Source organism: Cibotium barometz, chromosome 43 (genome assembly GCF_041138505.1).
Source record: "Cibotium barometz isolate CiBa-2024 chromosome 43, ASM4113850v1, whole genome shotgun sequence".
Classification (NCBI taxonomy): Eukaryota; Viridiplantae; Streptophyta; class Polypodiopsida; order Cyatheales; family Cibotiaceae; genus Cibotium; species Cibotium barometz.
Window position 1 is genome coordinate 48,195,342 of NC_141088.1, and position 144,179 is coordinate 48,339,520.

The 144,179-nt window shown below is 45.4% G+C and overlaps 1 protein-coding gene across 1 annotated transcript; it reads left to right on the plus strand.

Moving 5' to 3' along the window:
• Positions 1–7,344: 7,344 nt before the first annotated feature.
• LOC147613998 (uncharacterized) lies at positions 7,345–121,296 on the plus strand. The gene is made up of 29 exons (XM_086781989.1): positions 7,345–7,615; positions 7,958–8,289; positions 8,404–8,465; positions 8,598–10,827; positions 50,629–50,927; positions 51,110–51,171; positions 51,384–53,077; positions 53,410–53,507; positions 53,635–53,820; positions 56,172–56,352; positions 56,452–56,613; positions 56,708–56,751; positions 56,856–56,912; positions 57,005–57,101; positions 57,190–57,362; positions 57,464–57,677; positions 57,772–57,897; positions 73,337–73,426; positions 73,517–73,633; positions 73,751–73,831; positions 73,915–74,022; positions 75,004–75,173; positions 75,316–75,394; positions 75,518–75,592; positions 75,754–75,851; positions 119,615–119,722; positions 119,911–119,968; positions 120,055–120,258; positions 120,352–121,296. The coding sequence occupies exons 2-29, from the start codon at positions 8,185–8,187 to the stop codon at positions 120,820–120,822; spliced, it is 7,449 nt and encodes a 2,482-aa protein (XP_086638115.1). The 5' UTR covers positions 7,345–7,615; positions 7,958–8,184; the 3' UTR covers positions 120,823–121,296.
• The last annotated feature ends 22,883 nt before the right edge of the window (positions 121,297–144,179 follow it).

Sequence of the window (144,179 nt, forward strand, 5' to 3'; positions counted from 1 at the left end):
TGCTAGTCTACAACTCCAAGTTGGGATCTCACCTCAAAAAATTCAAGGTCAGATGGATAGGCCCATTCATGGGTAAAAAACCTGGTAAGTCAGAATGCCTTTACTCGAGAAGGCTTGGATGGCACTCCTTTCCCTAAAACAGTGAACGGCTTCAGGATGAGAAAGTACATGGGCCAATCAAGGGTAGTCACACCAGAAGAAGAACAAGCGGAGGACCAGGAACCAATTCGGAGTATTTGCTATAACATGATCTCACAACAAGTAGAGATTAATACAAAAAATCCAAGAAGAAACCAAGCCGCGCGCAAGGGCAACTAGTGTGCAAAAGATCACAATTTCGCTTACAAGACCAGGTCAGCAAAGAGGTGAACAACCAAGTGTACGCTAAACCAGATCCATGTCAGCTATGCAAATGGCGACGACATCGACATAAGTGACCGCATGGAGGACAACTGTCATGAGATCATAAAAACTCCACATGCAACGGTAAGGCAGGGAGGTGATGAGCAAAGTTTAATGCCTTTAAGCCAAGACGGTGGGAATGATACGAATCAATGGTCAAGTCACATCAAAAAGTGGGAAGCCAAAAATGATAATGCCCAAGAAAGGAAGGAAAGAGAAAAAAGCATCGCAACAAAAAGAGCACAAGAAGCCAAAACACGCACATTCTCAAATTGCTTTCTTGCTCCCAACTTTCTCACCGATTCACATCACTCTCTTTGAAGACAAAGCCATGCCAAAGGTCAACAAAACACAAAGGCTAGAGAGATGCCTCTGCATGCCAATGATGGTCCTTGACATTAGAAAGAAGGAACACCAGGAGTGGGTAAAGAAGTGTGGCTTCGAGAAGCTGTTGGATTGCTAGTGGGAGGACCTGCAGGACCCTGAGGATGGGGGCAAGATGGTTAATTAGTTTCTTGATACGAACACTGTGCATGTGGAGGGGAAGGAGCCCATAAAGATTTCGGAGCTCACAGTGCACCACGCGCTAGGATTGCTAATGGATGGGATTATGGACACAAACATAAAGCCCAGGGTGGAGGAAGAAATTCCGAAGACAGGCAACACGCACCAGGTGAAGGATGTGGTAAATGAGACCCAAAGAGAGCAATTTGTCTTCTTCTTGTAGAATATAATGTTCATGGGAAAGCCGTAGGACATGTCAAACAAGAGTTACAGGTTGCTTCTCAGAGTAGGAGAGGTAGGAGAGAAGATAAATTGGGTGGTCATCTACAAGGAAAGTCTATTGAAATGAGTAGCCACGTGGGCTAAGGAAAACAATTGTGATGGTGGTGCATGCACACTTAAGGGAAAACAATTGTGACGGTGGTGCATGCACACTTAAGGGAAAACAATTGTGATGGTGGTGCATGCACACTTAAGGGAAATTGCACAGGTTGCTAGATCCATGGATCTCAGGTCTTGGAGAAACCAATGTGGGGAAATCACACCATGAAGCCGGAGGATCCTCGAAGACCACCAAAATGACTTTTAGTTCATTTGAAGATGATGAAGAAGAATAGCAGAAAATAGCCCAAAAGGAGAAAGCACAGAGTGGATGAAGACTTGTTGCCAGACCCGAAAGAAGTGAAGAAGCAGAAAGTAAAAGAGGAAAGGAAAAGGCAATTGGAGGAGAGACAAAAGCATGAAGCCATTGCAGAAGCAAAAAAGAAAAAGAAGATCGAAGAGGAGAAAAAGGAAAAAGAGGAAGAAGAGAAGAAGAGAAGGAAAGAGGAGGAAGAGAAAAAGAAAAGGGAAGGAGAATAGAAGAAAAAGAGAGAAGAAGAGGCATAGAAGGGCAAGATGGCTATAGGGGCTGAACTTTGCATACCACTAGAACTTTGGCCATGGGTGGCAACTCTAACACAAAAAATGCAAGAAGGTAATGAGAGGATCTGCCGACTATGCCACACAGAGGTTGAGACGGAGGAGCATTACATATGTCGATGCCCAATATACTATGAGATCCGTGGGAGGTTTCACTGTCTATTTTGTGAGGGATTCGGTCCACTCTTCAGGATCATTGACTTCCAGGACCAGCGTTGCTTGGGCCTCTTCCTACTTGAGCTCCACAGACACAGGGACACCTTCTTGAGAGAGCCTCAGCCTCAGCCCTAGCCACCCCGCCCCCTCCCTCGCCAGCCAACCATCACCAGTTTCTTCCGGACCCAGGAGGTGTAGGACACCGACATAGTGGATCTTGTGTACCCTCCATGAGTTGCTCTGGACCTACCTCGCCCGAGAGGCGTTACCTTGGACTAAGCCTCTGCACTCCAACATGCCCGACGCCCTCGACCCCCCCGTTGGCCACGATCACCTCATCAGCTCTCCAGATCTAGGACATGCTCCACCGCCATCGAGCTACTTTTCCACGTGTCATAGCTGAGGGAGACAGCTCGGCCATACTCTTCAGCCCCATGCTTTATATTTTTTGGAGAGTGGTATACCATCTACTCGGAGCTGATGTTGCTCTCATGTTTCTATGTTCTTAGTACTCCATGATGAGTTTCCATGGAGAGTTTTGTATCACCCCAGTGAGATACCTATGTTTATGTTTTCTTTCTGTTTTATTTTCCATTCCATGATGAGATATTCCATGGACATTATTGTACCACTTTGGTCTCATAGGCCCATTGGGTCTTTAGTAGACGCTTAATATCTCTCTCTCTCTCTCTCTCTCTCTCTCTCTCTCTCTCTCCTAGCTGCTAGCCCTAATGCCCAATTTAAAGGGGAAGGGGGACAACACAACTTTAGGGCTTGTCCAACTAGGTTCTTTGTTATGCTACCAACTCTATTATGTGGAAGAAGCTACTTAGTAGATTGCAAAACAATATACTACCAACTTTGTTATGAGGAAGCAACTACTTAGTAAACTGCAAAACAACACTTGGTATTCTTGAGTCTCAACACCTCAATTGCCAAATCACATGTGTCACTTTAATGATTTTAGCTCCCAACATCCACTCTTATAATAAAAACATCATTTACTCCTAGTGTAGCATAACTTCGGCAATAGCCCACGCCATAGAACACAACCCAATGCTCATCCTCAACAATCTATGTGGTGCTCTTTGCATAAAGAATCTATGATTTTCATCACTAGTAGACGCAAAAAACAAATTATCACTCTTGCAAATAAGCTAATAAACGTAGTTAATGGAGCAAATAACATTACTCAAGGGATGAGTGAACGAGCTTGAGAATTACCTCTCAACCATGAAAAACAATTCATCAAGACCAAAAATTGGCACATGAGAAGAAATCAACAATAAAGTAAAGGAAGGGATGAAGGAAGACATATACTGAGCAACGTCAAGATGAGAATCAAGGAAGATTTATGAGAGGACCTCAAACCAAAAGACCCAATGGAGGTTAATAAAAAGTAACTAAGGTAGTTGAAGTCGCTTTAGATCCCACGTCGTTGGTCTACCTAAAGGATGGCATATCCATAGAGATATGGATGTAGAGGCAGAGGAGGAGCAATTTATAGATGAACACGTAGCCAAAGCCATGCCCATGATAAACTGGAATCACATTCAAGCCAAAGTATCACGACAAGGTAGCACGATAAAGCAATCATGTAATACTCACATACCAAACATGAGAAGATTAATATTCTCAAATAATCAAAATCACATAAAGACGCTGTAAAGACACTAAGATATGGATTGCTACTAAAGAACCCTTGCACCCCAAATGGAACTCAAAAACCTATAAAATTAGACAAAGAGTTTAAGCATCTTGCAAAGAAGGAAAGTGGGTAGTCTACCACAAGGGTAAGGGCAAAGTCCTCATTGAAGATTTTTTATAAATCCAAACCAAAAAGCCAAATCCACCGACTTTGAGTTGAGGTAAATGTATTTAATGAATGGGCTATCTAGAAAGCACAATTTTCTTTTCAATGGAAGAGTATAAGAGAAGGAGCCAAGGTGGATATATTCTAGTCTTAATCTTATTTGGGTGCTATAAACAATCTTTAAATCTTTGGGCATGGTTATTAAAGCAAATATTTTATAAGGGTTTTATGAAAGCTAGATATAATTCCCTTTCTAGACATCAAACCACTTCTAGTAACTTTAGAGACAATCCTCAAGTTTTCTTTTAAATTAACATGCAATACCCTTTATTTTGAGTAGGGCTATGGCGCCAATAACACTCTCTTGAATGCTTGTTTAAGTCAAGAGTTTACCTTAGCCTTTGTTGAATCAAGTGTCACTTGGTCTTGATGTGGATGCGCTAGCTCATCTATCACATCCTCACTCATCGTCACACCAAAATGCTTCCTTTACTAAGGGATTGAAGGTAGACCTTCTTTTGCTTACATGGAAGCAAAGAGGAGATATATTTTATGGTGGTTTTCTCTCATAAGATGTGGTAGAGAAGAAGAAGAAGCTCAAGAAAGGGAGAAGGCTACGCTTAATCCTATCTAAGCAAGCGAACCATCAAGCTAGTATGTAAAGATTGCTTTATAAAGTCTAGCACTATTGTGCGGGTGAAAACATGTTAACCTGTGAAGTGGTTAATATATCTGCCTTCCTAATGGTGTAACCATGTCCTCGTGCGTCACCAAGATTGGGGGTGCAGAGGTTGTCGGTTCCAAAGAGGTGTGGAAAATGCTTAATGATGCGAGGTCTCTTCTCTTAGTTTGTGAGTTGGTTGAGCCATAGAAGGAAACATGGCATGTGGCTCTGCTTGCACATTTATGCACCAAGACCACCTTCCTTTGATTGTTGGCAATGACTAATGGTGGTCTTGAATTGCATAAAGCATTAAACATCCTCACCTATCCTTTAATAGTTATCTTTCCACAGTATAAAGTAGTAGTGCTATGTAGCAAGTACACATAGCCTTTGCAAACAAAGCTCATGAGCTAAGGGTTTCAATTTATCACTTTAGCAACCCCTCATTAGATCAAGAGCATGCTATCTGCATGTATTTCCTTCAATAACTTAAAAAGTGGTAACAAGCTACTTTACTAGCTTGCACACTTTGCAACACGAGCTTGCATTGTTGCATCATATACCCCATTTAGTTGTCTCTCAGGCACCTCAAACACTAGTGAATACCAATAGCATTGCACCAAAACAACAGGTTACTACTTCAACAATTCACAAAGTTAGTAACAAGCTACTCTAGTAACCTGCACACTACTATAAAAAATGCTTATATAGTTGTATCAACAAAGAATAACGCTCCATTCACGTAGGTCGCACTTCAAACACTAATGAATACCAATAGCATTGCACAACTAGCACCACTAGAAAATGTAATTACATAGCATTGCACCACTAGCACCACTAGAAAATGTAAGCATATAGCATTGCACCACTAGCAATAGCATTGCACAACCAATAGCATTGTACAACTAGCACCACTAGAAAATGTAAGCATATAGCATTACACTACTAGCACCACTAGAAAATGTGAGCATATAGCATTGCACCACTAGCACTACTAAAAAATGCAAGCATATAGCATTGCACCATAACTCCTAAAGGTGGCAATACACCATGATGTTAGTCAATTTCTTGTTTTGTTAGCCTTATAGAAAAAAAGCTTTTGTAATCTCTTTAGTATATTATTTCAAAGAAATTTCTAGCAGAAAAATACTATCAATACAAGATTGTATTCTTATTTTTTAATGGTCAGCATTTATACATTTTTCACAACTTGCTTTGACCTTGGTTAATTTTGTTTGCATGGGGTGAGTTCCCATGAAATCCATATCTTGGTATCCTTAAGTTTGCTCAATTGTTTTAGCACCCCAATCTTAACATTTTTATGATGATAAAGAGAGCTCCTAATCAAAATGAGAGAGAGAGAGAGAGAGAGAGAGAGAGAGAGAGAGAGAGAGAGAGAGAGAGAGAGAGAGAGAGAGAGAGAGAGGTGGCTTGAATATCATTGCTAGATGTGGTTACATACCCATGCCTATTGTCATTACTTCTATACTATACCAACGGATCGTACCAAGGATTGTTTTAAGTGATTTGATAGTATGTGACAATTTGATGGACACAGATGCATAACTCATTATTAGAAAGAAGGCTATATGACATCTTTCATACAATGCCAACCTAATTTTTACATGTTGGTGTATGATGTTAACAAAGCATGATTGGGTGGCTCCTCATTGGCAAAACAAAACTTAGCATGATTGCCCATTGTAGAGTTGCAATGATTCTAATCATTCTATAACACACAATGTGCACTATATGATTGTTGGGTTAAAGTGACGTCCCCATGGATCAAGAGCTATTTGAGTTGTAACTGGGGACATGACAAGAATTATAATTGGTGAAGCCTAAGACCTACTTTGCAAAAGGTCTCTGCCTTATGCGAGATGGCATATAAATCATTGCCCCATGGAAGATTGCTTATCCAAGTCTATGGACAGTCTTTACAAGTCTCATGGGTGGTCTTTTATGAGTCTTGAAAGAATAGTGAGGAGCAATGCCCTTTATGTAGAATAAGAGCAACTTCACACCCAATTGAAGATTTGAATGGAAGCATAGTTTTACGTCATACAAAACCACTTCTCATGTGTTAATTACCATTGTTTTTATTTGTAGTTTTTGTAAGAAGTCAACACAAAACCACCAATATGGGTACCAAATTTTAAAACACATTAATTAATTAGTTGAGGCAAGAGCTACCTTAGGCTTAAGGTGGAATTTTTTTTCCTTAACGTTGAGATTGATCTCGAAGGATCGCTACCGACTTTAGTCACTCTGGAGCTTTGTAGCAAGCTTTATAAGCTCGTCTTGTGGCTTTTCTCAGGTGGGCTGAAGCCCCGTGACACGAGAGAGAGAGAGAGAGAGAGAGAGAGAGAGAGAGAGAGAGAGAGAGAGAGAGAGAGAGAGAGAGAGAGAGAGAGAGAGAGAGAGAGAGAGAGAGAGAGAGAGAGAGAGAGAGAGAGCGCAATTGGCGTTTATTTTCTTAAAACTGAAACGACGTTGGAGAGAGCAAACGATCAAGTTGTGTACGTTGAGTGAGATGCAGAATGTGATTTTTTAAAGAAAATCAGCCTTTGCTCCCGACGCATGATAAAGAGATCGGCGCACTAGAAAGAGATAGAGGGGGAGGACGGGTAGCCTTTGTGATGATAGCCTAGTGGTAAGGTGTTGAAGTCTCATGCATATGGTGCTGGGTTCAAAACCTGCTGGCTATAGACAGCGGTATGAAAAAACACACACCCACACGAGCACAAAGATCCCACCAAAAAAATAAAAAAAACAAAAGGTTAAAGGTTTAACCTTAGGTATCCTTTTAATTAATTAATAGACGCCTCGCCTCAGGTGAGGAGGTGAGTATGTATTAAGATACATAGGAAATACCTTTAGAAATACAAGAAAAACCACTAATACAACGAAAGTGTTCGTTTTTTTCTTGTGTAGCTCAAGTCCATGTCGGGGGTGTGATGGCCGGTCGTGCATCAGCTACTCGCCATCATTTATCATCATCGCCTCTTCTGTTTTCTGCTCACATTTCTGTTTCGCATTTGCCCTAACCCTACCTTCTGCAGGCCGAGCCTCAAAACTAAAACCATTGCCTGTCTTGGGCCAGCGATGGTGGCCATTTCTTCTCCGCCGCAGAGCTATGCTGGAGACAAGAAGCGGTTTGTTTCATGAACAGATTTCGCACTCATTTCTTCCTATTTATTTAGATCACAGAAAAGAGTACTTTCACCCTCCTCCTTTCTCTGCTGTTTTTTTCATAGAATGTCTGTGCGATTAGCATTCACTTCTATATGATTTGCCCTTAGCATTCTCATCTACGTGATTTGACATCATTTGCACAATATATTTACTTTTTGGGTGTCCATCTGATGATGGATATGCAAGATGAAAAATGCTAAACCTAGGGCATGATTGACATCATCTCTGCCAACATTATTTATTTGATTACTGTTAATTTTCCACAAAGCTGCCATTATAATGGGATCAGTTTATATTCTTAGGGATTTGCTCCAGTTTTGATGAAAAACCAGACTTAGCACAGCTGCACAGGGTTTCATAGGGATACGGTGGGCCAAAAAATTGCAGCATTTGCCAGTGTGGTGCATGAAGCAGATTGATTTCCACAGAAGCTTATTGTCAATGGGACAGATGAACCTACAAAGCTGACAGTGACTTGCATTGACTAGATGTGACGCAGCAAGGCTTCACATCACGGTGTGTGAAAAAAATGGCAGCATCTGCCAATGTGGAGCATGAGGCTTCGATTTTTCTTCAGAAGCTCATTGATGATGGGAGCGATGAGCCCACAAAGCTGGCCACCAGGCTTTTTGTGGTAAGATCATATGCGGAGTCACTTAGGTCTAATAAGAAAATCTTGTCCTCTATAGCCTTCTTTCTTCATCTGTATACTTCGACTAAATTGCAAAGGATGGTCTTTTGTGTGCAGATGTGCCAGCACATGAAAATGAACAACAAGGAGCAAACCTTTCCCTACAAAGTCATTCACAGGTAGCGACATAATTGTTTGGTCAAGGGCTGGGTTTTTGGACAACTCTATTGCGAATGGCTTCACTGTTTGCTGTACAACTGTCTGTGGTCTTACTTATTGATTATTTCTAATGGTTACATCCTTGTTTGAAGGGCTATGGAGATCGTTCTGCAACAGCATGGCATAGATCAGAATGCTTTCTTTTCATCTGGCTTGTTTGCGGCAAGTGAGTCGTTTTGGCGGGAGTTCACCCCCCAAAACTCTTCTAGAATGGGTCCACGAGGCAAAGATCTGGAGAGAGCAAACTCAGAAGATAAAAGGTCTGGAGCTTCAGGCACTGGCGGCACTGTAGCTGCCGCTGAGCAAGGGTCTTCAAGTGCGGCAAAGCAGCTCTCTGCTGAGGATGGCTTCAAGGAAAGGAGAGCACTTTCCTTGGGTTTGGTAACACAAACCCCGATGCAAGTAGGTGGAATTGCAGGAGGCATGGAGAACTCTAAGTTGACCCAGACAGGAAGTACAACAGCTGCATCAGGGGTTTCTACACGATTGTCAAAACAGACGAATGTCAAAGCTGCAGAAGTTTCAAACTCTAAGAGCTACTCGACCATGGAACATGCTACTGCTGAGATCCACAAAACAGACCGAGAGCCAAAGAGAACTGCCCAGGCTCAAGGTACTTCAGAAGCTGCAGTGATTGGTAAGCTGAGAGAGAAAAGAAAAAGAGAAGAGTTTGAACCCTCTCATTTGCAAGTGCAAAAGGCTCAACAAAACATGCAACACGGTGGTTCACGGATAGCTAACAGGAATGAAATTTTAAAACGTTCCAAGTCAAAGCTCAGTGGATCCAAGGAGGCCAAAGTAGGAGCTGAGCTTCCAGCCAACAAACCCAGTTCACTGGAGACGAAGGCATTAGATAACCGCCCGGAAGCTTATATCAGGTCCCCTCCACCCTTGGCTTCGCCGACATTGGTTCAGTCCCATCAGCGACAGTCACAGACAGTTGAACAGACAGAAATTTACACATCTAATGTGCAAGTGCCACAAGTGAGCACACCGGTGGAAGAAGTCAGCTCAAGGAAAGCACCAAGCTCTATGAGACAGGGTGATGCTTTTGATAAGGGAGCTCTTTTTAGGTCTGGCAGAGTTTTGAATACAGCGTTGGGGTCTAAAAATTCTCCTATTCTAGGATCATCTGAGGGAATGGCGGCAAAGATAAGTACAGAGGTGAGCCAAGGTCTAGCATCATGGCATGTGATTGATCATCAGCAAGGGCTTGGTGCACAAAGTGTGTCAGAAAGAAGTGTGGATGCTAACAAGAATACAGAAGTTCAAGTCCAGAGAGATGGTAAACAATCAGAGACAATGGTTTTGTCAGGACTAACAAACAGAAATGGGTCCCGTTCTATCAGTTCTGCCTTTAGATCAGCAGGTGCTCTGAAGATGCCAGCTGATATGGTAGTGAACAAGATGGATCAGGCACAAAGATTGGTATACTCAGCAGATTCTAGGCAATCTGCCGTGAATGCTTCAAGTTTGCACAGCACAGAAGCCGGAAAAAGCTTACCTGCAGTCCAACCTTCCCTGAAAGATCATCAGGCACATCCAATACACAGTGGTGGTTTTGATGGAGTCAATGATGGGATGCAAAGGGGACATGCAGCATTTCCACAGAAAAGACAGGGTTTGGCTGGTGAAGCAGTTGAGGGGTGGAGAAATGCACAAGGGATTGGCTTCAGCTGTCCTGGAACTTTTCCAGCAACAAATGCCCTGGATTCCACAGTGGATATTTCATCACGCCCTGTTTCACAAAGGCCCTTAGATATGGAGCCATCCTGCAAAAGTATGATAGGAAAAAACCAAAGTCTGGAGAATCACTGGAATGCAGATCTACAAGAACAGATCCAAAGTAAAGGTAATGCAAGTGCTCAAACAGTCAGGCCTTCTAGTGCGGAGGCTATATCAGGCATGGGAGTGTCAGGCTCAGATTCACATGGATATTCTTTCAAGGCAAGTAGTGGGGTAAATGGAGCTTTTAGTTTGTATGCTCCCAGGCAACCAGCTCAGCAGTACCAAAAGTCCCATTTACAGGAGATGAGTCATGAAACAGTAAGAGTTGGTCGTGGAAACCAGAGGGGGGGCAGCCCAGACATGAGCATGGCTAGATCTTCGTTAGATCGATCTTCATCATTGGCTGGTAAAGAGAGTATTCAAGTAGGATTGAAACAGGATCCTTGTGACCCTTCTACTTCCTCAGCACGTCAAGATGACAGTGGCTGGAAGAAATCACAGGGGGCTGTTGCGTCTCTACCAGAGAGAGCTTCTAGGCTGGACATGGATGACGAAATGCAGGGTGTAAAGGGAGCTAATGATCAAGTGCCCCAGGTTTGTTGCATACATTTTCTTGTGAGGCTCAAAGATATTTTTTCCCAATTTCTATTTTTTGAAAGGGCAACTAATTGTGTAGAGGAAGGTAGGGCCAGCTAAGATACATCTATGTGCATTGGTGTGTGTGCTGCAAACTGTGCTAAGATGGCATGAGAGGGGTGGCGGTCTGCTTAGACGAGGTAGAATCTGAATGGGTATGTGGTTTTCCCTAAGGCTTACCACCGGATGAAGCCCCAGATTTACCTTTGTTTCGATCAAAAGCACCAAATGCCTGATCAGCAGAAAGCATAGTAGTCCTGTTAGAATGAGATTGCTCTTCCTGCAATAAGAGAGTCACCAACTCATCAAAGGTATACAAGTTTGGATTACCCTTGATGAGTAGACGAAAAGTTGTAGCAAAACCCTGATAGGATTCTGGCAACCCTGAAGCAGTGTAGATACAAGTAAACCATCTCGAATGACCTCCTCAATGTTGATAAGCTGCTCTTGCAAATCCTTGATGCAGGTAAGGAACTTGTCCATTGAATCACCCTCATCCATATGCTCAGACTCAATCTCTTGTGAAGATAGGCAACACGAGCCTCATTGCGAACTTGATACAAAGAAGCAAGTACATCCCATGCACCCTTAGAAGAAGTGCATGAACGAATGTGTGGTATAACCTTCCTTTTGCATGAAAGAGCGATCAAAGCATGTGCTTGAGCATCCTTGGCTTCCCATCTTAGCTGTTTTGGAGTGAGTGGCAAAGGTGCAAAAGATGTAGCACACCTGAAGATACATCATCACCTGCATCAATAGTCCTTGAAGTATTTGTTGCTCGTGCAGGTACAAAGGCCTGACATCAACCCTTGATACATAGACCCACAAATTCTTTGCAACAAGTATATGTTTCATCATATATGTCCACATAGGATAGTTGGTGCCATCCAACTATCCTATGTTTCATCATATATGTCCACATAGGATAGTTGGTGCCATCCAACTTATCATCAATGGAGAGCATACCAAACAAATCACTAGTATTCCCAGACATGGCTGTCACAAATGCATACAAATAGGTAGTGTGACTGAATCAAGGCAAAAATCTGCAAAGCAATCCAGTGCCGAGACACCCGAAAAATTAGGGAAAATGCCCCAAATGTGTCTTTATCACCTGTTCCAATGGTGTAACACCCAAAAATAGGGGGAAATACCCCAATGCCAAAGAAATGTACCTGTAATACCAAATTGCCTGCAAATGTCTATAATAGACTTGCAAGTAGTGTCAATTTCTGCAAAATCCCCAAATTTCTAGTGCAATTACACACCAGATTTGATGAAATCAATGCCAATGTGGCAATTTCCAGCTCAATGGTGAAAAGCCCCAAATTTAATGCAGCCAATTTGCTATTTTTTTCAGCAATATCTGAAATTTTTGACATAAATTAGAAATGATAGCAAAGACCGTTAATGGTTACTGTTGGCACGGGTTTCAAGGAGACCACTGTAGTCCAGGTCCGCAGCAGATCTGTACGGTACGGTGGCGCTGTTTTGCAGCAGGTACAAGGTATAATCGGGTTGTAGTAGGTACAGGCGACGGCGGCACTGTTCTGCAGGAATGTTGCAGGGTGGCATAGGGTGGCGAACATGGCATTGATAGGCGGCTCAGAGCGGTGAACAGAGCATTTACAGGCGGCGCAGGGCGGCGAGCAGTTGCAAACGGCGCAGGGTAGGCGTAGGCAAGTAACTCGAAACCCAATGCCAGGCAGCACACAACAGGGGGGCGAAACCCTAATGCACACAGGAGATAGGCAAAACCCTAACCCTAAACTTGGTAGAGTAGGTGGGCGAAACCCTAACCCTAAATAGCTTTGAGACCAATGTTGGGGTTGGGGAGAGCTTGCCTGCACACCACCACCACACACACACAGTGAGCTTGAACAAGAAACATGGGAGAGCTTGCTGCTGGAAAAGTACTCTTTGTTGATTAAGGTACAAAAGTACAATGAGTACATATAAAAAGCCTATGGCAATGTGCCCAACACACATAAGTGTGTTCACACGGGAAAAACCTGCGTCCAGCCCCACAGGGAAAGTGTTCGTGAGTAAGCTGGGTTCACACTTGAACTAGCTGGGAGTGGTCATGACCAACAAGGTTGAGCCAAGGAGTGAGTTAACTCATTTTTGTGGGCTACTCTTCTGAATCAAAGGCTTACAAAGTCTTTGATCCAAGATCAAACAAAGTCTTCGTTTGTTTGTCGAGACATTGTCTTTGATGAGCGGGATTTACTTGGCCTTCAGCTGCCCATACCACCCGAACAAGAATCTTCGACTGTGCCACATGAACCCAATCAATCGACTATTACTATGCCACTCGAGGATCCTTCCTCCTCCCAATAGGCACCTAGGGACCCTTTACCTCGCTGGTACCAACAGACCATTCGGGATTCAGGCATGCTTCCCCGCGATAGCCCCTTGGACGGTCCTCGTTGGTCCATGAGGCTCACTCCTCGTGCCTCATTTGCCTCTGTCGTTTTAGTAGATTATGTGATGCATGATGAGCCAACATTGTGGAAAGAGGCAATCAAATAGCTAGCTTAGAAATAAGCTATGTAACAAGAACTTAAAAGCATTGACCATAATGGCACGTGGTCCCTTGTGGATCGCCCTCGTCATAAGAAGGTCATTGGAACTAAATGGATCTTTCGCACCAAATATAAAGCCGATGGTACCTTGGACAAGTACAAAGCCGAGCTTGTGTTGCAAGGCTTTCGTTAGAAAGAAGGCATTGACTTCGATGAGACCTTTGCACCTACGGCTCGAATGATGACAATCCGTCTCTTACTCAATCTGGCCGCACACACCACATGGCTAGTCTATCACATGGATGTCAAGAGTGCCTTCCTAAATGGCATTCTTGAGGAGATAGTCTATGTTGACCAACGTCTGGGCTTTCTGCTCCCCGGGTACGAGGACAAAGTCTTCCGCTGCATAAAACTCTTTATGGGCTTAAGCAAGCCCCCTGAGCGTGGTATCATCGCATCGAATTTTTTTTACGCAGCCAAGGTTTTCAACCATCTCATTGTGATCCCAATATCTATATCCACATAGATCGGGGGATGGTTTGCTACCTAGTGCTGTATGTCGATGATCTGATCATCTTTGGTTCAAATCAAGCCAAAGTGGTTGATATCATGGCATAGCTGAGATGAACATTTGAGATGATTGATCTCGTTCTTCTCTCATATTTCCTTGGCATGAAGGTGGTCCAACATCCTGATGGTATTTTTGTGTCACAACAAAAGTATTCTCTTCAACTCATTACTTTCTACTTTCTTGATGGTGGTATCCCTGTGGCTACCCCATTGGATCCAACCATCAAACTATCAAAGGAAGAGGACTCACCGCCACATGAAGAGCGAGCCTACGGCCAAGTGGTTGGGAAACTCATATGGCTCACAAACTCTCGACCTGACATTTCCTGTTGCACATCCATCTTAAGTCAAAATTTCAAAGCTCCGAAGGAGCCACATTGGAGTTCAACGATGAGGGTTGTTCGCTATCTAGTGGGTACCTATATGTTTGGACTTCACTACAGCCGTGGGATCACCCTGCGTGGTTACAGTGCGCCGGTGATATCGATTCCTGACGTTCTCATGGTGGTTATTTGTACTCACTTGGATTTGGCCCTTTCTCTGGGTCTAGCAAGGAGTAGGATATCGTTGTCGGTTCTTCAGTTGAGGTTGAGTACCGGGCCCTCTATGACACCACCACTGAGGCTATGTATCTCCGTCAACTTCTTGAGGAGATGCACGTTTCCATTGAAGCGTGTTGGTGTCCATTTTCATTTTACCAGGGACCAGGTTTAGCTTGGTACCATTAGACTCCAGTACATTCCTACGGTGGACAGCCATGCAGACATCCTTACAAAGTTCGTCAACCGACCCATCCTCGAGCGGCTCATGCGCCCGTTACAATGATAAATAATCTAAATGGAGAGGATGGTCCCCCTCTCATGATGCTGAGGGTGATGGTGGAGGACCGATGCCCATCCACTTGTCTACATACATTGCACATGGATCACACCCCCGGAGCTCCCCACGAAGATGCACTTTTACAGAGACCACTTCCATCCAACAGCCGGGCTACTTGGGTGTTTACATGCCCCATGCCATGCGGATTGCGATTGGCCAAATACGGGTTTCTTCCCACCGCCTCAGAGTAGACCTGAGCGCATCTTTAGAGCCGGGAAGCTTGTACGGACACCTAGAGAGGAGAGTTGAGCGCATCTTCAGAGCCGGGAAGCTCGTACGGACACCCAGATAGGAGAGGATCTGTCGACTATGCCACACAGAGGTTGAGACGGAGGAGCATTACATATGCCGCTGCCCAGTATACTATGAGATCCGCAGGAGGTTTCACTGTCTATTTTGTGAGGGATTCAGTCCACTCTCCAGGATCATTGACTTCCAGGACCAGCGTTGCTTGGGCCTCTTCCTGCTTGAGCTCCGCAAACACAGGGACACCTTCTTGAGAGAGCCTCGGCCCCAGCCCACCTGCCCCCTCCCTCACCAGCCAACTCTCACCAGTTTCTTCTGGACCTAGGAGGTGGAGGACACCGACATAGTGGATCTTGGGGACCCTTCACGAGCTGCTCTGGACCTACCTCGCCCGAGAGGAATTCCCGAGCCTCTTCACTCCAGCGTGCCCGACGCCCTCGACCCCCCCGTTGGCCACGATCACCTCATCAGCTCCAGATCCAGGACATGCTCCACCGCCATCGAGCTACCTTTCCACGTGACATAGCTGAGGGAGACCTCTTGGCCATACTCGTTAGTCCCATGCTTGACATTTTGGAGAGTGGTATACCATCTCCTCGGAGCTGATGTTGCTCCCATGTTTTTATGTTCTTAGTATTCCATGACGAGTTTCTATGGACAGTTTTGTATCACCTCAGTGAGATAGCTACATTTATGTTTTCTTTCTGTTTTATTTTGCATTTTATGATGAGATATGCCATGGACATTATTGTATCACTTTGGTCTCATAGGCCCATTGGGTCTTTAGTAGACTCTTAATATATCTTTCTTTCTTTCTTTCTTTCTTTCTTCACCCACTTACTATTCTCCTCATCTTCTCTCATCTTCTCTCATGGTCCCCTTTTGGCCTGAGAGGGGGGGTGTGAAAATATGTCCAAAATGGTCTTTTACCCAGCCCAAAAGGGGTTTTTATTTGGTATTTTTTGTCTTGCTGCTGGCCGACAGCCCCTTTTGGGCCGACCAGCAGCCCAACCAAATATATAAGCATTGCTTCACAATTCAGCAAAATACACAACATATAATCAACATAAATCGACTTCTGCTGCCGGCGCTTCCTCTGCAGCAGACTGAATCATCATCATCATCGTTTTTCAACAGCAGCACCCATCGGCTGCTTCCTCTGCACACAGCAACAGCAGCCCATGTTTCTGCACACACAATTCTGTTGTCGGCTCTATACTCTGCAGCAGCAGCAGCAGCCCTGCAACCTCCTTTGTTTCAACTTTCATCATCATCAACTTCTGCATTCTCTGCTCATTCGACATCGACTTGGGACAACAGCCCTCTCTGCTCATCATCACCTGACGACATTGGTACAGCAGCCCTCTGTGCTCTTCACCACCTACCTCGTGACGGCAGCACACATCTGGTCCGGACAGCAGCCCTCTCTCCTCAAATCTGCGTTTCTCCTGCAGTCCACTCAGCTGCAGATTTGTGTTTGTCTGCATCACCTCACCTCTAGAGAGCCTTCGCCTGACATTGACGCGAGCCTTTGTCACCGACCGTGCTTCAGCTCCGACGTTGTCTTTACTTCTTTGACGGTCTACTACTCAAAGTAACCTCACATTAGAGGGAGATTTCATTCACCATTATACATACACATCCATTTCATGCTGTGTTGATTTGCTCTGATCTCTCGCACATTTGGTCCTTTCGTCCTTTTGCCCTCACAGGGGTGTGTGTGGAGAGGGAGCTATCCATTGATGTGTGGTAGGGGTGGATGTCCAACATCGGCGAGGGGGTGAGGAGGGCCCTAGATCTCTAGGGCAGAGGAGAACTTGGGATGTGGTAGCAGCTATAGATGCTTGGTGGCGGGTGAGGATCTCATGAATCTAGGGCTGGTGAGCCTCGGGCACCTGAGGTCCAGGAGGGCGAGGGCGTCGGGCTCTCCAAAGTGCGGTGGCACGAGGCATCGCAATTTTAGTCGAGGGGCGAGATGGTGGGCCCCTCGTCACTACTGTGGTGGCCTTATCTGTATGAGTGTCCTCCTCTTGTGGGCGGAAAAAACTAGTGATGGTAGACTGAGATGGGTGCGGGGGTTGTGGATCTCTAAATAGTAACTCTTTGTGTCGTCGTATCTCCAACAAGAAGAGTCCGAGACAACGCGGGGTTGACGAGTATGGCCGAGAGGTCTCCCTCAGCTATGTCACGTGGAACGGTAGCTTGATGGCGGTGGAGCATGTCCTGGATATGGAGCTGATGAGGTGATCGTGGGCGATAGGGGGGTCGAGGGCGTCGGGCACGTTGGAGTGTAGAGGCTCGGTCCGAGGTAACTCCTCTCGGGCGAGGTAGGTGCAGAGCAGCTCGTGGAGGGTCCACAAGATCCACTATGTCGGTGTCCTCCACCTCCTGGGTCCGAAAATAGGAAGAGGCCTAGGCAACGCTGGTCCTGGAAGTCAATGATCTTGGAGAGTGGACCGAATCCCTCACGAAATAGACAGTGAAACCTCCCGCGGATCTCATAGTATACTCGGCAACGACATATGTAATGCTCCTCCGTCTCAACCTCTGTGTGGCATAGTCGGCAGATCCTCTCCTCACTGGTTGTTCGTACGAGCTTCCCGGCTCTGAAGACGCGCTCAGCTCTACCTGTCTCCACTCTGAGGCGGTGGGAAGAAAAAACCTCTCCTGAACCCTGCCTACCCTGATGCGCGTATGCCCTCTCTCTTTCTGCCCATCTACTCAACTCCTGCTCAAGAATAGATGCATATAATCTAGCCAATGTGTGACCAATCATGAGGGTACGATAATTCTTAGGAAGCATGGGATCCCTTGACTTGAAGATAGGCACAATCGTGGACATATTCCAAGTCTCAGGAAACCCTCACACATGGCTCGGTTAAACATCATAGCAATAAGCTCTGCAAGCATATCTCTTGCATGAATAAAGTGCTCTGCTACCAAACCATCATGATCATATGCTCTCCCAGTCCTCATCCTGTCAATAGCTTTCCTTACCATCTCAGCAGTAAAGAAAGCACATGTCTCTGGGCATGGCTCCGATGGGTCTGGCAGGGGTGGCTGTCTTGGTGCTGTGTATAGGGATGCTGCATACTCACCCCAAATCTCTGTGGAGGTAATGGCTGGTAATGGTGAATGCTCATGGACTAGTCTCCATGCCTCGCCTGAGTCCTGACTCATAAATAACTGATACAAATCCCTCTCTAACTGAGCAAGATAAGCCCTCTTCTTCCGTCGCACTAGGCGCCGGAAGGTTATCCGTGACTGTCCTAGTGGTAACACCCACGAGCACCTCTCTCTGTAATCTGATCCCCAGCTCTCTGCACTCCTCATCATACCAGCTATTTTGGGGCATGTTTCCAGATCGTCTCCGTGTAGGCTGACTATGGGGATATGCCTCTAATGCTGCAGCATGAAGCGTCTCTATCAATATTTGAGTGAGCTCATCTAATGGCCGTCCCGGCTCCTCGGCACATAAGCGTCTGTATATCTCATCCGTGTACACAGTGTTAGTCTCCCTCATAAACGTATAACGAGTGTGTGTGGAGAGAAATGAAATGAAATGATATATAAACGTCCTCAAAAGGCCAAAATGACCTATGAGACCAAAAAGATTACACCAATTGGTGGATCTGATACAATGTCTGTGTAAGAAAAGCTAAAACAACTAAACAACTAACTGAAACTGAAACAACAACTATGAGGAAAAGTAAGGTACTAGAAGCTCCTAATGGATGACATCTGGGAAGGAAAACTCTAGCAACAAGGGTAAGCATCATATACATCACTATCCAAAGATGTCTCTCATCGATCGATGGCGGATATCCTCAATGTCCTCCATGGTGAGTACTCTGACTGAACGTCTCCCATGCCGTGCTAGTATGGTCCTGATCCTCTGTTGTAGTCTCCGCCGGTGTCGAGATGGGCCTCTCATATTGGGGCGCCTGGATTGCCCCAGCTCTATAGCCCGATCAATCAGTGTACCTCTGGTGCGGCTATACTCTGGGGCTAGCTGCAATGCATGTTGGCCTGACTGCTTAATCTCTGGTCGAAAGAAGTCTGTAATCTGCCTCTGTAAGTGTCTCTCCCTCTCTGATCCCCTCCCTCTCAAGAGACCCTCTCTATGTCTACGCAGCTCCAGCAAGTATAATCCGAGGCATCTCTGATCCTGGTATCTCATGACTCTGGAAAGTGGTCCGAAACCCTCTCTGAACATGAAGTGAAAACGGCCTCGTATCTCATAATCTATTGGACAGTGACATGTAATGTAACTCTGTCTGTGGCTCCATCTGGCACAACTGGCAAATCCTGGCCTCAGCTGGTACTCCTCTAAATCTGCAAGTCTCAATCTCTAGCTGGTGTGAGGATGTGCGCATCTAACCAATAGCACACCGTACCCCATGAGAAAGATGAGTATCCATGTAGCTGGGTCTAATCACAAACCCATCCTCCGTGAGCTGGAGAAGATGATCTCTATAGAAAGCCATCTTCGTACCAAGCTCGTGTGTCGGCTGTATCCATGTCCTCCTAGTGTCTAGCTGAGTCAAGTCCTGCCCGATAAGTCTGGTAATCTCTGCCTGTGCGAGAGAGAGGGAGGGTGCATCCAGGGAGTACTGAAATGGAGGTAGCCTGTCTATACTAAAGCCATGCAGTTGGAACCAAGCTGTCATCTGTGCATACCAACATGATCCGTCTCCCTGTGATGCCAACTGTCGTGAAGACTCCAGGGCTAAGCGAGCATATCTCTCTCTAGGGAGAGCCCAAGTGCTATGTATAAAGGAGACTGATCGAGTGAGTGCCTCTACTACCAATGGGGGGCAGCCATCTCTGCAGGGATAATATCATGTGGTACGGAGGCCTTGGCCCTAATCATCTGGGAAATCATAGAAACCAAGGGCCTCTCCATACATCTCCATCCATCAGTGCTACCAGCTCGGCTATGGTGATCCACCGAGGGTCCCCATATCTCCACTCCATACAGCATGGCTGAAGTGACCAAAGTGTCAAAGAGCCAGAGCTTTGTTTGAGGTTCCTGAAACTGAACCTGCGAACACATCCTCTCTAGTCTCCCCAATGCTGCATAAGCTTTGGTCAATCTGGTCTCCGTTGCTCTCCTCAAGGAAAATAGTGGGCCACTAAAAACCACACCAAGGTAAGTATATGCATCTGTATACTCCACTGTCTCCTGACGATATGTAAAGGTGGGTACTGACCTCCTAACCCACTGTGCTGTGGTGTTAAACAGCATCACCTTGGTTTTACCAAGGTTAACAGACAATCCACTGTCCTGTGCAAACGTGTGCAATGCATCCAAATGACGCTGCATCCCCTTTGGAGAATCTGAGATCAGCACAATATCGTCAGCATACAATAACAGCGGAATCTATTTTCCTGCTAGCTGTGCTCCTCTGTCACCCTCCCACTCTACATAGTCCGAAACCTCATCCACATACATCCCAAATAAGGTGGGAGAAAGGGGGCAGCCCTGTTTCACCCCAATAGTGGAGTGAACCATCTCAGATATACCCTGAGTAGTACGTACGTGCCCCACAACTGTCCTGTATAAAGCCATGATTCCCCAAATCAGCTCTGTGGGCACTCCCATCTTCTGTAGTCTGCGCATGAGTTCGGCTCTCGGTACTGTGTCAAAAGCTTTGCGGAAATCCACAAAGCAACAATAAATCCTCCTGCCATCATATAATCTGGCCTCCTCAATAATAGCTCTGAGTATCAAGATATGGTCAAGAGTGGAGAAACCTCTCCTGAACCCTGCCTGCCCTGATGCACGTATGCCCTCTCTCTCTGCCCATCTACTCAACTCCTGCTCAAGAATAGATGCATATAATCTAGCCAATGTGTGACCAATCATGATGGTACGATAATTCCCAGGAAGCATGGGATCCCCTGACTTGAAGATAGGCACAATCGTGGACATATTCCAAGTCTCAGGAAAACCCTCACACATGGCTCGGTTAAACATCATAGCAATAAGCTCTGCAAGCATATCTCTTGCATGAATAAAGTGCTCTGCTACCAAACCATCATGATCATATGCTCTCCTAGTCCTCATCTTGTCAATAGCTTTCCTTACCATCTCAGCAGTAAAGAAAGCACATGTCTCTGGGCATGGCTCCGATGGGTCTGGCAGGGGCGGCTATCGTGGTGCTTGTACAGGGATGCTGCATACTCACCCCAAATCTCTGTGGAGGTAATGGCTGATGATGGTGAATGCACATGGAATAGTCTCCATGCCTCGCGTGAGTCTTGACTTATAAATAACTGATACAAATCCCTCTCTAACTGAGCAAGATAAGCCCTCTTCTTCCGTCGCACTAGGCGCCGGAAGGTTATCCATGACTGTCCTAGTGGTAACACCCACGAGCACCTCTCTCTGTAATCTGATCCTCATCTCTTTGCACTCCTCATCATACCAGCTATTCTGGGGCATGTGCCTGTCAGAATATGCAGCGGAGATGATGACCAAATCTGGGAACACAAGAGCAAAAACGCAGGCAGAAAAACAGCACAAGAGAAAGAGAGATGTAGGCGTGTAACTCTGCTCTATATACACAAGAAGATCCCGAGATATGATACAAATGAGGTATGGGGGCTGAGGACCTATATATACTCCCCTAGAGGGCAGTCGGCCAGCATAAGAGAAGCCCACAACTGATAAAAAAGGTCCACGACTGCATAAATGCAGTCGGCCAGCTATCTGGTGCCAAAACCTGATCAAAACCAGTCGGCCAGCAGTAAGAGTGCCCACGACTGATAAACATCCAGTCGGCCAGCACTGTACTGCTCTTGGCACCCTCTGGCAGCCCTCCCAAGCCTCAGAAAAATGGGAAAAAATAGGGGAAAAATGCGGAGAGTGGGGAAAAATGGGAAAACACCTCATAAGGGCGGGCACACCCACAACAAAGGCCTTGGTGTATAAATCTAGACAGGAGATGACTTCTAACACCCCCTCTCAGCTCCTGGCTGTGAAACCAACCACTGGGAGCTGGGGTGCCGCCTGAGCAAGTCCTGAGAGAGCGACTTCGTGAAGAGGTCCACTGTACTGTCCTCCGTCGAACAGAACTCCAGCAAGATGTCATCAGCAACGATCTGTTCACGAACAAAGTGCCTCTGGATGACCAAGGGTTCCTCCAGTGGAAGCCCAAACCTGCAATGTAACCTCCTCCTGCTCCGTAAAACTGCTCCTGGGCCATAAGTAGATCTCCTCGTGTCCGGATCTCCTCCCCAAACCGAGTCACTCCAACCGCGGAGTCGGACTCCATCCAACAATCCCCCTCCTGTGTACAAGAGTCCATGATCCTTCGCATGCCGCAGAAACCACAGGAAACGCGATCCTGCCTCCCAAAGAGACATCTGCAACCAAGAGCTTAACTGTCTCATCAGGAAGCTCCCGTCCAATCCGGTGTCCATCAACCAGATCAATGAACCATACAGCTTCTGAGTCACAGAGACATCACACTGCTCACAAGGATCAACACCTGTTACGGTGCATAAGCAAGTCCTGGAAGCCTGATGAAACCTGTCAACCACCCCCTCTGAATCCGGAACCACAAAGCCTGGAGAAACCACCTCCTTCTGCAAGTAAGCACCTGTCACCTGCCTGGCTTTCCGAAAGGTCCCCGTGGAAAGAACATCCTCAACTACTGGAAGTTCTATGTCCCGAACACGACGAGACATCAGAGCATAAGTGACCTGTTCAGCTTCCTCTGACTCACGAACACAAGAACTACCAACCTCAGTATTGGAAAGTTCTTGCCAACTGCTACCATCTACTGGCAAGCTATCCACCACTTGGTCTCGGAAAGCCCGCACCTGCAGTGTATCCACACCTGAGTAGCTATTACCACACTGCCACTCATCACAATCTTGAGGACCTGGGGGAGAGAGTGCTGAAAGCCTGTAAACTCCATTCTCCACTCCACCTTCCCAAACCACTTGGCCTGTTGCTTTGTCTCGGAGAGCAACAAAATGCTCATCAAACTCCACCCGTACGCCAGTCTTGCAAACCTGATGCACTGACAACAGATGAAAACCAAGTGCCGGAACATACAACACCTGGGAGGAATGCTTCCCCCCTCTGCCATCGGGAACTATCTCCATCCTGCCCTCACTGTGAACTGGGATAGTGGACGTATCCCCAGTAAGAATATGACCAGAAAGCCTGCAGAGATCCTGTAAACTGGAACGGGAAGGAGTCATGTGCCTGGAAGCACCACTATCGAGAATCCATTCCCGAGTATCCGTTGCGGAGAGTCCTCCAATCTCCTCCCTGCCTGAAGAAAATGAAGCATCGGTGTCCATCACCTCCAGGTGCACAAAAGCCGGAGTCTTCATGATTGCTGAGGAGTCTTCACCCTTCTCGGTCTTCCGCTTGGGACACTGCCTCCAGTAGTGGCCTTTCTCGCCACAATCATTACAGGTCCTCTCTGCCTTTAGTTTCTCGCGGTCAGTGTCGGACTTCTTCTCAGAAGACTTCTCCGATGAAGCCTTCCCTTTGCCCGAGTTACGGCCTTTCGACCGTTGGCCAGTAAAGGCCTCCGAACCTCCACCCTGAGGAGGGTTCGTGAATCGTTCCTCCTGGTCCAGGACCATGGGCACAAGCTCCTCCCACGTGATGGTGCTGAGCCTGCCACTGGTAATCAAAGAGGAGTAAAATGCTGAGTACGAAGAGGGCAAATGTGACAGCAACGTTATGGCCATGTCCTCTGACGATATCTCCTTCCCAGCTTGGAGAACTTCCTGCTGAAGAGCCTGCAGCTTGTTAATATGCTCCCGCATTGTCGACGACTTTGCAGGGCTCATAACCCGCATCTGTACTTCCAAGGAAATCCTCTTCATGGGCGATACCCTGTTGTAAAGTGAGGCCAAATGCTGCCATATACCTCTGGCCAGCGTCATGTGCTTGACATGATTGATTACCTGCGGTGTGCAGTTGAGGAAGATAAACGAACGGACCCTGGCGTTGACGCGATCCCACATCTGCGTCTGGGCCTCCCGGTCCTTTCGGGTTGACGGTAACTCCCCTTCCTCTACTTCCGGCCGTGGAACACCAACAACGACGAAATCGGCGAGGTCGTAGGACTCCAGAACGGATTCCATCATCACCTTCCATATGCCGTAGTTGCTCCCGTCTAACTGACGGTCCACCGGGAACGTGGGGAGTGTCGGGATCTTCACATGTCTCTCGGCCATCTCAAACAGATCTGCCATAGCGGGGATGTACTCTGAAAAGGGTGGGTGGGTGGGAACAAAGAAGAACTGATACCTGCAAGTGGCTGTCCAGCAAATCAGCCCGCCTTGCTCTTGCTTCTCCTCTTCCCGATCAGTCCAAAACAGTCCACCAATCAGCCACGAAACAGTCCCCCTCTTGCTCACACAAATCCCAAGACCTATCTAGAGCCTAGGGCTCTGATACCATGTCAGAATATGCAGCGGAGATGATGACCAAATCTGGGAACACGAGCAAAAACGCAGGCAGAAAAACAGCACAAGAGAGAGAGAGAGATGTAGGCGTGTAACTCTGCTCTATATACACAAGAAGATCCCGAGATATGATACAAATGAGGTATGGGGGCTGAGGACCTATATATACTCCCCTAGAGGGCAGTCGGCCAGCATAAGAGAAGCCCACGACTGATAAAAAAGGTCCACGACTGCATAAATGCAGTCGGCCAGCTATCTGGTGCCAAAACCTGATCAAAACCAGTCGGCCAGCAGCAAGAGTGCCCACGACTGATAAACATCCAGTCGGCCAGCACTGTACTGCTCTTGGCACCCTCTGGCAGCCCTCCCAAGCCTCAGAAAAATGGGAAAAAATAGGGGAAAAATGCGGAGAGTGGGGAAAAATGGGAAAACACCTCATAAGGGCGGGCACACCCACAACAAAGGCCCTGGTGTATAAATCTAGACAGGAGATGACTTCTAACAGTTCCCAGATCGTCTCCGTGTAGGTTGACTATGGGGATATGCCTTTGATGCTGCAGCATGAAGCGTCTCTATCAATATCTGAGTGAGCTCATCTAATGGCCATCTTGGCTCCTTGGCACAAAAGCGTCTGTATATCTCATTAGTGTACACGGTGTCAGTCTCCCTCGTAAAGGTATAAGGAGAGTGTTTGGAGACCTGTCCCAATGGAGCGGTGCTGAACTGAAATGTGAGAGTGAAGGACAAGATAGCATGATCCACTGCTACTCCAACCGGCCTAGTGCCTACCATAAAGTCCTGAAAAGAGGGAATGAGACTGGGCTGAGCCATAACATAGTCCACTGTACTAGCACCATGCCGATGTGGAAAGCTAGTGAAATCGCCCGCTGTCGGGACTCTTTGTAGGCCATTCAAGATGGCCAATCCATGTGTAGTCCCCATGTCTATCAAATACTGCCCATACATAGAATGTTCCTCATCCTGTGAGAGTTTAGATAGGCCCATATTCCTAACATCAAGCTCCCTCAACATCTCCTCTGAGGTATCATAAAATACTGTCTGGTTATGGGCGGTCCTGGCATTGAAGTCCCCTCGGAGAATGATGTCACCATCTCTAGAGAACTCCCAAATGCCATCATCCAAAATAGAAAAGGGAGACTGGTCTCTAGTTGATGCATACACTGATGTACTAGGAGCAAAATAGCATATAGCAATGTAGAGATATCTGCCCATCTCTGCCCTCAGTCTAACTCACATGTACCTAGAGAGAGAGAGAGAGAGAGAGAGAGAGAGAGAGAGAGAGAGAGAGAGAGAGAGAGAAATGAAATGAAATGTTATATTAACGTCTTCAAAAGGCCATAATGACCTATGAGACCAAAAAGTTACATCATGGTGGATCTGATACAATGTTTGGATAAAAAACCAGAAAATGAAAAAATAAAGATGATACTACTGGCACCTAGAAAATGAAACTGGAACTGGAAGGTAAACAGAAACCCTTATAGGGTGTGAATATAGTGAGGGGGGGGGGTGGGGTACGCTATGGAGGTGAGTGGAGTACAGTGAGGGGATACAATATCATGTGGGACGGGGGGGGTACACTATGGAGGTGTCTCCATCTCATAATATGTGCTGCATCGGACGCTGGCGAATCTCCTCAATATCCTTTGTGGTCAGCACCCTGACTGGGTGTCCTGCATGTCTCGCAAGAATAATCTGAATCCGCCGCTGCAACCCCCGTCTATGCTAGGATGCCCTCTGTTGGGGTAAAGGCATTATGCCCACCCTTATAGTGTGTACAAGCCCATAAGTTATAGTACATAGTACACTTAGTACTTTTAATGTACTAAGTGCACTATGTGTACTAGTGCAATATACATGTGTGATAGGGGAGTCACACACTCATATCATGAGTTGACTTATCCCCACACATGTCTCTCTCTCTCTTTTCCTTCTCCCTGTGTGTTTGTCTCTCACATGAAACCCTAACCCTAATTAACTCTCCCATTCAACTGGTATCAGAGCTAAGGTTCAGAGGGTATCCACAGGCCCCACAGCTGTAAAGCACATCCCTTTCGCACATTTCTGAGATGCAGAAGTTCCAGTCGGGAAGAAACCCCAGTGAATTGAGAAGCCCACAAATCACAGCGTAATCAGGGTTCCAAATCCTGACGCTTAACGGTTGATGATGGTGATGGGGATGATGCCTTGAGCTTCTTCTGCGATTTCTGCAAGAGGTCAGCAGATTTCTGTGAGACGTGCAATGTGCAGCGACTGTGTGTCCCTGCATTGAACCATTCGCAGGCAGGTGGGCTGAAAGAGGAGGAGTCGAGGGCAGCCATTTCTCCTTCAGCAGATAGGCGGAGGCGGCGAAGGCAGCAACGCGTTGGGCAAGCAGGTGTGTGCTGTCTGTGTGAGCGTCGAACGTTGGGCGTCCATACTCAGGCGAAAACACAAGCCTCGTACTCCTACGCCTACGAGCGAGTACCCGTAGCTCGAAGGGGAGGCAGGCGAACGAGGAGGTAGCGGGCGGCAGCAAGAAGCCACCAAACGAAGGAGAAGGTGGGGCTGCATCCACCCGTGGGCGTCCCAGCGGAGAGGCCTCCTCTCCCCCATCGCGTCTTAACAGAGGCCTTCAGTCGCAGGCGTGGGTTGCAGTGAGTGTGGTAGTGGGACGCCAAGGCGAAGTTCTCCTTGTTGGCGAACACGTATGCTGCCCAGCGGCTGGGCGTAGGCAGCCAGCAGACGTGGGCTGCCCAGCCAGCAGCGTGGGCTGCCCAGCCAGCAGCGTGGGCTGCTCAACAGCTGCCCAGTAGCCACGCTGCCCAACACCAGCAACGCAGAGGGCTGCCCAGCCATCCGTACCTGCACAGTAGCAGGCGCATCAGCACCAACACACGCAGCACCCTTTTCAGCAGCAGCAGCATCCGATTCAGCAGCATCAGACGTGCCCCCCCCCTCTCCTGCAACAACAAAATTCAGTCTGCAAATCTCAGAGAAATTCAAAAATTAAGAGGTATTTGCTTCAATTCTTTGGGAATTTCTTATCAATTCAATCAATTGAGGAGGTACAGGTGCCGAATTGCTCAATTTTTGAGCAAAATTGGGTGACATTGGTCACAATCAGGATCAATTTGCAGGAAATTGGATGTCGAAATTTGGGGCTTTTGATGTAATTGTGCAATTAAGCATTCATACATGCTGTATGATGTGAGAAATCGCACATTCGGGCAAAATTGCAGCAAATTGCAGTGCAAATCAAGGGGCTTTTGTGCCGATTGGGTTGATTTGCATGCAGGCACTCGCGTTTGATGCTTTGATCCTCATCTTGTATGTTGATGATATGTTGATTGCCGGGAAATCTCGTAAAGAGATGGATGCCTTGAAGAAGAGGCTGCATCAAACCTTTGATATGAAGGATTTAGGTGATGCAAATCACATTTTGGGTATGCGGATACTTCGGGACAGAAATCAGCATGTGTTGTATTTGTCTCAGAAGGAATACATTGGCAAAGTTTTGCAGAGGTTCAATATGGACGGGGGGAAGAAGACTAGTACTCCTTTGCCTCCATATGTGAAACTCAGTGCTATGGACAGCCCACAGTCAGATAGTGGCAGGGCTGATATGGCCAAGATTCCGTATGCTTCAGCTTGTGGCAGTCTCATGTATGCCATGGTTGCTACTAGGCCGGACATTGCATTTGCAGTGGGAGTGGTTTCTAGATACATGGCCAACCGTGGCAAGAAGCATTGGGAAGCAGTGAAAGGTGTCATGAGATACCTGAAGGGCACACAGGATATGTGCATTTGTTTTGGCAAACAGGATGCATTAGTGCATGGTTACACGGATTCGGATTATGCCGGTCATCCAGATAACCAGAAGTCTACTACCGGTTATGTGTTTACATTCACAGGAGGTGCTGTGTCATGGATATCCAGGATGCAGAAGTGCACTGCCTTATCTACTACAGAGGCCGAGTATATTGCAGCCACAGAGGCTTGCAAGGAGGCATTATGGCTATCTCGGTTAGTGGTTGATTTGGGTTATACAGGGGATATTCCATTGTTGCATTGTGACAGTCAGAGTGCCATCCAGTTGGCAAAGAACCCTGTCTTTCATGCAAAGACGAAGCATGTGGATGTGAAGTATCGCTTCATCAGAGAGGTGATAGAGAACAAGCAAATTCAGCTTGTTAAGATTCATACGGATGACAACCCGGCTGATCTGTTGACAAAGAGTTTGCCTCCGGAGGGGTTTGCTCATTGCAGACACTTGATGGGCATTGGATGAGGCCAGTTTCAGCCTTGATATGGCCTTGTATATTATCATGTACATGCTGATTTTTTCTTTTCCTTCATTTAAGGGCACTTTGCCTTTAAGTGGGAGGTTGTTGGGGTAAAGGCATTATGCCCACCCTTATAGTGTGTACAAGCCCATAAGTTATAGTACATAGTACACTTAGTACTTTTAATGTACTAAGTGCACTATGTGTACTAGTGCAATATACATGTGTGATAGGGGAGTCACACACTCATATCATGAGTTGACTTGTCCCCACATATGTCTCTCTCTCTCTTTTCCTTCTCCCTGTGTGTTTGTCTCTCACATGAAACCCTAACCCTAATTAACTCTCCCATTCACCCTCCTGCGTAGTCGTGGGCGTCTGGACCACCCAAGCTCAATCGCACGATCAATCAGTGTACCGCTGGTGTGGGCGGTATCCATGTCCTGCTGCTGCTGTGGTCCATCTGGCGCAGTGATGGCTGGACTAAAGAAGTCTGTAGTGTGCCTCTGAGTCTGGCTCTCTGTGCGCCTAAGTAGGCTATCTCTATATCTCCGTAGCTGAAGCAAGAACAATCCCAAACACCTCTGGTCTTGGTACCCCATGACTCTGGAAAGTGGTCCAAAACCCTCTCTGAATAAACAGTGGAAACGATCACGTATCTCATAGTATGCAGTACAATGGCATATATAATGCAGCTCTGTCTCTGACTCCCCATGGCATACTCGACATATTCTGGCATCAGTTGGTATACCTCTATATCAGCCAATCTCAATCTCAAGCTGGTGTGAGGATGTGCGAATCTGACCAATACCACATCGTACTGCATAAGACAAGTGTACATCCATGTAATTGGGTGTGATCACAAAACCATCTGCTGTGAGCTGAAGAAAATGCTCTCTGTAGAAAGCCATCTTCGTGCCCAGCTCCTCAGTCGGCTGTATCCATGTCCTCCTAATGTCCAGCTGAACTAAATCCTGACGGATGAGTCTGGTAATCTCTGTCCGTGTGAGAGTGAGAGAGGGTGCCTCCAGAGAATACTGGAAGGGAGGCAATTTGTCCATGCTAAAACCATGTGCCTGGAACCAAGATGTCATCTGTCCATACCAACAAGCCGTGTCTCCCTGTAAAGCTAATTGTCGAGAGGACTCAAGGGCGAGGCGTGCATATCTGTCTCGGGGGAGATCCCACAAGCCATGTATGTAGGAGACTGATCTCGTAAGAGCCTCAATCACCAGAGGCGCAGCCGCCAGCTCTGCTCGAATAATCTCATGAGGTACCAAGGCCTTGGCTCTAATAATCCTAGCAATCATAGATACCAAAGGCCTCTCCATATCTCTCCACCCACCAACGCTGTGATGGCCCACTGAAGGTCCCCATATCTGCACTCCATAAAGCATAGCTGATGTCACTAGAGTGTCAAAAAGCCAAAGTTTCGTTCGAGGTTCCTGAAACTGAACCTGCGAACACATCCTCTCCAAACCACCCAGGGCTGCATGTGCTCTAGTCAATCTAGTCTCTGTTGCTCTCCTCATCGAAAACACTGGCGCACTGAATACTACCCCAAGATATGTATATGCATCTGTATACTCCACAATCTCCTGCCCATATGTAAATGTGGGAACTGATCGCCTAACCCACTGTGGCGTGGTGTTAAACACCATAACCTTGGTTTTGCCAAGGTTGACAGACAATCCACTATCATGTGCAAACTCATGTAAAGCATCCAGATGACGCTGCATACCCTCAGGGGAGTCAGAGATCAACACAATATCATCAGCATATAACAATAGTGGGATCCATGTACCTACTAGCTGGGCTTCTCTGTCCCCCAATCTCTCAATGTAGTCAGAAGCCTCATCCACATACATACCAAACAATGAAGGAGATAACGGGCAACCTTGCTTCACTCCTATAGTGGAGTGAACCAAAGTAGAGACCCCCTCTGGGGTGCGTACATGTCCTGCAAAACTGATCTATATAAAGCCATAATCCCCCATATGAGCTCTATGGGTACCCCCATCTCCTGTAATCGCCTCATCAATCTGGCTCTGGGCACTGTATCAAATGCTTTGCGGAAGTCCACAAAGCTACAATAAATCCGTCGCCCATGCGACCTGCCCTCCTCAATAATGGCCCGCAGAGTCAAGATGTGGTCAAGAGTAGATGAACCCTGCCTGTCCCTCTGCTCGAATGCCCTCTCTCTCTGCCCATCTACTCAACTTCTGCTCAAGAATGGATGCATACAATCGTGCTAGTGTGTGATCAATCATAATAGTGCGATAATTCCCTGGCTCCATAGGGTCCCCTGACTTGAAGATAGGCATGATGGTGGACATACTCCAAGTCTCGGGTAAGCCTTCACACATAGCACGACTGAACATCACTGCTAGAAGCTCTGCCAGCATGTCTCTCGCATGAATAAAGTGCTCAGCGACCAATCCATCATGATCATATGCTCTCCCAATCTTCATCCTATCAATGGCATTCCTTACCATCTCTGCGGTAAAGAAAGTACATGTCTGTGGGCATGGTGCTGGCGGGTCAGGAAAAGGTGTCTGTCCAGGAACTGTATATAGAGATGCTGCATAACTACCCCAGACCTCTGTAGAAGTGATGGCCAAAGCAGGGGAGGACTCATGAAACAAACACCAAGCCTCCCTCGAATCCTGGCTCAAGAACAGCTGGTATAATTCCTGCTCTAGCTGAGCAAGGAAGGCCCGCTTCTTCCTTCTCACAAGGCGCTGGAAGGCAATACGTGACTGTCGGTGAGTAGTGACTCCCAAAGCAACCTCCTGCTGCAATCGGGTTCTTGTCTCTCTGCACTCCTCATCATACCAACTGTTCTGGGGCATACACCTAGAACGCTTTCTCTGTCCAGGCTGAGTATGTGGATATGCCTCTCTCGCTGCATCCTGTAAAGTCTCTGTCAGTATATGGGTCAGCTCCTCCAAAGGTCTCCCTGGCTCCTCTGTGTACAGACGTCTATAAATCCCATCTCTGTAGCCAGCATCAGTCTCTGAAGTAAAAGTATATCGAGTGTGATCTGCCCCTCGTGTCCTCTGAGCTGTGGTAAAGTGAAAAGAGATGTTCAATGTCAACAATGCATGATCCACTACTATCCCAATGGGCCGAGATCTAACTGTGAAGTCCTCAATGCATGAAACAAAGCTCGGCATAGCCATAACATAATCCACTGTGCTAGTACCATGTCTATGTGGAAAGCAAGTAAAACCAGCTGCTGACGGAAACCTCTGCAAGCCATTAAGTATGGCCAACCCATGCGCAGTCCCCATATCTACCAAATATCTCCCATATTCCGTGCACTCCACATCCTGTGAGCGTCTGTCTAATCCCATATCCAGAGTGTCCAGCTCTCTCAGCATCTCCTCCAAGGTATCATAAAAGGCTGTCTGGCGGTTGCCCGTCCGGGCATTAAAGTCCCCTAACAGGATGATGTCTCCATCCCTAGAGAACTCCCATATGTCATCATCTAGCACAGAGAAAGGAGACTGCCCTCTAGGTGCTGCATATGTCGATGTACTAGGAGCAAAATAGCATATGGCAATATACAGGAATCTGCCTGTGTCGGCCCTGAATCTCACCCACATATATCTGGCCTGATCATCTCTCCGAACGATGTGTAGAAGCGGTTGCAGCTCCTCCCTGAAAAGAATTGCCATCCCCCCTGATCCTCTACTACTGTGTACCGATCTCGTCCCTACTCTGCAAGCTGTCTCCCATCTGTATCCTGTCACTTGTGGCATCATCTGACCAGGGGCCTGGTGAGTCTCCGAGTAGAAGACTATATCTCTATCTCTAAAGCTGTCCTCAAAGGCACCTACATCAAGTTTGAGGGATCCATTGCAGTTTCAGGCTGCCAGCTTTAATTTGGTCCCATAGGTCTCGCACCGTCATGTAGAGCGTCGCTCCATGATGACCACCCTCCCTTCTCTATAAAATGCTATCTTTCCCTTTTCTCTTGCCGTTCCCATGACATTTGGAATTCGATCATTTAAATGTAAAAAGAGAGATTTTAAGCATATTAAAAAAAATGGATATTTGTATTTAATTTAAAAGAAGAATTTTTATGATATTTTAAGTAGAGAAAGGTTTAATTAAATTTTGGTGACAAAAGATGAATTTTCACCATAATTCCACCTAGAAACTTAGGGTTGATAATTAAATTGGTAGAAAGGATATTCTTAGATATTTTAGGTGGATAAATCACCAAATTGATATTTACTCAAAATTAGATTAATGGAAGAAGAGTATTTTTATAAAAACCCGAAGTGGGTTGCCTCTTCAAGAACTCCTTCTTTGCCTCAATAGAGGGGAAGCGAAGTATGAGAGCTCTTTCCTTTGATGTTTCCCCGTTGCCTCCGCTTGGCGACATCTATCCACTTCTCCGCTTCATCCATCTTCCTTTGAGTCTTGGTGATGACTTCCACCCATGAGGAAGTCTTTGCTTCGTGTTGCTTCTCTTCTTCCTTAATTGCCCGTACTTGTTCCTTGGTAACCTTGAGCTCTTCTATCATGGATGGCTGAATTTCACCTTCTTCAAGTCCACCATTTGCCTAAGCCTCTGCAAGCTCCCTCTGAAGAGCTGAAATTACGCCTTTGAGCGTGTTGACTTCCCTGTGAAGGTCTTTGACTTCTGCTATGAGGTCCTCCTTCTCCTCTTTCCGGGCACATCAGCTAAGGATGATGGTCTGGTGGTGTGCAAACAACTCGAGATCCAGGGGACTCCCTTTAAACGCACATGGGTAGGGAAAGATAAGAATGGGGATGTCCACTAATTCTGAAATTCTAAGAGGTGGAAAATCAGTAAGCTATTTTGAGGAAGAGAACTCTCCTGTTGTGAGGATCAATGATCTATGTAGGAGATGATCTATTTTGAGGAAGAGAACTCTCCTGTTGTGAGGATCAATGATCTATGATCTATTTTGAGGAAGAGAACTCTCTTGTTGTGAGGATCAATGATCTATGTAGGAGATGACTTAAACGCCTACAAGTAGGACATAGGAAAGGGCACATGAGACCGAAAAAACACCAACTCAAGGTATGGGTGGTTTATAGAGACGAAAGGATAATCAGAATTGAAAAGTGCCAATGATGGCATGAGGTATATGGGACAAAGGACAAGCTGAAAATAGCAGTATTGAATTGCAATCGGGATGTTGTGGTCTACTGGGAGGAGGGGAGGGAGAGATGTGGGCAATCGGGGGGGGGGGGGGGGGGGGGGGGGGGCAGCGGGAGAGAGAGCGAAGGGGGGCGAGGCAGGCAGCGGGAGGGGTGGGCGCAGCGCGGGGGGGGGGTGCAGCGGGAGAGGAGAGCGAAGGGGGGCAGCGGGAGGGGGGGCGCAGCGGGAGGGGAGAGCGAAGGGGGCAGCGGGAGGGGGGGGCGCAGCGGGAGAGGAGAGCGAAGGGGGGCAGAGAGAGAGAGAGAAATGAAATGATATATTAACGTCTTCAAAAGGCCAAAATGACCTATGAGACCAAAAAGGTTACAACAATTGGTGGATCTGATACAATGTCTGTGTAAGGAAAGCTAAAAACAACTAAACAACTAACTGAAACTGAAACAACTATGAGGAAAAATACAGTACCAGGAGCTCCTAATGGATAACATCTGGGAGGAAAACTCCAGCAACAAAGGTAAGCATCATACACATCACTATCCAACGATGTCTCTCATCGGTCGATGGCGGATATCCTCAATGTCCTCCATGGTGAGTACTCTGACTCGACGTCTCCCATGCCGTGCTAGTATGGTCCTGATCCTCTGTTGTAGTCTCCGCCGGTGTCGAGATGGGCCTCTCATCTTGGGGCGCCTGGACCGCCCCAGCTCTATAGCCCGATCAATCAGTGTACCTCTGGTGCGGCTGTACTCTGGGGCTAGCTGCAATGCCTGCTGACCTGACTGCTCAATCTCTGGTCGAAAGAAGTCTGTAATGTGCCTCTGTAGGTGTCTCTCCCTCTCTGATCCCCTCCCTCTCAGGAGACCCTCTCTATGTCTACGCAGCTCCAGCAAGTACAATCCGAGGCATCTCTGATCCTGGTATGTCATGACTCTAGAAAGTGGTCCAAAGCCCTCTCTGAACAGGCAGTGAAAACGGCCTCGTATCTCATAATTTACTGGACAGTGACATATGTAATGTAACTCTGTCTCTGGCTCCATCTGGCACAACTGACAAATCCTGGCCTCAGCTGGTACTCCTCTGAATCTGCCAGTCTCAATCTCTAGCTGGTGTGAGGATGTGCGCATCTGACCAATAGCACACCGTACCCCATGAGAAAGATGAGTATCCATGTAGCTGGGTCTAATCACAAACCCATCCTCCGTGAGCTGGAGAAGATGATCTCTATAGAAAGCCATCTTCGTACCAAGCTCGTGTGTCGGCTGTATCCATGTCCTCCTAGTGTCCAGCTGAGTCAAGTCTTGCCTGATAAGTCTGGTAATCTCTGCCCGTGTGAGAGAGAGGGAGGGTGCATCCAGGGAGTACTGAAATGGAGGTAGCCTGTCCATACTAAAGCCATGCAGTTGGAACCAAGCTGTCATCTGTGCATACCAACATGATCCGTCTCCCTGTGATACCAACTGTCGTGAAGACTCCAGGGCTAAGCGAGCATATCTGTCTCTAGGGAGAGCCCAAGTGCTATGTATAAAGGAGACTGATCGAGTGAGTGCCTCTACTACCAATGGGGGGGCAGCCATCTCTGCATGGATAATATCATGTGGTACGGAGGCCTTGGCCCTAATCATCCAGGAAATCATAGAAACCAAGGGCCTCTCCATACGTCTCCATCCATCAGTGCTACCAGCTCGGCTGTGGTGATCCATTGAGGGTCCCCATATCTCCACTCCATACAGCATGGCTGAAGTGACCAAAGTGTCAAAGAGCCAGAGCTTTGTTCGAGGTTCCTGAAACTGAACCTGCGAACACATCCTCTCTAGTCTTCCCAATGTTGCATAAGCTCTGGTCAATCTGGTCTCCGCTGCTCTCCTCAAGGAAAATAGTGGGCCACTAAAAACCACACCAAGGTAAGTATATGCATCTGTATACTCCACTGTCTCCTGACCATATGTAAAGGTGGGCATTGATCTCCTAACCCACTGTGCTGTGGTGTTAAACACCATCACCTTGGTTTTACCAAGGTTAATAGACAATCCACTGTCCTCTGCAAACATGTGCAATGCATCCAAATGACGCTGCATCCCATCTGGAGAATCTGAGATCAGCACAATATCATCAGCATACAATAATAGCGGAATCCATGTCCCTGCTAGCTGTGCTCCTCTGTCACCCTCCCGCTCTACATAGTCCGAAACCTCATCCACATACATCCCAAATAAGGTGGGGGAAAGGGGGCAGCCTTGTTTCACCCCAATAGTGGAGTGAACCATCTGAGATATACCCTGGGTAGTACGTACCTGCCCCACAACTGTCCTGTATAAAGCCATGATTCCCCAAATCAGCTCTGTGGGCACTCCCATCTCCTGTAGTCTGCGCATCAGTCTGGCTCTCGGTACTGTGTCAAAAGCTTTGCGGAAATCCACAAAGCAACAATAAATCCTCCTGCCATATAATCTGCCCTCCTCAATAATAGCTCTGAGTGTCAAGATATGGTCAAGAGTGGAGAAACCTCTCGTGAACCCTGCCTGCCCTGATGCACGTATGCCCTCTCTCTCTCTGCCCATCTACTCAACTCCTGCTCAAGAATAGATGCATATAATCTAGCCAATGTGTGACCAATCATGATGGTACGATAATTCCCAGGAAGCATAGGATCCCCTGACTTGAAGATAGGCACAATCGTGGACATATTCCAAGTCTCAGGAAAACCCTCACACATGGCTCGGTTAAACATCATAGCAATAAGCTCTGCAAGATAGGCACAATCGTGGACATATTCCAAGTCTCAGGAAAACCCTCACACATGGCTCGGTTAAACATCATAGCAATAAGCTCTGCAAGAGAGAGAGAGAGAGAGAGAAATGAAATGAAATGAAATGTTATATTAACGTCTGCAAGAGAGAGAGAGAGAGAGAGAGAGAGAGAGAGAGAGAGAAATGAAATGATATATTAACTGTAATATGCGGAAGCTTCGGAGAAGGATCGGTACTTCAAAACTCAGAAATCAGCACTCTTTTCGCAATGGAAATTAACGCACAAACTGAAAGGAGATGTGCAAAAAATAGAGAGAGAAGGGGGAGATGGAGAGGACACAATATTGGGTCCCAATTACCCTCTGTAGGGCCCCCACCACGGATGGTGTATTTGCTTTATTAGAATGATGTAAATCTGAAAACCAATACAGAAAGCTTGACCTTTTCTTGGCTGGAAAATCTTGCCCTTGACCTTCAGTCGGCCAGCTGAAAATCAAGCTATGTCCCACGACTGGTGGAAATTCAGCAATAAATGCTGAATTAAATCCCAAAAAATACTGCCTTTTTTTCCTAACAGGCTGAAAGTGATGTGCCTGCTTCTGATTGGCTGGACACAACTTTTGTCCACAATCCCAAGGCTGGGCAGCTTGTATGGGCTGCCCCATACATGCCTTACAGCCATCTAAAGGCTGTATGCTCCTGAAAATATTTTTATCTTTGCCCTAGGGCTGTCCCACAGCCCTTCCATGGCTGGTGGGTCCAGCTTGGGCCTTCCTGGCCCTCATGGGGATGGTTTTCACACCATTCCCATGCCCATACTAAGCTCCGGGGTAGCCCTATGGGCTGGCGCCTTGTCCTAAACATAATCTACTCAGTGATCTGGCATCCGGTACCATACCAGATACACAGAACCACTGACATCATTCTAGAGGGAGACTCACAGCGCGTACTGGCACTGTTTCATGTGCAGGACAGTGCACACCTGACCTTGGACTCATGTGTAGGACAATGCACACTTGACCTCGGACGACTGAGATGGATCCCTGGCTGACTCGTCCCGGACTGGGCTCACATGGGACCAGTTCACCATCCTAGGTCCTGCACCTTCTGTACAGAAATGTCTACGTGGCATCCAAGTGCGGGATGCACGTGACATCCCCTTCTGCTTAACTTGACGGGAGCTGCATAGCCTCCAAATAATCCGTCAATAATGCTGGACAGTCTTCGAAAAATTCTTTGTCGAGCCATACCGCTTCGAGTACCGAATTCCTCAGAATCCGCATACGTGTGCTTCATGTCTTCTAGTCCTGTACCAACAAGGTCAAGTCTAGTGGTCTGAATCGCAGATACTTGTCCCTTCTTGCTCAAAGCATCGGCCACTGGATTGGCCTTTCCTGGAAGGTACTCAATCATACCACCAAACTGCTGGAATATCTGACTCCAGCGGTGTTGTCGATCACTCCACTGTGCACTTGGCATCGTCTGAATCCAGCGCAATGCGTGATGGTCAGTGCGAACCTCGAAGTCACGGCCATACAGGAAATGTTTCCAATGTTTCAAGGCCTGTATAATTGCTAGGAGTTCACGATCATAGATTGAGTAGTTCTTTTCGGCGGACAGTAACATACGAGACATGTAAGCTACCAGATGACCATTCTGTTGTAATACACCTCCAATTGCGATGTTACTCGCATCGGTGATCACTTGAAATGGTTCGTCCCACGAGGCAAGGGCTAAACAAGGCGCTTCTGACAAAGCCACCTTGAGGTTTTGGAATGCCTCTAACGCTCGTGGAGTCATTCGAATCTTTTGCCTTCTTGTTTTCACTCCCTTTAGTAGATCGGTGAGGTCTGCCGAGAGGTCGGAAAACTTGTCAATGTGGGTGGAATATGCCTAGCATATACCCACAAATGATCTAATGTCATAAGCTGTCTGTGGTACTTCCCAGTTAACAATCTCGGCCACTTTAGCCGGATCAAGTCGAATGCCTTCAGCACTAATTATATATCCCAAGTAATGTACCTGGAACAGATAAAATTCTAACTTCTTTTCATTGACATAGAGCTCGTTGCTTTCCAGCAACTTAAGGACTTTCTCCACATCAATGTCATGCTGCTCAACTATAGCTGAAAATATGAGTATGCCGTCCAGAAATATGAACACACACTCTCCAATCAACTCCCGGAAAACACGCATCATCATGCGGTTAAATGTAGCTGGGGCGTTCGTCAAACCAGATGGCATGACCACAAATTCATAGTGGGCCCGTTCTGTACGGAAGGCTGTCTTGGGGATGTCCCTCTCTACAATCCGTACCTGGTGGTACCCACTCTTTAAATCCAGTTTGGAGAACACCTTTGCTCCATTCAACCTCTCGAGAATATAGTCAATTCGAGGCATCGGGAATCTGCTCTTGATAGTCAGCTTGTTGAGTGCACGATAATCGACACACAACCGAGAAGACCCATCTTTCTTCTTGACAAACAAGATCGGTGCTGCAAATGGCGACACGCTGGGGCGGATGAAGCCAGCTTGCAACAATTCGTGGAGTTGGCGATCCAACTCCGATTCCATTGCCTTAGAAAGGCGATACGGAAACTTGCTCGGGGGTTCCGAGCCTGGGAGGAGGTCAATCCTGTGATCCTCCGGTCTGGACGGGGGGAGCTGGGGAGGGAGACTGTCCCGAAGAAAAATCTTCTGGAACTTTTCATGGAGGACCGAGTACTTCTCGGAAGCACTGGCCACCGTCTGGGCTGTCTGGATGTGAATCATCGCACACTGTGCGCCTTTTCTGACTGCTCGCTTAGCCTGCAAGTGGCTTATGAGCGGAAAGTTTGGAATACCTGGCTTACACTTAATGGTCACCGGGGTATTCGACACATTCCGATTGATTTGAAACGTGTGCTTGTCCCACTTGACATCAGGAAGAAACTTGTGAAACCACTGGATACCCAAAATTATGTCTGCTCCTACAAGAGGGGCAACCATAAAGTCACGCATAAACTCTATGCCCTGAATCACTAACTTAGCACCTAGAGCTTCATACTTGACGCTCGTTGTCATACCTGTGCTAAAACCCTCAAGCTGTTTGTCCACCAGAGTCAGCTCGAAACGGACACGCCTAGCAGCCTGTTCCGTGACCACATCCTCCGTGCTGCCGCTGTCAAACAAGCAACGACTCTCTGGCCACCTATGTAGCCAAAGGACTTGAGCAATTCGTTGCGCTCATACTCTTGGTCATGGGCGCCCTTCTGCTTATCTTCGAGCTCCCGGCTTATAATTGCTCCAACTGAAGCACAGGGGGTTGAAGAACTAGGGGTAGCCGCTGGGGTCTGTGTGGGAGCTGTGCTCACCACGGAAGCTGTGGAGGCGGTGGCGGCGGCCTTTGGAGGCTTCTTCGGACAATCCCGAGAAGTATGTCCTTTTGTGTGACAAAAGAAACATCTACCCTCCTTCTTGTACTGAGAAAGCTCCTCAGCACTCAACTTGCCACCTGTCTTGCCTGCCTCCGCTTTCTGGTCTGGAGTAAGCTTAGACGCATTGTTCGAGTTCTTGGAGCCAGAGGCTCCCGGGCTCTGTCCTGGGGAAGACCCCGTCTGGTTCTGGCTTTTGCCCCTCGAGGTGTTAGCCCTGGGAGAAGCCGGCTGGGAAGTCTTGGGCTTGCCACCATTGTGTTTCATTTCTGCACTCTGCGCAAGCGAGAGTGCGTCCTCAAAGGTGGCTGGCCTAAACATACGCACCTCCCATTGGATTTGCGTGTCCAGGCCATACAAAAACTGCCCTTTCTTGTCCGTATCAGATAAGCCTAATTGCAGACACAAGGTCGAAATTTTATTGGCAAACTGAAGGACTTGTTGCGCGTTCTGACGCGCTCCCCTGAACTCGTCTTCGAGTCGCTCAAGGTAGTGGGGCGGTAGAAACCGCTGCTTAAGGTCACGGACGAACTCGTCCCACCCATAAGCTGCCATACCTGCTCTGGTGTGGGCATAAGCCCACTGAGTCCACCAAGGAATGGCCTCACCTTCCAAGTACCAACTAGCTAAGATCACTTTGTCAGTATCTGTTTTCCTAACTGCGGCAAAGTAAGCTTCAAATTGATGCAACCATGAATAAAGAGTTGTGGGATCGAGTTTACCATTATACTTACTGAAATTCATTTTCTCGGGAAAATGATTCGAGGGCGCCGCCGGTGTCAATCTGGCGTCCAAAGCTCTGAGGTAACGCTCGTGTTCCACGCGTCGCATGGCGTCGTCTTCTCGTTGTCGAATCTCCAATGCACACATTTGCAACTCAAGCAAGGAGCTTGGCTGCGGCTGTGACCCCGCGAGAGGGTCCCTGTGACGAGGATCTGGTATCTGGGATACGGAAGGAGAGGGAGGAGGAGATGGAAAACGCGACGCTGGAGAGCGAGAACGCTCCTCCAGAGCCAAGATCCGCTGCTCATCCCACTTGGCTGTCTGGTCTGCGATTGCTCGCATCATCTGCTGGAACATGTCTGTGACACTCAAGCCTGGTGCCCTAGCTGGGCTGGCTGGTGCACTCTGGTCCCATGGTTCTGGTTCTCTCTGGTCGCCGAAGCTCGCCATAGCGGGAAAATGCAATTCCTTTCCGGAACACAATCTGGAGGCTTCCGGAGGCTATAAACCAACCGTCCTTCGAGGGACAAGAGTCACTCCGAAAGGGGTAGTCCACCGGCGTCTAAAAACCAACCACACGAGTGAGAAAAATTTTCTAGTTTTCTTTGCTGAATCTTTGTCCTTGAAGTAGGCTCTGATACCACTGTAATATGCAGAAGCTTCGGAGAAGGATCGGTACTTCAAAACTCAGAAATCAGCACTCTTTTCGCGACGGAAATTAACGCACAAACTGTAAGGAGATGTGCAGAAAATAGAGAGAGAAGGGGGAGATGGAGAGGACACAGTATTGGGTCCCAATTACCCTCTGTAGGGCCCCCACCACGGATGGTGTATTTGCTTTATTAGAATGATGTAAATCTGAAAACCAATACAGAAAACTTGACCTTTTCTTGGCTGGAAAATCCTGCCCTTGACCTTCAGAAGTCCACCCCTTTGCTTGGCAATCTCCTTGGCTTGACTGGCCCTTGATTGGCTTGAGCACTTGGTGAAAACTGAGATGAATGATGGGATTATGGCCTCCACTATTTATACTCCTCCTCAGGAGCAGTCGGCCAGCTGAAAATCAGGCTATGTCCCACGACTGGTGGAAATTCAGCAATAAATGCTGAATTAAATCCCAAAAAATACTGCCTTTTTTTTCCTAACAGGCTGAAAGTGATGCGCCTGCTTCTGATTGGCTGGACACAACTTTTGTCCACAATCCCAAGGCTGGGCAGCCTGTATGGGCTGCCCCATACATGCCCTACAGCCATCTAAAGGCTGTATGCTCCTGAAAATATTTTTATCTTTGCCCTAGGGCTGTCCCACAGCCCTTCCATGGCTGGTGGGTCCAGCCTGGGCCTTCTTGGCCCTCATCATTCATGGGGATGGTTTTCACACCATTCCCATGCCCATACTAAGCTCCGGGTAGCCCTATGGGCTGGCCCCTTGTCCTAAACATAATCTACTCAGTGATCTGGCATCCGGTACCATACCAGATACACAGAACCACTGACATCATTCTAGAGGGAGACTCACAGCGCGGACTGGCACTGTTTCATGTGCAGGACAGTGCACACATGACCTTGGACTCATGTGTAGGACAATGCACACTTGACCTCGGACGACTGAGATGGATCCCTGGCTGACTCATCCCGGACTGGGCTCACATGGGACCAGTTCACCATCCCAGATCCTGCACGTTTTGTACAGAAATGTCTACGTGGCATCCAAGTCCAAGTGCGGGATGCACGTGACATTAACGTCTTCAGAAGGCCAAAATGACCTATAAGACCAAAAAGGTTACAACAATTGGTGGATCTGATACAATGTCTGTGTAAGAAAAGCTAAAAACAACTAAACAACTAACTAAAACTGAAACAACTATGAGGAAAAGTAAGGTACTAGGAGCTCCTAATGGATAACATCTGGGAGGAAAACTCCAGCAACAAAGGTAAGCATCATATACATCACTATCCAAAGATGTCTCTCATCGGTCGATGGCGGATATCCTCAATGTCCTCCATGGTGAGTACTCTGACTGGACGTCTCCCATGCCGTGCTAGTATGGTCCTGATCCTCTGTTGTAGTCTCCGCCGGTGTCGAGATGGGCCTCTCATCTTGGGGCGCCTGGACCGCCCTAGCTCTATAGCCCGATCAGTCTTTGTACCTCTGGTGCGGCTATACTCTGGGGCTAGCTAGAATGCCTGCTGGCCTGACTGCTCAATCTCTGGTCGAAAGAAGTCTGTAATCTGCCTCTGTAGGTGTCTCTCCCTCTCTGATCCCCTCCCTCTCAAGAGAACCTCTCTATGTCTACGCAGCTCCAGCAAGTATAATCCGAGGCATCTCTGATCCTGGTATTTCATGACTCTAGAAAGTGGTCCGAAATCCTCTCTGAACAGGCAGTGAAAACGGCCTCGTATCTCATAATATACTGGACAGTGACATATGTAATGTAACTCTGTCTCTGGCTCCATCTGGCACTGCTGACAAATCCTGGCGTCAGCTGGTACTCCTCTGAATCTACCAGTCTCAATCTCTAGCTGGTGTGAGGATGTGCGCATCTGACCAATAGCACACTGTACCCCATGAGAAAGATGAGTATCCATGTAGCTGGGTCTAATCACAAACCCATCCTCCGTGAGCTGGAGAAGATGATCTCTATAGAAAGCCATCTTCGTACCAAGCTCGTGTGTTGGTTGTATCCATGTCCTCCTAGTGTCCAGCTGAGTCAAGTCCTGCCTAATAAGTCTGGTAATCTCTGCCCGTGTGAGAGAGAGGGAGGGTGCATCCAGGGAGTACTGAAATGGAGGTAGCCTGTCCATACTAAAGCCATGCAGTTGGAACCAAGCTGTCATCTGTGCATACCAACATGATCCGTCTCCCTGTGATGCCAACTGTCGTGAAGACTCCAGGGCTAAGCGAGCATATCTGTCTCTAGGGAGAGCCCAAGTGCTATGTATAAAGGAGACTGATCGAGTGAGTGCCTCTACTACCAATGGGGGGGCAGCCATCTCTGCAGGGATAATATCATGTGGTATGGAGGCCTTGGCCCTAATCATCCGGGAAATCATAGAAACCAAGGGCCTCTTCATACATCTCCATCCATCAGTGCTACCAGCTCGATTGTGGTGATCCACTGAGGGTCCCCATATCTCCACTCCATATAGCATGGCTGAAGTGACCAAAGTGTCAAAGAGCCATAGCTTTGTTCGAGGTTCCTGAAACTGAACCTGCGAACACATCCTCTCTAGTCTCCCCAATGCTGCATAAGCTCTGGTCAATCTGGTCTCCGCTGCTCTCCTCAAGGAAAATAGTGGGCCACTAAAAACCACACCAAGGTAAGTATATGCATCTGTATACTGCACTGTGTCCTGACCATATGTAAAGGTGGGTACTGACCTCCTAACCCACTGTGCTGTGGTGTTAAATAGCATCACCTTGGTTTTACCAAGGTTAACAGACAATCCACTGTCCTGTGCAAACGTGTGCAATGCATCCAAATGACGCTGCATCCCCTTTGGAGAATCTGAGATCAGCACAATATCGTCAGCATACAATAACAGTGGAATCTATTTTCCTGCTAGCTGTGCTCCTCTGTCACCCTCCCACTCTACATAGTCCGAAACCTCATCCACATACATCCCAAATAAGGTGGGAGAAAGGGGGCAGCCCTGTTTCACCCCAATAGTGGAGTGAACCATCTCAGATATACCCTGAGTAGTACATACTTGCCCCACGACTATCCTGTATAAAGCCATGATTCCCCAAATCAGCTCTGTGGGCACTCCCATCTCCTGTAGTCTGTGCATCAGTTTGGCTCTCGGTACTGTGTCAAAAGCTTTGCGGAAGTCCACAAAGCAACAATAAATCCTCCTGCCATATAATCTGCCCTCCTCAATAATAGCACTGAGTGTCAAGATATAGTCAAGAGTGGAGAAACCTCTCGTGAACCCTGCCTGCCCTGATGCACGTATGCCCTCTCTCTCTGCCCATCTACTCAACTCCTGCTCAAGAATAGATGCATATAATCTAGCCAATGTGTGACCAATCATGATGGTACGATAACTCCCAGGAAGCATGGGATCTCTTGACTTGAAGATAGGCACAATCGTGGACTTATTCCAAGTCTGAGGAAAACCCTCACACATGGCTTGGTTAAACATCATAGCAATAAGCTCTGCAAGCATATCTCTTGCATGAATAAAGTGTTCTGCTACCAAACCATCATGATCATATGCTCTCCCAGTCTTCATCCTGTCAATAGCTTTCCTTACCATCTCAGCAGTAAAGAAAGGTCTGGCAGGGGTGGCTGTCCTGGTGCTGTGTACAGGGATGCTGCATACTCACCCCAAATCTCTGTGGAGGTAATGGCTGGTGATGGTGAATGCTCATGGAATAGTGGACCATAAAATAGAGCTCTTGCCAGGAAGTCAACCACCACATTGTGCACCTTATAGACAAAACCCTTTGCAAGTTCAAGAAATTCAATGCCAAAGTAATAGATAAAGGATTGATACGACCTAGTAGTTCACCATTTGGAGCACTAATCTTATTAGTTCAAAAGAAGAATAAGACTTATCGCATGTGTGTTGATTAGCGTGTATTAAATAAACAGACTTGCAAAAATTGTTATTCTATGTATACGATTTTCTTGACAAATTGATAGGTGCTTGTGTTTTTTGCAAGATAGATTTAAAATCAGGTTATCATCAAGTGCGTATGGACCACACACGATATTTATAAAACTACATTTTGCACTATGAATTTCTAGTAATGCCCTTTGGCCTTAAAAATGCATCGGCCACATTTGTTCGCATGATGCATAGAATCTTTTTGAACCATCAAGATTTTGTGATTGTACTTTTTGATGACATTCTTGTTTTTAGTCACTCCGAAAAAGAACACGAAAACCATTTGAGAATTGTTTTTACACTTCTTAAAGAGAACCATTTATATGTAAGTGACAAAAGCTCTTTCTTTCAAAGCGAAATTGAATATCTTGGGCACATTGTTTCTGATGGCATTTGTGTTGACCCTAAAAAGATAGTAACCATTAGAGATTGGGGGCCGGGAGGTAATCTGTGACTGTCTGTGAGTGGTAACACCCATGAGCACCTCTCTCTACGAGAGGCCAAAGTTGGCCTATGAGACAAAAAATAATACAACCGTGTTCTTCCGGTCATCGGAAGAAAAGGAAAAGAAAGAAAAGAAAAAGTGTGCATGTGTCTGGATACAAATGTGAATCATCATGGATCGGTGGAGCCCATATACAAACAAAATAAAGGGGGGTGGGAATGTGGATGGAGTGCTAAGGCAAGATGCATCTCTATATGCTGAAGGGGTAGTACAAGCATGCTATGCAGATCTATGTCTAACTCCATCAAGTGCCATAACAAGGATATAAGATATCATACATCGCCGGTGCTGAGGTTGTGAGTGGCGTGAACATGAACCCTGAGTCTGAATGAAAGCGAGCTAGCCTCTCCTGTGTCTCCATCTGGTGTCTCATCCGGATAGCTGCTATCTCTTGGTGACGGAGTCGGGGTGCTCTGTGTCCAGTCTGTCTAGGTCTCCTCCTGGCTCTCAATTCCTTTGCTCTCTGTGTGGTCACCCCACGTGGTACATCAGCTGGCACTGGCATAGCTCTCTGGAGAAATCTGTGAGCTGGGATTGTCTCCCACCCCTAGTGGGAGCGGGTGTCTGGAGGAGTCTCTCTCGAGAACTATGAAGCTCTAATAGTAGTCTGCCAAGCTGTCGTTGGTTCGAGACCTCCATCAACTGATGTAGTGAAGAGTGCTCCTCAAAAAATCCTGCATAGCTATCTCTGACCCCCTGGTGGGCTCTACATCTACATACAAAGTGATCCTCAGTCTCCACCTCCTCGAGGCACAATCTGCATATCCGCTCGGCTTTGGGAACCCATGCCGATCTCCCAGCCTCTATCTCTAGCTGATGTGATGAGACTCGTAGCTATCCAATAGCAACGCAAGAGCTGTGTGGCATGTATACATCCATATATCGCGGTCGCTGTATAAACCCATCCCCTCTGAGATGCTCATAAAGTGGTCTCTGTAATACAGCATCTTCGGTGGTAGTGGGCTCTCTGGTGCTGTCCATGTCTCCTGTATGGAGCGCTGCCATATGTCCTGTCTCATCACTCTGTTCCTCTCATTGAGAGAGAGGTAACCCCGTGGAGCAAACTGATCATACTGAAAAGGTGGCAACCGCTCAATGTCTATCCCATGATGTGAGAACCACTATAGCATCTGTGCATACCAAGATCCAGTGTGTCTAGCCTCGGCCAGCTGTCTGGATGCCTCAAAAGCTCGGCGGGATAATCTCTCCGTGGGCATCTCCCTCATCTTGTATATAAAGGATATCGTCTGGAACAATGCCTCCACTACCATAGGTGGTGCAGCAAACTCAGCTCGAACAATGTCGTGCAGGACGGATGGTTTGCTGTGTATCATCCTCGAGAGCATCAAGATCTGTGGTCTCTCCAGCTGTACCCATGTGGAGGCTGCAAGCCTTGGTGCCCAAACCGCTGCTGCATACATCAAGGCTGGTGTCACTAATGTATCAAAGAGTCACCCCTTCGTGCGGGGTTCCTGAGAATGTGCTTGATGACACTGACGCTCAAGGCCAGCAAGAGCTGCATACCCCCGGGTCACTCTGTCTCGGACTGCCTGAGCCATGGAGAAGCGTCCAGCTGAGCTAGTAAATGTGATGCCAAGGTAAACATAAGAGCTCACCACCTCGACCCGCCCTCCTGCTAATGTGAGAGTAGTGTGGCTCCTGACTGCGGGTGAGGTGTGGAAGATCATAACCTTGGTTTTCCCAAGGTTCACTGTGAGACCCTGCTGTGCGCAGAAGTCTGGAGTGGTAATGAGTACAACAGTATATGGCTGGAGTGGTAATCATCCTAGGAGCTCTAGCATGGGTCTCTGCTGGATTGTCAAATACCCACGGATCCCCTCGTGATCGATCTTGGTTCGAAACTCGAATCCTGCAAACAAACGAACAAACAAACAAGCAAGGGGGTGCAGGCCTGACTCACCTCCCAACCATGACAGCCGTGGGCAAGCCCACAGTCTTGGCTGTTCCCACCGAGCCACGAGCTGAGCTAACTAGGTTGACGTATCGACCAATTTCCTCCTCGCGACGTCCCATACCGCCACGAAGCTGCCCTCGCGGGCCTCGAGACTGCTGCCGGCCTCGGCTGCACAAAGCAGGTGCACGTCTGCACTAGATCCAGCCTCCAAGACCATAGAGCTCTCACGAACTCGCGAGACTCTCTATAATATAATAACTAACCTTGGCCACCCTTTTATAGGCTCTTGGCTGGTCATCGGGCGTCCACACTTGGGTGCCCGTCCGTCCATACTTGGGTGCCCGCCCGTCCATACTTGGGTGCCCGACCCTTAGTATTTCCCTAACTCAGCTCGTCAATCAGCCTGCCTAGTTCTAAGCTTTCCCAAGCCTCGAAACTAGTCTTGCATGCGTATAGCACACGGTAGATACACACTGTGCAAGATACCACTGTCAAATACCCACGGATCCCCTCGTGATCGATCTTGGTTCGAAACTCGAATCCTGCAAACAAACGAACAAACAAACAAGCAAGGGGGTGCAGGCCTGACTCACCTCCCAACCATGACAGCCGTGGGCAAGCCCACAGTCTTGGCTGTCCCCACCGAGCCACGAGCTGAGCTAACTAGGTTGACGTACCGACCAATCTCCTGCTCGCGACGTCCCATACCGCCACGAAGCTGTCCTCGCGGGCCTCGAGACTGCTGCCGGCCTCGGCTGCACAAAGCAGGTGCACGTCTGCACTAGATCCAGGCTCCAAGACCATAGAGCTCTCACGAACTCACGAGACTCTCTATAATATAATAACTAACCTTGGCCACCCTTTTATAGGCTCTTGGTCGGTCATCGGGCGTCCACACTTGGGTGCCCGCCCGTCCATACTTGGATGCCCGCCCGTTAGTATTTCCCTAATCAGCTCGTCAATCAGCCTGCCTAGTTCTAAGCTTCCCCAAGCCTCGAAACTAGTCTTGCATGCGTATAGCACACGGTAGATACACACTGTGCACATGACACGGATGGCCTGGATATCTGCCATAGTGAGATGCCTGGTCGGACGAGCCCGATGCCTCGCAATGATGCTCTGAATCCTCTGGTGTAGGCACCGTCTCTGATGTGAGGATCTGCGAACCCTTGGGCGTCTAGATCTGCCCAACTGGATAGTTCTCTCAACTAGAGTCCCACGGGGTGCCTGGTGCTGGGCTCTCGGTTGTGTGTCCTCCGGGGTAGTCCCTCTAAAGAAGTCAATAATCTGTCTCTGTGTGTGTGGACTCCCTGCCAGTCGGGCGTCTGCTCCTGATAATGGACTCTCTGAGCCTGCGGATCTCTAGGAGATAAAAACCCAAGCATCTCTGATCACAATAGTCCATGACTCTAGCCAGTGGTCCAAATCCCTTTCTGAAAAGACAATGGTAGCGCCCTCGAATCTCATAATATGCTGTGCAGCGACAGATGTAGTGCTCCTCCGTCTCTGGCTCTATCCAACAAATCTGACAAATCCTGTCCCGTGGAGGTATGCCTCTAAATCTGCCTGTCTCTATCTCTAACTGATGTGAAGAGGTGCGGATCTTCCCATGGCGCACCTCAATCCATGAGACAGATGGGTATCCATGTAGCTTGGTCTAAGTATAAAGCCATCCTCAGTGGTGCGGAGAAGATGGTCTCTATAGAGAAAGAAAGAAAGAAAGATATATTAACGTCTACGAGAGGCCAAAGTCGGTCTATGAGACAAAAAATAATACAACTGTGTTCTTCCGGTCATCGGAAGAAAAGAAACAAAAGAAAAAGTGTGCATGTGTCTGGATACAACTGTGAATCATCATGGATCGGTGGAGCCCATATACAAACAATATAAGGGGGGTGGGGATGTGGATGGAGTGCTAAGGCAAGATGCATCTCTATATGCTGAAGGGGTAGTACAAGCATGCTATGTAGATCTATGTCTAACTCCATCCAGTGCCATAAGAGGGATATAAGATATCATACATCGCTGATGCTGAGGCTGTGAATGGCATGAACATGTACCCTGAGTCTGAATAAAAGCGAGCTAGCCTCTCCTGTGTCTCCATCTGGTGTCTCATTCGGATAGCTGCTATCTCTCGGTGACGGAGTCGGGGTGCTCTATGTCCAGTCTGTCTAGGTCTCCTCGTGGCTCTCAATTCCTCTACTCTCTGTGCGGTCACCCCATGTGGTACATCAGTTGGCACTGGCATAGCTCTCTGGAAGAAATCTGTGAGCTGGGACTGTCTCCCATCCCTAGTGGGAGCGGGTGTTTGGAGGAGTCTCTCTCGAGAACTATGAAGCTCTAGTAGTAGTTTGCCAAGCTGTCGCTGGTCCGAGGCCTCCATCAACTGATGTAGTGAAGAGTGCTCCTCAAACAATCCTGCATATCTATCTCTGACCCCCTGGTGGGCTCTACATCTACATACAAAGTGATCCTCAGTCTCCACCTCCTCGCGGCACAATCTGCATATCCGCTCAGCTCTAGGAACCCGTGCCGCTCTCCCAGCCTCTATCTCTAGCTGATGTGATGAGACTCGTAGCTGTCCAATAGCAACACGAGAGCTGTGTGGCATGTATACATCCATGTACCGCGGTCAATGTATAAACCCATCCCCTGAGATGCTCATAAAGTGGTCTCTGTAAAGAGAGAGAGAGAGAGAGAGAGAGAGAGAGAGAGAGAGAGAGAGACTGACAGCTTTGCTAATTATTAATGCACAGAATGCAAATATTGGATCTTCTGTTCATGATTCGGTATCGATTTTAAACGATTTGACTTCAGAGAGTGTTGGTGGTACGGATGCATCCCTAATTACAAAGGGGAATTTTGGGCTTGGTTTGCCAAAGGATATGGCAATCCCTTCAAACAGTGAGAGCACCAACATGAAATATACTGCAGCTAGAATTTCTTCTCATCATACAAGCTTTAAACCGGATTCTGCAAGGGGGTGGCTGTTTCCATTTTCAGAACACCAGCTTAAACAACTGAGGGCTCAATGCCTTGTGTTTTTATCTTTACGGTGAGTGTGAATAATATAGATCGGCTTTTGTATAGTTTCCTTCAACAATTGTGCTATTTTCATCCTTCATTCTTGGAGATTCTAGGCTTCAAAAGTATATGTATGTGAGGCAGTTACAAATACATGTAGTTATACAAAATTACTATTTCAGTGACCTTATGTAGTTGGATGATGCTCTGCAGGAATAAGACGGCACCTAAGAGGCTGCACTTGGCCCTGGCCTTGGATAATCAGGAAAGAAGAGGTATTCTTGCATCTTTACATGTTACAAGAAACTTGACAGGTCCATGATGGTTCTCTTGGTCCCTTACTTTTTGTGTGTCCCAATTCTTTTTGAAAGTAAATTGTATGGTGGTTGATATACTTTGTGTGTCTCAACTCTTTTTTGAAAGTAAATTGTATGGTGGTTGATAATGTGCATGTCTTATGTTGTAATCCCATTTGTGGGCTTTTCAGTTGATCATCCCAGTGGTGCAGGCCCTTCCAAATTTGAACTAGTGAGATCTGATCATGTCAGGACACACAAGAGCACAGCTGATGCAGTGGAGATGTCTGCTGATGATGCTACAAGGGAGTCAACATCTACACTTGAGGAAAATAACAGGATTGAGGTTCATGACAAGAAAACAAAAGAACAACTTGATAGATCCAGAAGACCAGAGTCTTTTGAATGCTCGGTGGAAAGTCAAGCTGCTTTGATGAGAGCACCGAAAGCATCCACACCAGTTGACTCTCAGGGAGATGACAATCAAGATACGGATGCTCGTAAAAATCCCCCTCAGTTGAAAAGGAAGTACCGTCGCATTGATCCTAAGCTTTCAAAGGACGAGAGAAAGCTAATCTTGGCTTCAAGAAAGAAAGAGAGGATAACAGGAGACATGAATACTTGTGTAATACCAAAGAAGGGTGCTGTTGTACAGGCTGGTGTGAACAAGTCTGGAAACCGGAAGAATAATGAGCCTCAGTCTGATTCTGGGTGCATGCAGGAAGAATCTGCCAATGGTAACAGTAGCACAAAGAAAGATAGTGTGGTGCGAATGGCTGCTGAGTCAAAGTCACCAGAAAGACCCGAAGACGCTCACGTGTCGCTGTCAGAGACTAACATATTGCAGATGATGGTGGGCCATGAAAAATATGTGCACTCTCCCATAAAGGGTCCTTTGTATGCAGAACAATCTTGTGTTGGATCTACTGCAGAAATGGGACATGATCCTAAACCCATCAGGTCAAATATGAGTGACAATCTGGCCGGTTTCCAACCTGGGACTGTAAGATATTTGGCAGACGTTTTAAAGGACGGGCCGTTGATACATTCCCTTGGAAGGAACCAGGTAGTTGCTCTGCCCAATGGTGATTTTGTTAGTATAGAAACTCTTATGCAAGCTTCAAACTCGATCAAGACTTCCTGTATGGGTCAAAGTACCTCTTTGCATACAGAATTTCCTGCTTCTGCTCAAACTAATTTTGCAACGAATCAAGGTAGCAGTAGTTCTACATCTATGCAATCAATGGGTCCTGCTCTCAACCTTGCAAGCGGAAGAGGTCTGAATGAGGTGCAGTCACTTGCAAGTGGGACTCCTCATTTCATGGGGGATTCAACAGAGTTTCAAGAAAAGGAAAGGGTTCGAGAAGCTCAAAACCTACACTTTGTTAATTTGCAAGAAAAAAGTGGAGTTCCTGATGCAAGTTGGAAGCAGAAATTACCTACACAAGGCTGTGAAGAAGGGGAGAGAGGATTATCTATTGTAACAGCAGAAGCCACAGCCATGTTAACACAAACAACATCAGCTCTAGGAACGGGTGTATCAACACCACCAGCAGCAGCAGTGAATGGGATAGCACCATCTTTTTCAGATTCAAAATTGGTCATAACAACAGAGATATCAACAGAGGTGGAAGGGCATGTTACAAGTGCAACAGAAGAAGAGATGAATGAAGAGCAAGGAGGAGAACGAGAACGTGTGGAGGAAGGAGAAGAAAGGCATCTATTGTCGGAAGGTTCTGTTCAACTTCCCCCAAAGTTAGAGTATACGACTGTTGAAAAGTGGACACTTGACCAAATGAAAAGGAAGCAGTTGGAAGAGCAAAGCTGGGCACAAAAGCAGAGAAAAACAGAAGAAAGAATTGCAGTTCGGTTTCATCAATTAAAGGTGAATATTTTCACTTTCAAGATTTACAATAAAAAGTTATGAAGGGTGCAATAGGAATCTTCACTCTTTCATTTGTCAAGTCAATTAATGGCATGGTGTTGTGTGGAAATCTATGTTGGGAGAGAGATCATATTTGAGAAAGGTGGTGAACCATTCTGTTACTGCTGCTAATACAATTTAGCCCATGCCATTTATTTTTTCTTGTTGTTTTGATTTATTAGGAGGCTGTTAGCTCCTTAAAAGACATTTGAGAAAGGTGGTGAACCATTCTGTTACTGCTAATACAATTTAGTCCATGCCATTTATTTTTTCTTGTTGTTTTGATTTATTAGGAGGCTGTTAGCTCCTCAGAAGACATTTCAATAAGGACCAAAAGTGTGATCGAGTTGAAGAAACTTGAGCTGCTTCAGCTTCAAAGAAGACTACGAAGGTGCTAGACTGCACATTGAACCCTGTTATTTCAGTGAATTGGCAGGGATAGGCCTGTTTAGGTTCTATGCAGGAAGAACTAGTCTGCATTTGGAGATAACGTGCTATCTATGAATTAACTATGACAGGGACTTCCTACATGATTTTTTCAAGCCAATTACAGCTGATATTGATCTGTTAAGAACCATGAAAAAGACTCGTCCTGGGCGGCGGATGAAGCAGTTGGAAAGATTGGAGTTGAGGCAAAAAGAAGAGCGATTGAGAAGGACAAGGGAGAGACAGAAAGAGTTTTTCCGAGAACTTGAATCCCATAAGTAAGGCACTTTACAGTGTTTCCTTTTGGATGTGCACATCATGAGGCTCTAAGTTGTCACGTAGTAGCAAGTATACCACCTTAAGTACTGTTGCTGTCTGATGTAACTAAGGCGAGCATTCCTTGATGCTGATTCAGCTGTCCTAGCATGGAGTGGCTTTGCCATACTAGATTGGGTTAGGTATAATTGATTTGTCTGTACAAGCGTCTCCTTGTGTTTGAGAGGTTTTTGTTTTTGAGCAACATAGTTGTCAGGTATGAAAAGTTCGATTCGGTACGGTACATTCAAATACAGTCTTAGAACACGCACCGCTAAATTTTCAAAATAAAAATACGGTGGAGGTACGGTTCATTTAAAAAATACTGAAAAATATAAATATATATTATTATATTGTTATACACACACACACATAGATGCAAAACTTAGAGAAGTTACAACTTACCCAAAACATTAGAAATTTAGAATGTTGCATAGAAAATGAAAGCAGATAAATTTACGTACCAAAGAGAAGAGAGGGCTCCCAGGGGAAGGAAAGGGAGAGGAGGGAGAGGCTTGAGGGGGAGGCTTAAGGAAGAGGGAGATGCTTGAGAGAGCCTAGAGGGGAGAGAGGCTTGAGCCTTGAAGGAGAGCTCAAGGGAGAGGATTGATCTTGAGCAATGAGCACTTGTGAGGGGAGTGGAGCACCTTGTGAGGATGATGCATCATGCAAGCAAAGGCAAGCAAAGGGCCAAAGACTAAAGCCTAAAACAGTTCCCAAAAACGCCCTAGAAACAGCGAGAAAAATGGTCAAAAAAATAGTAAAAAAAACGGGCAAAAAAAACGGTCGTTTGGATTCGACCATACCACCCGTACTGAATCGAACCGGCTGGGTGGTGCGCGAACCGGGTGCCACTGCGTTGAGCAATTATGTTGTAGATTGTCAAGCAAATTGTTAGTCAAGAGGTTAAGCATTTAGAAAGCCTTAGATTTTTCAATAGATAGGTGGTCAGTTACCTTGACACCTGATCTGCAAAGTAATGTGGTGGGCTTGCCAACTATTTTGGTAAATTTTCCCCCCATCTAGAGATGTATCGGGAGGGTTGTCATTAATGAGGTTAGTTGTAGGTGCATGTGTCTGTGCATGCCTTGAGGTGCAAGGTGTGAAACAAAGTTTTGATGCCCTTAGGGAAATATGGAGGTGACGTGCATGGGCAATGGGCGGAAGGTGTGCCCTGTGTGTGTTCGCCAATCTTGAAGATTTCTCCAACTCAACTCTGTCTTGACTCTCTTTACTACTTTCCTCGACATTTACTCGACATCCCTTTTCTAGGGGAGTGAAGATCGTGAGATGTTGATGAGTGGCAACAATCTTTGCCCATAGCTGCAGTGGAGTTGGGCGGTCTCTCTGGCTTGAGGGATTGGGTGTTATCAAGCATTGGGGAGAGAGGCAATGTGGATTAATAATTGGTGTGGTTGAAGAAGTGGCCATAGAAGGTTCCCGCGGACTTGAGGAGGATCCAAGCAATGGTGGGTTGTACCATGGGCGAGGCTTGTGCCCACCATGGTCCCCCCATCTAGAAATGTACTGGAAGGATGTCGAGGATGAGGCTTAATGCATGTGCTTGAGCTAGTGATGCCTATTCTTGTTAGATGTGTCTACTAAATGCAGAGTCTGTGTCTACTAGATGTGTCTACTAAATGCAGAGTCTGTGTGTATATTACAAGTGTCGTACATGGGCATGGGCAAAAGATGTGCCCATGTAGAAGCTCCCTACGGTGACAACTCCAACACACTGCTTTCTTCGACACTTATTTGTCTGCTTTCCTTGACTCTTTGTTGGTCAGCTGTAGGGTTGGCTAATCGGCCAGTTGGTCTGATCCAAGACCAAATGAAGTGTTTGCTGTCCACACCTTGCCTGCCCATGGCCGCCTGATTACTTTTTGTCCAGGTGGCCAAAATACTGCAAAACTTGGCCATACTTGCCCTTGGACTCTGCACTTTAGGTGGCTGCAGCTGAGGATCATGTGCATGTGCAATTCCATTAGGGCATGCATGTGACAACCATTTATGGTGTCATTTGGAGGTCAAGTTATTTACTCAGTTGCAATGAAACACATTTAAAATGTTTTGAAACGTACAAAACATTTCAAAAACCGTAGCGCCTCTGGCTTAGTGTGCTGATTTTGTGCGTAGAAACTTCCAACAAAGGCCTTACAGTTTCCATCTATTTTACATTTTTGTCATGCTTTGTTTAGGTTATAGGGGATACCTTATGCATCTCCCACCATAGTACTTACACATATTGTATCATCATTGGTCTCATAGGAAATTCTTCTTTAGTCTCAAAGAGTTTTTTTATATAAATTTTCAGAGAGAGAGTAGATGATTGGTATAAGTTGAAGCGTGAACGTTGGAGGAGCTTCAATCGTTACATCAAAGAGTTTCATAAGAAAAAGGATCGAACTCATAGGGAGAAGCTGGACAGAATCCAGCGAGAAAAGATCATTCTTCTAAAGAATAATGATGTTGAAGGATACCTACGGATGGTTAAGGTATATTGTAATAATTGATGCCTAAAGGTCTAGTGGACTAATATTGTGATGTCATGCCAGTAACATCTCTTTCTTATGATCATTGGTTGTGCCAATTAGAACGCAAAGTCAGACAGGGTCAAGCAGCTCCTAAAGGAGACAGAAGGATATCTGCAATCGCTTGGTGTGAAACTTCGGCAGCAAAAGATGCAAGCAAGACTGGATGGTGAGCCATTGGATGCAGAAACCGTGGAATGCAACACATCCAATGATCAAGCACAGGTATGTGCAGTTCAGGTGGTGCAAAAAGCAGCTCGCTTTATTCAATCTCTAATATTTATTCTTGTCTCATAAATGCTTCTTTTGTTGTGCACAGCATTATCTTGAAAGCAATGAGAAGTATTACTTAATGGCACACAGGTAGGCTGGCTGCTCATGTGTGGAGGGAGCATCTATGTTTTACATACACAATGTATTCTGTAATGCCTTTCTAAAACCTTTTCTCTGGTTGTGGGTATTTGCAGTGTCAAAGAGGTTATCCAAGAGCAACCTCATACACTTGTTGGTGGCAAGTTGCGTGAGTAAGTGTCAAGTTCATGTTTCATGTCTCATTCATCTGCCATTCTGTTTTTTGAAGAACTTGAAGATTTTGTAACTTTGTGTGGTTGGTCAGGTACCAATTGAATGGTCTGAGATGGATGGTGTCATTGTACAACAACAGTTTGAATGGCATTCTTGCAGATGAAATGGGTCTTGGGAAAACGGTGCAGGTAAATTTTATTGTGAGGTTGACTGCTAGGTAGACTTTTTGGCTTTCCGGGGCATTCAGAACATTGTGATAACTGAGTTTCCTTGCAGGTCATAGCTCTCCTTAGCTATTTGATAGAGAATAAAAATGATCGTGGGCCCTTTTTGGTGGTTGTGCCTTCATCTGTCCTACCAAATTGGGTATCTGAACTCAACACATGGGCTCCAAGCATTGGAAAAGTGGCTTACACTGGGCCTCCTGAAGAAAGGCGTAGGTTGTTCAGGTAGAATGTGGACTCATGTATGCTGTATGGTAGCCTTTCAATCAGAGGGTTAAAAGCCAACTTTGAATTGATGGTGCTTTGATCTTGTTGGTTCTTACCAGGGAAAGAATTGCTCAGCAGCAGTTCAATGTCTTGCTGACCACTTACGAGTATCTTATGAACAAGCATGATAGGTCCAAACTTTGCAAAATCTCATGGCACTATATCATAATTGATGAAGGCCATCGAATAAAGAATGCATCTTGCAAGCTTAATGCTGAGCTGAGAAACTATCAGAGTAGTCACAGGCTTCTGCTAACAGGGACTCCTCTCCAGGTGCAAAAGATGTCTATATGTTCCTTATTTTAGTAACCTAACTGCCATCCATATTTTTTTATTTTGTTTCTATTTTCTGTATGGACCTTTGCAGAACAAGTTGGAGGAATTGTGGGCGCTGTTGAATTTCTTACTTCCAAGCATCTTCAACTCATCAGAAGACTTTGCACAGTGGTTCAATAAACCTTTTGAGAATGTGACAGATGCTTCTGCCGATCAGGTACACTCGGGTCTCACTCTATTTGTGAGTACTTTGGTATATACATGTGTTCTTTTCTATCCAGCTAGCTTGCCTTAGCCTGTAAACAGTTAGTTTCAAGTAGCACTAGACTGATAAGCCTGCCCTCCTTGTGAACAGTTGGTTTCTCCCCTATCAGAAGGTCCTGGCTAGCACGTTGAAAACCCCACAAGGTGTTTCCTTGGCGGCATCACCTACGGGCGGGCACCTATGGGCCGTGAAAAACAATAACTACAGGAGGATCTTGAGCCTAAGGCTAGTTGGTGGGGGGGGGTGAGGGAGCTCCTAGGATCATGAGGGGATTAGATCAGAGCACCTATCACATGCAGCCGACACCCTTGTACCCCTCTTGGCATACATGTTTAACAGGGCACCGATGGAAGGCTTTCCCCATACTTGGTCATCATCATCTCACCCATACGCAAAGCTGGGGACACTATGGATCCAATAACTACAGGACCGTCATGATTGACCATGCCTTGGCCAAGCTATACGGATCTGTGCTGGAGACAGAGCTCAGCTCATTGGCAGAGAGAGGGCGGCATAGAGCACGAGGCCAGACAGGGTTCAAGCGGACCTTCTCCACCGTGGGTCACATCTTCACACTCATGAGCCTCATTGAGCAGGTCAAGGCTGATGGCTGACGCCTCTCCTATTGCTTTGTGGATTTCCTCAAAGCCTTTGATACTGTGCCATGTGATCGCCTACTACGATGCCTACAGATCCTTGGGGTTCCATCAGACATGATTTGAGGCATTATTTCTTTATATGAGTCGGTGATTGGGAGGGTGTGATGCCCTGGACGACTCTCAGAGGAGATATCTAGTACTATTGGGGTGAAACAGGGCTGCCTGCTATTCCCCACCCACTTCGGGCCATACATTGACATGATCTCAGACTTTATTGACAGAGCAGGAGGTGGAGGGGCATCCCTAGCAGGCTTACTTTTGTCTATTCTCTTATATGCTGAATTCTGATGATATAGCGCTTATTGCAGACTCACAAGAGGGACTACAGAAGCACACGGATGCCCTACAGGACTTCTGTTTGTAGAGGGGCTTGTCAGTTAACCTTGGGAAGACCAGGGTCATGGTCTTCTATGCTTCCCCTAGTGTGAGGAAACATATAGAGATCACCTACATGGGCAGCCGGGTGGAGGTAGCAAACTCATGTCTACTTGGGAGTCACTTTTACGAGCTCGAGCAGCCGCTTCTCCATGACAGATTGACTAGGGGATACACTGCACTTTCCCTCCTAGAGAGACAGTGCCACCAGACACACTTCCAGTAGCCCAGGGCGAAGACGAGCATCACATGATAGATTGACTAGGGGATACGCTGCACTTGCCCTCCTAGAGAGAGAGTGCCTCTAGACACTTCCAGGAGCCCAGGACGAAGGGCTGGCTTTTTGACACACTAGTGTCTCCGATGATGATGTATGCATCCCCATTCTGGGCACCATGCTTATTAATGGCAAATTGGCAGTGCATATAGCATCGATGCTATCTAGATTGATACACAACAAACCATCTTTCCCTCTCTGTATCATTCGAGCAGAGTTTCCTACAACGCCTTTTTCCAGACTGTCATGCGGGTAGTGGCAGTCGATGCGAGGGCGAAGCCTCTCCAAGTACACTCAGATGCGGGTGGAAAGATGTTTTCATTCCTCTTGAGCATGTTGCTTGGCCTGCACTGGTAGGGAAAGGTTTCTATAGACTCCATGCTCTGCTGTGAAGCTAAGGTGGAAGAAGATGAAGAGGTGTAGCCCAATCCACCTTGGGAGGAGGGGGTGTGGTCTGAAAGGGAGCAAGGAAGGTGGCAGGTGATGCACAAGGTCCAATAGTGTTCACAGATACACACAGCAGTTTGGAACTGCAATGGAGCACTTTGGACACATCCTGGGAGGATGGAGGAGGTCATGGAGGGACGGGACATCATACTACTTACAGAGACGCACTAGAGCCCAGAGAGGGGGCTACCCAAAGTAGAGGGCTATCAGTGGGAGTTTACATACAAGGGGACCACACGACAGAGCACATCGAGAGGATCTGGAGGTATAGCGGTACTCTTCAAGCGAGAGCTATAGGAGCGCCTATAGGTGGTAACACGTGACCATGAGGCTAGATACATGTGGATTAGACTGCAACTCTCAGCAGACAGGGTGTTATACATTGCTCTATGCTACTTCTCTCCTAGAGGATCGAGATATGCCATGACAGCAGAGGATGAGAGTAGAGGCGAGGAGGGAGGACACAGGGCCATTGGGAGAGTCACCATATGCAGCCCTTTCAGATGAGATCATACACTACTCCAACCTGGGGGAAGTCCTCCTTATGGGGGACTTCAATGCACAGACACAGAGCCGACAGTGCGACATGGATAACACCAGATATGGTCATCACTTACTTGAGCTGGGAGCGCGACACCATCTCGTTATTTATAACGGGATGAGACAGTGGCAGGATTCAAGAGCACTGACATGCTTTCCACGATCAAGGGGACTACATCATGGGGTCCATGGAGACCACAGGCAGTGACATCTTTCACCATCCCCCCCTATCCTATTGGTGCAGATCACATGTACCTCTTACTGTCTCACTGGCGAGCTCCACACCAGCACCCACACAGCCCACACAGGCATCGCATACAACTTTCTACTTCACCCATGACTTGGCAGACATATATGAGCATCATGTATATGACGGGCTATTCCCGATGGATCCCCTGTCACCTCTAGACACACTCACCACCCAGCTGTCATGGGGGCTGTAGCAAAGAGGCGTGAGCACACAGAGAGAGAGGCGTAGAGCTTCGAAAAGAGAGAGAGAGAGATCGTACGATTTGGGGGAAAAACGTTAGGGCATTTTGCCCTTGTGTTCCCTTTTTATTAAAAGTAAGGTCTTGAGACCTTTCTAAAAGTCTTTGGCCCAAGTTCAATGTGAACTTGGCCAAGGACCTTTTTTAAAAAGAAATCCTAAGCCTTCAAAAAAGGCCATGTACAAAGATATACAAAAGTACATAGAGGGGGTCATTTAGGCCTGTAACCCAACAACCTCCCACTTAAAGGCATAAATGGCGCCTTTAAGCTAAGTCACTCCCACCATCTGTATGCATAGCTGATGTTGTGCTTTGGGTAAGCACTTAGTGAGAGCATCTACAGGGTTTTGTGACGTATGTACCTTAACAACTGTGATAAGGCCATCCTCAAGCACTTCCCTAATGAAGTGATACCGCACGTCAATATGCTTTGTGCGCGCATGGAACATGGCAATCTTTGCCAGACATATGGCACTCTGGCTATCACAACCAAGCATAGGTGCCTTGTGAGGCAAACCAAACTCACTGCATAATCGTGCCAACCATATGGCTTCTTTGGAAGCCTCAGTGGCTGAAATATATTCAGCCTCTGTAGTAGACAGTGCAACTATCTTTTGTAGTTCAGAGCACCATGAGACAGCACCTCCTGCAAGAGTATATACATAACCACTTGTGGATTTGCGTGTATCCACATCACCAGCCATGTCAGAGTCACAAAATCCCTTCAATTCCAAAGGACCCTTACCATAACAAAGGCATTTGTTTTTAGTCCCTTTTAAATACCTCATAATGGACGTTACTGCATCCCAATGCAATTTGCCTGGATTAGCCATAAATCGGCTCACAACTCGCACTGCATGGGCTATGTCAGGCCTAGTAGCAACCATAGCATACATAAGTGAACCACAAGCTGATGCATAAGGAACACCTTGCATATCATTGGTTGCCTGATCAGATTTGGGGCAATCATCCTTGGAGAACTTAACATATGGCTGTAATGGCACACCAAGAGGCTTTGCATTAGCCATGTTAAACCTGTCCAGCACCTTTTCAATGTATTTTTCTTGAGACAAATACAATATGCGCTGGTCCCTTTGCCTTCTAATCCTTACTCCAAGAACATGTTCAGCTGCCCCAAGGTCTTTCATGGAAAACGCAGATTTCAGCTGCTGTTTAAGAGCATCAACAGTGCTTCTTTTCTTCCCAGCAATCAACATATCATCTACATAGAGCACAAGAATGATAGGGCTGCTATCCTCATCAAATTTTGTGTACAAACAGTGATCTGCATGGCTCCTTTTGTACCCATGTTTGAGCATGAAAGCATCAAACTTTTTGTACCATTGTCTAGAGGCTTGTTTCAGCCCATACAAGCTTCTTTTAAGCCTACATACCAAATGTTCCTTTCCAGGAATAACAAAGCCCTCGGGCTGCTTCATGTAAAGTTCCTCATCAACATCGCCATGCAAGAAAGCTGTATGCACATCCATTTGGTCTAATTCCAAATCAAGGGCAGCCGCTATGGCAAACAATACACGCAAAGTGGTCATCTTCACTACAGGAGAGAACACTTCCTGAAAGTCTATGCCCTTCGTTTGGGCATACCCCTTTGCAACCAGCCTTGCTTTATACTTGGGTTTTGCATCAACTGTCTTGATTTTATACACCCATTTGTTAGGAATGGCTTTCCTTCCCTTGGGCAATTCCACCAAGTCCCAAGTATCATTCGAATGCAAAGCTTTGATCTCTTCCTGCATAGCAAGCTCCCACTTCTTACTGTGCTCACATGTCTTTGCCTCTTTATAAGTAAGAGGCTCCCCCTCATCTGTCAGCATAATATAATGCAAAGAGGGATCATATCTACTCACATTCCGCCTAGGACGAGTAGATCGTCTCACCCAATGATCCACATTATCTGGTAATGGGTCTACATCATGTGGCACAACAATATCATCAGCAAAGGGCTGTTGTACATCATTTTCAGCCCCATTTTCAGCATTGTTATGTGGCTGCACATGCCCTTCAGGAGCCTCATTTTGCTGTCCAACATCATCTGGCTCAAACACCACTGGTTCATCAACATTTTCAGTCATATGTGGTGCATCCTGAGGGTCAAAATCAGGCCTAATAGGTGGCTGTACATGCTGAAATTTGACCTTTTTATGGTCATCCTTAGAGGCACAATTGTTTTTAAGCAGCTTTGCCTCATTAAAAACAACATCCCGGCTGCGCACAACCTTTTTGAGTTGAGGTAACCAAATCCTGTAGCCCATTTCACCTTCTTCACCATATCCCATGAAGAGGCCTTTAATGGACTTTGCATCCAACTTACTCCTCAACTCAGGTCTTATATGCACAAACGCTTCGCAACCAAAGACGCGTAAGTGATCATATGAAGCAGGTTTGCCAGACCAAACCTCCTCAGGGATGTCACCTTTCAAAGACATGTGAGGGGATCGATTACATATATGCACTGCAGTTTTTAGAGCTTCTCCCCAAAATCCATGAGGGAGATTAGCTGTGGACAGCATGCATCTCACCCTCTCACATAGAGTCCTATTATATCTTTCAGCCACACCATTAGAAGAGGGGCTGTATGGAACAGTAAGCTCCCTCTTAATGCCCAAATTTTCACAAAATTTATTAAATTCACCACTTGTGAACTCGCCCCCATTATCCGTACGCAAGCATTTCAGCTTTCTACCTGTTTGGGTGGTCACAAATGCATGAAACTTCTTAAACGCAGCAAAGGCTTCATCCTTAGATCTGAGCAAATGAACCCAAATTTTTCTAGAATGATCATCAACAAAGGAAACAAAGTAGTGTGCACCCCCCATAGATTTGGCAGGCATGCTACAAACATCAGAATGTACAAGATCAAGCACATTAGATTTGCGAGAGACACCGGAGTAATAAGAACTCTTCACTTGCTTGCCATATTGACATTCATTACAAAAGTCAAGCTTTGTGCCTTTAGCATCAAGCTTATTCAAATTACAAAGCTTAGTAAGGCCTTTGTGGCTCATATGGCCAAGCCTCTTATGCCACAACTCCATATGTGAGTTAATTTCAGCCAAAGCAATAAATTTGCCCGACAAGGCCTTTCCATGCAAGCAGTAAAGTGTTCCTTTCTTTGTACCTTTCACAATCAGCCTTGAGCCTTTAGTCATTTTCCATGATCCTCTCTCAAACAAAATGCTGTAACCATGCATATCCATCTGTCCAACAGAAAGCAGACTCTTCTTGATTCCTGGCACATATCTAACATCATGTAAGACAAGCTCATTTGTGCCATCTGTGGAAAGATGCACAGTGCCAATACCCTCAATGGAACATGCATGATTGTTTCCCAGGTATACATGGCCATGGCTGCCTGCAACAAAAGTAGAAAAACACTCCTTGATAGGAGTCACATGAAATGAAGCACCGGAATCGACTATCCAAGTCTGGGATAATGCATCATTAACAGTCAATAAAGCATCAATTAGATCACACTTGGTGATCTGCATATCCTGTGTATGAACATTGAGAGAGGCATCAAGCTCATGAGCCTCATCGGCTGACAAAGTGGCACATAAGATGTCTTCTACATCTGACAGCTCCTCAATAACAACACTAGAGGCCACATTGGCCTTCTCCTTGTTCTTTGGGCTGTCCTGTGCATCTGTCTTGATCTCCTTCTTCTCTTTCTTTTTGTCTCCACCACTCTTCTTCCTTTCCAACTCTGCCTTATAGTACCTGCAGTCAGGTTTCTTGTGACCTTTCCTGCCACATTGATAGCATGTCACATCACTCTTGCCTTTGCTGGCATTTCCCCTTTCTCTACTCTTACTCTTACTCCTTTGTGCATAATCAGTCTTCTTTTCTGTCCTGCCTCTAACCATGTTGGCTGAACTGCCACCCTCTCCACTTGCTTTCCTGCTGATTTCTTCGTTCAATATAGAACCCCTAACACCATCAAAGGTCAAATTGGGATTGTTTGACAATGAGACCACCAAAGTCTCCCAAGAATCAGGTAGAGTCATCAGCAAGAAGATAGCCTTGAGCTTATCTTCAAAAGGGGGCAAACCTGAGTCCTGTAACTGAGATAAAGTACCTGTAAACAACGACAAGTGCTCTGCAGCGCTCTTGGACTCATCTAACTGCATGCCAACAAGTTTCCGCATCAAATGCACCTGATTAACTGGGGTCGTATTCTCATACGTTGCCTTCAATTTCTCCCACAACTCAAACGCATTGACAAGACCCTTGAGGTCTACCAAGATCTCGTCAGAGACGGCCATTTTAATGTAGGTAATGGCTTTCTTGTTCAATGTAAGCCATGCTGCATCTGACATATCTTCTGGCTTCTCTGCTTCAAGTGCCCTGTCACAATCTTTAAGGAAGAGGATTCCTTGAATCCTATCCTTCCAAAGATCAAAACCTGTTCCCTCAAACCGCTTGATCTCAAAGAGATTCTTGACGTCAGAGGAAGTCGATGCCATAGTTGCACAAACGAGAGGGCTTAAGTGCTGAAATTTTTGGGCAAACTGCACCAAAACCAAACTGTAGCCTCACCGCAATGTGCACAGCAACTCCAAAGGGTCACAGGAGCAAATCGAGCCAAAATATGCAAGTTTAGGCAAGAATAATCAATTCTGAATTTTCTGCGCAGAAAATTCAGCAAGCTGATTTTTGCCCAAAAACAACAAAAAATTGTTGTTTTCTACCTCACAAAGCGTACATAATGCAAAAGCACAGCCTTTGGGAGCATATGTAGGTAAAAGCCCCAATTTTTAGCATAAATGTGCAACAAATTGACTCGAAATAGGCATTTCGCATCCAAAACTTGCTTAATGCTCGCAAATTACATCAATTAATACATTCCCCAATCGAAATACATCACATGTACATTTGCATAAACCTGCGCAAATCTGTAATTTGCTGTAAAAAACCCTGTTTTTGACCTGTTTTTCAGCAAATTTGGCTGATGTAGGGTAGTAGGGACCATGTACAAGTGTTCCCACAACTTAATACATCAAGATAAAACCTGCACTTCGCTGTAATAACCTGTTTTTGACCAGTTTTTGACCTAAAAACAGCCTGTTTTGGGCTGTTTTGTCAATGCCGGCACCCGTAGGGACCCGGGAAACAAGGGGCTTCGCGATGGAAAGCAATTTTGTCGCGATAGAAAAACCTTTTTACTTGCTGTCCAGCCACCTGCTCAGAAATTTGGGAAACCCTAGAGGCTCTGATACCAGTTGAAAGGGAGCAAGGAAGGTGGCAGGTGATGCACAAGGTCCAATAGTGTGGTCTGGGGGCTGCAGCAAAGAGGCGTGAGCACACAGAGAGAGAGGCGTAGAGCTTCGAAAAGAGAGAGAGAGAGATCGTACGATTTGGGGGAAAAACGTTAGGGCATTTTGCCCTTGTGTTCCCTTTTTATTAAAAGTAAGGTCTTGAGACCTTTTTAAAAGTCTTTGGCCCAAGTTCAATGTGAACTTGGCCAAGGACCTTTTTTAAAAAGAAATCCTAAGCCTTCAAAAAAGGCCATGTACAAAGATATACAAAAGTACATAGAGGGGGTCATTTAGGCCTGTAACCCAACAGTGGTCTAGTGGTGTTAGGCACATCCTGGGGGGAGGGGGGGGGGGATATGATTCGGCACCGGACTGGGGTGAGGTTGTTCCAGCTTTGGTGGGGGTGGGTGTTGTGGGTTTGTTAAGGTGAGGGAATGGGGTCCGCTCACCACTTGGTGCAGAGGTGGGCCCAGGATCCTGGGGAGGTATTGTTGGGTATTTTGGAGTTAGTTGGTGTGAACACCCTCTTTGGGTGTGAACAATCCTTATTTGGTTTTGGTCAAAAGATAAGGCTTGATGCCTATAAAAGCATGTACTTGGTTGGTTCTATTACAATGAGCATCATGCAATCTCTCTCTTGTTTGCTACATCTTTCCTACTATGCTAGGTATAGGGTACAATAAGTGATGGGATATGCGAGAGCTTAGAGAAAGAGATAGAGAGAGAAAGAAAGAAAGAAAGTTGTATTAACGTCTTCAAAAGGCCAAAATGACCTATGAGACCAAAAGGTTACATCATATCCATGAGGTACATCATCCTGGGTACAAAATAGTAATAAAGAAAGATAACAAAAATCTAGAACTTTAAATCTGATCTAGGTACATGAGCAGAGAGCTCTCATATCACCCTAATACATCCCTCATGGGCTGCTGTGACATGGTGCTCAAGGTGGTAAAACTGAGCTGGCGCGAGAAGGTCCTGCGATGATGGGAGATGATGGCCCGGAAGAGAGAGAGAGAGAGAGAGAGAGAGAGAGAGAGAGAGATATTAACGTCTACGAGAGGCCAAAGTTGGCCTATGAGACAAAAAATAATACAACTGTGTTCTTCCGGTCATCGGAAGAAAAGAAACAATAGAAAAAGTGTGCATGTGTCTGGATACAACTGTGAATCATCATGGATCGGTGGAGCCCATATACAAACAATATAAGGGGTGGTGGGGATGTGGATGGAGTGCTAAGGCAAGATGCATCTCTATATGCTGAAGGGGTAGTACAAGCATGCTATGCAGATCTATGTCTAACTCCATCCATGACCATAAGGGGGATATAAGATATCATACATCGCTGATGCTGAGGCTGTGAATGGCATGAACATGTACCCTGAGAGAGAGATGTGATAGCAAACAACATGAAAATATTAGATCCTACTATGCCAGGTATAGGGTACAATAAGTGATGGGATATTGGAGAGCTGAGAGAAAGAGAGGGAGATCTAGATGTTTCATCTTGTATAATGTCAGAGGCCGAGATCTTAGCTTTCAGTTTTCAGTTTTAGTTTACTGTTTCTTTTTCTTATTTCATCCATGATGAGATTTCATGGACACTATTTATACATCATTTTGGTCTCATAGACCCTTTGGGTCTTTTGAACCCGTTAATATAGCTTTCTATCTCTCTCACCAACTCGTCATGTTTTGAACCTCCCATCTCTCTCTTTGCACATGCTCCACTTGTAGCACCATGAATGCTTACATGGTATCAGAGCGACCTTAGCTATGTTTCATACACCTGCAATGATACTTTTTTTGCTGCCACCTTCAATGATGCGTTTTTCTGTTGCTGCCATCATCACTGCTGCATTTTTTTGAGCATTGCGTTTTTCATCAGAGCAGCCGCCACATCAGAGGTGTGCGTTTCTCTTCAGAGCTTCCCCCTATGCTCTGCCTGAGCTTCTGTGTGCTCTTTGCCACCCCATGTACCTCTCCATGATGCACCATCATTGCCGTTCTCTGCTGCCGTCGTGCGTTGTTGTTGTACTAGCACCGGAACTGTCTGCTAACTTGTGCATTTGAACTCGTGCATTTGGTGTCGCCGCCGCAACTGCTTATGTGAGGAGCCGCCACAACGTCGTCATCTGTGAGGTCAGAACCGGCTCTTCTCTACAAAAAGCATTTGCTTGGGAGGTCAAGAAGTAGCCCACAACAGTGCTTATGCAAAAACACACATCATCTAAGCCTATAGAAGAAAAATGCAAGGCAAATCAGCCCGCCACACCATCTTCTGTATGCATCTTGGTCAGTATACAATGAGGTTTGTAGTGCCTGAAGTCACTCCCTACATTCATTTACAACAATAGGCATCAACAAGAAGGGGAAATCGTTGTGGGTGGACTCCATTTCAGAAATGTGGGGGTTTTCAGAATTGTGGTGTCACGTGCATCCCGCACTTGGATGCCACGTAGACATTTCTGTACAGAAGGTGCAGGACCTGGGATGGTGAACTGGTCCCATGTGAGCCGAGTCCGGGACGAGTCAGCCAGGGATCCATCTCAGTTGTCCGAGGTCAGGTGTGCACTGTCCTGCACATGAAGCAGTGCCAGTCCGCGCTGTGAGTCTCCCTCTGGAATGATGTCAGATGTTCTGTGTATCTGGTTTGCAACTGGATGCCAGGCCTCTGTAGGCATGTAGGTTTGCATGTAGAGATGGGGCCAGCCCATAGGGCTACCCCAGTGCGAGGATTTTGCACTTGCACTTGTAGTGTGGGCATGGGGGAGGTGTAGAACCACCCCCAAGGGGCCAGGAGGGCCCAAGCTGTGCCCACCAGCCAAGGCATGGGCTGGAGGGGCTGTCGGCCAGCTGTACTGCTGCTGGACAAGCAGCCGACAGGGTCTAATACCCTACCCAGCTAGTCGGCCAGGTGTGGGGGGCAGTCCCACACCCATGCGCATGGTGCCTAGCAGCCAGAGTGCTGCCCCAGAAGCATGCGCAGGCTGGACAGCATGGTATAGAGTGTGAAAACACTTTATTGAAAATACCTAGTCGTGGGGATGTTATTAGCTGGCCGACTGGATGCTGAAGGGGGTATAAAAGCCCAGCCAAGAATTCATTGTAGTCATCTCATAATTCACCAAGTGCTCCAAGCAAACAAGGGCCAGGACAGCCAAGAACATTGCTAAAGCAAAGGGGTGAAGGACTGAAGGTCAAGGGCAGGTTTTCCAGCCAAGAAAAGGTCAAGTACTTTGTATTTGTTTTCAGATTTACATCATTCTAATAAAGTAAATACACCATCCGTGGTGGGGGCCCTACAGAGGGTAATTGGGACCCAATACTGTGTCCTCTCCATCTCCCCCTTCTCTCTCTATTTTTCTGCACATTGTCTTTCAGTTTGTGCGTTAATTCCGTCGCGAAAAGAGTGCTAATTTCTGTGTTTTGAAGTACCGATCCTTCTCCGAAGCTTCCGCATAGTAGAGTCCCACACTTGGATTCCACGTAGACATTTCTGTACAGAAGGTGCAGGACCTGGGATGGTGAACTGGTCCCATGTGAGCCCAGTCCGGGACGAGTCAGCCAGGGATCCATCTCAGTTGTCCGAGGTCAGGTGTGCACTGTCCTGCACATGAAGCAGTGCCAGTCCGCGCTGTGAGTCTCCCTCTGGAATGATGTCAGATGTTCTGTGTATCTGGTTTGCAACTGGATGCCAGGCCTCTGTAGGCATGTAGGTTTGCATGTAGAGATGGGGCCAGCCCATAGGGCTACCCCAGTGCGAGGATTTTGCACTTGCACTTGTAGTGTGGGCATGGGGGAGGTGTAGAACCACCCCCAAGGGGCCAGGAGGGCCCAAGCTGTGCCCACCAGCCAAGGCATGGGCTGGAGGGGCTGTCGGCCAGCTGTACTGCTGCTGGACAGGCAGCCGACAGGGTCTAATACCCTACCGAGCTAGTCGGCCAGGTGTGGGGGGCAGTCCCACACCCATGCGCATGGTGCCCAGCAGCCAGAATGCTGCCCCAGAAGCATGCGCAGGCTGGACAGCATGGTATAGAGTGTGAAAACACTTTATTGAAAATACCTAGTCGTGGGGATGTTATTAGCTGGCCGACTGGATGCTGAAGGGGGTATAAAAGCCCAGCCAAGAATTCATTGTAGTCATCTCATAATTCACCAAGTGCTCCAAGCAAACAAGGGGCAGGACAGCCAAGAACATTGCTAAAGCAAAGGGGTGAAGGATTGAAGGTCAAGGGCAGGTTTTCCAGCCAAGAAAAGGTCAAGTACTTTGTATTTGTTTTCAGATTTACATCATTCTAATAAAGTAAATACACCATCCGTGGTGGGGGCCCTACAGAGGGTAGTTGGGACCCAATACTGTGTCCTCTCCATCTCCCCCTTCTCTCTCTATTTTTCTGCACATCGTCTTTCAGTTTGTGCGTTAATTCCGTCGCGAAAAGAGTGCTAATTTCTGAGTTTTAAAGTACTGATCCTTCTCCGAAGCTTCCGCATAGTATAGTCCCGCACTTGGATGCCACGTAGACATTTCTGTACAGAAGGTGCAGGACCTGGGATGGTGAACTGGTCCCATGTGAGCCCAGTCCGGGACGAGTCAGCCAGGGATCCATCTCAGTTGTCCGAGGTCAGGTGTGCACTGTCCTGCACATGAAGCAGTGCCAGTCCGCGTTGTGAGTCTCCCTCTGGAATGATGTCAGATGTTCTATGTATCTGGTTTGCAACTGGATGCTAGGCCTCTGTAGGCATGTAGGTTTGCATGTAGAGATGGGGCCAGCCCATAGGGCTACCCCAGTGCGAGGATTTTGCACTTGCACTTGTAGTGTGGGCATGGGGGAGGTGTAGAACCACCCCCAAGGGGCCAGGAGGGCCCAAGCTGTGCCCACCAGCCAAGGCATGGGCTGGAGGGGCTGTCGGCCAGCTGTACTGCTGCTGGACAGGCAGCCGACAGGGTCTAATACCCTACCCAGCTAGTCGGCCAGGTGTGGGGGGCAGTCCCACACCCATGCGCATGGTGCCCAGCAGCCAGAATGCTGCCCCAGAGGCATGCGCAGGCTGGACAGCATGGTATAGAGTGTGAAAACACTTTATTGAAAATACCTAGTCGTGGGGATGTTATTAGCTGGCCGACTGGATGCTGAAGGGGGTATAAAAGCCCAGCCAAGAATTCATTGTAGTCATCTCATAATTCACCAAGTGCTCCAAGCAAACAAGGGCCAGGACAGCCAAGAACATTGCTAAAGCAAAGGGGTGAAGGATTGAAGGTCAAGGGCAGGTTTTCCAGCCAAGAAAAGGTCAAGTACTTTGTATTTGTTTTCAGATTTACATCATTCTAATAAAGCAAATACACCATCCGTGGTGGGGGCCCTACAGAGGTTAATTGGGACCCAATACTGTGTCCTCTCCATCTCCCCCTTCTCTCTCTATTTTTCTGCACATCGTCTTTCAGTTTGTGCGTTAATTCCATCGCGAAAAGAGTGCTAATTTCTGAGTTTTGAAGTACCGATCCTTCTCCGAAGCTTCCGCATAGTACAGTCCCGCACTTGGATGCCACGTAGACATTTCTGTACAGAAGGTGCAGGACCTGGGATGGTGAACTGGTCCCATGTGAGCCCAGTCCGGGGACGAGTCAGCCAGGGATCCATCTCAGTTGTCCGAGGTCAGGTGTGCACTGTCCTGCACATGAAGCAGTGCCAGTCCGCGCTGTGAGTCTCCCTCTGGAATGATGTCAGATGTTCTGTGTATCTGGTTTGCAACTGATGCCAGGCCTCTGTAGGCATGTAGGTTTGCATGTAGAGATGGGGCCAGCCCTTAGGGCTACCCCAGTGCGAGGATTTTGCACTTGCACTTGTAGTGTGGGCATGGGGGAGGTGTAGAACCACCCCCAAGGGGCCAGGAGGGCCCAAGCTGTGCCCACCAGCCAAGGCATGGGCTGGAGGGGCTGTCGGCCAACTGTACTGCTGCTGAACAGGCAGCCGACAGGGTCTAATACCCTACCCATCTAGTCGGCCAGGTGTGGGGGGCAGTCCCACACCCATGTGCATGGTGCCCAGCAGCCAGAATGCTGCCCGAGAAGCATGCGCAGGCTGGACAGCATGGTATAGAGTGTGAAAACACTTTATTGAAAATACCTAGTCGTGGGGATGTTATTAGCTGGCCGACTGGATGCTGAAGGGGGTATAAAAGCCCAGCCAAGAATTCATTGTAGTCATCTCATAATTCACCAAGTGCTCCAAGCAAACAAGGGCCAGGATAGCCAAGAACATTGCTAAAGCAAAGGGGTGAAGGACTGAAGGTCAAGGGCAGGTTTTCCAGCCAAGAAAAGGTCAAGTACTTTGTATTTGTTTTCAGATTTACATCATTCTAATAAAGCAAATACACTATCCGTGGTGGGGGCCCTACAGAGGGTAATTGGGACCCAATACTGTGTCCTCTCCATCTCCCCCTTCTCTCTCTATTTTTCTGCACATTGTCTTTCAGTTTGTGCGTTAATTCCGTCGCGAAAAGAGTGCTGATTTCTGAGTTTTGAAGTACCGATCCTTCTCGGAAGCTTCCGCATATTACATGTGGAGAGCAGCAAGGGAAGTTTCGGATAGAAAAAGTTCAATGGCATTAACTTCTCAACGTGGTAGACAAAGCTTCATCTTTATCTGATAAGGATAGTTTATGGTCCGTGGTCAACGTCATTGACAAGTAACTAGACAACAACGAAGGAGCTAAGAAGATTCAAATCTGGCAAGACCGAAATGACAAGGCGATTTCTCTCATCGGGCTTGCATTGTCCAACCATCTTGTTCATCACCATGTGGACTTCAGCAAGAGTGCCAATGAGGTATGAGACAAATTGGAAAATTCGTTAGACAACAAGATAAGTTTTTTTTGAAGCAAGAATTTTTTTCGTATAAAAATGAGTGAAAAAGAGACATTGGGAGAGCACTTGAGCAAACTTGGCTCCATTCTGCAAACTCTCAAGCTTGGGCATTCACTATGACCACTGCACCGATGAGGAAGATTATGGTTGGGCCTTATAATTCCTATTATGTTTGAGTCATGGGTTCTCTGCTCGGCAAGTCCCCCAAAGTCTGAATTAAATATGTTGTGTGTTTCCTTTTTTGTACTGCTCGATCACTCTTTACCTTGCTTAGAGCAAGGAGGGGTTGCCTTGATAGACTGATGTTGAATACTTAGTTTCATACTATCATACAAAGTAATCATCCCTTTTCTCTTCTTTCTTTTCTTAATTTATTTTTCCTGCCTTTTGGAGATTGTTTTTTTTTTCAGTTCTTAGAAGAACGTCAGCGTGCTGATTGCCTTGAATTTGTGCTTTGATAGGCTTTGCTGACAGAGGAAGAGAACTTGTTAATAATAAATAGGTTACATCAAGTTTTGCGACCATTTGTTCTGCGCAGATTGAAACAGAAGGCAAGTGCTAGTGGCTTCTTCTAGTCTTACTTCATGCAAGAAGCATTCTATTCTCCTGCAGTTTTATCGATGAGTGTTGTGTTCATGCAGGTTGAAAATGAGCTCCCAGAGAAGATTGAAAGACTTGTAAGATGCAAGCCTTCTGCATATCAACAGCTGCTGATGAAGCGAGTGAAAGAGAAGCTGGGCTCTCTTGGGCATGCAAAGGTAACATGATTTGGTTCATGGTTTTATTGTGAGTTTTCTTTCTTAGTTCTGCATCATCTATAGGAGAGTGGCCTCTCACCTTACTTATATTTGACCAAGTTCATGACTCAAATTCAGGGAAAAGCAGTTCATAATACTGTCATGGAGCTCCGAAACATTTGTAACCATCCTTATCTCAGTCATCTTCACACAGAAGAGGTAGATGGAGTTCTGGTTTGCCACATGAAAGTTCTTATTAACCACTGCACTTTTGACACATTTCTCTACTACTTGGTGGTCAGGCTGTGAGATTGCTTCCTTCACACTACCTCCCTCCTATTCTTCGTCTGTGTGGAAAGCTCGAAACTTTGGATCGAATTTTGCCAAAGTTAAAGGCCACGAATCACCGGGTATTATAGGCACTCAACTTGTATCTTTTGAATAGTAATACAGAGCCTTTAAAGTGTTGAAGTTACTAGTAACCTTTTTTTTGACCAACAAAAGATCCTTCTATTAGTTGAAAGACCCGTAGGAGGTTGCAAGTACAATGCAAAAGGAAGGGGGAGCTTCTTGGCTGGCCGCTAATGGGGTCAAGATCTTATCCAAGACATACTTAGAGAATGGGTACCAACATGTGCATTTTGAAAGCCTCATGAAGGATGAGATAGTGTGAGTGGATATTTTCCTCATGAATGGTAAGTACGACGGAGTATGAGTTTTTGGTCATGCCTTAGGCTTGACCTGCACACCAGCTTCCTTTTTGGGGACATTATTTTGTTTAATCACGTCTTACTTGTTTCTACGTGAGTAGATCAAGTTATCAAGCTTTTGAAGGACACTTAGTTCAGCATTGCATGGAAGTCTGAGGTTTTAGCAATATCTGGGTGCCAAGATTGGGGTGCTTGTGACTTGGAAGGCCTTCGATGTCAGGTTCTTCATGGGGGTTTTTCAAGGACACTGGTTCACATTGATCTTGTTTCCAGGTTTTCTGATTGTTGAAGCTAGGTGACCAAAGATTTGCATGGCTCTTGTGACTGAATAGGTTAAAAAATCCGCAGCCTCTCCTTTTGCTCTTAAGCCAACATCAAGGCATGGTGTTTCCTTTGTCATCACATATGAAACAATCATGCCATTGGTTTTTCTTGCAACCATGTAACAAAGCTCAAACTCTGGTGGTGATTGATCAGTACAGCAAGCTGTATCAGATTTCTCCAAACCTATGCGGGGCAGTCCCAATTACCATGCACTGACCTATAGGGTGACTCAATGAATTTTTCTTTGAACAAGATCTTTTAGGACCCATGAGTTTTAACAGTGATTTTTTAAGCTATACACTTAGATAACTACGTTTCTGTATATGTGTTACATGCTAAGCAGTTGATGTTTTATAGATTCTTCTATTCTCTACCATGACAAGATTGCTGGATGTCATGGAGGACTACCTTCAATGGAGAGGATATCAGTATCTTCGGCTTGATGGCCACACAAATGGAACTGATCGTGGTGCATTGATCGACCTTTTTAACTCTCCTAATTCAGAGGCTTTCCTCTTCTTGTTGAGGTCTGCTTTGCTGTTTTTGTACTCCCCAAAAACTAACTTAGTTATTTCTAAGCCCATACAGACATGTTTAGGGCATAGCAGATCAAGGAGGTTATGTTGTTTATCTGCCTTCTTTACTTGGGGTACATATTTCTTGGAATAGCATTCGGGCTGGAGGGGTTGGAATCAACCTTCAAGCAGCAGATACTGTGATACTTTTTGACACAGATTGGAACCCACAGGTTTGTTTCTTTACAAATGATTGCATGTTTCCCAGTAAGTCTAAACATTGCCTTATAGTTTTGGCTGGTACAATCAGATGCCATTACAATGGACCTGTTAGCCTTACTCTCTTGGTCATGCAGGTAGATCTTCAAGCTCAAGCAAGGGCACATAGAATCGGACAAAAGAGAGATGTGCTAGTGTTGCGGCTAGAAACAGTACATCAGATTTCCTTACTATTCTATCATCATCTGTGGATACTTTTCTTAGTGTAACACGGACAAACATGTTATGACTTTTCCAAGGAGCTAATTTAGCCTTTTATGTTTCCAAAATTTTCTCCTGATATGCTTAATGTAAAGGACTGTCTGCTGAACAGGTTCAAACTGTGGAAGAGCAAGTTAGAGCAGCAGCAGAGCACAAGCTTGGTGTGGCAAATCAAAGCATCACTGCAGGTTTTTTTGACAATAATACCAGGTAAGAGGAGCCCTCTAGATAATCGTCACTAGTTTTGTAAAGCATGCATATTAATTTAAGAGCTGTAAGAGTTTTGCAAAAGGGGTACTTGGGTTGATTTGATATGTAAAGATTGTCTGGAGAGCTGCGTTGCTGAGTCATCAAATTCCAATACCTGGCACAATCCAACTATCTATATACTGTTGGCACACAAGAACCTAGTGTTAGGGTTTATATGCCAATGCTGAAATGAGGAAAATGTTGTAACACATCAAACCAGCAAGGATCCAAAGTTGAAGAACGAATCTCACAAATCAAAGCGGAAACTAAAGGGAAACAAACCTTAAAACCAACCAAAATCTCAAACAAAGAAAAGGGACCCGGAACCTCAAAAACCAAACAAAATTAAGGACAAGCAAATGGTGAGGTTGAAACAAGAAGATCAAATGAGGATATCGAGCTCTATTACTAAGGACCCCTCTAGGGTGGAGGACCAAACCACTAGTGTGGGCGGTGGGCTCTGATACACACACACACACACATAGGCAACAAATCTATTGAGAGAGAGGGAGAAGTACTTCCACGTAAATGAGTCTAAGTGCCACAAATTCGGAAACGTATACACATAAAATCTTATCCCATAAATGACATCATGGCATAATACATAGGCATCTGACAATACATAATCATGCTTTGAAACCACTGAAACAACAATATGAAAAACCTGCACAAGACAGCACTAGGGGATGAAGTTGGCCCCCAACACATCCCCCCACACCCCCCCCCCTCCCCCCCCCCCCCCCGCGGCCCCCGAGGTATCTTTATTACCAACAGAGTGTTCCAGTACAAGAGAACGGGTGCCAGAGAGTAAACACTCTACAGACTAGCACCAGATACATCCGAAATATGATGAAAACAAATAAAACAATTGCCTGAGACCTCAATCTCAGCCTTCCAAGAGTTCCTCGGGCACAACCATACTCTAGTACGTGATCACACCCTCTAGTAGTAGTGCTGTCCCGAATAACTAGTCATGAAAACCCTAGTTCTAGCCACCCGCCGAAGGTTCCACCTTATGCTGGTCATAGAGGTATTATACCTACGACACGCATGATCGAAAGATATTTCTTCTGGCAAAGCATGCGTAAAGACATTGAGGCATATGTACGCTCATGTATTACTTGCCAGAAGGTGAAATTTGATAGGCAAAAGCCTCCAGGTTTACCATTTTGGCCGTGACACTTGTACATATAAATACTCCAAGAAATACAAATGTATTGAGGTGGGGGCCGACCCTTTCCGACCCCAGTGCTGGTGTCAAGTGTTATTGGTCATTTTCAGTTTTAATGTTGCTAATAATGTCCATTATTGGTATTAGTTAAGTGCTCTAAAAATGTGTATTTTGTCATCCGATTTGTAGTCCTCTTGTAGGGAGCCATTACATCATCCAAATTTCAGTCATTTTTATCATTATCCAATAAAGCAAATAAACCATCCTTGGTGGGCGCCCTTCAGGGGGTGAGGATGAAATTTCAGCTTTCAAAGCTGAATTAAAGACCTCATTTAAGATGTCAGATTTCGGTCTCTTGCACTACTATTTGGGCATACAGTTTGTGCAAATAGATGACGGCATTATGATGCTTCAATACAAGAACATACAGAAGCTCCTCCATAGTTTGGCTTTCAAGATTTCTACCCCAATAGAAACAAGGCTTAAATTGAGCATGTATGATGCAGGTGAGCCTTATGACATGAGTATGTACAGCACAGCAATCGGCTGTCTCATATATTTGTGTGCAGGGTAGATCACTTTAACCTACTGCTCCTATACAAGATAACATTGCAAATCTATTTACCAAGGCATTGCCTCAAGAGAAGTTTGAAGCTTTCCGCAAAGCTTTAAGCTTACTCTTCTACAGTGAGTGATTTGCATCCTTATACAGGTTCACATTACCACCGCAAGAGGGATTTGAGGACAAATGCTTATATGTAGTGCTGCATGTGAGCAGGCACTAACTCTAAGGACACTTTTGTCCTATGGGTTTTCCCCTAGACATTTGGTGTGAAAGGACAACTAGACTAGGTTTAGGTTTATTATTATCACTTGTACTTAATGTCATATTTCTAACTATACATATGTGTAGGAACACCATGGCAGGGTAGGTATAGACCCTGGTGTGTGTTCCAAGCATGGTTTAGTAAATGTGGAAGGACTAATGTGGAAGGACTCCATGGAAGAATTGAGATCCTAGTGTGAGCTCTTGGCATGGTTTGTTACATGTGGAAGGACTCCATGGAAGGATTGAGATCTAGGTGTGAGCTCCTGGTATGATTTGTTACATGTGGAAGGACTCCATGGAAGGATTGATATCCTGGTGTGAGTTCCTGGCATGCCTCAGTACATGTGGAAGGGCTTCATGTAAGGGTAGATACCTTGGTGAGAGTTCCTGGCATGCTGATGAAGTCTCATGGAAGGGTGGACACCCTGGTGAGCATTCTTTATACTTGTATGGGCGGTGCCCAAGAGGGGTTCTGTACAAGATGAATAAGTTGGGAGATGAAATCCAAAATATTATGTATAAAGCATTTGTGTGTGTTTTGACATGCATGGATGACTTGTCTTAGCTGCCTCGACAATGCCTGGTATTTCCGCTTGTGATTGTCCATGGGCTACAGGGACGCCTAGAAACCCTGTGGACGCGTGTGTGCACACTTGTTTGGGACTGAGGCTGTCTTATGTGTTTTGCAAGTGGTAAGTGGAGAAGCCAAAAGCAGCTAGGCGCTTCCTTTCCAACTGTTTTTGGAGTGGAACACTCCAGGGTTTGAGGATAGGTGTCAGTTTGGCATGCACAACAGCTCTCCAAGGCTGATATATAGCTGATTGCTTGCCTCCATAGCTACTACAAATAGAAGATTAGGGCATTGAATGTGAGAGTGGTGGGATGGAAGGAAGGAGCCTCGCTGAAAGAGGACGCCATAGCACTATGCAGAAAGCTGGAAATCGCTGATACCCCCTTCGTCGAGGCATGGAGGGTGGGCAAAGACACCACCAAGGAACGCAAACTCATCCTCAAGTTTGCGGGGTTGGAGGCAAGGCAAGCATTCCTAACCAAAAGGCGGGCACTAAAAGGAGAAAAGACTTACCTCGAAGATGATCTCACACTAGCAAAGGTGGCACACAGGAGGGAGTGCATGCCACGCATCTTGGATGCACGGAAGGTAGGGAAATGGGCAGTGTACAGAGATGGGAAGGTGATCATCACCGAGTGACGTGCCGAATGACAGAGCGAGACCTTTGAGACCAAGCTAGAGATTAGGTTTGGAACTGCAATGGCGCCTTGAGGACGGATGCAGGTCTGTTCGAGGAGACATTTAGAGGGAGAGACTTGGTCTTATACACAGAGACTCATCAGTGCCAGGGGAGTCGGCTTCCAGAGGTGAGAGGATACAGATGGGAGTCTGTTCACCGCCCACACTCACGCACAGTAGGGGGTTCTCGGGGTCGGGAGGGGTGGCTTTACTATATAGGGAGGAGCTTCAACATGTGATACAGGTGGTCGGACGGGATGAGGCCGCACGGTTTTTGTGGTTGAGGATCCAGACAGAGAGGGCCTGAGACATCTACCTTGCAGTGTGCTACTTTGCACCCTCCAATTCTAAATATGCCACCCATGGAGAGTCCCCGTACCTGCCCCTTTATGGTGACATTATGAAGTTTTCCAGTATAGGGGACATCCTCTTGGCTGGAGACTTTTTTGCCCGCACCGCAGGTGCACAGGTATCCTTCTTTGAGACAAATAATCCCATGTACCAGGAGATTGACACAATGGGTACAGATCTGGAGTGGACATCATAGGATACAGCAGCCCGCACAGACTACGGAGAGTATCTCTTAGCCCTCGGCGGGGCTCATAAGCTAGCCATTTATAATGGCCTGGCTAGATGGCCTAGATCCAACTCCTTCACCTCCTACCCCTTCGGACATGGAACTAGTACAGTGGACTATCTAATGGGATCCCTCTCTTTGATCCCACTCATTCCGGAGTTTACCATCTCTCCTCGCCCCATCAGTGTTGCAGCCGACCATGCATACCTAGCCTTCTCCCTCACATGCCGATACACCATGCAACCACCTGCTTTGCCCCATCACCGTCCGAGATACCACTTCACCAGAGAGACCTCTTCCATCTATTCTGATCATGTCTACCGCATCCTCTCCGACCTCGACCCCCACATCCCACTTGATGAGCTTACTACACACCTCTCAACCACCCTCCATACGTCCGCTGCAGCCGCCTTCCCACACTCAAGAGCCACCCCTACATCACCAGGAGGGACTGTCCCACAGAATAGCTGGTACGACGAGGAATGTCGTGATACCCGAGCCTGTCTACATCGGGAGATGGCACTAGGATCCACCACTCAACAGCAGGCGCGAGTGATCTTTCGACGTCTCACACGGAGAAAGAAGAGAGCCTACCTAGCCAAGCTTGAGCAGGAGCTATACCAGCTATTTCTTGGAAGGGACTGTAAGGAGGCTTGAAGGATCTTCCAGGATCATTGCCTTCCAACTCCAATTACTTCACCTAGCACCTGGCACACCTATGCCACCTTTCTCTACCATGCCCTCGAGCAGCCACCTCTCCCATCCACCTGAACCTCGTCCCCCACACTCTTCCTTCTTTCACCTCAGCATGGTGAGAGATGCTATTGACAGGATGCGGACTGGGAGAGCACAAGATCATGATGGACTCCTCACCAAGCATTTCTCCCATGCTAGGGACACACTAGCCCCTTTACTGGTTCACATGTTTAACAGGGCTTTATGGGAGGGCTTCCCCGTCAGCTGGTCATCGAATACTATTGTAACTATCTTGAAAACAAGTGACCCCATGGACCCCAACAACTATAGGACTATCATAATTGGTCACACCTTGGCCAAGATTTATGGTTCGATTTTGGAGCATGAGCTTAGTAGATGGTCTGAGGAGCAGAGACTCAGAGCACCGGGGCAGGCAGGCTTCAAGGGCACTCCACACTAGATCATATCTTTACACTACGGGGGATCATTGAGGGGAGAGCTCACGGGCAATGGATATACTACTGCTTTGTGGATTTCCACAAAGCTTTTGATATTGTCCCACGGGCCAGACTGATCAAGAGACTGCAGGATATGGGAGTGCCAGAAGAGATGCTGTGGGGGATCATTACACTCTATGAGTTAGTCACAGGCAGAGTACGGGCTCCAGGAGGTGACTCAGAGATCATACACAGCACTATCGGGGTGAAGCAGGGCTGCCCCTTGTCTCCTACTCTATTTGGTCTATACATTGACGAGATCTCGGATTACATAGATAGACAGGGAGGACCAAGAGCACATCTGGCAGTCTTGATACCAATCCTCTTGTATGTAGATGATATTGTTCTTATTTCCGATTCACCAGAGGGGCAGCAGAGGCATTTGGATGCATTACGGGCCTTTTGCGAGGACTAGGACCTTACTGTGAACCTTGAAAAGACCAAGATCATGATCTTTAACACCTCCTCACAGTGGATAACTAGATTTGTAGTAGAGTTTACATACAGTGGAGAGTATGTTACCTCATATGTGTACCTTGGGATCACTTTTGCTGGACCTCAGGTCTCAATGCGGAAGGCGGCGGACGCTAGATTGACTAGGGGATATGCGGCCCTTGGCTTGCTAGAGAGGCAATGCCCACAGATACATTTTCACGAGCCGAGGACGAAGCTTTGGCTATTTGATACTCTAGTTACACCTGCACTACTGTATGGTGCCCCCATCTGGGGTCCTAGCTTATACCACAGGAGGAGACAGAGGAGAGAGCCGGCCGAGACAGATACAGAGGAGGATGGGTTCATCATCCGTCCACGCTACATGGACATACACCTATCCTTTGGGGTGAGATGTGCGATTGGCCAGATCCGCACCTCGTCCCACCAGCTGAGAGTGGAGACTGCCAAATATGGGCCTAGGGCGGTCACACCAGAGGACAGGATATGCCAGCTCTGTCACACAGAGCCCGAGACATAGGACCATTACATATGCCGATGCCCTGTATACTATGAGATTCGAGGGAGGTTCCATTGTCTCTTTCGAGCTAGGTTCGGACCACTTTCCAGGATCATGGACTTCCCGGATCAGAGATACCTGGGACTTTTTCTTCTAGAGCTCCGTAGACACAGGGAGTCCTTAGTGAGATCCAGATCAGTTGTACTTGCTCAAGGACTAGCATAGAGAGCTCTCACCGACTTCTTCTATACCAACACTCCGAGGGCCGATCCACCCATCATACCTAGACCATAGGCTAGTGTAGGAGCTCGGCTGAGAGGTGTGACTCTCAACAGAGCCACTGAGTTGTGTGGAGCTCGACGCCCCAGACCCCATGGCCCTCGCCCACAGCCACACCACCACAGGAAGATCCGGGCCATCATCTCCCGTCATCGCAGGACCTTGCGCCAGCTCAGTTTTACCACCTTGAGCACCATTGCACAACGGCTCATGAGGGATGTATTAGGGTGATATGAGAGCTCTCTGCTCATGTACCTAGATCAGATTTTAATGCTCTAGATTTTTTGTTATCTTTCTTTATTACTATTTTGTACCCAAGATGATGTACCTCATGGATATGATGTAACCTATTTACTATGGCACAGGCAGCCAGGGATAGACTCACACGAGGGTGTGCAACTCTGGCCATGCTAGAGAGACAGTGTCACCAGGCACACTTCCAAGAGCCCCGCACGAAGGGGTGGTTGTTTGACACACTGGTCACCCCTGCTTTGATGTATCCTGCAGCAGTATGGGCACCTGGGCTCGCCACCTCCACTTGGTCTCAGATAGAGAGGCCTCAGATTCTCATGCTCTCACGGATGATCCGCAGCAAACCCTCCGTCCCACATGACATTGTCTGGACGGAGTTTGCTGCACCTCCTATGCTAGTAGAGGCCCTCTTCCAGACAATCTGCTTCGTACAAAAAAGGATCAGAGATATGCCATCAGATCGACTCTCACATAGAGCTTTTGAAGTGTCCAGGTAGCTCGCAGAGAGTGGAGATAGGAAATCATGGTATTCACAGATGATACAATGGCTCACTCAGCATGGTCTCGACATAGATCACCTGCCACCTTTCCAGTATGATATACATGCACCACACATGCAGCTCTCTCACAGTGAGAGGAACAGAGTCCTTCGGCACGATTTATGGCAACGATACACTCAAAGAGACTTGGATTACACCCAGTCAGCCTCTACCGCTGAAGATGCTATACTACAGAGTTCAGTTTATGTATATCTCAGCGGATGGATTCATACAGAGACTTGGATACATGGATGTGTACATGCCTCACAGTGCCCGAGTGGCGATTGGCCAGCTCATAGTGTCATCACACCAGCTTGAGATTGAGGCAGGTAGGGCAGTGCGGATCCCCAGAGCAGAGAGGATATGCAGACTATGCCAGGAGGAGGTTGAGAGTGAGGAACATTATGTATGCAAATGTAGAGCATATAGTGTCATTAGAGAGAGATACACCACCATCTTCGGTGGACATCCCTCACTCCGCCAGATCATGGAGTCCGCAGACCAGCGCAGATTTGGCCAGTTCTTGCTAGAGACATAGCGCCACAGAGAGACATTGATACGGACTCATACCACAGGGAGAGGTGGGCGACAGCTCCAGCTGACTGATTTCTTCCAGAGATCTATCCCAGTGCCTACCCTGACACAAGAGGGGGTTACACTTCAGCATGTTGCGGACCTCCGAGCTAGACGGAGACCGAGAGCTCGAGGCTACCAGACTCCCAGACTACAATAGAGGGAGATCACAGAGATACGAGCTCGGCATCAGCACCATATCCAGGAGCGGCTAGCTCACTTACACTCACACCCGGAGATCATGCTCCGAGGTATTTTTGCCTCGCCATCGCCTGCACATATTACACCCCCATTATGGTACTGGTTGTCTTGTATACCCTATGCATATAGGTTGCATACTGAGCCTCTGGCAGTAGTGCTCCATCCATCACCCCCCCCCCCCACTAGCTCAATACTTTCATAGTTTATTTCATGCTCATTTTGTCCTTTTTTTTCTGGACATCCAGAAGACATTGACAGTTGTACATTGATTTCTCTCATAGGTCGAGTTCGGCCTCTAGTAGACGTTCTCTCTCTCTCTCTCTCTCTCTCTCTCTCTCTCTCTCTCTCTCTTTGCCCGCCTCCCTCTCCCCTTCACCCCTGCGCCGGCTTGCCCTGCCCTTTTCGCTTTTTTCCAGAGAGAGTACTCACCATGGAGGACATTGAGGATATCCGCCATCGACCGATGAGAGACATCTTTGGATAGTGATGTGTATGATGCTTACCTTTGTTGCTAGTTTTCCTCCTAGATGTTATCCATTAGGAGCTCCTAGTACCGTACTTTTCCTCATAGTTGTTTGTTTTTAGCTTTCTTTACACAGACATTGTATCAGATCCACCTATTGTTGTAACCTTTTTGGTCTCATAGGTCATTTTGGCCTTCTGAAGACGTTAATATATCATTTCATTTCATTTCATTTCTCTCTCTCTCTATGACATTGTTCGAGCTGAGTTTGCTGCACCAATTATGGTAGTGGAGGCATTGTTCCAGACGATCTCCTTTATATACAGGATGAGGGAGATGCCCACGGAGAGATTATCCCACCGAGCTTTTGAGGCATCCAGACAGCTGGCCGAGGCTGGACACACTGGATCTTGGCACAGTTGTATCGAGACACATGCACACTTTTTCTTTTCTTTCTTTTCCTTTTCTTCGGATGACCGGAAGAACACAGTTGTATTATTTTTTGTCTCATAGGCCGACTTTGGCCTCTCGTAGACGTTAATATCTCTCTCTCTCTCTCTCTCTCTCTCTCTCTCTCTCTCTCATAGTGAGAGGAATAGAGTATTGAGACAGGATCTATGGCAGCTCTATACACGAGAGACATGGATATCGCCTACACAGCCTCTTCCACCGAAGATGCTATACTACAGAGATCACTTCATGAGTATCACTGATGATGGATTTATAGAGAGGCCTAGATACATGGAGGGCTTTTTACCACGGCTCCCGAGTGGCTATTGGTCAGCTCAGAGTTTCATCACACCGATTGGAGATTGAGACTGGCAGAGCAGCACGGATCCCCCGAGAGGAGAGGGTATGCAGATTGTGCAGAGAGGAGGTGGAGAGTGAGGAGCATTATGTATGCAGATGCATAGCATATACAGCCATCAGAGAGAGAGATTCCATTTTATTCAGAGAGCCAAATTCCCTACGCCAGATCTTTGAGACAGCAGACCAGCGCATACTGGGGAGATACATTCTAGACATACAGCGCCACAGAGAGACATTATTACAGGCTCAGACAGCTCCAGAGGGGGGGCGACAGACACAGATTACTACATTTTTTCAGAGATCCATACCCCTCCCAGCCCCTACACGGCAGGGAATTACTCTCCAGAGAGCAGAGACACTTAGAGCCCGCAGGAGACAGAGGACACCTGGCTTTCGGACACCACGCCTATACCAGAGAGAGATGACAGAGATCAGAGCTCAGTTTCACAGAGAGGGTGCGGAGCGACTGGCTCGCTTCAGAGCACACCCAGGCATGTTCTTCAGGGAGCTGTGGACACCCCCTTCACTGATGTATACCATTTTATACCCCCAGTATGGTACAGGATGGAGCTAGCTAGGTTGCATATCATGATTGTATACTCCATGCATATAGCTTTGCATTCTCCTAGTAATAGAGCTCCATCCCCTGCACACCCAGATTCAGCTTTTTTATTCAGTACTTTTTCATTTTGTTGGGATGACAGAGGATACCCCATACAGGTACTCCGATTTGTCTCATAGGCCGAGTTCGGTCTTTTGGAAGACGTTAATAAAATCTTTCTTTCTTTCTTTCTTTCTTTCTCTCTCGATCCATGATGATTCACAGTTGTATCCAGACACATGCACACTTTTTCTTTTGTTTCTTTTCTTCCGATGACCGGAAGAACACAGTTGTATTATTTTTTGTCTCATAGGCCGACTTTGGCCTCTCGTAGACGTTAATATATCTTTCTTTCTTTCTTTCTTTCTTTCTCTCTCTCCTCGCCCTCTCCTCTGCTCTCGCCGCCCCAGTTCGCCTCTGCCCTCGCCACCCCTGTTTCGCTGTTCGCTACTGGTCGCCGCTCGCTTTTCGCTGCACTGTTCGCCGCTTGCTTCACTTCGCTGTTCCCTGTTCGCTTTGCGGCTCTGTGCGTAGCCGCCCTCTCTGTTCGCCACTGGCGCCCACTACTGCTGGCGCTATGCGGGTCCGCCTGCATGTCCGGTGAGCCCTGCATCCCCCTTTCCCCTCCCACCCTTGCTCAGGCCCCCAAGGTAGCAACATAACTCTCTCTCTCTCTCCTCAATCTCGAGGAATGGCCCCGAGTCTCCAAGAGAAACTCGAGGCCCTCGAGACGGCAATGAAGGCACTAATCAAGGAGAATAAGAAGACATCCGATTCCAGCCTCAATAAGGTGGAGAACAAACTACACCGGCACATCATGGCCCTCGAAGCACGGGTCATGGACCTTGAACAAGAGAACACAGCACTCAAGGAGGAGGTGAGTGCATTGAAAGTGGAACTGGTAGCCGTCAAGAACACCGAGAAGGAAGAAGGGGAGATCAATGAGAACACTCTCACGGCCATCAAAGAAGAGATCTCCAAGGAGATCACAAAGGACATGGAGGGAAAACTGGAAGCCTTGCAGTCGGGATGGGTTGAGGGTGGTGAAGAAGAACATCCGCAAAGAAGTGAGGGAGGAGACTCAAAGGGAAGAACATCAAATCATTCACATCACCATTGAGGAGGAGAAGATGAGGCATGCCTGCCGCCTCAACATTCGAGTCACAGGTATAGCCGAGACACCCAACTCCACTCCCGAGAAAGATGGACAGCTTCTATGCATGAAGCTAGGCTACAGGGAAGAGGACCCTCTTCACCAAAGCATGGAGAGCCGGGAAAGACTCAACATGCAAGCGAGCCCTCATCCTACAGTTTGCAGGAGAGACGGAGAGGGTCACCTTCATGAGGAAGAGGGTCGTACTACGAGGCTTAGAGGGAGCTCCTATTTTCTTGGATGATGATCTCACGAGGATGCAGCTAGAGCATAGGAGAGCTTGCATGGCACAAGTCTTACACGCGAGGAGAGAAGGCAAGAAGGCCTTCTATCGAGATGGTCAGGTCATCATTGATGGCCAGCCCATGGATTAGCGGTTTGGGGCCTATGGGACACAGACGAGGCTAATGACAGAGATACGCATGGTAGTATGGAACTGTAATGGTTCACTATGGGTGTCGCCTGGACGACTGGAGCATGTTATGGTGGGGAGAGACATCATACTTCAAAGCCCAGAGAGAGGGCTACCTGGAGTAGAGGGATTCCTGTGGGAGTCAGCATACTTCTGACAGAGACACATCAGAGCCCAGAGAGAGGGCTACTTGGAGTAGAGGGATTCTTGTGGGAGTCAGCATACAGGAGGACCACACGCCAGGGTACCTCGAGAGGGTCGGGGGGAGTAGCAGTTCTATTCAAACGGGAGCTACAGGGGAGACTGAGAGTGGTAGCACAGGATCCAGAGGCAAGATACATGTGGATCAGCTTACAGCTCTCACAGGACAGGGTTATATACATAGCCCTATGTTACTTTCCTCTATCAGGATCCTCCTATGTCATTACAGAGGACATGCCACAGGAGGAGGAGACAAGAGCCTCGCCATACACTTGTCTGTCAGAGGAGATTATGCATTATTCTACACTAGGGGAAGTATTTCTTACGGGTGACTTCAATGCCCACACACAGACAGTGTGAGCTGTATGACTATGATGACGTGGAGATCCTCCACCCTATGGATCCAGAGGAGATAGGGGCTAGTCGGGCATCAGAGGACACTGGACCAGATTGAGGACATTATGGGGACCACTTACTAGAGTTGGGAGCCAGGCATCGTCTCGTTATTTATAATGGGATGCTACAGTGGCCGGGATCAGGAGGGCTGACATGCTTCCCACATGGGGGTCATACACGGACCGGAGGCACGGTGGTGGACTACATTATGGGGTCTTTGGAGGCATCACAGCTTGTCACCTCATTCTCCATCCCACCTTGTCCTATTGGGGCAGATCATACATACTTGGCAGTTCACTAGGCGGATCACCAGTGTCACCAGCCCCCCACATACCGACGCCACACACTACCATCTACTTCACACATGACATGGCAGACATATACACTGGCAGAGTAGAGAATGGGCTCCTACTCATGGATCCCCTGGCACCTATGGATATCATTACAGCCCAACTGGCATCACTCCTACACACAGCTGCATTGCAGAGCTTCCCACATCGTGTCCACTCTGGAGAGCCTGCGAGATTTGGGACTATGCCCCAGAACAGATGGTATGATGACGAGTGCAGAGCTCTATACTCACGGCTCCGCATACAGAGAGCCTTGGGAGCCATCACAGAGCAAGAGTCGAGGAGAGAGATGAGGAGACTTACTCGTCGCAAAAGGCGGGCCTTCGCAGAGATACAGGAGCTAGAGATCTTCCATTTCTTCATGAGTAGAGATAGCCCTATCTCATGGCGGCACTTCAGAGAGCCCGGGACACCTGCAGACCCACAGACATAGCACACACATGGAGAGGGCCTATGCCACGCCCCACAGCAGCCAACTATACCTCAGCCACAGGAGCCTCGACCTACCACAGCTAGCTTCTTTACCCACTCGATGGTAAAGAAAGCTATCCGCCTACAGCATGGACGGGCCGCCGACCATATGGGCCTATAGGGTGAGCATCTCATATATGTAGTAGATTCTTTGGCTCCTTTTCTTGCACACCTGTTTAACAGGGCACTAGCAGAGGGTTTGCCTGCGGAGTGGACGATGCACACCATTGTGCCGATCCACAAAATAGGGGATATGCTCGATCCGAGCAATTACAGGATGGTTATATGGTTGGCCACTTGGCCAAACTCTATGGTGTAGTGTTGGAGCAAGAGCTTAGCTTATATGCTGAGCGAGCAGGTTTACGCTCATCAGGGCAAGTAGGCAGACCATATTCCAGACTATGCTTGCTCGACAGATTCAAAGAGATGCCACGGGACAGATTGTCATACAGAGCTTTTGAGGCAACTAGACAGCTGGCTGAGGCAGGAGACAGAGGATCATGGTATGCACAGGTCACACATTGGTTCTCACAGCATGGCCTGGACATGGATCATCTACCACCATTCCAATATGACATTGGTTCTCACAGCATGGCCTGGACATGGATCATCTACCACCATTCCAATATGACAGGGATGCACCACATATCCGTCTCTCTCATAGTGAGAGGAATAGAGTATTGAGACAGGACCTATGGCAGCTCTATACACGAGAGACATGGATATCACCTACACAGCCGCTTCCACCGAAGATGCTATACTACAGAGATCACTTCATGAGTATCACTGATGATGGATTTATAGAGAGGCCTAGAGATACATGAAGGGCTTTTTACCACACGGCTCCCGAGTAGCTATTGGTCAGCTTAGAGTCTCATCACATCAATTGGAGATCGAGACTGGCATAGCAGCACGGATCCCCCGAGAGGAGAGGGTATGTAGATTGTGCAGAGAGGAGGTGGAGAGTGAGGAGCATTATGTATGCAGAGAGGAGGTGGAGAGTGAGGAGCATTATGTATGTAGATGCAGAGCATATAGAGAGCAGAGAGGAGGTGGAGAGTGAGGAGCATTATGTATGCAGATGCAGAGCATATACAGCCATCAGAGAGAGATATCCCATTTTATTCAGAGAGCCACATTCTGTACGCCAGATCTTTGAGGCAGCAGACCAGCGCATACTGGGGAGATTTATTCTAGACATACAGCGTCATAGAGAGACATCATTAGAGGCTCAGACAGCTCCAGAGGGGGGACGACAGACACAGATTACTACATTTTTTCAGCAATCCACCCCGCTCCCAGCCCCTACACAGCAGGGAATTACTCTCGAGAGAGCAGAGACACTCAGAGCCCGCAGGAGATAGAGGACACCTGGCTTTCGGACACCACGCCTATACCAGAGAGAGATGACAGAGATGAGTTTCACAGAGAGGGTGCGGAGCGACTGGCTCGCTTCAGAGCAGACCCAGGCATGTTCTTCAGGGAGCTGTGGACACCCCCTTCATTGATGTATACCATTCTATACCCCCAGTATGGTAAAGGATGGAGCTAGCTAGGTTGCATATCATGATTGTATACTCCATGCATATAGCTTTGCATTCTCCTAGTAGTAGAGCTCCATCACCTCCCCCACTCATTGTACTTATTGCACACCCAGATTCAGCTTTTTAGTTTAGTACTTTTTCATTTTGTTGGGATGACAGAGGATACCCCACACAGGTACACTGATTTGTCTCATAGGCGGAGTTCGGTCTTTTGGAAGACGTTAATAAAATCTCTCTCTCTCTCTCTCTCTCTCTCTCTCTCTCTCTCTCAGCAGGCGACTACTTCTGGCTCCCCTACAGGGCTGGTCGACTGCTGTATAGCAGATTTTAGGGCTGTGTTTGATGCTCCAAAGACTCTAGGTTCAAGGCAAACAACATGGCAAATATCTCATCTCTTGGGGTGACCTGTACAGCATGTTTGACGGATGAAAACCGTGCTGTTCAGTCAAATTCAGCAAGGTTCTTCGCGACAAATTCGAAGGCAAACATTATCTAAACCTTCGTGAAGCCTGTGGCTCTCTTCACCACACATAAGCAGTTATCCTTCATAAGATAACCCTCTTTGATCACATAAGAGGCATGCGAGTGACCAGCCATCAAATCAGTCCAAATATGGAAAAAATTAACATCCAAATGATACAAATGATGCATGGCAGATAAGTCCCCATGAGAGGCCACTGAAATTGCAGCTATATAAGGCTTCCTGGACAAAGCATCTGCCACCAAATTCTTCTTTCCCGGAGTATGTACAATCTGAAAATGAAACATGGAAAGAAAGTTTGCCATCCTCATTTGCTTCTCCGAGCGCTTAGTTACCTCAAGCTTTGATGATCTGTCTTGACTACAAATTCAGTTCCAAGAAGATAATGCTGCCATATCTTTAAGGCACGAATTACAGCCAAGAGCTTTTTTTCATAAATGTCCATATGGATCTCGGCATCATGCAATCGGCGGCTTTCATAAGTAACTGCATGACCCTCTTGATTTAGGACAGCCCCTATACAATTTTCACATGCATCACATTGCACCGTAAATGGCGTTTGCAAATCGGGTACAATCAATATGGGCCCACAAATGATAGCATTTTTGAGTTGCAAGAAGGCATCTTGCTCATGCGAAGTCCATTTGAAGGTGGCTTTCTTCTTTGTAAGATCATGCAATGGCAAGGCAATGTTGGCAAAATGCGTGATGAATCATCTATAGTATGAACATAACCCAAGAAAGCTACGTACTTGATGTACATTTTGCAACTCCGGCCAATTTCGAATGGTTTCAATTTTAGCAGGATCCATTCTTACACCCTCTTTGGATACGATGTGCCCCAAATAGTGTATCTCTGAGAGGAAGAACTCACTTTTCTTAGCATTTATGAAGAGCTTATGCTTTCGCAACTCTTCAAATACTGTAGCCAAATGAGTCTTATGCTCCTCCTCATTCTTGAAGAAAACCAAGATGTCATCAAAGAATACACCTGTGAATTTACGATGGGGTTGAAATATCTTGTCCATCATGCGGTTGAATGTAGCTCGGGCATTGGTAAGGCCAAAAGGCATTACCAAGAATTCATACAATCCAAAAGCTGTCCTGAATGCAGTCTTATGGACATCCTGGGATACCACACGAATCTGGTGGTAACCACTCTTCAAATCTATACGGCTGAAACAAGCCGAACCATCAAGCTTATCCAAGATGTCATCTATGCGTGGGATTGGAAACCTGTTCTTGATGGTGAGCTTATTTAGAGCTCGATAATCCACGCACATACGGAAAGATCCATCCTTCCTTTGCACAAGAAGCACGGGAGAACAAAAGGGTGAGAAGCTTGGCTGAACCAAACCCTTTTCTAAGAGCTCCTTAACTTGCTTCACACGATATGCGGGCTTGTTAGGTGGGGAACTACTTGGCACAAGATCTATGCGATGATCCTCAGGCCTCTCAGGTGGTAGTTCTCCTGGCAAAGCATCGGCAAAACAATCTATTTATGCATTAAGGAAATTCAGCCTATCTTGAGTCAATACATCCACATTCACATTACTTTGTTCAATTTTGTCACGAACAAAAACCAAGTATGCGGAAAGACTCTTTTTCATTGCCTTATTAATTTGGATGTGAGATACAATTGGGATGGAATCCCCTTCCTTGCCCGCATCAATAACATGCATGTGGTCTCTATGCATAAATGTGATCCTGTTGGTTTTATACTCTTTGCGAGGCTCAAGCCGATGATGCCAAGGCTTGCCAAGTAATACATCGCATCCATTGAGTGGGGCAATCAGGAAATGCTCATGATCCAAATAACCCTGTATATGAATGCGCAACTTTCCAATAAGAGGCGTGACCTCCACCTCTTTGCCAACAAAAGCTGCCTCTGCTTCAATTTGGGGTGCCATGTCCCCAATCTCTATGCCCAAGGCGGCTGCCATCTGTGTAGAGATGAAATTATGTGTTGCATAGTCATCAAACATGAATAAGGCAGGCTGATCCTTGATTTGTCCCCAAGCTTTGCATACCACTCTCTCTTTGCCATCATGCTCAGTGGTACCCTGCACATCGGGTGTGGCATGCACATTTGCCTTTGGTGGCTTGTTCTCATGCTTTTGCTTGCGAGTAGGGCATTGCCTAAACATGTGCTCTTTACTACTACAAGAAAAGCATTTCCCCTCTTTGGCATATTGCTCCCTTTGCTCGGGGGTCAAGCCAAACTTGTTCTTCTCGGGTGCTTCTTTGGATGGGATTCCTGGAAGCTCTTTTTAGGTGGCTGTCCACCTCTTTGCAGGTTTGGAACAGCCCTCTCTTTGCCCTTGGAACCTCCCTTATCTTGCTTAATTTTAAGCACCAATTGCTCCGTAACAAGAGCAGATGCTATGAGCTGCTGAAGAGAGTGTTTCGGATGCAATTCATTGCTCGAACGATAAGCTGGTTGCAATCCAGAGCGAAACTTCCGCTTTCTTTCATTCTCGGAGAGTTGTATAAAGGGAGTTACCTCAAGTAACACTTTCCAAAACTTATTGACATACTGCTGCACACTTTCATTATCTTTTTGTTCAAGTCTATTCCACTTTTGGGTGAGAGTTTGCTCCGCATTAGGAGGCAAAAATTGGGCATAAAATCTCTCCTTAAACTCTTTCCAAGTGCAAATGGGATCTTTGGTGGTCTTTTCAGTGATCCACCAATGGGCAGCTGTCCCCTTCAAGAACACGCTTACATGACGAATTTTGGACTTCTCAGTGAAGTACTCATCACTAAAAGCAATGTCAAACTGTGCCACAAAAGCTAGCACCTAAGACGCATCATACTCTCCATGAAAGGCATCAAATTTCACGGACTTGTCCCCTACCTTGAACTCCTTGAGCTTCTTGGGATGTGGTACATGTTCTTCTCTTTCCTGGACAGACACCTTTTCCTGACCCGCCAGCACCATGCCCACAGACATGTACTTTCTTTACCGCAGAGATGGTAAGGAAGGCCATTGATAGGATGAAGACTGGGAGAGCATATGATCATGATGGATTGGTCGCTGAGCACTTTATTCATGCGAGAGACATGCTGGCAGAGCTTCTAGTAGTGATGTTCAATCGTGCTATGTGTGAAGGCTTACCCGAGACTTGGAGTATGTCCACCATCGTGCCTATCTTCAAGTCAGGGGACCCTATGGAGCCAGGGAATTATCGCACTATTATGATTGGTCACACACTAGCACGATTGTATGCATCCATTCTTGAGTAGCAGTTGAGTAGATGGGCAGAGAGAGAGGGCATTCGAGCAAAGGGACAGGCAGGGTTCAGGAGAGGTTTCTCTACTCTTGACCACATCTTGATTCTGCGGGCCATTATTGAGGAGGGCAGGTCGCATGGGCGACAGATTTATTGTAGCTTTGTGGACTTCCGCAAAGCATTTGATACACTGCCCAGAGCCAGATTGATGAGGCGATTACAGGAGATGGGGGTACCCACAGAGCTCATATGGGGATTATGGCTTTATATAGATCAGCAGTTGCAAGACAGGTACTTTGGTTCACTCCACTATAGGAGTGAAGCAAGGCTGCCCGTTATCTCCTTCATTGTTTGGTATGTATGTGGATGAGTCTTCTGACTACATTGAGAGATTGGGGGACAGAGGAGCCTAGCTAGCAGGTACATGGATCCCACTATTGTTATATGCTGATGATATTGTGTTGATCTCTGACTCCCTTGAGGGTATGCAGCGTCATCTAGATGCTATACATGAGTTTGCACATGATAGTGGATTGTCTGTCAACCTTGGCAAAACCAAGGTTATGGTGTTTAACACCACGCCACAGTGGTTTAGGCGATCAGCTCCCACTTTTACATATGGGCAGGAGATTGTGGAGTATACAGATGCATATACATATCTTGGGGTAGTATTCAGTGGGCCAGTGTTTTCGATGAGGATAGCAGCAGAGACTAGGTTGACTAGAGCACATGCAGCCCTGGGTGGTTTGGAGAGGATGTGTTCGCAAGTTCAGTTTCAGGAACCTCGAACGAAACTTTGGCTTTTTGACACTCTAGTGACATCAGCTATGCTTTATGGAGTGCAGATATGGGGACCTTCAGTGGGCCATCATAGCGCAGGCGGGTGGAGAGGTATGGAGAGGCCTTTGGTATCTATGATTGCTAGGATTATTAGAGCCAAGGCCTTGGCACCTCATGAGATTATTCGAGCAGAGTTGGCGGCTGCCCCTCTGGTGATTGAGGCTCTTACGAGATCAGTCTCCTACATACATGGCTTGTGTCATCTCCCCCGAGACAGATATGCACGCCTCGCCCTTGAGTCCTCCCGACAGTTAGCTTTACCGGGAGACACGGCTTGTTGGTATGGACAGATGACATCTTGGTTCCAGGCACATGGTTTTAGCATCGACAGATTGCCTCCCTTCCAGTATTCTCTGGAGGCACCCATTTTCTTCAGCTCACAGCAGATGGTTTTGTGATCAGACCCAGTTACATGGATGTACACTTGTTTTATGCAGTACGATGTGCTATTGGTCAGATTCGCACATCCTCACACCAGCTTGAGATTGAGATTGGCCGATATAGAGGTATACCTGTTGAGGCGAGGATATGTGGAGCCTCATAACCTTCCTGGACTCCTTGCTGACACATAGTTGACATCCTTCTGACTGAATTGGTTGAGATAGTCCCAACTAACCCAAAATAGACCCAACTGACCCAACTGCTTTAACTGAAGTAGAAATCTTCTCTTGCTTGTCCTCTGACACACTGAGGCTCTCAGGCTACACTAATATCATAGCGACATCACACTACAGGCTCTCTGCTAGTAGTAGGCTTACAAACAACTACCTCAGACCTAGGTTTCCTCTCCTTTTTGTCCACAGACACCTTTAGATCTTCAAAACACTATATCCGATGGAGGCACCTCCATAGTGTACCCCCCCGTCCCGCATGATATTGTATCCCCTCACTGTACTCCACTCACCTCCATAGCGTACCCCCCCCCCCCCCCCCCTACTATATTCACACCACACCCTATAAGGGTTTCTGTTTACCTTCCAGTTCCAGTTTCATTTTCTAGGTGCCAGTAGTATCATCTTTATTTTTTCATTTTCTGGTTTTTTTATCCAGACATTGTATCAGATCCACCATGATGTAACTTATTGGTCTCATAGGTCATTATGGCCTTTTGAAGACGTTAATATAACATTTCATTTCATTTCTCTCTCTCTCTCTCTCTCTCTCTCTCTCTCTCTCTCTCTCCTTTGCTCTCTTTCTCTCCTATGTTTTGGTTCCGCATTGTGCAACTTTATCATGGTATCAGCTGCTTAGGTGACCGACACTTCAAGGCGATGGTGAGTTTCCTTACTGCAAGAAGTTTAGCGTTTTTTGGGAGCAGAAGAAGGCTTGCGTTTTTTGCCTACATATGTAGCAGAAGGCTGTGTGTTGTGCAATCTTCCGGGCGGCTGTGTTTTCTTGATCGATTCGTGGCTACGTTTTTCTTTGGCTGTTGCGTTTTCATCCTGAAGGCTGGGTTTTTCACGTTGGTGGCTGCGTTTTCTTCTGGGGTGCTGTGCTTCAGCTTTGGTGGCTGTGTTTTTGTGGTGGCAGCAACACTTTCTTTCCTATGCTATCTTCTTCATCATCCGGTATTGTTGTTGGTGGTGCATGGGCTGCGTTTTCAGCCCTGGGCAGCAGTGGAGGCGTTTCTTTGCTTGTGCTTTAGCCTTGCCTTCGCTTGAGAGGGGGCTGTCGTTAGCCTTGCCTTAACTTGAGAGGGGACTGTCGGTCTTGTGCTTTTGCAGTGTTGGCATTTGGAGTAGAGGTATGGACAGCAGTTGGTGGTCCTCTTCTTTGCATGTGTAGCGCCATAGACTTGCGGTATCTTTAGTCTACCTCTTCTTCGATGGATCTACCTCCTTTGTGGGTGTTTTCCAGCAAGTTTTGGTGGACTGTTTGCTACTGTCCAGACCCTTTCTCCCAGTTTTGAGAGGGGGCTGCTTGTTCCTCGTACCTCATTCTGTTGGAGAAGTGTTGGAGATTGCTTGTGGAGTGTTCAGATCATTAGTGGCAGAAAGGCTTGCTTGCAGAGGTGTGCTATTGCCGTAGATATGGGTTCCCTGTTGGAGGAGGCATCTACTCTTTTTCTCAACTTGCTACAGTGCAACAGACAGGACAGTGTCACTGCTACTCTTTTGGAAAGCAAGTTCATTTGGCCAAGGATTGCAAGACCAAAGGTACAGCCCATGCTAGGACCAAGTTTTCAAAGACGGGCAACGATAATATACTGTAAACGGAAGGGGCAACTGAACACGGAAAATCTAATCAATCATGAAATCTGAAAATACACATATGCATACCAGATAAAACAAGATGACAAAGCTGCACAGAACACCACACAAGGGGCCAGAAGATGGGTTGACACCCCCCCCCCCTCCTCCCCCTCCTTTATGGTTAGATTACCAAAAAGGAGTTTGCTTCCAATACAACTTTGCGGGTGCCCAGGGTTAACCACTGGTTGCACCTATTTCTTCCAATACCATATGGAAACAAGAAAAACATCACACTATCTGAATTTGCTGACAATTTCAGCACAAGTGAGCATTCCCGGTATCAAGCACATGCAAGACAACTATGGACAGCCCATAGCACTCCCACATCAGCTCGGGACAACTCAACATCATCATCTTCCTCTTGTCTGGCTCATAAAGCAAGTCGACCAGCCTCGGAGGCTGTTTTCAGTAGTCGACCAGCCCTCGGTAGCCACAGAGGAAAGCGACCAGCAGTTGTGCACAAGCTTGGAAACATCCGGTCGGAAGGAAAACTGTCTAGAAGCCCACGACCAGCTCCTCCTCCCTGTTTTTAACCTCTGTCCAGTCTCTATTCAAGCTGTAAATCCATCGGCCATTAGTGGAGAACATGCAGAAGGAGTCAGCCAGCTTCTCCCATGCATCCGGTGAACTTCAGTCCCGATGGATGGCTATAGAAACTTGCCAACGGGCTGAAAACCAGCTGACCAGCCCTCATGCACTCCTGAAAAGCATGCGCCCCCCCTACAATCTGGAGTTTTGTCAATAATAGAGGCTTCCCCGCTGAAAATAGCCCACACATGTGCTCTTTTGGTCCAAAAAGGAGCACCTACATGAAGGGAGTCCAAATAATGTCCAGTGCCCGGTCTTTGGCCACCACGTGTATTAAATAAGTCTTGCTCAATGTGTACTCACTTATAAGTTGTCCGGTCACTTATAAGTGAGTGTGAACCTGCATCCATAATTATTACCATGTGAACTCATAAAGTTGTAAATTGAGTTTTTGGGAATACTTACCACTTGCAAAACACATGTAGACCACCTGTCAGTCCCAAACAGGTGTGCACATACACGTCCACAGGGTGCCAGGGCGTCCCCAGCCCCATGGACAACACAGGCAGAAATCTTAGGCATTGTCCAGGCAAACAAGACAAGTCATCCAAAGATAAAATCAAAGTCATGCACACACATGAGTGCAATTATATTGGAAGAAACACCCATTTGCTGAGTTGTATCCGATAAAATGTCGAGGACTCATAATCTTTCCGGAACCTTCCCAGAACATAAATACACAAGATCTCCAAGATAGCTAGTCCTAGAGACTTTCATCATGTCAGGCTCCATGGCCAGACATGTACACCATGTCAGGCTACACCAGCCATACATGTACTGTCATGTCAGGCTCCATATGCAACACAGACACACCATGTCAGGCTACACCAACCATACATGTATGTCATGTCAGGCTCCACATGTCACACACGAACAGTAGAAAAATAGAAGCTGTAAGGAATTTTGTGACATATACAGGATGATGACTTTGATACTTCTAGTGTCCCCAAGGTTGCAAAAGCCAGGGAGGACATGGATGGTCAACTTCTATAGTTATACAAATAGTTCTCCTCCATGTGCTTCCAGCGAGAGGAGACTTGTGGGTGGGAGAGGGGGTTGTTAGTAGCTCCATTTCTGGTGCATGGGAATTATGAGTTGGAGTTCCAAGCATTAAAATATCTGGCTAGACAAGTTCATTTTGGAGCTATGGACTGGATGCATTCCACGTCTATTGCGTGGTGTAGCAGAGATTATGGATTAGATGAGTTCCAAGTTCATTGTTTGAGGTTTTTTGGGACGTGATGTGTTCTTAGTTCACTGTTGGGGGATAATGAGCATGGTGTGTTAGGCAACTCATTATTCTATACTTGGAGTTCACTACACACTAGTGTGGGAATTCGGAGGCAAGTAGATTTCTTTGTTGCTTGTGGTGGCATTGTGTTTTGAGGAAACAGGTTGGCAGGTGTTCTTTCTGAGGTGTATCCGGTATTGCGCAATACTAGAGTGTCCTTGAGATGATGGAAGGCATCCTTCTTTTTCGTCAGTCCATTTGAATGATGCTTTCTTCTTAGTGCTTTCGACACTTAGTAGCAATGGTTGAAAATATGTGTGGATGTAAAATCTAAACAGTCCACTCAGATAGAGGTGGAGAATACATGTCAAATGCATTCAAGGATTATATACTTCAAAAGGTTATCAAACACCAATGTACTGTGCCTTATACACCTTAACAGAATGGTGTAGTTGAGAGGAAAAACAGATCTCTCATGGAGATGGCAAGATGCATGGTGAAAGCACAAAACTTGCCTCACAAATTTTGGATGGAAGCTATAATGTGTGCAACTCATGTGTTGAACAAGTGTCCAACAAAAGCTTTAAAAACCATAACACCATTTGAGGCTTGGTATAGCCGAAAGCCAAAAGTGGATTATATGCGTACATTTGGGTGTTTGGCATATGCACATGTGCTAGAACAACTCAGAACAAAGCTAGATGATAAAGCAAAAAAAAGCATTTTTGTGGGCTACGGCAATAAGAGCAAAGGATACCGTCTTTATAATCCAGCAACACGTCGGATTTTTGTCAGTAGAGATGTGGTATTTGCTGAAAATTCAGTTCACAGCCCATGTACAGCTTGTATAAAAGTCATGATAGAGGCATACATGACTGTCTCTGTTGATCAAATTCATGCACAACCCAGGCACAAAGCATTGGCTAGCAGTCGAACGCATTTTCCGTTATCTTTAGGGTACCCTGGATCTTGGTTTACTCTATCCTCGGGGGGGGGGGGGGGGGGGGGGGAAGGGGAGCTTTATGCATACAGTGATTCAGATTGGGCTGGTGATTATGATACCAAAGAATCCACCAATGGGAATTGTTTTTTTCTTGGTAGTCCATGCATATCCTGGCTGAGCAAAAAGCAACCCACTGTTGCCACATCTACTTGCGAGGCTGAGTACATGGCAGTCTTCACAGCGAGAGTAGATTGTGTGTGGTTGAGGAGATTATCGGCTAATCTTTGGTATATATTGTTGTATGCTATTTCTCACCAGATGGCTCACTTTTTGCTTAGGGGAAGTGTCATAGAGATCAGATGGAGGATGCAGAGGAGCATGAGGATGCTATAGCAGAGGAGGGGGAGATTTTCACAGCATTGTTGGAGGGGATAACGGAGTATAGGAGGAGGGGGAATATTTTGCTAGTGGGAGACTTTAATACCAGGACCCAGAGTAGACAGTGTGAGGTGTATGACATGGAGGATCCACATTTGAGGAGGCTGGATGAGGAGGACCTTGGGATACAGAGATCTTCGGAGGATCGAGGGGAGATCAAAAAACATGGGAGACAACTATTGGTGTTTGGTGCGTATCATCGTCTCATTACTTATAATGGGCTCGAGATGGCCAGGCTCAGGAGCCTACATTTGTTTCCCATATGGAGGAGGGAGAAGCATTGTTGACTACATTCTTGGTTCCATAGAGACCATGGGTCTCGTGGACTTTTTCCATCCCTACTTGTCCTATTGGGGCGGACCGTACATACTTGCTACTATCTTTACGAGCACATCCTTCTAGTTCTACCACTTTACCTAATAATAGTACATCACTTTGCCTTACTATATATTTCACACATGATTGTGATCATCTATATAGTACTTCTATCTACCAAGGCCTTCTTCATCTAGACCCACACTCACCTCTTGACACTCTTACTACATAGCTTACAGATTTATTACATACATCCGCCCTATTGAGCTTCCCACATTCCTGTAGGAGTACTCCCAAGAGTAACACTGTAGGAGTACTCCCAAGAGTAACACTGGAAAGATGCCCCAAAATAGTTGGTACGATGACGAGTGTCGGGCTACTCGTTCACGTCTCAAACGGGAGGTAGAGAGAGGTGAAATCTCGGGCCGCAAGGCACAGAGACTTAACCAATCTTTAACTCGTCGTAAGAAACGCATGTTCGAGGAAACCAAACACGGGGACATGTACCACTTATTTTTTAGCAACAATTCAGCTGAGGCTTGGCGGAGGCTACGAGAACACCGTTCACACACCCCTATCTCTGACCCCGAGATCTGGCATACGTATGCTTAGTCACTATATGATGTGCCAGATCAGCCGCCTGTACCCTATCCTTTAGAGCCTCGGCCCACTCACTCTACTTTCTTTACAGCAGATATGGTGGGGAGTGCTATACACTAACTCCAGCACAGACGCACGGAGGACCACACAGGCCTTAGAGGTGAGCATTTTTCATATGCAGCCGACATGGTGGTGCCATTTATAGCACATCTCTTTAACAGGGCTATCATAGAGGGGTTCCTGCCCGCATGGACTTTACACACTATTGCCCCCATCCATAAGGCTGTTGACCCTATGGATCCGGGTAACTACAGGACTGTGATGGTAGGCCACACATCGGCCAAACTTTATGGGTCGGTCATTGAACATGAGCTCAGTAAATTGGCAGAGATCTCTGGATTCAGAGCTATTGGGCAGGCTGGTTTTCGCCGAAACCACTCCACTCTTGATCATATCTTCACACTCAGGAGCCTCATAGAGGAGGCGAAGGCACAGAGACGTAGATTATATTGCTGTTTTGTGGATTTCCGCAAGGCATTTGACACTGTGCCTTGCGACAGACTTATGCAGGGATTGCAGACACTTGGGGTACCATCAGAGATGATATGGGGATTATTGCTTTGTATGAGAGAGTTGTGGGTCGTGCACAATGCCTGGGTGGATTATTAGAGGAGCTTGCTAGCACTATTGGTGTTAAGCAAGGATGTCCATTATCTCCCACCTTGTCTGGATTATACATTGATGAACTAGCAGATTTTGTGGACAGAGGGGGAGGGGGGGAGGGGGGGGACAGTGGATCATCTTTGGCAGATCTATATGTAGCTTTGATGCTTTATGCAGTTGACAGTCAATCTTGGTAAAACCAAGGTTATAATTTTCAATACCACGAAGTAGGGGCGAGAGACCACCCACATCATGTACCAGGACAGACGTGTGGATGTAGTGACTTCATATGTATATTTGGGTGTCACCTTTACTCGCCTGGTGGGGAGGTTCTCCATGAGACAGGCAGTTCAGGACAGGGTAGCCAGAGGGTATGCAGCTTTAGCTTTACTTGAGAGGCAATCTCACCAGGTGCATTTTCAGGAACTCCATACAAAGGGATGACTTTTTGATACCATGGTCACACTAGCCTTTATGTATGCATCCCCCCATTTGGGCTCCAGGACTATCAGAGAGCGAATGGCGAGGTTTAGAGCGCCCACAGATACTTATGTTCTCACGGATGATTCATAGTAAAACCTCGATGCCACATGAGATAGTTTTGGCAAAGTTTGCGTCTTTGCCCATGCTAGTGGAGGCACTCTTTCAGATAGTGACATTTATTCAGTGGGTTAGGCACATGCCCCCATATAGATTACCGAGACAGGCCCTAGAGTCATTAGAGCGAGTAGCAGCATCAGGGTGACAGTCATGGTATGCAGAGGTTTTACAGTGGTTTTCACTACATGGGATGAGTATGGACAGGCTCCCTCTGTTTCAGTATGATGAGGACCATCCGACCATGAGACTCTCCCGTGTGGAGAGGAACCGATTGATACGTTAGGATTTGATACAGCTATACACACGTCATACATGGATTGATCCTCCACAACGTCTTCGTGTGAAGAGGCAGCACTACCACGATCATTTCTTACAGCTCACAGAGGATGGGTTTGTGCAGAGACCGGGGTACATGGATATATATATGTCTCATGCCATGTGCACTACTATTGGGCAGCTTCGGGTATCTTCACACTCTCTAGAGATGGAGGCAGGGAAGCTACTGGAGCCCCATAGAGAGCGGCATTACAGTAGCTCCCACAACAGAGGGATACTACATCTCAGACACGGATCACTACCTTCTTCCAGCCACTCAGTGGTGGGACAGCCTCCACAGCTCCTTCCGTTGAAACCCGGGTCACTCAGAGAAGCACTATGTCTACATCTACTAGTAGAGGAGTGACATCAGCCCGATCGATAGAGCTACGATCCAGGAGATGCCCCCGTCCACCTGGCCCTCGCCCCCTAGGTGTCCACCAGCCACAGATTGATGAGATCTTGAGGAGACATAGCAGAGGACAGACCCCAGATTGATCTAGCACAGATTGGGAGATATCTTGCCCCTAACCCGATGTATGACATCCTACACCGAGTCATTGGCACCGGTTGGAGCTAGTTCCTTTATTGGATGTATTTACCCCCCCTCCCTCCCACCCACCCCACAGTAGTTAACCAGAGCCATGTATGTGATTTATCTCCACATTATAGAGTACTTTGTACTTTTTTTTCTTTTGTATCCATTTGGCCTTTAGAAGACGTTAATAAAATCTTTCTTTCTTTCTTTCTCTCTTTGTGTGAGCTTCCTGTTTCTGCAGCTAACCCTAATCTGCAAGAAACCCTACTGTGTGTGTGTGACTATGAGTCCCAACACAAAGGACGGGCACTGGACATATTATGGTCTCTTTGCTTGTAGGCGCCCCTTCCTGGACCTAAAAAGCACACGATTGGTATTTTTGGCGGAGAAACTCTATCACAAGAGGAGAGCAATCGTGTTTGGGCTGGTCGCATGCCTTCCAGGTGGATGGTGGAGCTGGCTGACCTGTTTTGGAGCTGATTACTGCTGGTCAACTGCTTTCTTGGCGTGGGATTCTACTAGTCGACTCGAACCTATTTGAGCAGAGGGTTGGTCGACTTGAAGGCTGGGCTCTTCCTGCTGGCCGATTGCTTTGGCATGCAATTTTCTGCTGGCTGACTCCTTTTGGGACACCTGACCATACGGGGCTGTCTCGGGCTGATGTGCGAATGCTATGGGCTGTCCATGGCTGTCCTACATGTGCTTTAAGCCAAGAAAGCTCTCTGGTTCCATTGAGGAACACTGAATTCAGCATATGATTTGTTACTGTTTTCATGTTGTACTGCAGGATTAAGGTGCAATGAGTAGAGAATCCTTGGGCACCCGAAAGGTTGTATCTGAAGCAGATTCCTTTTTGGTAATCTAACCATAAAGAGAGGGAGGGGAAGGCAGGGTGTTAGCCCATCTGCTGGCTCCTAGTGTGTTGTACTGTGCAAAGCTGTTTCCTTCTCTCTCTTCTCTAGCTTGCTTGTGTGTTTGATTAGTATTCATGATAGATAAGATTTCCGTATTACAATTGCCCTTCCGTTACATTGGTATTAGAGCTTGGATTTCTACAACGCTTATGCCATACATGATGCTGGATATGGCTGTAAGGAATCATTATCCATGAAAGAAGGTTGGGATTTTGAGATAGCCCTTGTCTTAGTGTCACACTTCGAAAGGAGTTACCTTTGGTTTAAGCGGCAGTGAGCGTGTGGAAAGACTTTGTGGCCCTCGTGTTTGTGTAGGGACATTGTTGCACCTTTGCAAACTATTTAGTATCTATCTTGGAAAGCTGGTAGGGAGCGGTTTTGGAGCACGGAATGTTTTTTTCTGTTTGAAGAATCTGGTAATTACATCATGGCCACCCAGTCTGATCAATCTGTGGAGGATTCCATCACTCGTGTTCGCCGCATGAGGGAAGAGGATAGAGACGGAGACCATGTTGGGGCTTTGGGAGGTAACGATTCACAGTTAGCTGCAAGGGTTGAAGATCAACAAGACCTTGATGCTTTGATGAACGAGCTTAAAGAGCTCCGTACTTTACAAAGGGACCGGGATGTACAAAGAGTTATTGAGTCCAAGGCTCAGGTTAAGGCAGATGTGGTCAATTTTGATGCAATTGTTCAACAAATGGGGGTTGAGAAACCTTGAGAGTTGGCTGTTGCATATTTGAAAAGCCATGGTTATGTGGTTTTCGATGATGAGGGCAAGTGGGTTTTTCACTCGGCAACCGTGTAGGCAGTCCCGTGAAGGGTTTTCTGACGATGCTGTGAGAGGGCAAGTAGCCCGAGCAAGCGATGTGAGTGGGCATGCAGCTCGAGCAGATGTTATGAGTGGACATGCAGCCCGAGCAGATGTTATGAGAGGGCATGCAGTCCGGGCAACTGATATGAGAGGGCATGTAGCCCGAGGGGATCATGTATGTCGACATGTAGCTCGAGCAGATGAAGAAGGGTTTTCAGCCCACATGAAAGATGAGGAAGAGCAAAATGCATTGTCTGTGACATCTCTGCTCTCTAGACACATTCGTGACGAACAGGCGCAACGGGAAGAAGGCCAAAGAATTCAAGTTGGTGGACAAAGACAGTTTGAGAGCTATAATAGAAAATTGGACACCACTAAGGCACTTGGATTCATAAGGCAATTTGAAATAGCCTTCTGCAATGAGGAAGTTACAGAGAAGTCCATGGTCAGGCATGTGGGAATGCATCTAAAAGAGACTGCGAGTGATTGGTGGATGGCAAAGCTCTTAGAAAGAACAACTGCTCGTACTTGGAGTACCTTTAAGGAGCAATTTTATGATCAGTTTCTTCTTCCTCACTTTGAAAAAGATGTACGGAAGGAATGGGATAAGTTAACAGAGGATGAAGAGAAATCCGTTTATGTTTAAAAATTAAGGTGGATTCTTCTCAAAGTCACACCCTTTATGACTATCAGTGAGGATGAGAAGAAAAAGAAGTTCGAATCAGGGCTGCAACAAATCATCCAGAAGAGCCTGGCAGTTTATCCTCATAGCACTTTACAGGAACTGATATATTCAGCCACTATTTTCGAGGAATCGCATGGCAAGGGAGCATCAGAAAGGCAAGAATTCAACTCATACAAAGGAAAATTCAGAGACAGAAGTGAGAAAAAAAAGGGTGGACAACCACCTAAATTTATGTCTAATGAGTCCAAGGATGCAAAAGGGAGCTGTGAAAAGAAGCCGAGGGGTGAGAAGGATGATAACAAGCTGTCCAAATAGCATATTTATGAATGTATGAAAGAGGGAAAATGGTTCTTATGTGGCAGTAAGGATCGTATGAAGTCTCAGTGCCCTTAGAATGTCAAAAAGACTTGTGTAGGATGCAAAACTAAGCCTGAATGTCATACCCGATGTACAAGGAAATACTGCACCTGAACCTAGTAGTAGATTCTTATGCAAGGCTTGGGGCAAATTGAAGGACCAAACCGCCTTGTTTCTCTTTGATAATGCCTCTACTGATAACTTCATATCTGTCCAGATGGCTACTGCTCTTGGGTTAAAGTCCAAGGAGTTGGGCATGGATTTTCATGTAGATGCCGCCTTTGAGGGCAAAGAAGTTAAAGTCACTCCTATCATAGGGAAGGTTTGTATACAGATTCAGGGCTATTTGGATCATGAAGACTTCTTGCTAGCATTGCTTACGGGATGTGATGTGATACTTGGGATGCCTTTGCAATACCATTTGGATCCCAAGATTTTGCATAAGAAGAAAGTAAATTTTACTCATAGGGGAAGGAAAATTTGCAGAGATGCGGGTATCCTTGGGAGTACCATACCAGTTGTAAGCCATATTTCCATTTCCAAAGCAATAAAGAAATCAGCTTGTTCTTACTTGGTTTTTGTACATGATAATGTTGAACGTGATTCTGTGACTCCCATAGATTAGGACAAGATTAATTTCTTAAGTGATTATGCTGATTGCTTTGCTGACACCCTACCTGGACAGTTATCTCCAGAGAAGCTAGAGGATCATTGTATTGACATAATCCTTGGTAGCTCCTCTCCTAATCGACCTCTCTACAGGGTAAGTGCCTCCCAAGAGGAGGAAATTAGTATTGCCCAACAGGAGGAAATTATGACTTAGGTGAATGATCTTCTTGACAAAGGGTTGATTCGACCAAGTTCTTTACCTTACTGTTCTCCGGTATTGCTTGTTCAGAAAAAGGATGGTTCATATAGAATGTGTATAGACTACAGAGCTCTAAACAAGGTAACCATCAAGAACAGGTTTTCGATTCTGAGAATCGGTGACATTCTTGACAAGCTTGAGGGAGTTGCATGTTTCAGTCGAATTGATCTTAAGAGTGGTTATCATCAGATTAGAGTGATGCCTCAAGATGTTCATAACACTGCTTTCAGGACATCTTTTGGGCTCTATGAATACTTGGTGTACCATTCGGTCTTACTAATGCACCCGCCACTTTCAACTGATTGATGGATAGAATTTTCAGACCTCACCGCAAGGTCACGAGAACTTTTTTTAATGATGTTATTATCTTTTCAAAGAGTGAGGTAGAGCATAAGGAACACCTTGCCATTGTGTTTGAAGAGCTTAGGAAACACAAGCTTTTCATCAATGGAAAGAAGAGTGAATTCTTCTTGTCAGAGATCCATTATTTGGGGCATATTGTTTCGAAAGAGGGTGTACGTATGGATCCTGCCAAGATCCAGGCTATTAAGGACTAACCAAGACTTCAAAATGTACATCAAGTTAGGAGTTTCATTGGCTTGTGCTCCTACTATCGTTGAATTATTCGACACTTTACTTTCTTGGCTTCTCCGTTATATGATTTAACAAAGAAGAAAGCTAAACAACTTTCCAAAAGTTGAAGGATGCCATTATCTCATGGCCTGTTCTTATCATTCGAGATTTGCATAGACCCTTTATGGTCGAGTGTGATGCATGTGGAGATTGTTTGGAGGCTGTTTTGAATCAAGAGGGTCATGCAGTGGCTTTTGAAAGCCGCTGCCTACAACATGCAAAATTGTATTTGCACGTTTATGAGAAAGAGTTATGAGCCGTCATGCCCTAGAAACATGGAAACATTACCTTTTGGGGGCTGAATAAATGGTTAAAAGTGATCATTAGAGTTTACGGCACTTTCTCACACATCCTAAACTCTCAGAGAAGCATTTAAGGTGGGCAAATTTCTTGTCTGTCTTTCATTTTCAGATTTTGCATACTCCAGGCAAGAAGAATTTGATAGCGGAAACATTACCTTTTGGGGGTTGAATAAATGGTTAAAAGAGATCATTAGAGTTTACAGCACTTTCTCACACATCCTAAACGCTCAGAGAAGCATTTAAGGTGGGCAAATTTCTTGTCCATCTTTCATTTCATTTTCAGATTTTGCATACTCCAAGCAAGAAGAATTTGGTAGCGGATGCTTTGTTATGATGGCCTCAAGAGCATGCGATTACTACCGCCTACCATCGGGAGTTGTGAAGGATGCAAGATATTTATTCATTGGACACATATTTTCAGCTTATTTGGGCTGATTTGATTGGGGGTATTGTTGTCCAATCTTATTTGATATGAGATGGTTTTCTAATGATACAAAACCACATTTGTGTAGTCCAAGATTTGCGTCAAAAGGTTATGGAAGAGTGTCATGCTTCTCTGTATGCAGGAATGATATTCGACATAGAGGCATTCTGGCTAACATAGAGGCTTTGAAATGATATTTCTTTTGGCCAGCTTTATGCAAGGATATCGAAACTTATGTTTGTGAGTGCATGGTGTGTCAGAAAGTCAAATTTGACAGGCACAAAACACCTGGTATGCTTCAAGTCTTTACCCATTCCACATGAACCATGGGAAAGCATTGCCATGGATTTTATTATGGATTTATCGAAATCTGCACATGGTAATGATGCTATTTGGACTATCATGGATCGCTTTAGCAAATAGGCACATTTTATTCCTATGAGGAAAACAATTAAGCCAGAGTACATGGCAAAACTATTCTTGGCTCAGATTTTTAAACATCATGGAATGCCCAAATCTATTGTGGGGGATAGAGATCCTTGAACCACTGGTTTATTTTGGTTGATAACATGGGCACGAAGTTGCTTTCTTCATCAGCTTATCATCCTCAAACGGATGGTTAGAGTGAAGTCACAAATTCAGCCGTACTTGATTTGCTCAAATGTTACATATCTGAGCAGAAAACAGATTGGTAGAAATACTTAACACTTGGTTGAGTTTACATACAATAATACTATGCATTCTTTAACTAACAAGGCTCCGTTTGAGATAGTTTATGGCAAGGTAGTACTACCACCTATCCTACGAACTAAAGATGAAATCTTTGTAGCAGATGAGTATGTTAGAGATTTGGATACTGCGTTTGCATAGGTTCGGACAGCTATATAAAGATCTCAAACTAAGCATAAAAAGGCAACTAACAAGCACAGGTGAGAGGTAATTTTCAAGGAAGGTGATTGGGTGTTACTAAACGGCCAAGTAAAGAAGGCCGATATCCTAAGCTTTCGAATAGATATTATGGACAGATTTTACAAAAGATAAATGAAGTGGCTTATAGATTGGTATTACCTACTCATTGGAAAATACATAATGCATTTCATGTCAACTTGTTGAGGCCTTATGTAGGACCACCTCGTGTGGAACCAGTTTTGGAAGATCCACCAGAGGTGGATGAGCTTGAGGAGGTGTTGTAACCTAAGCAGATAGTTTTTCACAAGGAGCGTAAGCATGCGGGGGCAAGCTTGTATGCAGGTATCTTGTGAATTTGGAAAACTATCCAGCTATGGATGCAAAATGGATAGACGAGGATTATTTTCAAAATTATTTGGAACTTGACAGTCTATCCGGAAGCTTTTCAGTTGCGGTCAATTGCATAGAAGTTGGGAGGAATGTCACAAAATTCCTCATTGCTTCTGTTTTATACTGTACATGTGTGGCATATGGAGCTTGACATGAGAGTACATGGATGGCTTATGGAGCCTGACATGGTGTGTTTTCCCAAGACTAGCTATCCTGGTGTTCACCTGTATTTATGTTTGGAAGGTTCCAAAAGGATTTTGGATCCCTCAAATTCACCTGATTGATACAACTGAGCATATGGGTGTTTCTTCCAGTTTAGTTGCACTCGTGTGTGCATGACCTTCATTTTATATTTGGATGACTTGTTTTGTTTGCCTGGACAATGCGTGAGATTACAACCTGTGTTGTCCATGGGGCTGTGGACGCCTGGGCACCCTGTGGACGTACATGTGCACGCTTATTTTGGACTGACAGGTCGTCTACATGTGTTTTACAGGTGATAAGTGCTCTTAAAAGAACTCAATTTAAAGCTTTATGCTTTCACATACTAATACTCACTTAAAAGTGACTAGACAAACTTACAATTGCACACACTAGGGAGGACTATTTTAATACACGTGGTGGCCAAAGGACGGGCACTAGCCATATTATGGGTTGTTTGCTTGTAGGCGCCCCTTCCTAGACCTAAAAAGCACACGATTGGTATTTTTGGCTGAGAAATGTTGGGGTAAAGGCATTATGCCCACCCTTGTAGTGTGTACAAGCCCATAAGTTATAGTACATAGTACACTTAGTACTTTTAATGTACTGAGTGCACTATGTGTACTAGTGCAATATACATGTGTGATAGGGGAGTCACACACTCATATCATGAGTTGACTTATCCCCACAACTCTCTCTCTCTCTCTCCCTTGTTTCTCTGTGTATGTCTCCCACATGAACTCTAACCCTAATTAAATCTCCCATTCAACTGGTATCAGAGCTTGGGTTGCTGTCTTGATCCTCTCCTTTTGCCCTAGAGCTTGCCATTTTCCGGTGCAGCACACTCTGCTCGCATTCTTTGTGCATCTCTGCTGATGTACAAGCCTAAAGCGCTACTGTACCTGCCAACCAGGCGCCTACAGCAGCAGCAGCGCCCGCAGCACGTTGGATCCGGATTTGCCTATCGCACAGTAAGAGGTGTTGGTCCAAAAAGCGTAGCGCTACTAGGCGAAGGCAGGCGGGCATCCATCGAACACGCCTACGTGGTGGTGGTCCGCGTGAATAAGCGGGGCGTTAGACGCCTGGCCACAAGGCGTGTAGCGCTACTAGGTGGAGGCGGCGAAGGCAGCAATACGTGAGCGTGGAACGAACACGTGTCCCCGTGAAGGCGAGCTCGTAGCGAACCCGTAGTGCGAAGGGGAGGCAGGCGAGCGTGGAGCTTTTCGTGCATAGAGATCGAAGTGCGGGCGCCTCTGCAGTCGGCTTCATCCAGGTTGTCTTTCGTGAGCCTACCTCCAAGCGCCTGCATCTTAGACGCCTACAGAAGCAGCAGCCAGCCATCCGTACACGCACAGCAACGAGCAGGCGCATCAGCATCAGACGTGCCCCCCCTCCCTTTTCTCCTACAACAACAAATAAATTCAGCCTGCAAATCTCAGAGAAATTCAAAAATTAAGAGGTATTTGCCTTCAATTTTGCGAATTTCTTATCAATTCAATCAATTGAGCAGGTACAGGTGCCGAATTGCTCAATTTTTGAGCAAAATTGGCAAAATTGGGTGACATTGGTCACAATCAGGATCAATTTGCAGGAAATTGGATGTCGAAATTTAGGGCTTTTGATGTAATTGTGCAATTAAGCATTCATACATGCAGTATGATGTGAGAAATCGCACATTCGGGCAAAATTGCAGCAAATTGCAGTGCAAATCAAGGGGCTTTTGTGCCGATTGGGTTGATTTGCATGCAGGCAATCGCATTTGATGCTTTGGGTAATGTGTTGATGCCTGACACACTCAATGTGCCTGTAAATCAAGGGGCTTTCATGTATTGGATGTATATGTGGCCTGGGGGAAGCACTGTGAAGACTCTGGATGCCTTCATGTGCGTTAATGTGCCATGTATGATCAAAAATTGATCTTAAATCAAGGGGCTTTTCAAGATTTTATGCTTGTTAAGCTTGGCAAAGCAGCAGGCAAGACTTTTATGCCTTGAATCCTCAAAAATCAGCTTGCAGTCAAGGGGCTTTTGCCCAATTTCTGTTCGGGACTGTTGTATGCAGTGTTCGGGACTGTAAAAGTCTGATTTTCACTCATTTGGACAGCCAGGAGAGCATTTATTGCTACTGTACTTGCCGGTACAGGTTTGGTACATCATTGGTGAGCACTTAGTACTGCTGTACAGTACTTTGGAAGGGGAACAGAGCACATTTAAGGTGCTGTCCTAAATCTGCAGCAACCAGATTTTGGTGATTTCATCACATACAGTGGGAGTAAAGTTGCATTCGTGCTTCCGCAGTGGGAGATAAACTTTGGGAGAACAACTGTGAGCACTTTGTGTGCTTTTTGGTGCAGTGTTTGCACATTTTGCAGGGAGTCAGGCATTGACAGGTTGCATATTGGTATGGCAACCTCAGGTGAGAGCTCTTCATTGCTTCACATCAAAAAGCTTGAAGGCTCACATAACTATGATATTTGGCAAACCCAGTGCTATAATGTGTTGCTCCAGAAGAAGCAGCACAAGCCTATCAAAGAGAGAGGTGTAAAGCCCGCTTCTCTTACTGCTGAAGAGTGGGAAGATATGGATGAGCTGGCAAGATCTACTATCATGTTGTCTGTGTCAGACTCTTTACTTTTCAGCATTCGTGAAGAGAAGACATCTTGGGGAATGTGGCAGAGATTGCAGGACTTGTATGCCCAGCAAAGTGCCTCAAGCAAAGTGTATTGGTTGAAGAAACTCATAGGTCTTCAGATGAAGGAAGGGGCATCTATGGCAGCCCATCTAAATGAGTTTAATGGTATTGTCAGCCAAGTTATAAATCAAAAGTTGGCAATGGACGATGAGTTCAAAGCCACTTTTCTCTTATGCACTTTGCCAGAGAGTTGGGACACATTCAGGACAGCCACTAGCAATTCGAATGCTATGCTGTCATATGCAGATGTTGAGGGTGCTCTTCTTTAAGAAGAGATAAACAGGAAAAATAACTCTGTTGGAAAGTCCAATGCAATGAATGCACGTGGGAGATCCCAGCAAAGGGATAAAAGCCAAGAACGGGGAAGGAGCAAGTCCCGCTCCAAAAAGGACTTGGAATGCCATTATTGTGGCAAAAAGGGACACATCAAAAAGCAATGCTACAAATGGAAAAATGATCAAAAGGAAAAGGGAAAAGGCAAAGACAAAGACAAAGATGAAGCCAAAGATGTAAAGCCAAAGGGCAAAAGTGGAGTCAAGATTGAAGAAATCAATGTGTCACATGCAGGCGACAGTGAGGATGAGGTCCTATTCACGTCTTCACTTGATGCCCGTTCTCTTCTTACAGGAGATGGTCATGGTATGCACTCATGGATCATTGATTCAGTTGCCTCCTTTCATGTCACAGGTTGCAGAGACTTGTTTGTCAGGTATACTGCTGGCAATGAAGGAGTAGTTTATTTGGGTGATAACCATGCATGCAAGATTCTTGGTAGAGGTGATGTGAGGCTTGTGTTTTCAGATGGCTCACAGCTTATGCTCCATGATATCAGGCATGTGCCTGAGATCAAGAAGAACCTGCTTTCTACTGGACAGCTTGATGATGCTGATTATGTTACCACATTTGGTCGTGGAAAGTGGAAGATTAGTAAGGGCTCACTGGTTGTTGCCAGAGGCTGTAAGGTGGACACTCTTTATTTCATGCATGCAGGTGTTTGTCACCATGCTAATGTAAATGCAACCGAGCTGCCGGAAATCTCTATGTGGCATAGCCGGTTGGGACACATGAGTGTCAAAGGAATGGAGCAATTGTCTCGTTTGGGTTACTTGCCTTCTCTAAAGTTTTCAAGTTTTCAGTTTTGTGAGCATTGTATATATGGTAGGCAACTACAGTGCCCCCACAAGAAAGCTCTTAGACAGAAAGATGCTCAGTTAGAGCTTGTGCATACAGATGTATGTGAGATGCCTCAGCTTTCTTTGGGAGGAGCAAAATATTTTGTGTCTTTTATTGATGATGTCACACGCAAGGTGTGGGTTTATCCTCTTCGTTTGAAGAGTGATACATTCTCAGTGTTTGAGAAGTTTGTTGCTCTTGTTGAGAATCAAACTGGCAAAACACTGAAGGCTTTGCGTTCCGACAATGGTGGAGAGTATATGTCCAAACAGTTTCAGGACTTTTGTGATGCTAAAGGCATCAAGAGGGAGCTCTCTACTCCTTATGATCCTCCACAAAACGGGACAGCAGAGAGGATGAACAGGACCATTCAGGAGAAGGTCCGTTCTATGTTGTCACATGCTCCATTACCTCATGGTTTTTGGGCTGAAGCTGTTATGACAGCCGTTCATCTTATAAACAGGTCACCTAACACGAGGCTTGGTGGGAAAGTGCCAAAAGAAGTATGGACAGGGAAGCCTCCGTCATACAAGCACTTGAGAGTGTTTGGTTGCGTTGCGTACGTGCACATACGCAGGGAAATGCGCACCAAACTTGATCCTAAGTCTCACAAATGCATATTCCTAGGATATGGTGACAGAGGTGAAATGGGGTATAGACTTTGGGATCCCGTGAATAGAAAGATTATACGCAGCAATGATGTCATTTTTTATGAAACATGCATGTATAAGGAGCCTGCAAGGCAACAGGATCCTAGCAGAGTCATCTTTGATGATGATGGACATCATGGACAACAACCAAGGGCTGTAAATCAGCCATTACAGCAGCAAAATTAGCCCTTAAATGGTGCTGAAAATGGTCCAAATGGACAGCCAGAGATGGCAGAAGATATCCCTATGGATATACCACAGTTAGAGGAGATACCGGGCATGATTTTTCAGCCTTATGGCATGGAACAGGAGCCACCAATAGGTGATATGCAGGCTGGACAGCAACCTGCAAATGATGGTCATTGGGTACGGAGGTCCACAAGACCCTCCAGAGCCCCTGACAGGTTTGTTCCAGGGGTTGACTACTTCATGCTTACTGACTGTGGGGAGCCCTCATGTTATAAGGAGGCTTTACAGAGGGCAGACAAGGCTCTTTGGGAGCGTGCCATGAAGTCAGAGATGGATTCTCTGCACAAAAATGGAACATGGAAGTTGGTGCATTTGCCTGCAGGCAAGAAGATTTTGCCATGCAAGTGGGTTTACAGGCTCAAAGTTGCACCTGATGCAAAGCCAAGATACAAAGCCAGGTTAGTGGCTAAGGGCTTCAAGCAGCAATATGGTGTGGACTTTGATGAGATCTTCTCTCCAGTGGTCAAAATGACCACACTTAGAGCTGTGTTAGCTTTGGTTGCACATGATGATCTGGACTTGATTCAGATGGATGTGAAGAGTGCTTTTCTTCACGGTGATCTCCATGAGGAGATATATATGCAACAACCAGAGGGTTATGCAGTAAGTGGAAAGGAGAAGCTTGTATGCAAGCTGAAAAAGAGTCTTTATGGGCTCAAACAGGCACCAAGAGAATGGTATCATAAATTTGATACATTCATGAAATCCCAGAAATTCAGGAGAAGTGACATAGATCACTGCTTATACACCAAGAAAGCTTTGGATGGCAGTCTATTGATCCTCATCTTGTATGTTGATGATATGTTGATTGCCGGGAAATCTCGTAAGGAGATGGATACCTTGAAGAAGAGGCTGCATCAAACCTTTGATATGAAGGTTTTGGGTGATGCAAATCACATTTTGGGTATGCGGATACTTGGGGACAGAAATCAGCATGTGTTGTATTTGTCTCAGAAGGAATACATTGGCAAAGTTTTGCAGAGGTTCAATATGGACGGGGGGAAGAAGACTAGTACTCCTTTGCCTCCATATGTGAAACTCAGTGCTATGGACAGCCCACAGTCAGATAGTGGCAGGGCTGATATGGCCAAGATTCCGTATGCTTCAGCTTGTGGCAGTCTCATGTATGCCATGGTTGCTACTAGGCCGGACATAGCATTTGCAGTGGGAGTGGTTTCTAGATACATGGCCAACCCTGGCAAGAAGCATTGGGAAGCAGTGAAAGGTGTCATGAGATACCTGAAGGGCACACAGGATATGTGCATTTGTTTTGGCAAACAGGATGCATTAGTGCATGGTTACACGGATTCGGATTATGCCGGTCATCCAGATAACCGGAAGTCTACCACCAGTTATGTGTTTACATTCACAGGAGGTGCTGTGTCATGGATATCCAGGATGCAGAAGTGCACAGCCTTATCTACTACAGAGGCCGAGTATATTGCAGCCACAGAGGCTTGCAAGGAGGCATTATGGCTATCTCGGTTAGTGGTTGATTTGGGCTATACAGGGGATATTCCATTGTTGCATTGTGACAGTCAGAGTGCCATCCAGTTGGCAAAGAACCCTGTCTTTCATGCAAAGACGAAGCATGTGGATGTGAAGTATCGCTTCATCAGAGAGGTGATAGAGAACAAGCAAATTCAGCTTGTTAAGATTCATACGGATGACAACCCGGCTGATCTGTTGACAAAAAGTTTGCCTCCGGAGCGGTTTGCTCATTGCAGACACTTGATGGGCATCGGATGAGGCCAGTTTCAGCCTTGATATGGCCTTGTATATTATCATGTACATGCTGATTTTTCTTTTCTTTCATTTAAGGGCACTTTGCCTTTAAGTGGGAGGTTGTTGGGGTAAAGGCATTATGCCCACCCTTGTAGTGTGTACAAGCCCATAAGTTATAGTACATAGTACACTTAGTACTTTTAATGTACTAAGTGCACTATGTGTACTAGTGCAATATACATGTGTGATAGGGGAGTCACACACTCATATCATGAGTTGACTTATCCCCACAACTCTCTCTCTCTCTCTCTCCCTTGTTTCTCTGTGTATGTCTCCCACATGAACTCTAACCCTAATTAAATCTCTCATTCAAGAAACTCTAATACTAGAGGAGAGCAAGTCCTGTTTGGGCTGGTTGCATGCTTTCCAGGTGGATGATGGAGCTGGCTGACTTGTTTTGGAGCTGATTATTGCTGGTCGATTGCTTTCAAGGCGTGGGATTCTGCTAGTCAACTCAACGTATTTGAGCAGAGGGCTGGTCGACTTGAACGCTGGCCTCTTCTTGCTGGCCTTTAGCATGCAATTTTCTGCTGGTGGACTCCTTTTGGGATACCTGAGATCCGGTCGACTGTTGGTACAGCCCTCTTGAGGCTGGTCGATTGCTGGTTCAGCCTTGCGGAGGCTGGTTGTTTTGCTCTGTGGGCTTGGGAGGGCTGGAGACAACCATACGAGGCTGTCTTGGGCTGATGTGGGAATGTTGTGGGCTGTCCATGGCTGTCCTACATGTGCTTTAAGCCGGGAAAGCTCTCCGGTTCCGTTGAGGAATTTGTTATTGTTTTCATATTGTACTAGAAGATTAAGGTGCATGCCAGTGGAGAATCCCTAGGCACCCACAAGGTTGTATCTTAAGCAGCCACCTTTTTGGTAATCTAACCATGAAGAGGGGGGGGAGGGGGGGGGTGGTCCAACCCATCTTCTGGACCCTAGTGTGGTGTACTGTGCAGAGGTGTTTCCTTCTCTCTCTTCTCTGGCATGTTTGTGTTTGATCAATATTCATGATAGATAAGATTTCCGTATTACAATTGCCCTTACGTTACAACCGGATTCCTTGGCCGAAACCCCCCCCCTCCCCCCCCTCAATACCAAGTATATTATTGGAGTATTTTATTAGTACAATGTTCCACAGGCTTTTAAGCCAGATAAGCCATAATGAAATATGAAAACATCAACATCAAACCCGAGTATGTCGGAGATTGTTTCCATAGACATAACTGCCTTCCAGCAGACCTCGTCAGTTCCTAGAGTGATGCAAGCCTTTCCATGGTTTTCCGGGTCCACACATTGGTCTGTTGTGCTTGTACTTGCACAACCTACACCCCTCACAATGACAGCTTGGCTGAAAGCTCAATTTTTGGCACCGGAGAACATTCCTAGGCTCAATCTCCAGCAAGAGTTAGTCCTTAGACTAGTCTAGCCGCACTAGAGTCTCCCTGGCTGTCACGGATGCTGCCCAAGGACTCAATCCGGCACTTTGGCCGTCCAGAACAGCTCCAAAACAGAATTCAGCACTGAAGATGAAGTCAACCAGCAGCAATACACCTTCCATAGTCTTCACACAAGCTGTTTGGACAGCCCCTACAGGCTGGTTGCTGATGTGGCTGCCTGCATAGGACCAAATTTAGGGCTCGCAGAAAACTGATGTTTGAGGCATGGAACAGGGCGCCCTGAGTGTGTAGACCCCATGTATATGCTTGGTTTCATCAACAGATGAAAATTCAACCCTCCGTGAGCAAAAACGATGATTAGCTGTGTAGCAGTGAAGGATGACGATTTGCAGCAGCAAGCGTGAAATGAGACGCCTTTAACCTCTTGATCACAGATATGTGCTCAATTTTGCAAAAAGATGCTTGTAGCTTTTGGTAGGAGGAAAACGACAAAGAAAGCCTGCACAAAGATGGTCACCTGGATGATATGTGGGAGAGAGGAGGCGGCGTGCATGAGCTTGCCAGTCCCCACACCAACCTTGTGCCACATGGGTGGGCTTGGGCTACTTACCAGGTGCCCAGCCCACACCCTATGGTCACCTGGGTGCTCAATGGGTTTGGGCCCTGGGCACTTTAATAAAGTGTCCGCCCAATTTTTAAGTGAGTGTGAACTTGCAAAGGTTATAACATTACATAGAATTTTTAATGAAATAAACAAAGGTTTCGGGCATACTTACCGCTTGTTCACAGGTTAGAGAACACGTCAGAATACAAGGCACTCACACAATTCATGGGTAGGCCTCCCAAGCCTGTGAACTGGACATTCATAGCAAGCGAACATGTGTGCATGTGCACTTGATTTATGGACAAATCTCTCGGTCATGGAACATGTACAGCACTAGCATTTCCGGGCACGAATCTGGCACATCGGAAAGCGTGGAACTGGGACGTAGAACACTCGGATCCACACATTGTGGCACATTTGGGTGCAAGAAACTGGCCACATTTGGACACGGGAAACTGGGGAAAACCATATAAATGGCTAAATGATGACAGAATTCCCGTGGTTGTCATGGCCCTTGAATCCCTTCAGCACTTTGTGAATAATGAGATGAATATTGCCTTGGGCTAACCCATGCTTGGAGGCAAGACACTTTCACAAATGTTGATGGTGTTCTTGAGCGTGTCTTGATTTGCGGGGATAGGAGCATTCCCGACATTCCACTCATCTCCGATATCCAACCCAAAGAGCCATCAGAAAAGGAGCCGAATGTGCTTTGATTTATGTCCGTAGCCAACAGTCAGCTATTCAACCAGCGTCCCCTTTGACACAAAGGCTAGATGGTCTTCTTGCACAGTTATAATGCTAAAGGATGATCTCCCGCATCAGCTCCCACCGAGTTGCCCCAAGGATCATCGCATTGAGTTGATCCCCTGGACAAAACCTCCCAGTAAGTTCCCCTATCGCCTCTCTAAGACATTGGAGGGTGTATTGGAGCAACAACTTTCTCAGTTACTCCAAGCTAGATTTATCCGGCCCTCATCCTTGCCCTTGCTGCACCTATTTTATTTGTGCGAAAGAAAGACAAAAGGTTTTCTACAGTTGACGGATCCAAATGGAGAGATGTCCATGGGGACGGAGCTTAGCTTAGTCAATCCACATGGCATCTACAGCACAATGCACAAGATCTACACCCCCGATCATGTATCCCATGGAATCTGTTTGTTGTGATTTGTGGTGATTAGCCGTCCTTTTGTGCCTCTCTTTTGGTATAGATAGTCAACTTTACTTAGTCAATCTGCCAAGCTATGCTTCAATCTATGAAGTGAGGTTGTTTGAAGTCATCCGTTTCAGCTTGCTTAGAGGTGAATATTAATATAGTAGCTCGTTAGCTTCCTGTCAATTGTAGCAATGAAATAGCCAATTTTCCAGGTTACAATCAAATGGAGATGGTGCTTCAAAAACTCGAACCTAATCATGAAAAACTGGTTTATTTTTGCAGTGCGGAAGACAGAAAGGAGTATCTGGAGGCGCTTCTCCGGGAATCAAAGAAAGAAGAAGATGCTCCTGTTCTGGACGACGAGGCCCTTAATTATCTTCTAGCCCGCAGGTTTGTTCTTCAGCTCAAGCCAAGATACTGAACCAACTGCACAAGGCTCCTCTTTATATGTTCTTTCCTGCTGCCGGAAGAGGAGGGTTTGGGCTCCATTTTTTCTCGATGTGAGTGGGTTTTTACTCCTTTAAGTTGGAACAATCTGAGAATGGGGATGCCTGAGATTCTTCTTGTGTTCTTGTCAGCGACAACGAAATTGATATATTTGAAGCAGTTGATAAATCAAGGATTGAAGCGGAACAGGTTAATGTTTTTGTTGGATAGCTCTCTTTCCTTTTTATACATATTGCTTTTTGAATAATTTGATTAAAAAAATAAGTTCTCTTCAGTTACAATGGAGGAATTGCCTACCAGAGGCAAACAGCCAAGAGCCCTTTTCGACTCCACAACGGCTGCTGCAAGAAAATGAGTTGATACCTATTCTGACTGCTATTCAGTCAATGGAGGCGGGAAAATCCGGAGAAAAGCAGAAGCCAGGGGCAGCAGGGGTACTTGACACCCAACACTACGGAAGGGGAAAACGAGCAAGAGAGGTTAGAAAACTGAGGATATCTTTCGAAGTGTCTGTGGCTAGACAGCTTTCTGACGATGGATGTTTACGTTTCCCACTTGAATCCTTTTGTTAGGTACGATCATATGGAGACCAGTTGTCTGAAAAGGAGTTTGAGGAGCTGTGTCAAGTAGAGGTTCCGGAACCTGTGAGGAAGCGTGAATATGAACGAGCAAAAAACATTCGTGAAAGCAAAGTCCCTCCAGAGGGCGCTGTGGGTGCAGCTTCTTTCCAGCAAGCAACAGTTAAAAGAGCTCGAGGCAGGCCTAAAAAGATTGTATCTGTGTCAGCTACACCCTCTGATACATATACTCTTACAGAAAAACAAGACAGTATTGAGAAGAGGGCCATTTTAGCAGTAGATGCTGACCTAAGCTTGTCACCTTCTTCAAGGGTTGTAGATGGTGGTACTGATCATCAGAGAGAAGCAACATTAGAACAGAGGCGACAAGAATCTGGGAACCTGGATGCACTCTCTATATCTCCCCAGTCAGTTGTAAATAATATCCCAGAGGGATCTGAGGGGAAAGATGCTCCAGGGAGTTGATTACAAGGCTTCCATGTAAGGCTCTACAGAAGATGAAACAGAAAGACAGGAGGTGCACTCTGTGCAATAGAGGGTGTACATGTCAGTGAAATGGGAGAAGCTACGATTCTTTCTTGATTTCGAAAGGCATTATGCTCATTATTTTTTTTGGCCATTTTGTAAGCTTTGCCCGTCTTAAAAGACGCGGGGGAGGCAAGTCTCTTTTCTCCCCTCTACAGAAGCTGGGCATGATCAATCTAGTCCAGTATAAGAAACACAACCTGGGTATTTGGAAATTTTAGCTACACTTGGACAGAAGAAGCCGGGTATACTGTAGTCAATCTCTTCCTTATCGTGGACACATTTGTAAATCGAAGTTCGGATGTACAAGTTGCCCCTGTGACAAAACAAATTTCGGAGCGAAACTGATTGTTGGCACACCGACCCATTTCCCTAACAGCCCTTATAGTTGTGCCAATTCATGGATATGTTTTTGCACATTCTTTTGCAGGAGAATACAATAGCAAGAAATGCTTATGATTAGCGATTGCACTAGCATTTCCTTTAGGAGCAAATGGGCTTTATGCATCCATTGATTCGGAATGCATACCATCTTGAACAACAAACTGCAAAGCCATGCTTTGTTTCTCTATCCCATCTTTTGGATTAATACCGCTCTACTGCTCTGCCTCTGGATTTTGGGCACATTATATAGTCTTGTCTAATATCAATGCTATACGCTAGTAGTTATATTACTTACTTATATATTAACATATTATAACTAGAATAATAAGATAACAAATTCAGGTCAAAAAATACATATTCAAATCTTTAAACTTTCTGTTAAAGTTTATAGTCTCTGCCCACAAAGCCCAGTCCTTGGACGTTCGCTTAACGGGATGCGTGGACAGATTCATAAGTGGTCCCCGCATGGAAGCCATGGAGGATCTATTCAATGAATGCATGCGTCAGATGGATCTCATGCGTAACCAACATGCCACAGTTACAGTAATTTTGCTTCACCCTCTTCCTCACTCAGAGCTATAAAGAGAACATATGAGACACCATCTTTGCAGTTAGGGCGCTCTCTCTCTCAGCCAATGCACCCCCCCCCCCCCCCCCCCCCCCTCTTCTTTTGCAGATACAGTAATCTTTGTAATCTGGCGTTCCCTTGAACTAGTTGCATGCATATGGAGCTCACTTTGCTCCTCCTCATTTCAGGTCAAACCCCATCCAGATAACACCTATACACCTTATCCAAGAATGCTGTAGGGAGTTATTTTTTCCTAAGCGTTTTGTTGTGAGATTTTATGAAATAAAATTAGAGTAGATAGCCCTTATTTGGCACTTTATCATGTGCTACAAAGTGTCATAGTCTCGCTATACTTGTCCGCTATCTTCCACGTGCTCTATCTTCTTCTGTCTTGTACATGTCCACTATCTTCTGTGTGCTCTCTTCTAGTTCTCTCTCTAATGCTTGCTCTCTTTTACTTCACATGCTCTCTCTCTCTCTCTCACACACACACACACACGTGTGTGCTTGCACGCAAACACACACATCGGCATCAACTCTGCCTGCCTCCCTCTATGTTGCTAGTTATTGTGTGCATACAAGCTGAGTTGGTGCTTTTTCTCTCTTTTTCTACATGCCTTGTAAGCTTACTATTTGGAATGACCTTCAAATAGTAAGCATACAAGGCTCACACATATTATGGGATAAGAGCCTTGGTAGGGGAAGCGGCTGCCCTATGTGAGGAGGTCAGTGAAGCTAAGAGGGGCTAGTAGGAGGAGGGTGATAGCGGAGGTTGAGGAGGGGGTGTAATAAAAATATGTATTAATTAATGCCCCGTCAATCGCATTAATTAATACACATCAAAATTTGTGTGAATAAACCTATCAAAATTTTGATATGGATATTTGAATTGTGTTCTTTTCAATGATATTATTATAAATGAAGAGATATATATATATATGTATATATATATACACACACGTAGGTACGTACGTACATACATATATGCATTCACACACACACACACACACCCACACACACCCACACATGCTTTTTTTTTTGTTGTGAAGTTAATTTGCATTTATAGTAACAGAGGTCAACCCTCAGTGTGAGGGCAACCAATTACATGATCAATAGGAAACATAATCAATATCATGCACTTTCAGGCAGTCATACAAAGATTGTTGCTCTCACGGAGGTACGAAAGACTATGATTATTGTCCTTCCATAGAGTCCTTAGTGTTCAATATCTCACCCAATGCATGAAAAGATCTTAAGCAGGCATATAAAAGTCTATTGAAACGACCAATCTTCAAACATGCAGTCAACTTTTGCACCATAAAGACGAAGAAGTTTGTTGTGATAGGGCAGTGCCAGAATAGATGTGCCAGACTCTTGTGGAGCCTTACAACAATGGCAAGTAGCAGGAGCAATATGTCTGCAAGTTAGGAAGTGACCTGAGGGAAATACCCCAAGCAATACTCACCATAGGAACAACCATTGACAAAGTGGCAACTTGGAGGACCACAATTGTCTCAATCTTTTCCTCTACCAGCGGGTATTGCAATGCATATGCCAAACATGATTAACATGCTTCGAAACCCATGGAGGCAAAATAAGAGGTTTGTATTATTTTGCCATGGTGATTTCCATGAGAGACAAAGGCTTTCCTACTAGATTTGTAAGAACCCAGTCATAAAATCTACTTTATATATGAAAGGGAGGGACAAGCTACATATCAAATATCATAACATGAATAACATGCCAAAGAGATCTATAATACATCTCGAGATACGTGTGTGTGTGTGTGTGTGTGTGTGTGTGTGTGTGTGTGTGTGTGTGTGCATGCATGTATATATGTATGGATAAGAGTGTGTGTTTAGACTGTATCCTCTTCTTGAACATCTCCCCATACTGAATTGCCTCCTCAAAGATTATCTAGAGGTGGTTCTCTTAACTAGGCCTATAATTATAGTTGAGTGATCCATGGAGATCCCAACATGGACATAAATGTAGCATGAACATGGGCATAAATACAGCTGAAGTGAGGTACCAACAGGCACATAAATATAGCTCAAACATGGGGAAAACATCCCAACATGGATGTGGTCCTTGTAGGCAGCAAGGATGCCAATGGTTTGTTTTAATCCATGCTGGTCCAACATAACCATTTTTTATGTACCATCATGGACCATCTAGTGGTTGCAACCACAATTCTCCAAAGAATTTCCAAGAAGCGTACCAATGGACCGCACTATCACGTCAATTGGCATCTTCCAAAGATAGAAGATACCCACCGATGGCATCCTTGGATATAGTGTGGCCTCTCTAGAGCGCTAAAAGGCACATAAATGGAACCATTAGGGCATCCTATTCTACATACATCTTTCCAACTCAGCTTGCTCTAGTTGTCATCTCTTCTTGTTCATTAATTCTTGTAGGCATTGTGACATTCCGTGGTCTTTGTTGTTTCTCTCACTGCACTGTTGGGTGTGCATGGTGTACCGATGTAACAGCTTCTTGGAAAAGTAATACAAGTGATGTTTACATTATTCTCGTTCATTGTTCTATGCTTATATTTAAGTCTGTTTTAAGTGTTACATTGTGTTGTCAGTGTTGAGGACCCCCGGGCATACTATCCAGAGAAGAACCAGTACTTCAGGTAACCAACACTGCTATAGGTACACTAAAATTTGACACGTGTGGTGGGACTCTGGAAACCTGAAGGCATGTTATCTCAACTTGTGTTCTCTTATCCTTGTGTCCTCTTGCCTTGACATGTCTTCCATATGCCCACAGTCAACCCAAAGAAGAGTCCCCTCTCAATATATTGCTATGGTCGTAAGTTCAATTACATACATCTACGGACCCACTTCCACCCTTCCCCATGGTTGCTAATCTTGCTAATCCCACCTTTGGTAACAATGCTGGATGACGAGCCAACCCTCCTAACCCAAAATCCCTTCCATAGCATTGGGCTAGGTAATGTCAAGCTTCCCAGCTTCAAAGGACCCACCGTTGAAGATGTAGATGACATCATCTGGAGGATAATTCCTATGTGCAAGAGTGGAGGTCTTGACTGGGACTTTTTCCATCCACTGTGAAAGGTTCTGCAAATAAATAGTGTAGTCAATTTGCAACGGACCACTTTGTGGAATGGGTCACCTTGAAAGACACCTTCCTCTGCACCTTGCGATGTGGTAACTATTAGGACCACCTTTTGATGTGGTAACTATGAGGGTCACCCATAAAGACACCTTCCTCTGCACCTTCCGATGTGGTAACTATGGGGACCATTTTCTCGAGGAACTAGGGAAACTACAACTACTGCCAAGGGAGAGTGTCATAGCTTATACACGGTTCGTAGTGCTAGTAGCCCGCCTATCGACTTACCCTAGTGACTTCATGGTGCGTTAATGGGTGACAAAGGACTTGCCTCGGACCACCTAGTAGAAGATTAAGGAGAGTCAGTTGGCACCAACTACCTTACTAGAGCTCCAAAAGCTATCCTCCCAAAATGTAAACTCCCAATCCCCGTTCCCCCTCAACCAACCCAAACCCCCCATGGCCTTGGTAAGAATGGGTCCTATTCACGTCTTTACCCCGTGCCATTCTTACCATCTCCTACTCACAGTGAGAAGAATGTGGGGGAGAGGGTGAGCCCTTGCAAAAGAACACACACGAATAGACAAGCACACGAGATATTGATTCTTCTATTCTCTTCTTTTCTCTACAACATAGCATAAAGATAAGAGTACATGCTATAAGGAAGAGTACATGCCATAAGAAAAAGTACATGCTAGAAGAATGTGGGGGAGAGGGTGAGCCCTTGCAAAAGAACACACACGAATAGACAAGCACACGAGAGATATTGATTCTTCTATTCTCTTCTTTTCTCTACAACATAGCATAAAGATAAGAGTACATGCTATAAGGAAAAGTAATCTCATATAACATACAAAGATCGGTCCATAGTGTGAATCCAACTAATATACCAAAGTGGGAGTCACTTACCCTATAAACCATTGGTTACATAATATCACCCAAAATCTCACCAACCATGCCAATGGCATAAGTGCAGAGCTATCATCCTAGCGTACCACCCATATCCACACTAGTTAAGCTCGATATCTTAACACTTCCCCTCGAGTTCAACTGCATACCCTGCACTCCAAGTAAGCTCTTGAACCTTTGAACCTTCTTTGCACCCAATATCTTCGTGAAATGCCAGCTCTATGACCCTATGTATTTGACATACACCAAATGAAAGCTCTACACTTACGCTAGTGGCATGGTTTGTGAGATTATGAGTGATATGCTGCCAGTGGTTTATAGGCTATTGTTAATCCAATTCTAGGTTTTACAAGAGCTACCGCCAGTATCTTACATCAAGGAGTCACGGTAGATACACCAAACGGTCATACATTCAAGATATCAAGCAATAGTGTCCAAAGCTACAACTTGGACGGGCGCCCGTAAATGATGTGACGGAGTATTTATGACGATTTCTGCTTCAAGAGCGTGTGGTAGCAAGTTAGGATGAAGTCCTAAGTGATGTACTCCATGGATATATTATGAGAGTAGTCATTGTAATAGCATTAGGCCTCTTATGAGCCTAAAGTTTCTGGTCGGCCATAGTGTAAGTGAGTGTGAACACTTATGGCCATAGTTTAAGTGAGTGTGAACACTTATGGCCATGTATATAAGTGACTTTCTCTCATAATATAGGAGACTCTCCCATTGTACAGTTGAGTCTTGCTCTTGCTAATCTCTCTCCCTAATGCATGCTAGTGAGTGTGTGTGAGTGAAGTGAGGTGAGAGGAGGGACGAGGACCTGTAGTAGTGCAACGCGACAGTGTGACAACATTCGCGGGAGACGCGGTGGAATTGCTTCTCAAGGAGTTGTAGAGCTTGGAGACCTCGAGGGTTACGAGCTCGGCCATTGGAAAGATCCTCACACGACAGTTGTGGTTCACCAGGTAAGCTCTTTTTGGATGTGTTTCAAGGAGGGTTAGGGTGAGCCATAACATTTTTGGCGCCGTTGTTGCTGGGGAGCCATCCCTTGGCTTTTTTCATCGTTTTGTCTCTAATATACGCATAACCCATTGCCCATTATCTTGATTAGTGGTTTTCCATGAAAAAGATGTGGATTTGATGGTGATTTGTGTGAGATTTGGTGTAGAATAACTCTCTTTTTTGTTTTTGAAAAGAATGCTTTTTGCTTAATTTTTAGATTAATTTGCTGTTTTTGTTATTGTTTTTATAGTTTTTTGAAAAGAATGCTTTTTGCTTAATTTTTAGATTAATTTGCTGTTTTTGTTATTGTTTTTATAGTTTTTCATGTTCTTAGGACTTACAAATAGTTTGTATTAGGCTTAGTTTGCATCCATTGCATCAAACAATGGAAGAGAATGCATTTCTTAGTGAATGTTAGCTTTCTTTAGTTTAAACATAGAATCTAAGATCATTAATTCTAGTTAATTGTGTGTTTTTGGTTGAAATTGTTTGGATTAGAGTGTTAACAAGCATTAAGGGAGTAGCTTAATCTTTCAAAAAAATCTTAAACCATAAAAAAATCTTTGATTTTGACTAATTTCTCTTAATAGACTGATTTTTATCGTTAAAGGTGATTAATCTTGATCAAGAGGCTAAAAATTTAAAAAATATGTTAATTGGGATCTAAATTGATCATTTGAGTAGTCAAAATTAGAGTTTTTGAATGTTTTGAGAGCATCTAGATGCATCAAAACACCTAATCACATCAAATTTTCGATCAATTAGAGAAATTTGACTCTCTTTACTTGATTTTATCTTAAAAAGAAGATTATAATTAAGAGTCTAATTAATCTCTTAATTTAAATTAATTTATACAATTGTTATTGCACATAGATTAGTTTTTTCTTGCTCTATCCAATGGTGTGTTCAATTGTGTGAATTAATTAAGAATAAGTGGTTAATTAGAGTCCTTGATTAGTATAAAAGAGAAAAAGATTAGTGAAAGAATTAATTTTTGATTAATCTTTGATCACCTTTTTATATAACTCATTAAGGCTAATGAGCATTCAATGAGAAGATGCTCATGAGTTGTCAATTTGTCCATTTTGGGAGTCATTTATGAAGGGTGTAAGGTGTGTCATTAAAGGGTTGACTTTTTTGATTCTACTTACCTTTTTTGGAAAAATACCCATATTCCTTTCATTTTAAATTCAAAAAATATTTTTTTCAATAAAGAAAATTCATATTTCCCACTAGACTCCAAAAAAAAAAGAAAAAATAATAATTTTCACGTAAAGTCCAGTTCATGCGTGAAGAGTTTTTCACAGCGTGAAACAGTTCACGCGATCAAAAAATAAAAAAAAGTAAAAAATAATAGTAATCGAAATTTAATTCCCACGTGAAGTCCAGTTCACACGTGAAGAGTTTTTCACAGTGTGAAACAGAACTTCACGTGGTAAAAAATAAAAAAATAAATCAAAATTTAATTTCCACGTGAAGTCCGATTCACGCATCGTGAAGAGTGTTTCACGAAGTTCATGCGGCAAAAATAAAAAAAATCAAAAATCAAAATTTAATTTCACGTGAAGTCTGGTTCACGCGTGAAGAGTGTTTTACGACGTGAAATAGAAGTTCACGCGGTAAAAAATAAATAAATAAATAAATAATTTGGCCACGGTGTCCTTGAATGTGCTTACACGCTTATAAGCCAAGGCACGACAAACAATCATTAAGAATGCAAAAGATAATACCTCAACAACATAGGTAGAAGAACATGCTTTAAAACAGAACCAAAAGAAAACAAAACCTTCTAAACCCAAGAAAAACAAAGGACAACAAAAAACCAAGGTCGAAGTAAAAGACATGGAAAAGGAGTCTATAGAGGACATAAACCCAAAACGGGACATAAACACAAAAGAGCCAAAACCTATACATGATGCAGATGCATCCACCTCTCAAAGACTACCACACAAACTTCAACACCCATATGTACGACACAAGATACAAAAACCCAAAAGAAAACTCGATCCCATCGCATGGGTAAACATAGTGAAGAACTGACAAACCAAAGGAAGTCAGAAAATGAAACAAGTTCTAGTACATCACTAAGTGAGAATGAGACAAGATTTTACTCTTCTCTCGGTACACTACATAGACCAATCAAGAAACTAGAATCTACCCAACCACCCCAAATGCATAATAATGATCACATGACATATGCAGAACGCAACAAAAAATCTCAAGAGTGCATGCTTAGCATGGTTGGATGTCTTGCAAGGTCGCCGATTGTGATTGAGGCTCATAATACCAAACCTAAACCAGCAAGCAACCAAGATACAAAACCTAGAGGAGTACCGCTTTCCCTTTCAAGAGGAAGACATACTCTCTACAGAAGAGTCAATTAACACAGACTATACAAACTATAGGCTTGAGAAAGCACGTAAGGAATTCGATAATTCCCTTATTACAAGATTAAAACAATCTCTCAAAACCTCAATGCTCTTCTCTGAGACGATAAAGCCAAAATCACATCAACACTTGCACCTTTCATGGCTCAACCTAAGTTATACAAGGACATAACGAACTACATAAACCAGGAATGTCAGGATTCACAAGTTTCCAAATAGCCCTCATTAAGAATTGTTAGAGAGCCAAGTGTGCCATTGTACGCATTGGGTACTTTTGAAAAAGTTGAGACCCAAACAGAGGATGAAAGTGAATGGGAATATGAAACAGACGCAGGATCTGAAGCTAAAACACTGACTAAAACACCTATGGTTCCTTTGGAAGATTCTATCATGATATAGTTAGATTTCTCTACATGCAATGATGTTCAACGCAAGCGCGCATTGATTAGCCCTTGAGCAAGTCATAACATTATGTGACAAATAGACACTTGGGTGTCATTGGGACAACTTGAACTCACCCCAACAGGCAATAGTCTTGCAAAAGGAACCACTGAACAAAACATTGAAGTTCTAGGTTACTTTAGATACACTGCTCGAACAATCGATGGCGATATGGAATTTACATTGTATGTCACCCTAGATTCCCTTAAGTATGATGTCATCATTGGCGAACCTTGGATAAGTGAATCGTTGTATTCACTAGATGAATCCATGCAAACAGTCACCTTGAACACTTCTGCATGCAATGTAGAAGTGTTCAAGGTACCATTGCTATTACAGGAGGAAGAAACCTTGCAGGAGCCGGAACTTCCAACATATCTTACGGAAAAGATTCCTAGGATTTTGGTTGGATTGGAAATTTCAAATGAAATCACCACAGCTCAAGCACAGCTTTATCCAAAACGAGAACACAATCTCATGACCCTCGAGCTATGGGATTTGTTGGGTCAACCAACACTCACGGCACATCTTGAAAGGATTACCTTTACACAAGACTTGAACATGCCATGTTTGGGGTACTTTGAACAAACAATAAATATTGAAACTAACCCCCCACTTGCAAATTTTTTGCGGTTGAGTATGTGTTGGAAGAAGCAGATTTGATCTTGGGGGCATAAATGAACTGTTGCTGCCCAAGCACCACTGTGCTTTGCTAGCAATAGAGTCATCATGATGGTCAACGATAAAAAATTGACAATACCATACAGCGAGGAAGAGGATCCAACTTTAATGGATATCTATGATGCTGAACGTAAAAGAATGCAAGCCTCTTCCACAAAAGCCCCTCTACACCATGACCTACCATCTACGTCAACGACCGACTCCGATAAAGCCTCTACTCTATCAACCCCATCCTCACCTATGAAGTTCGATGCACCAAAACATCACAATCAGCAGCTATTCCTGAGGAATTTCCTAGAGCCCAACCATCTATCTCTAAAAGGGAACTCAAAGGAAAGGCCCCGGCTCCTATGCATCTTCATCAACAAACCTCATCAAGGGAGACAACCACATGCTCAAAGGTCTTGTCATCTCGCGGACAGCCACTCAACAAGAGACTCTAACCTCATCATCAACAATGCCAATGGGTCTGAAACCTACAGCCTCAACGCCAACCAATGTCAAGGAGGGTCCCAAACCTTCCACATCATCCCAAAAGAAAACTACACCACGACAACCACAATCAAGATACCTTAATAGTATAAAATGTGGGTGGAGAAGCAACTACTTAAAGCTCAAGGCTACTATGAAGGTGCCAATCACATTTGGGTGCCTCGACAGTCAAATCCTCTTCCTCAACGAAGCACTCAAAAGCCAAGGAAGAACAAAAGTACTCCACAACACCATCCACAAAAGCCTATGCGAGTTCCATTAAGAACTCCACCAATGCAACAAGTGTGGGTACCAAAAACATTGCTGCAAGAACAAGGGTACTACCAAATAAATACCAAAGCTTGGGTCCCCAAGAACATCACAAAGTACATCGCACAAAGAAGAAAGCCTCAACACCAATCACATCGGCAACCAAATTACAGTGTTCATGAAAGATGGGTGCCTGTGCATGTACTTTAACAATAAGGATACTATGATGGTAGTTCCATCATATGTTCGCCAAAATCAAACAATGTGAAGAAAACCTCACCGACTTCAACCCCAACAACTTCACCTATAGTTCGACAAGAATGGAGGCCCAAGAAACAACAAGAAAATCCCTCAGCCACTCTCGTGCATCCAGCACCAACACAAGAGCTTGTCTATTCAAGCAAACAATCAGCAGTCTTCCCTACTGCCTCGACATCATTTTAGCAACAAATTCAAAATCAAATACGGAGACTTAAGAGCACATCAAGAACAAAATAACAATGCTCTTGTCACCCCTATGGAAATGATAAATGGTCCATCCTAAGCAAGTGCAAACAGAGTTGGTCAGTCTCTGCAGATTCACGTCATGACTTTCACGTCTTAGATCTTCACGTCTGCAACTTCACGTCATGACTTTCATGTTTGCTATTTTACGTCATGACTTTCACACCTAGTCCTTCACGCCTCAGTGTTTCACGTCTTAGTAGTTCACGTAGAGAGAAAAAAAACGAGGTCAAAATTTACAAAATCAAGGAGTTCCATCTCACGGCTTAAGAACCTGCACTTTCACGAAAGTCTCATCATGGATTAAGCCATATCAAACAATAGCCACAAAATATTTGCTAAGCTTATTGCTTACTATTTTTTTGGCTAAATTAATGTAGTAACTGCTCCATGAGTACATATCCATACTCATGCACTGGAGAACATTTGCACCAAAGCCTCACAATTGATAACTTTCAGGTACATCTCTGGATGGGGGGCCATGGTGGTCAATAGTACGACCCATCGCTTGGAATTTCCCTTCAAGTTACAAAACTCTCCAAATGACACCATTATCTTCACAAATCAATGATCTTCAATCCTTAGTGAATATATCTATATTAGCCTCACAAGTCGACGTAATTCTTTCAATCCTCACCAACAAGTGGCTACTTCAACACAAAGCACTTCAATAAGAGTCTATATGACTCAATTCTTGTAATTCATAAAAATCTACTTCTAAGAGCATTTAAATATACATAAAAACATAAAAATCACATGGGCAGAAGAAGACAGGATCAGGTCCTACTCAACAACATTTGACAAGAATCCTACCACACAAAGAGACATCATCACAAGCCAATTACTTCAAATGATGAATGTCGCTTCAATGAACCAAATGAGGAATTGAGAATCACCATCTCGTTCGGATGATTAAGTCTACGTTTCTCTGAATCCTTCTCTCTCTTCTCTCCAATTATTAACACCTCTTAGTGTCCCCACTAACAAAAATCACATGTAGCCTTGCCGATGATTGCCAAAACAAAGTGAGCCAAAAAAAAAAGGACGCTCACACAAATATAAAAATGCAGTCATTCCCAAAAAATATCCCACCCCGTTAGGAATTCCCAATACACCACTAACCTCTTCATTCATTAACTATCTCTTCTTATTCCTTCCGGAGGAACACAGACCATTGAACGTCATTCAACATCAAAGCCATCGACAAAGCTTGTTCATTCTCCCCACACAAAGGTCTTCAACACGATCACGAGGACGCAATCGTCAGGGGAGAATGTTAATCCAGTTCTAGGATTAACAAGAGCTACTGCCCATTATCTTACATCAAGGAGTCACGGTAGATACACCAAAGGGTCATACATTCAAGATATGAAGCAATAGTGTCCAAAGCTACAACTTGGACGGGTGCCCGTAATGGTGTGACGGAGTATTTATGGCGATTTTTGCTTCAAGAGCGTGTGGTAGCAAGTTAGGATGAAGTCCTAAGTGATGTACTTCATGGATATATTATGAGAGTAGTCATTGTAATAGCATTAGGCCTCTTATGAGCCTAAAGTGTCCGCGGCGGCTGGCCATAGTTTAAGTGATTGTGAACACTTATGGCCATGTATATAAGTGAATTTCTCTCATAATATAGGAGACTCTCCCATTGTGCAATTGAGTCTTGCTCTTGCTAATCTCTCTCCCTAATGCATGCAAGTGAGAGTTTGTGAGGGAGAAGGTTCTAATATTCATACTAGTTGGCCTTATTTATATACACTTATATACCTTAATAGTGTACATATATCCTTAAAACACTTGGTATATTCGAATTGTGTTCTTTTCAATGATATTATTATAAATGAAGATATATATATATATATATATATATATACACACACACACGCACACACACACATATATGTATGTATGTATGTATGTATTATGTATGTATATGTGTGTGTGTGTGTGTTTAGATATATATGTATGTATGTATACATACATACATACATATATGTATTTGTATATATAGTGCGTGTGTGTGTGTGTGTGTGTGTGTGTGTGTGTGTGTGTGTGTGTGTACATATGTACATGTGTATGAATGTATGTATACATATATACATAAATACATACATATGTACACACACACATGTACATACATACATACATACATACATACATACATACATACATACATACATATATATATATATATATATATATATATATATATATATATATATATGTGTGTGTGTGTATATATGCTACAAGGTGATAGACCCTATTATAGCATAAGACTAAGGTTATTTTGAGTGACATTTATAACATGTAATCCCATGACACTTGTAATACACATATGGGCTAACAATTGGTTTTGTCTGTCTAGATAGGTGCAGGTAACAGGATCTATTCTCTCAAAATATCTTTGGGTTTATGCTCTACGTCAAATGTTTTCAAATAATGGAGTCACTGGCTCCACTTACTTGTAACATGATTATTGTATACAAATCTTCTATTATATAATCATGTTTAAACATTTTTATTAGTCAAGTTGAATAAGGTTCTTTGATTTTTCTGACTGTTGATGTAGAAGACTGAAAACACACACATGTATGTAATATGCTATATATACGCATACTTATATACTTATTTATATGTATATTATATTATAAATAATATAATATAATATTACATATATATACGTATGTATGTATGCATATGTGTGTATGTATGTTACATATATGCATGTATACATGTACATACACACATACACACACACACACACACACACACACACACACACACACACATGTATATGTATATGTAGAGTGTATTCTCTTCTTAAACATCTCCCTATATTAAACTTCCTCCTCGATGATTATTCTAGAGGTGGTCCTTTTAACTAGGCCTATAATTATAGATGAGTGATCCATGGAGATCCCAACATGGACACAAATGTAGCATGAACGTGGGGCATAAATATAGTCGAAGTGAGATTCCAACATGGACATAAATTTAGCTCAAACATGGGAAAAACAGCCCAACATGGATGTGGTCCTTGTAGCCACCAAGGGTGCCCATGGTGTGTTCTATTCCAGGTTGGTCCAACATAACCATTTTGTATGTACCATCGTGGACCATCTAGTGGTCGCAACAATGGATCTCCAAAGAATTTCCAAGTGCACGTGTCAAGCAGGCACCACACTATCACGTCGATTGGCATCTTTCAACGATAGGAAATACTCATCGACAGCATTCTTGGATATAGTGTGACCTCTCTAGAGCATTAAAAGACACATTAATGGAACCGTTGGGTCATCCTATTCTCCATACCTCTTTTCAACTCAACCTGCTCTAATTGTTAACTCTTCTTGATCATTAATTCTTGTAGGAATTGTGACATTCCGTGGTCTATGTTGTCTGCCTCACTGCGAGGACCATTGCTGGGTGTGCATGGTGCACTGAGGGACATGTAACAACTTCTTGGAAGTAATACACGTGATGTTTACATTATTCTTCATTGTTATATGCTTACATTCAAGTCTGTTTTAAGTGTTACATTGTTTTGTGAGTGTTGAAAACCCCCGGACATATTATCTAGAGGAGAACCACTACTTTAGTGTAGGTAACCAACCTTGCTATAGGTACACTAAAATTTGACACACGCGATGGGACTCTAGAAACTTGAAGTCGTGTTATCTCACCTTGTGTTCTCTTATCTTAGTGACCTCTTTTCTTGTGCCTTCTATATGCCCATAGTGAGTCCAAAGAAGAGTTCCCTCTCAATACATTGCTATGGTCTTCAGAGTTTCAATTACACACCTCTAAGGATCTCTTTCCATCCTTCCCCATGGTTGCTAATCTTGGTAATCCCACCTTTGGTGATAATGCTGGAGGATGAGCCAACCCTCCTAACACGAAATCCCTTCCATAGCATTGGGACAGGTAATGTCAAGATTCCCACCTTCAAAGGACCCACGGCTAAAAATGTAGATGACATCATCTGGCGGTTCATTCCTATGTGCAAGAGCTAAGGTCTTGAGTGATACGTTTTCCATCCATTGTGAAAGGTTCTGCAAATAAATAGTATAGTCAATTTGCAACTAACCACTTTGTGGAATGGGCCACCTTGAAAGACACCTTCCTCTGCACCTTGCAATGTGGTAACTATTAGGACCACCTTTCGATGTGGTAACTATGAGGATCACCTTAAAAGACACCTTCCTCCGCACCTTCAGATGTGGTAACTATGGGGACCATTTTCTCGAGGAGCTAGGTTTATGCACGGATCGTAGTGCTGGTAGCCTGCCTATCGACTTACCCTAGTGACTTTATGGTGCGTTAATGGGTGACAAAGGGCTTTCCTCGGACCACCCAGTAGAAGATTAAGTAGAGTCAGTCGGCACCAACCACCTTACTGGAGTTCCAAGAGCTACCCTCCCAACTAGAAAATGTAAACCCCCTCCCCTCCCCACCCCAACCAACCTAAACCCCCATGGCCCTCTCCTATTCATGTCTTTACCCCTCTTCTTACTCGTGCCGCCATTCTTACCATCTCCTACACTCACAGTGAGAAGAATGTGGGGGAGAGGGTGAGCCCTTTCAAAAGAACACACACATGAGTAGACAAGCACACAAGATATATGGATGGCCAAATTTTCTTCTATTCTCTTCTCTTCTCTTCTCTATAACCATAACATAAAGATAAGAGTACATGTTATAAGGGAAAGTTCTCTCCTATAACATACAAATATTGGTCCATAGTGTGAATGTGACTAATATACCAAAGTGGCTACTATCACACACCCTGTAACAACTGGTGGCATATCACCCGAAATCTCACATGCCAGTGGCATAAGTGCAGAGCTTTCATCCTTGCATACCACCCATATCTACATTAGTGAGCTTGATATCTCAACACTAGAGTTGAGCCCAATATCTTTATAGTTTCCCTCGAGCTCAACTCCATACCCTGCACTCCAAGTAAGATCTTGAACCTACAAAGCTTCTTTGTGTCTAATGCCTTCATAAAATGTGAGCTTTGTGATCCTCTATGTTAACATACACTAGGTCTACATATTGCCTGTGCTAGAACCTTCTCCCTTACAAAGTGATAATGCATCTCAATGTGCTTCATCCTAGCATAATACATTGGGTTACTCACCAACTGTATGATGCTCATATTGTCACAATAAATGACAAAATACCTATCCATAGGCTCTCCCATATTTGCTAGTAGCTTCTGTAAGAAGAATGTGGGGGAGCAAACACACACATACAAGAGTAGACAAGCACATAAAAGAGATGGAGGGCTGAATTTTCTCTTATTCTCTTCTCTACAACCATAAACTAAAGAGATAAGAGTACAAGCTATAAGGAAAAGTACTCTCCTACTATAACATATAAAGGTTAATCCATGGTGTGAACCCGATTGCATGAGTGGGCGTTATAACTATGCCATAACTCTAGTACAACAATGTTGTTGTCACATAGCCTATAAACCACTGGCAGCATGTCACTCATAATCTCACTAATCATACCACTAGTGTAAGTGCGAAGCTTTCATCCCGGCGTATCACTAGTATTTTCAATCATTGAGTTCTATATCTCAATGTTATGTAACCAAGCTACCTCACATGTTGCCATAACAGTGTCCCTATACTCAGGCTTTATACTCGACAAAGTAACCATTGGTTGCTGCTTGATGCTCCAACCAACAACAACACTCCCAAAAGAAAACATAAAGCTCCTAGTAGTAGATCTCCTATTTGCAACACTATAAGTCCAATTTGCATCTTTATATCTTTGTGCTTGTATGTGTACTCCAGCCTCATAGAAAAGTCCATAGTGTATTGTGGACTTTATATATGTCTAAGTATCCTCGTAGTCGCATCCAAGTGTGGATTCCTCGGAGCTTGCATAAATTGGCTTGGTGATAGTCATGTAGATCAAACTCTCTATAATATGCATGTACATAGTAAGGTCCTCCAAAAGGTTACTTGTGTTTGCAACCAATTTTGTGTTCTATTCCAATGTTACCAAGATTTGCTTACAAACCTATCACCCCATACTTGGATAACATGTCCAAAGTATACTGCCTTAGTAATAGCCAAATCCTATCATGTGATCTAATCACCTCTATACCCAAGAAGTATCTCAACTCACCCAAATCCTTCATTTCAAAGTTTTCTTTGAGGAGCATCTTTGTCTTATGAATGTCAACATCACTGTCCCTAATAAAGCCATCAACATAGATGACTACTAGAACAATGGCCCAGTAAGTCTTTTTCACATAAAGTGAAAAATGTGTTGTAGATATATGAAATCCAATAGTGACAAGATACTATCCTATCTTGTTTGACCATGCTCTGGGTGCCTATTTCAAGCCATACAATGCTTTACAAAACCTGCAAACAAACTCTAGATATGCATGGTCTTCATATCCTAGTAATTGCACCATGTAGACCTCCTCTTGTAAATCACCATGTAGAAATGCATTCTTCACATCAATTTAATGTAAAGACCATCTCTTAAATGTAGCCATAGCAATGATGACTGCTTTCACAGATGCCATCGTAGCAACTAGATTGTCCTTATAGTCATTCCCATAAGTCTGTGTATATCCCTTGGCTACCAATCTTGCTTTGTATCTACTCACAGATCCATTTGAATTCTGTCTTACTATATAGATCCACTTGCATCCAATTTTCTTTTTCTCCTTGGGAAAAGGCACCAACTCCAATGTCTTATTTTCATTTAATGCAACCATCTCTTCTTTCAAGAGTGTGATTTTTGAGGGAGCTTGGTGGAAGGAGATTTTGCTAGCACCTCTTATCTCTTGAAAATGTGGACATTCTCTTTCCAATCCCTCCACCACTACCTCCTCCCATTTCCTCCAATTACCTCCACCACCACCTCTCAGCAGCCCAGCCCATTTTCTCCCCTCTAACCCAACTTAGCTCCTCTCTCTCTCTCTCTCTCTCTCTCTCTCCCACCCTCTTCCCTCTCTCACACTCTCTCTCTCTCTCCCTCTCCTACCCTCTTCCATCTCTCCTTCCTTGCCCTCTCCCTCTCCCACCCTCCCTATGCATAATCTCTCCTTTCCTCTCTATCACTCCTTCTCCCTTTCCCATCCTCCCTCCCTCTCTCTCTTCCTTTCTCTACCTCTTCCCCCCTCTTCCCTCTCTACTACTTCCCTTCTCCCACCCTCTTCTCTTTCTCTCTCCCTCTCCCTTTCTCTCCCTTCCACCCTCTCTCTCTCTCTCTCTCTCTCTCTCTCTCTCTCCTTCTTTTTCCTTTCCCTCCCTTGTTAATAATCCTAATATAGGATTAATCAGGGTGGAGTGCATAGATTAATCATGATAACTAAGGTGGGTTATACCATACCAAGAACTCCATGGCTAGAGAGAGAGTAGCACACTCAACAATACTCTATTACATATATGTTCACAACCATATAATGAAAGGCTTCTAATATAGATTGCCATTGACCCATACAACTTTATATGTGGCACTCTCTTTTCCACATGTGTGGCCACAACTCACACCACACAATATCTAACACTTTTAGAGTGCTTTCCCGCACACACATAAACCGACCTTATATATTTCAACACCCCCTCTTAAGCAAGGCGTTCTCACTCACCCATTCAAATATAGATAGCCATTAACCCATCCAACTTTACATGTGGCACACTCTTTTCCACATGAGTGGCCACAACTCACACCACACAATATCTAGCACTTTTAGAGTGCTTAACCACACATATATAAACCAAGCTTATATATTTCAACATCCCCTCTAGCACTTTTAGAGTGCTTAACCACACATATATAAACCAAGCTTACATATTTCAACATCCCCTCGAAGCTATGACCAGTCCAACAGCTCTCATCAAATTCCAAACACATGCTTACATGTCCTCGTTTTTTTAATGAGATTGGGTATGGAAAACCCTCATAAACATGGGTAAAATAAAATTACAAAGCCTTTTTGCCAAAGCCAAGAAGCGGATCTGATGTGTGAAGCATTATCCATGTTCAGGGCAAAACAACCTTTGATTTTAAAGGCATGAGGGCTTACAATAGAAAAAATATTTTATGTGAATCTTCCCTTAAAACCTTAATTAAAGAGCTCTTTAAAAAATTAGAGTTTCTTGGGCACATGGCATTGAATTCGCTCTCCGTTGGGATTGTCTTTCTCATTCAGCCCTTGCTCGTAAAACTGAGCTTCACAGGCAAGTCCACCTTAGCCAGACTTAGCTCATGCTGCTCCAAACATTATCGCTTCCTTGCTTGCATGCCAACTACTTGCTAAGCTTTTCTCATGGTCTCATACAAACCTTGCATGTTGCCAAATAATTCAGCCTTTTTCAAAGCTTCATCTGAGCTTCCCTTTTTTCCCTCCGAAAAGGGTTTTCTACTTGTGCAATGGCATAGATTGTTCATCTTTTCAGCAATAGCATAGTTCAACAGCTTCCTCTAGAAACTTGAAACTCTTCTCCACAAGAGATGTCAGCCTCCACACCATCTTCAACCACCTCTGTGAGGTTTTACCTTGTGGCTTTGAGGCATATATTTCAATTCACAAGTTGCCATCTTCATTGCCCCAAAACTTGCAACCTGCCTCATTTGCTACAAATTTCTTGGCCTCTCAATCTCCTCTTGATATATGCTTGGTTGGTGCTACTGAACTCTGCAAGCTTCACTTCTACCAGCTCTTGTTTCTCCTCTTTCTTGAGGTAACATGGAAAAAATTCTCGAAAATTTTTTTCATCTTGAGACAGTGATGGAAAATCAGTTTTAGGACTTCCTCTTCCATCTGGGAAGTTCCTAGCATACGCTTTTCCCAGGAAAATATCTCTAAGAGTGTTCACGTGTGTAGCACCTAAGCTAATTAGGGCAAACGCCAACAAAGAGTATGCCAAGCCTCTTGAGTCCGTAACAGGGTGTGGAAAAGTATAAAAAGCAAAAAAATAAATAAATAAATTTGTCATTAAAGAGCATTTAGGCACTCTGACATGGTCACGATAAAGGGATTGCCAGGGATCACACAAGGACTGAACCCAATGGCTGACATCTTCGAGCCATTGAGATCTATGCCACAAATTCACCTCCCAATGTCATTGGTCATGCCTATAACAAGCGTGTCATCGGGTTTTACACCCCCTGTGACTTCAATCCCACTGGGATTTGGTCCCTTGTCTAACATTCCCGCAAGTCTTATAAGTACCAACCATTTCCTGAATGCCCACATCTTGGACATACTGACTAGTTTAGGAAGTAGGGTAGCCCAAGGACTCACTGAGTCTCTTCCAACAAGAGCACTCACATACGGCCTCAGTGACTCATACAAAAATACGGCCGTTCAAATTTCTAAAATTATGGGTAAATACGACGGAACAATAGACCATGTTCAATTCATTCAAATGTTTAAATAGAGATGTAAAACGCTTGGATATCCTAACTATCCCACTAAGGTACATGCGTTGAACTTATGCTTAGAGAGAAAAGCTAGTCATGGTTCATCGCATTGATGCCGGGCGATCAAGACCAACTTCAAAACCTTGAAATCAACCTTTATACATAGCTTTTCTAGACTAGGTGATCGATAGAGTGCAGTAACAGAACTCTATTCAATTGAGTGTTAACCAAATGAATCCATTAGAGATTATATCCTTCGGATAAAACTCTTGGACTTACGTTGTGAGTCATGGGAAAAATTAAACGATGTTCAATTGAGGAAAGTTTCATGATGGGCTTGAAGAATAACAGCTTACACAACTTGTTCATTGTATCCAATCTGGAAACATTCGATCAATGTTACAAAGAAGCAATACGTTTAGATGACAACATGCTAGAAGATGAGCATGCTACGAGGTGTTCCTCATCTAAACCAAGTGAAGCAATGGTGGCAAAAGAAAGATCGATCTTGGAATTGATATTCCCATAATTTTATACATCCTTGCTTGAAACCTTACAGCCAACATCTCTACGAGAGACTGAAAACCTTCAAAACCAAACATCCTTAATGCCTCTAAAAGTGAGGAGCAAAATGCCTTGTGTTGTTGAGTACAATCACCTACGACCATCCCAATCCTCACTGTGCATACAAGGCACCTATTCTTCTATACATATATTGTAAAACCTTTGACCATGATACTAAAAAGTGTCCTGCTTCATCCACAATGGACTCAAAACCTCCATCTCCCGTGCACCAAACAGAAGCAGTCCAAAGGGTAGAAACTGCTCAGCAAGCAGTTAATCGGACACTTCAGTATTTCTATACATACTCTCTCTATAGAAAAGTCATTTGAAATAGACTGTGCAAACTATAGGCTTGAGAAAGCACGTGAGGAACTTGATAATTCCCTTACAAGATTAAAACAGTCTCTCAAAACCTCATTCGGAGAAATGCTCTTCTCTCATGATAAAGCCAGCATCACATCAGCAATTGCACCTTTAATGGCTCATCTTGAGTTATACAGGGACATAACGAACTCCATAAAACAGGACTGTGAGGATTTGCAAGTTTCCAAACAGCCCTCATTAAGAATTGTCAGAGAGCCAAGTGTGCCAGTGTATGCATTGGATACTCTTTAAAGAGCTGAGGATGAAAGTGAATGGGAATATGAAACAAACATAGGATCTAAAGCTAAAATAATAACTGAAACACCCATGGTTCCTTTAGAAGATTCTATCATAGTATGGTTGGATTTCCCTAACAGGCATGATATTCAATGCAAACACGCATTGATTAGCCCTTAAGCAAGTCATAACATTATGACAATAGACACTTGGGTGTCATTGGGACAACCTAAACTCATCCCTACAAGTAACAGTCTTGCAAAAGGAACCAATGAACAAAACATTGAAGTTCCAGATTACTTTAGATACACTACTCAAACAATCGATGGCGATATGGAACTTTACATTTCATGTTACCCTAGATTTCCTTGAGTATGATGTCGTCTTTGGTGGACCTTGGATAAGTGAATCATTATATTCACTAGATAAACCCTTGCAAACAGTCACCTTGAATACTCCTGCAGGCAATGTATAATTGCTAATGGGAGGAAGAAACCTTGCAGGAGCTAGAACTTCCAACATATCTTACTAAAAAGATCCCTGGGATTTTTGTTGGATTGAAAATGTCAAATAAAATCACCATAACTCAAGCACAACTTTATCCAACATGAGAAAACAATCTCATGACCCTCGAGCTATGGGATTTGTTAGGTCATCCAACACTCACGAAACATCCTGCAAGGATTACCTATACACAAGACTTGAACATGCCATGTTTGGGGTACTTTGAACATACAATGTATATTGAAACTAACCCCCTCACTTGCAAGTTTTTTGTGGTTGAGTATGTGTTGGAAGCAGATTTAATCTTGGGACATAAATGGACTATTGCTACCCAAGCATGATGGTCAACGACAAAAAGTTGACAATACCATACTGCAAGGAAGAGGATCCAACTTTAATGGATTTCTATGATGCTGAATGCAAAAGGATACAAGCCTCTTCCAAAAAGCCCCTCTACACAATTACCTACCATCTCCAACAACCGACTCCGATGAAGCATCTACTCCTTCAACCCCATCCTCACCTATGAAGTTCGATGCCAAAACCTCGCAATTAGCAACTATTCCTGAAGAAGTTCCCAGAGCCCAACCATCTATCTCTATAACAAGGAAATCAAAGGAAAGACCCCGGAGCCTATGCATCTTCATCGACAAACCGCACCAAAGGAGACAACCACATGCTCAAAGACCTCGTCATCGACAGCAACTCCACAAGAGACTATAAGCTCATTATCATCAAAAGTCAAGGAGAGCCCTAAACCTTCCACATCAACCCAAAAGAAAACTCCACCAAGACTACCACAATCACGATATCTTAATAGTATCAAAATGTGGGTGGAGAAGCAGCTACTTGTAGCTCAAGGCTACTATGAAGGTTTCCAATCAAATTTGGGTGCCTCGATAATAAAAACCTCTTCCTCAATGTAGTACTCCACAACACCATCCACAAAATCCTATGTGAGTTCCTCAAAGAACTCCACCAATACAACAAGTGTGGGTACCAAAAACACTGCTGCAAAGCACAAGGGTACTACCCAAAGAAATACCAAAGCTTGGGTCCCCAAGCACATCACAAAGTCCCCTAAACTTGCACAAAGAAGAAAGCCTCAACACCAAGCACATCGGCCACCAAATTACAGTGTCCGTCACAAAGATGGGTGCCTATGCATGCACTTCAACAACAAGGATACTATGGTGGTAATTCTATCATATGGTTGCCAAATTCGAACACCTCACCACCGACTTCAACCCCAACAACTTCACCTAAAGTTCGACAAGAATGGAGGCCCAAGCAACATCAGTAAGTAAATCACTCAACCACTCTCGTGCATTTGTCAGCATACCAACACAAGAGCTTGTCTGTTCAAGCAAACAATGAGCAGTCTTCCCTACTGTCTCGACATCATTTCATCAACAAATTCAAAAACAAATACGGAGACTTAGGAGCACATAAAGAACAAAATAACAATACTCTTGTCACCTCTCTGGAAGTGAGAAATAAGTGCACAAGAAGCTGTTGCTTGTAAA

What these genes read in the sequence shown, in the direction of transcription:
- LOC147613998 (XM_086781989.1), top strand. Translation starts at nt 8,185, where the DNA reads ATGGCAGCATCTGCCAATGTGGAGCATGAGGCTTCGATTTTTCTTCAG. An exon ending in CTTGTGTTTTTATCTTTACG is followed by an intron (nt 50,928 to 51,109) that starts GTGAGTGTGAAT and finishes GATGCTCTGCAG; the next exon opens with GAATAAGACGGCACCTAAGA. An exon ending in GGATAATCAGGAAAGAAGAG is followed by an intron (nt 51,172 to 51,383) that starts GTATTCTTGCAT and finishes TGGGCTTTTCAG; the next exon opens with TTGATCATCCCAGTGGTGCA.